This window comes from Rhipicephalus microplus, chromosome 1 (genome assembly GCF_043290135.1).
Source record: "Rhipicephalus microplus isolate Deutch F79 chromosome 1, USDA_Rmic, whole genome shotgun sequence".
Lineage (NCBI taxonomy): Eukaryota > Metazoa > Arthropoda > Arachnida > Ixodida > Ixodidae > Rhipicephalus > Rhipicephalus microplus.
The window spans coordinates 215,739,777-215,854,276 of record NC_134700.1 but is presented as its reverse complement, the minus strand read 5'-3'; the positions used below and the strand labels follow the sequence as shown (position 1 = coordinate 215,854,276).

At 46.3% G+C, this 114,500-nt stretch overlaps 3 protein-coding genes across 5 annotated transcripts in view; 2 read left to right on the top strand and 1 right to left on the bottom strand.

The window, feature by feature from the left end:
- Positions 1 to 23,402: 23,402 nt before the first annotated feature.
- On the top strand, positions 23,403 to 63,379 carry LOC142807295 (chondroitin sulfate proteoglycan 4-like). The gene is made up of 14 exons (XM_075891337.1): positions 23,403 to 23,454; positions 25,501 to 25,819; positions 27,121 to 28,011; positions 34,747 to 34,941; positions 37,481 to 37,753; positions 38,378 to 38,896; positions 39,469 to 39,914; positions 41,944 to 42,195; positions 44,123 to 44,225; positions 45,985 to 46,185; positions 47,717 to 47,909; positions 50,895 to 51,707; positions 52,329 to 53,901; positions 54,285 to 63,379. Exons 2-14 carry the CDS (start codon positions 25,505 to 25,507, stop codon positions 55,159 to 55,161), a joined length of 6,651 nt encoding a protein of 2,216 aa, XP_075747452.1. The 5' UTR covers positions 23,403 to 23,454; positions 25,501 to 25,504; the 3' UTR covers positions 55,162 to 63,379.
- Positions 63,380 to 68,943: 5,564 nt separating this feature from the next.
- On the bottom strand, positions 68,944 to 83,618 carry Gbeta5 (guanine nucleotide-binding protein subunit beta-5). Of its 2 annotated transcripts, none has more exons than XM_075891335.1 (10): positions 83,201 to 83,618; positions 79,298 to 79,434; positions 78,733 to 78,774; positions 77,873 to 77,949; positions 77,073 to 77,199; positions 76,061 to 76,204; positions 75,851 to 75,991; positions 72,852 to 72,948; positions 70,596 to 70,762; positions 68,944 to 69,183 (listed from the first exon to the last, which is right to left on the bottom strand). In XM_075891335.1, the coding sequence occupies exons 1-10, from the start codon at positions 83,328 to 83,330 to the stop codon at positions 69,172 to 69,174; spliced, it is 1,074 nt and encodes a 357-aa protein (XP_075747450.1). In that variant the 5' UTR covers positions 83,331 to 83,618; the 3' UTR covers positions 68,944 to 69,171. The 2 variants fall into 2 exon arrangements, with proteins under 2 accessions (XP_075747450.1, XP_075747451.1); XM_075891336.1 differs by having other exon boundaries at positions 77,873 to 77,946.
- A 12,579-nt stretch (positions 83,619 to 96,197) lies between these two features.
- LOC142807243 (neuroplastin-like) overlaps positions 96,198 to 114,500 on the top strand; it is a 75,494-nt gene continuing 57,191 nt past the window's right edge. The window contains exons 1-3 of one of the 2 annotated variants that reach the window (XM_075891333.1): positions 96,229 to 96,456; positions 103,569 to 103,877; positions 112,716 to 113,012. In XM_075891333.1, coding sequence (XP_075747448.1) covers positions 96,393 to 96,456; positions 103,569 to 103,877; positions 112,716 to 113,012 — 670 coding nt within the window. In that variant the 5' untranslated portion in view covers positions 96,229 to 96,392. Of the gene's footprint in view, positions 96,457 to 103,568; positions 103,878 to 112,715; positions 113,013 to 114,500 lie in introns of both variants that reach the window. The other variant, XM_075891334.1, reaches the window with a different exon arrangement.

Below are 114,500 nucleotides of genomic sequence, written 5' to 3'. Positions count from 1 at the left end.
TGAGGGCAGAACAGCTATTCACTTGATGACATTCATTGCCAGCCAGTCACTTTGTAGGAAGTATGAGACATTAACAGCTTGTAAAACTGTTCTTTTGGTGTTGCAGCTTACTATTTTATAGCAGGGGCAAGAGGCAAACAGCCCTATAAGAGCTGTTTGTTTGTTTATTTATTTCAAGTCTGACTCACTTGGAATAGATCAATCAATCTATGTATTTTCTTTTGATAAGAGGAGTACAGGGCTAAAAGCTTGAGAGCTTGACGAGCTCACGGACTATCAAATCACCTATTCTCTAGCCTTCAGTCTCTATTGTCTTTGTGCACATTTCTAGAACCTCTGCAAGCTGCTTTTATTCTCACAACTGCTACTTTGCATAGCTCTCTTTTGGTGCCTTATAATGTAATAATAAAAAAATTACAGCCCTGGAATATGCATGCTTTATATAAGTAATACTGAACTTTTCTTTACAATATTTTCAGATGCCGGGAATACGATGCTTCCAGTGCCACAAGTGCAACAAGAGAGAAGTAACACTCAGATCACTATTCAGGCATTTTCATGCACACCATGGGCATGAACGCAACTGGTTGTGCGGTATCCAAGGATGCATGAGGACTTGTATCACATATGGAGCTTATAGAAAGCATGCTTCGAGGCAACACGCTGAGGTTTTTGAAAATGCCAACTTTCTGGAAGACAGTGCATATAATGTATTTAATCATGATGTGACATTTATTACAACTGAGGTGGACACTGAGGCTTTGTTAGATGACCCTGATGTGCCAGGAACTTCTCGTGCTTCTGACACAGAGCATCGGCAGACAAGTTTGGCCAGCTCATCTTGTCATCAGCGAGACTTTTTCAATCAATTTGCAATGATGCAACTGAAGTGGAAAGAAGGAAGAAGGCTACCAGATTCAACTTTGCAAGACATATCTACAGATGTTGTCTTGTACATGCAGGACTTTTTTGAACACCTTTTATTAGAATCTTCTGAAGCAAAAAAAAAAGCAGCATCATTTCTAAACCATCAACTTGAACAGCTTCTCAACAAAAAGCAACGAGAAAACTATTGGAAGTTGTGCCTCCCTTTTGTAAAACCAGAGGAAATTTTCATTGGAAGAGATTCCCGAGGGAAGAAGGAGACATACAGTTATATCCCTATTTTAAAGGCACTTGAAGCATTAATAACAAAGCATTCTATTGATTGGCACCAGTCGGAAGCAGCGACCTCAAGACACTATCTTAAGAATGTTTTTGATGGGAGTGCATTTAGAAATCATGCATACTTTCAAGGTGACACTAAAAAGATCTGCATACAGTTGTATACCGATGAGTTTGAAGTATGTGATCCACTTGGCAGCAGACGAGGTAAACAAAAGATGGTGGCTGTTTACTATACTGTTTTGAACATGGCAGCTGAAAAAAAGTCGAAGCTTTCATCCATACACCTTGCGATTCTCGTCAAGGAAAAGCTTGCAATAAAGCATGGCTTAAAAAAAATATTTGAACCGCTTGTGAATGACATAGCAAAGTTGGAAACAGTGGGTATTACTGTTAATGAAGAGGTTCATAAAGGAAGTGTGTTTTGTGTAACAGGGGACAACCTTTCACAACATAGGCTTGGTGGCTTTAAGTGTAGTTTCAGTCATGGCAGGATTTGTCGACACTGCATGGCACTACGCCATGAAATATCTGGCAAGCATAGACCATCTGATTTTGTAGAGAGAACCCCCGCTGTGCATAACCACCACCTATCACTAGTTGCACAGGGTCTTAGCTGCCTGCCACTGTATGGAGTGCGTGGTGAACCTGCGGTTTCATTTTTTGGCTTTGAGCCCACCCAGCACCTTCCACCTGATTTAATGCATGATTTGCATGAAGGCGTTATTCCATTTTTGTTAAAACATGTTATTTCTTTTTTTCTGAAATATCACATCATTAAATTAGAATTGCTGAACACTGCAATCATGACTTATCCCTATGGCCAAAATGACAAGAGAAATAAACCTGAAACATTGTCTGCAAGCATGTTCCAAAAGAAGGGCACGCTCAAAGGAAATGCTTCACAAATATACTGCTTGTTTCGCTATCTACCTTTTTATGTAGGTGAACATGTACCAACGGGTCACAATGTTTGGGCATTGTACCTTTCGTTCAGAAAAATTGTTGACTTAATCATGAGCAAGCAAGTGACAATAGAACAAATTGCTTATCTTGAACGGCTCATCTCATGCTTTTGTGTTGACTTCAGAATTCTGTTTCCAAACACTCCAGCTCCATGCAAACTGCATTACATCATACATTATCCAAAGTACATGGTGATGTATGGACCACTTGTTCATCTTTGGTCAATGCGATATGAGGCCAAACATCAATACTTTAAAGACTTGGCAGTAAAATTAAGAAATTTTAAAAATATTACGTTAACTCTGTCAAACCGCCATCAAACATCTGAGATGTATCTTCACTCTTTTGAAGATAGTAGTGTGAAAATGGTCACTACAGGGTGCAAGCCAGTGTCGCTGGAGCAGTTGCCTATCGAAGTGCAGAATTACATCACTGCAAATGCTATGGACACTAGCAATGTGTTCTCTCTGGTATCAGCTGAGATTCAAGGAACTCAGTATGCTGTTGATAGCGTTCAAGTCACGAGCATGTCGGATGATGGGCCATGTTTTGCCACAGTAAGAGATATCTTTTCTGTTAGACGGCAGGTCATTATGTATGCACAAAAACTTCAGACCATCAAGTTTGATGAGCACTACCATGCCTATGTTGTCAGACGGTGTCCTGAAGTCATTGTGATAACAGATATTTCAGGTCTTTATTCTAATGAACTGAGTATTCATACATTAGGAAACAAAACTTTTATTTCAGCTCGGCATGCATTTGCAGAAAATAATTGAACCCCTTGTGAATGACATGGCTAAGTTGAATACAGTGAATGTTACTGTAAATGGAGAGGTTCGTAATGGAAGCGTATTTTGTGGAACAGTAGATAAATTTTCAAAAAGTAGACTTGGTGACCTTACGTGCCGTTTTATCAGTTCAATTTGTACTGGGCTTCAGAAATGTTTTGACTGGCTTCTTAGTAAGTCAGTACTCATGTTTTTTTTTTTTGGTACCATTCATATTGATAGGAACTTCCACATCCCTTCGAAATCTTTTTTAAGAGACACTAACAAGCAAAACGCTTTTTCACGTACTAGTAAAGTATGATTTCACAGTCCCGAAAACACCACTTTTGGTAACGCGACATGACACGTGGTAAGCGAGAAAATGCGCGAAAAGAAACTGCGGGTGGAGACGCCACCTGGAGATTCCCGCACCAAACACTGTGATGTCGTCAATATTTGAAGGCATGTACTGGGTCCTGTGTAATTCCTAATCCATAAAGTTAGAGTACATTGTAATATGTGAATGCCTAAATATACAAAGCCTCAGAAAATTTCATCGCGCTAATGTCACGAAAATAGGAAAAATACATTATGGAATTTCTTACGCAAAGGCTGGAGATTATGGTGCAAAATTCAAGAATCAAAACGTCAATCTTGATCTTCTCTACTAATAATGAACCTATGATGGTCAAACGTGCAGCATTGAAGTTCTCAGAGAGCAGTTTAGCAATCTAAGGCAACTAGCAGAGTGACTTGTTGGGTGAGTTGGTTCATTCTTACTGAGCTTATGGTGCAAAAAAAAAACAAGTGCAAACTGTCAAGTGAATTTATTTGTAAAAGCGCACACATATATATACAGGTATATGTACATATATATACTCCCTGCAGTGTAACGAGAGATTTGAACAAGGTGTCCCCATAGAAGACGCCTTATGGCCTAACAATCCATTGTTTACACACCAGCCCGTCTGCTCGACATAGCATTTTTCACAAGATATATACAGTGGTGTATCATAAACTACTTTTTTGGCATACTCGACTAATTTATCACGTAGCTTAATGTCGCACCCGTGGACCCACTCGCTCTGTCTAGATAACTTCATACCCACAGCCGCACAAATCTGGCGAAGCTTGTCTGCTGCAGAGAAAACCTAAAACCACGCTACATCCGAACCTGTCCCCTACTTTCTTCAGCTTATGGGAAACCCCGTGAACATGCGGAATGCTTACAAAAAGAGCCCCTTTCTTCCGTCTTATTCGGCTTATGCCAAGTGCTTCCAACTTCAACCTTTGCAGGACCCTTTCGCTTGTGTTTCTTTGCCCCATAGGCTCGTTAAAACAACTAGTTGTTTCTCTTTAGCGTCCATTTAATATACATTATTCAGTTTCAAGCAAACTATAATAAGTCAGTGGAGTAGCGTACACTTAATACTCCCTCAAATGTTCTTTCAATAATGTTTAACATGAAGTACAACCATATGTGTTGCACAGCCAAACCTCTTTATTTGTGAGAAAGAAGTTGCCTGTTAATATGTCTGTGCTGAAAAGCTTGTCTCGGCCTTGGAAATTTTCAGTCAGATGTCTGTGGGCTGTTGTTTGCTATATGCAGTTACTATGAAGAGTGATAAGAGGCACTCTTTTCTGTACTTATTTTTTCAGTCTGACGTTCTGACTTGGTGTTGCTTGCTACACAATGATACTATCGGCAGTGATAGGACTCAATTCTTTTCTTTTCAGTGCGATGTCACTTGGCTGTTGTTTGTTACATAAAACTGTTTCACAAAAGTTTCTGATACTTTTTACCGTACTTTCTATTAAAGCTTATGTCTTTTGACTGTCTCATTCTTTGCGGTGCCAGTGGCAAAACCTAGAAAATAAGGTCTGCCCCACCAAGTCAATTGTTTCGGTAATACACATTACTCTTCGTGACACTTAGGAGAATGGCTGAAAAGATGCCTCCGAGTGAACAATATGCAATAATTTTCATACGTTTCCATTTTTGCATGATTAAATACGGTAGCTGCTCAAAGAGATTTTTCAACGACAGCCTGAGTGCAGAACTTAAGAAGTACTCAAATAAAATCCACCTGATTGAGCCTCAATTTTCATCATCAAATTTGATCAGATACAAACAGTTGTATGCTCTGTTCCTTTATTTTACTGACATTTCCAACAATGCACAACATGTATTCATACATCGCACGTTATTGACATTCTGGCTTTAACAGCTGAATTACCAGACATGCAAACTACACGCACTGAAAAATTTATTCCTGCCAAGTCTCCCGGATTTCGAACGTTTCTCCCGGTTGCACGGGTATAAGAAAATCTTCCGGAAATCTAGTTTTGCCCACGCGTCCAGTGCTTTGTCTGGCCACTTGAGCAAAGTTGTCTGGCCACGTTGTAAGAAGGATTCTTTTTTTTTTTAAACGATGATAGGCAGGTTTAACTCGGTTCAATGTACGTTTTCAAGATGCGAAAATAGCGCAAGAACATGTGGCCTGCCGAGTAGGAGCAGCGAAATCGCGCATGGCTGTGCAGCTTTTGAAGGTCACGCACATTGAAGGGCCACTCACCAGGCAGGCCACTTACTAAATTTTAGTTAGACCGTGGAAGTTATTGGGTGTCTGATGAGAAACATTTTGCCACAAAAATTTTTGAATCGGTTCATTATGAGCCAAGAATTTTTTTATTTATTTTTTTTGAGCGGCGCGAAACGAAGATGAGAGGAAGTGAGCTCAAAACCCTTGCCGCTTCTCCGCGTAGCATTCGCAAGCCAAATCTCTTCCCTACGCTCTCCTGCATCCGACCAAGAGGTCACGTGTGCATGACATTCCCAAACACGGAGGAAGGAAAAAGGTTTCCTCCGTGTTTCCTTCCACCTTCCACCTTTTCCTTCCTCCGTGTTTCCAAACAAGCCCAACCCCCGTGCACGCGAGCGGCGTTTTGTGTGTGTGTGTGTGTTGTTGACCAGCGTTCTCTTGAGGTCTACAGTCTGTTTCTGTGGGACGGCTGTCATCTGCTCGATGCACTGACCGCGGAACCGCGGGTACATGAACACATGCGAAATGCCATCACGTTAGCCCCACCACTCGTTGCAATTCACGGGGATAAAAAAAAAAAACGCTCACTTTCCTTTATTACGTTTCATTATTTATGAAGAGATTAACCCCCGAATGCAGATATGTTACTTGGCTCGCGACTTCGACTTGACTTGAGCAAGTCGGCGCGAAGCAAGCAGCGGACTTCAAAACGCCCAAGTCAGCCTTCGCGTTTCATAGATGCTCAGGCTGTCTTGCTTGGTCAAGTCAAGAACGAGCTTCAAAGCAGAAACACGCTGCTCACCTGCTAACGAGGGTAATAATGAAGTTGTTCACGTAAGGCATGTATTACATAAAAAAACACCGTGCGTTTTAAAATAACTATAAAAACGAAGGGCCACAAGCATATTCCTGACATTTTACGGCTAACGAGCGGCACGTGGTGCCTGCCGTCACAGCGATGCGCAGTGTTGCTTTTGTGAAGCGTTCGTTACCCGCTGGTTTCAGTGGCCGCCCAAATGCGGCGCGTTTCTCCACGGTTGCTTGTTTGGAGGCGAAGCAAGCATCGCGTTGGGTTCTTTCGTCGTTTTTTTTTTTTTTCCAATCGAACGCCGCGGCATGTATTTGTGCTGACCTGGCTCACGAGGTGACGCGATTTTCACGGTATTTGCCTGTAGTGGGCTAGGTCGCAGAATATATATATATATATATATATATATATATATATATATATATATATATATATATATATATATATATATATATATATATATATATATATATATATATATATATAGCGGGGGTCAGGACATTGCCCTCAGCAGAATTTTGTCTCGCGGGGTGCAGCAGTGTCTCGCTGCATGATGGTGAAGCGGATAAAAAAAAAAAAAAGCCGTGATAGGGGCACATCTTTTTTATGTGTGTGGAATTCTACGTGGCGTTGTGCTACAAGCGATGCTATCTGAGCGAGAAACAGTGCCCTAGACGGGACGAAAGGATAGACGAGGCACACGAGTCATTTTTTTTTTTTTACCGAAAGAGACGGAAAATGTTGTCGTGTTATATAAAAACAGAAATAGCCTTTGCGATTACGGAACACTTCGGCGTTGTCGACACCGGGGCTATTAATACGCTCGTGTGTGTAGTCGACACAATCTGTAACGCAAGGGAACTCAGCCACTTCATAACAGTCCGCCGGCTGCGGAAAGCGCACCAGCATCGCGTACAGGTGCTTTGCGATGAGTAGCGTAATACCCGTGCCACACGGGCATAGAAAATGACATTTGGTGGCGAAGGTCTTCAGTTCCCGAATGACATTCGTTTCGCCGGCGCTGCTACACGTCCAGAGCGAATGACATTTGACTTGATGATGTCGATCACAGCACCTTCCAAGTGAGCATTGAGTGAATAGCAATAAAAAAAATTAAGAAGCATTTACAAGCTTCATACACATCAGATAATCATCAAATGAAGAAATAAGCGTATTACGCTGTCCTAAGTTTTAGTTTCTTGCTTTGTTTTACAACGTTGCAGCCAACCGTAGCAAGCTAAGCCAACACTAGTCAGATCCAGAGCGTAAATAGACACTAAAATTGACAAGCGTTTCATTATCAATACTTTATTTTCTTCGTATAACGTTCAAAGCATCTTTTTAAGACTTTAGTGCAAATAAAAGACGGGAAATTTCATTTTTAGCTCAATATGATTTGTTTTATATACTTTCAGGTAAATCGCACTTCGCGAGCTGTGTTGTCGAGAGTAGGCATTTCTCAGTCAACTGAGTTCTGGCGAAGGCAGTTGGCGGCGAATGGCATTCGGATGAATGCCATTTTGTTCGCCCGTGTGGCACCGCGCGAATGGCAATAAATCTGAAGGCGTTCGGGGGTAAATGCCATTTTTCTGCCCGTGTGGCACGGGTATAACTTTTCCGACTGCACGGCACACTGTCGACTACGGAATGCGGACGAAATTTCCGGTGACTGGTTGGAATGTGCCAGCGCTGTAAAACCTGAGAGCCATCAGTAGCTGTAACACTGGATGCACGGGCTGTCTTCGGTTGTCCCCACTTTCACGGAGCGGCAACATAACGAGCAGCTGCCCCACGGCGTTCTTCATGAATCTGTACCTAGCGTGTAATTGTTGCTCGTCGTACAACTCCATCGGATTTCCTTGGTCACGTAAAGCGGTTCCAAGAATCTTCGGCAGGCAGTGCGCCTCAAAAAATGCTACGCTTATGGCGAGGCAAGCAAACTCAAAAGCGGCCACCTTTCACGCGACGTCCATTCGAGAGGTGGCCATGTTAGAATAACGCGTGAAGTCGCTTTCAAGCTAGCCCCGCAGCTGACTTGAAACTTGTCCTGACTTCGACCGAGCCAAGTCACCTTCAAGTCATCCGCAAGTTCGAGAACGATTTATGGCGACCGGCAAGACTGTCTTGAGTCAAGAACGAGTCAAGTAAGAGTCAAGTAACATCCCTGCATTCGGGGGTTAGTAATCTTTTCAAGCAATAGCTACATGAAGTACGCATGTCGTGTTAAATAATCTTCGTCATGTCATGCGTCACTGTTGGCAACGTCAGAGCATAGTCATCTACGTAGAGGACCAGCGTCACTCCATTGCCGTGTACGTAGGGCCAATTATACGCGCGCTTCATTCCCTCATTCTCAGGGCGCGCGCCCGCAAAAGGAAACGGGAGTAGCATTCATCTTGAAATTCGACCTATTTCCGCGGCGTGTAGCGTTGCAAATTTTCGCAGACGTGATCATGAACGCCTCATCTACGCATTGCGCTTGTCAGCTCAAAATCGTCAAACCTGGTCAGTGCCTATTTAACAAAAAATGAAAAAGAGAGAAAACTCCATTGTAGTAGAGGGAGGCCAGTGATCCCGTGGTATAGTTGATGCTTTTGATGACTGTTGAATGTGCCAGCATTCTAGGAAACGCTGGTGGTGCCGTCGTGCACGCATGAAAGAGGAAAAAAAAAAAAAACGAGAGCAAGGAAAGAGCGAGCGCCAATGACAGGCGTGGCTGGGCGAGCGCGCGTTTCCAAACGGATGCACGTCGCACGAACGAAGAAATGCGCGGCCCTCGTTGTGGCTGGTCCACGACCTTAGGCATGCGAACGGTGAGGGGGAGCGCATAGTCAGCCCTTCACATTGACGTAATAGGGAGTGGCGCGGCGACTCGGGCGGACAGAGGAGGGGGGGGGGGGGCTACGCTGCGACGGACCTGCACACTCTCCCCCATCTGTACCCGAAAGGAAACTGCCCATATGCTCATGCCCGCACATCACCACACACTTTGTTGTTGTTAGTGGTTCATGTGGAAAAGGAAGAAGGCACCTAATTTCTGTCTGCCTACGGCGACACGGCGCAGTGCCTTTGGGGTGGGGTGGAGGGGGATGAAAGAGGATAGGAGAAACCACACACTTTCTGTACCTTGCCTTTATGCGTTCTCGCGTTCTCTTTCCCCTCTCCCTCAAGAAGCTTAGCTAATGGCAGGGCTTTTTCAAGCCGCTCGCTACGATTAGCCAGCGCTTCTCTTTTTCGCAAGTCAGACTTTTTTTTTACTTTTTTATCTTTTTATAATCCTACCGATTTCTCCTCTCACTGTCTCTTATATCCCCATTCCCTTTATTGAGCGCTCCTCCCCCATACCCTTACCTTTTTCGTACAACATGCTTGTTTTTTTTTTCAGTTTTTTTTTTACTCAACTGCAAGAGTTGCCGAAAAGCGTGCCTGTTCTATTTTCTTATGCGTCCGGGCTACGAGCGGAGAAGGCTGAGCGGCGGGAAGGCGAGTGTTTGGCAGGACTGTACTATGGTTCCTTGCCCAACGAAATAACTCGGAAGCAAGCAGTGCCAGGCTTCGCACGTGGAGCGATGTTATCGCATGTGCCCTTCACGCGACGGTGACCACCTGCAGTCATTTCATCTCTGATTCAGCCGCGTCCATCTATAACGCTAGGACGCGTTTGCGCGCACGTAAAATAGAAGACGCGTAAGCAATATTATCGGTTTGGACTCTGTACAGATCAGCACCGAACTGCATTATTACGCTGACAGTGTTCATATATTTGCGATCACAATACTCCCCCACCCCCGCGGTCGACATTATGTATATCCCCCTCCCACGGGCGAGACACATTTTATGCCCATCCCCGTTGAGTATATCTCCCGGATTGAGTTTCTCCAAACTTGGCAAGTACAGTTCAAAATTCAGTCCTCTGCTCAATAGAACATTGGCAAATATCCAGCAATAGCAAGCATAACTTTTACAACTACAAAAAAGCTATGTGATGGACGTATTAACTATATATGTAGTGCTATATGGTTCTGATGCTTGTACAGTTTCATTAATTTAAACTTAATACATTTGATTTATCTTTCATACCCGCAGCCGAATATACTCAATCTAATTCAGGTGAGGACATGCATATAAAAACAAATAAAACGCGAGTGACGTTTCTGAGGACAATACGAGATTGAAAAATATTGCATGTAAAAATTTTGCCACAACGTTCTATGCGATATAGCAAAAATTTTATGCAGTAGTGTAATAAGACTTGAAAATAACGAGGCATTCTTTTATTTGTGCTGTTCATTAATGACATTCTTCAGAACATATGCGTCCGAATCTGGCTGTTCGCGAACGTCTGCGCATATGCCATTATACCAAAAAATATCTAGCCCCTGGAATCAGGTCATAATCAACCAAGCAATAAAGGGGCACTAAAGAGCAAAAACATTTCTCGCGTATTAGTAAGGTACAATTTTGAAATCCTGAAAACGCCACTCTTACCACAAAAGTATACGCTTGGAAAGCGCGCAGACGCACGGAAAGAAGATGCGGGAGGAGACGCCGCCATGATTCCCGCGTCAAACATCACGACGTAAATGTTGGAAGCATATACAGGGTCCGATAGCTTCTTATCGATGAAAATGCTATTGTCATCAATGGGTGCCTAAACAGAGTATATGAAATTCCAAACAAATGTCATCGAGCCAATGCCAGGAAAGTACGAAAAATACATTTAGAATTTCCTACATCATGCGCAGATTTCGGCGCGCAATTCAAAAATTGAACTTCAACCTTGACTTCTCTGCTAATAATCAACTTATCACACTCAAACTTATGTCCTTAAAAGTTCGATATATCAATCTACAAGTCATTGTTTCTCGCTAATATTCCTCCAAGTATACTTGCCTACTGATGTTGCACATTGCAGATGACAATCCATAGTTAAAAAAATTGCAGTGCATCCATGACTAAAAAAAAACAGCCGAAGTTGGAGACTTATAGGGCCCATATTTATATATGATCAGAGAATATTAGAGAGCTGTTGAACTTCCCAACGTGAGTGTTTCTCCAGGAGACCAGCAATGCAGCTCCGTAGGCGCCCCTATACAATTGAAGGTCGTATTAGGCCATGTACTTGCTTGTTATCATTTACCACGTTGCTGTGTTAAAATAAATGTTGATAATTTTTATTTCCCACTTGACAGCGCTTGGTAAGGCAGTACTACTGTCATCTCATTTCCATATTTTACCTAAGTCACTGCTTTGCGAAATGTTGCCTAATGTTCTTTGTATGTGCGTGTGTGCAATGTTGTTTATTCCTTCATGCTTTTGTTGTGTTGTGTATTTACCGACCCCTGAATAAGACCTTCATCGTATACGCTGGCAGTATACGTAGCAAAATAAAGAAAGGAATTATTGCACACATTTTATTAAAAAAGTATGTGATGTCCAAGCGTCACAGCTGGGACACTGCGTGCAATTACCCATGGGTGTATGCATGATCAAAAAGGATCAAAATAATGTATTTTGATCCTTTGGCAATCCTTTCTTATTTGTGGGTGTACAATGGGCGTATGTCCAGATGCAACACCCATGGCTGTCTGTGGGTGAAATAATGTCTTTTCACCCTTCGACACCCATTTTTTATTTTTGGGTGTACAATGAGTGTATGAACATATACAACACCCATAGGTGTAATATTAAAAAAACAACAATGGGTGTTGTATTTGGACATACGCCCATTGCACACCCAAAAATGAGAAATGGGTGTGCAAAGGGTGGAAAGAGGCATTATTTCACCCTTTCGGATAATATTGAGAGAAAATATAGGTGTATTATAAGTGTTTTGTTGAAAAAAACGCCCTTAAGGGTGTGAAATGATTTGCAGTGTAGTCCCTTTGGCCGGCCGCGACTATTAGCCGGGTAAGCGTTGTGGAGTTAAAGCCAGGCGAAACCGCGGTGGGCGTTACAGAGCTATATACTGTTGATGAGCGCCGCCGACGCAGGGGTTAAGGTCGCCACGTGTGAGTGCGTTAAGGCGTTGACGAAATTGCACTTCTCTTATCGGAAACGCGCCGAATGGAACGAACCCTTAGAAACGACGCGTCGAAGGATTTAATTGCGGAATATACCGCCCCACACTCGGAGGCAGACCACCCAAACAGTATATAGTCCAACAAGCTCATACACAGACATTACCCTGAAGACGGCCGATGGACTCGTCATACCGACAGTCGATAAAATACGAATTTCAGGACTTCTGGTTGAAAGCAAAGGTGGTGAGACAATCCGCAAATTGGAAGCCAAAGTTGCACAAACGATGCGACTCATTAGAAGAATAAGTAACAAACATGATGGCACGAAGGAATGTAGTATTCTCTGGCTTATCTACTCCTTCGTGCTCAGTCACATTACGTCTGTCGCTGTCTATTATTGATGGTTCAAGGAAGGAAAAAACTAAACTCAACGGGCTCATTAGACGAGTTTACAAACAGGCGCTAGGGCTTCGGCACAGTACCCGCACGGAACTCATTCTTCAACTAGGTATTCATGACACGCTTGAAGAAATGATTGGAGCACTACAGATCTCGCAGTACGAGCACTTGGGCAATACGAAAGCAGGTCGTCCAATTCTCGATAGTCTGGACGATTTTCGACATGTCTCGGCAAAAAGATTCACCGTGGTTAAAAGTATCATGGCTACTCGATGATTTTTTTTTTCGTTGTCGTTCTTCCAGTTTTCGCGGTGCCAGCTAAAGCACGTGGCAATTCATGAATAGAAATTGTGCTCTAAGTCTGACAGGAATAGCTGCATTCTAAGACAACATGATACTTGATATCAACAGGTACTGATATGTGAAGTACCCTCTTATTTAGTGTGGGATCTATTGAACTTGGTGATAGCTTAAGAACGGGAGAGAGGGATATACATTAGCAAATACCACGTTCTATACTTAAGTCCACCTCGATGGTATACAGTGCCTACGGTGCTCGGCTATACACTGACCCGAGAGTCACGGTTTCAATCCTGGCCGCGGCACTAGCATTTCGACGGACGCGGAACGCTAAAGAGAGAGAGAGAGAGAGAGAGAGAGAGAGAGAGAGAGAGAGAGAAAGGAAGGCCGGGAGGTTAACCAGATATTGGCATCTGTTTTCCTACCCAGCACTGGAGGTGGGGAAATAGGGGCAAGAGACAGGGGGTAGATCAGAGAGAGAAAAAAAACACACGTGCACTCATGCGAAAACGAAAACACACACACTGCAGGAAGGGCGTTCTGGCTACAACCGTTCAAAAAGGCCGGTCAATTACAAAAAGTGCTGTAGCGCTTTCAGAATCTTCTTCTGTGAAGTTGCATCTTGTCGATATTGTAGAATTCTTTGCTCTGACATAGGTTGATTATCTAATTAATTTGCTGAGTTCCTTCCGCAGGCATAGTTGTTGTCTACTATACTCTAGGCAGTCACAAAGGATATGTTGGATGGTTTTTTCTTTGCCACAGTGGCCACGGGCTGCGGTGTCGGCCATCCCAATGCAGAAAGCGTAGGCGTTGGTAAACGCAACGCCCAACCACAGCCTACATAAAAGGATCTGGTCTGCTCCGCATAGCCTCGACGGGACTTGAAGACTTGACGTAGGATCAAGCGAGTGCAGTCGGAAATGCTTGAAGTTCGGCTGATTCCTTTGCAATGTGCTTTGCTGGCGAGCAAGCCAGCGGAGCTTTCGTGCAGCATCTGTCCTAGAAAGTGGTAGTAGTAGTTCATGATCTTCTGCGTGGGCTAAGCCGGCAGCTTGGTCGACCCGTTAATAGCCGATGATTCCTTATTGACTGGGTACCACTGAAATGTTATTTGGTGCCCTTTCTCAGTCAGGTGGTGTATAACCTCTGCTATCTTTAGTACCAGCTGCTCATGCAGTCCACGGGATAAGGCTGATAGTAGAGACTGCAGTGCCGCCTTCGAGTCGCAGAAAATATTCCACTTGCGTGTAGGTTGATCAATGACAAATTGCAACGGGGCACGAAGTGCTGCCAATTCTGCTGCCGTTGATGTTGTTGCGTGGGATGTCTTTTGAATTTAATTGTCGTGACCAACCTTGGTATCACGACTGCTCCGGTTGAGCTGTTTGGCTGAACCGAACCGTCAGTGTATATATGTATAAAGTCTTGGTATTTCTCATACAAGAGAAGTAGTGTGAGCTGTTTAAGACCAGGTGACGACAAATTGGCCTTTTTCTGGACGCCAGGTATGTTAATAATAATCATTGGTTGAGCGAGGTACCATGGCGGAGTCACAGGTCTAGCGGCAGGAGAGAACGAAGTTGGGATCGACTCGCCATGTGCGGTCACTGTTTTGCAGTAAGATGTGCGTGGTCGGTCCACTGGTAAAGAGGCTAGGTGTTGTCGAGGAGTTCGAGCATGGTGTCGTACACTCTAAGCCGAAATTCGGCAAAGTTGGACTAACTGCAGTCGTTAAACCAACGAACGAACAGTTCGTCCAACAGGGACTAAGTGCGTGACAGTGCGTGTCGTGCGCAAACGCCCGGCAATGAAGGGACCAACGGGTAGGGCAACTGCACCACGATCACCTTCAGTGGATGCTGCACTGCAATGCTCGGCGTGGTCAGCGATCATGAAAACAAGTTATATAGGCTATACGCCACTGTGAAAGCGAAGCACTATGAAACGAATAGAAGATGTTAGGAGAGGAGATGTTATGAGAAGCAGTACAACACGCAGTCAGCGCAGACAGCAAGCGCCCTCGCGTTTCCACCATGCCGGCACGGGCGGGCCGAAACCAAGTGAAAGTTGCCGAACACGGGCAATGCGAATAACTCGCCTCAATGTGCTGAATTAGTTTGAACTACGAAGAACACTGACAATGCTAATAAAAGTAAGCTGTTCGTCAGCGGTCGTGTACCCGCACAGTGATCACAGCTTCAAAGCAATCGATGTAGAAAAAGCAGGCTTCGTACTTCATCGATATCAAGCTGGCTGCCGGTGTGAGTACATTGCCGGCACACGCAAAGAAAACGTCGCATACAATTTCTTTTACAGAAAATGTAGTATCCTGCATTAAAGCTCAGACCAACTTATGTCTTTTTCTCCATGTGACAATCGTAATCAAACATTCAGCGTGTAGGCGATCGCGGATACGACTAATCGTGCAGCCGGTGGTGCACAGCGAGTGATTCGCCAGCACGATGAAACAACCGTGCCTGCGAACGGTCTCGTCGCTGTAAGTATACATATATCTACATCACTCCGTAAGACACCGCGAACATGCCACACTTACCTATTGTGCATTTGCGACTATAAGATAACGACGAAGAAAATTCCACGCAAGCCGCATGTTGTGATCGCTGGTGGTCGTTTAGCCGTACTCGTCGTAAGCCTAGCGACGCCGTCGGCAAGCGAACACGGTATGGCATCGGCGGGGCGCATGGCTGCTTCGTCGGCTTTTCCGCAGGAGCACCGTTGCTATGTTTGTGTTTGCGGACTCGTGCACCAGCACTGCGAACGCTGGTTCGGCCGGCATGATCGAATGCCAGCTGACAATTCGTATTATCGCGGAGGTAAATGGCAGCTTGAGTGGCAGCTCTCTGAATTCGCGCTCCCAGCTGTAGACGTGTTGCTGCAGACGTCCAAACACAGATGTCGTCTGCGTACATCAACAATCTGACAGTACTTGGCAAATGCTCATGGAGAGCGATTAGCGTCAGGTTGAATAGTACAGGACCAAGTACGCCACCCTGGGGAACACCACGGTGGCTGTAGTGTAGCGAAATGTCACCATTTTCGGTTCTCACGAGAAAGAATCGCTCAGAGAGATAGCTGCGTAGCCACTGAAACATCCGACCGCCCAATCCTACCTCATTGAGAGCAATGAGGATAGCTTCATGGGTGACGTTATCATACGACTCCTTAACATCAAGAAATAAGGAAGCGCAGAGACGCTTACAGCCTTTCTCATGTTGCATGTAGTTGATCAGGTCTATGACGCTATCAATTGATGATTGGACACGGCGAAAACCCGTCCCAGCGTCCGGGTAGATGTTGTGATGCTCCAGAAACCATTCTAGTCGTCCTAGTACCAACTTCTCTATCACTTTGCCTAAGCAACTAGCCAGGGCAATCCGGTGGTACGATGTGAGCACCGATTGTGACTTGGCAGGCTTCAGTAACGGAACCAAACGGCTGGTCTTCCAGTTAAGTAGAAGGGTGCCCTCTCGCCACGAATCATTGTATATCTCGAGGAGAGCATTTCTCACACACTCACCAAGGTGACACAGTGCTCTGTAGGATATTCCATCAGGCTCCAGTGCTGACGTTCGTCTACACAAGGCCGGTGCTGCTTTAAGCTCATTAATAGAAAAATGTTGGTCCATGCGGTGATCACGTGATGTCGTGCCACCACGTGGGTGCGTGCAGATGTTGGGATCTGCGAGCTGACCAGATAATTTGGCACAGAACTCTTCTGCCACGTTGTCCTCCGATCACTGTTGAGAGAGCGCTAGAGCCTTGAATGGAGACCGCTGAATGGAAACTGTCCGGAGCCCTCTTACTGTCCTCCAGCGAAACGGTAAAGGCCCACGTAGTAGTGTGTATGTCAGTGCACTTGAAATAACACCACTGCATAGTCGAGACTTCCGCGGCCCTCCACTGTGGCGTTCGTCGTAATCATATCGTGATATTGAACCTTAAAACCAAAGATATTATATGTTCTAGCAGTTCATTGCATACGTGTACCCGGCACACGCTACGATCGCTACAGATAGCCTTCGCTGACTCACATTCGGAACCAAGTCATTGCGAGTCGCATATGAAAGAAAAATGTAGGCTATCGCCATTTACATCTATGCAACATTAAGTTTCGTCGAAAATAGAGGCGTGCACTGAATGAATGGCACCACCGATGTGAACATTTACTTACAGACGAGCACTGTGACCCACTTCTGTGGTCAATGACCACCGAAACGCTTCGATATTGCGGTCAAAGCAGAGTTTCGTATATACTAGAAGTGGATAAAGAGAGCGCCAGCGATACGCGATGTAATCTTTGTAAGTGTCATAAAATATACGCTGACATTTTGAGCCATTTTCTGATATTTTTTATTGCTGCTTGAGAAAAGAAAAGAACTCTCACGAGAAGCTAATGCTTACCGAGAGGAGCCAATCGGCTTTCCTGTTTTGTACGATGCTTAGCAGACATCAATGAAAACTTGAATCAGTAGCTATCGACCCATCGCCATAGAATGCGGGGAGACTATGATAGTTTTGGCTGCCGAGTCATCTCTGGCGAATTCATAATGAATCCTCTGAGTGCCATATGTTTTCACACACACACACACACACACACACACACACACACACACACACACACACACACACACACACACACACACACACACACACACGCACACGCACACGCACACGCACACACACACACACACACACACACACGGTCTTCTCCCTCGAGACTTATGGCGAAAGATTTATTTATTTATTTATTTATTTATTTATTTATTTATTTATTTATTTATTTATACTGTCAGTACGTGCCATGACAGGAGCTGCGATTCCATTTGTGACATGTTGAAAGTCAATGTTTCAACAAATTCAAACAAAACGCTCAACACTCCATATCAATATACTGCGAAAGACGCCACTATAAAAAAACAATCACAGAAGAATATGCCTAGAATTTCACCGAACATATAGAGCGGATAGGAAGAAATAAGCGCAACATGTGCCTCAAGAGCGCAGTTCAAGCGCCAAATTTTTTCCGGGGCTTAAGGGCCTAACTTCGCTCGTCTCTTCCGAAGCACGTTCATGCGTCACAGCACGATGAGTATACGTGACTGCAGACGTCTGTTCTCGAGATCCATCGGCTTACGAAAAGAGAGAACGTCTGAAAAAGAAAATGGGGATCGACCTTATGCTCGATTTGCATTCAAATTTCCGGTCATTCTTCGCTGCCGAGGTAATCCCCGAGATTACAAATCGTAATGCCTTCTTAAGCCTCCTTCCTCGTCCTTCCTCACCCCCCGCTTTCAAAGCCCAGCAGCCGGTCGGTCACACAAGTAATGTATTCATTCTTCGCTCGCTCTTTTGTCTGTTACTTTTTTAGAGAAAACCTTATGTCGCGATTTCTCGTTATTCTTTTCGGAAGACAAAGCCGTCGCATTACGCGGCAGTTGTCTGCAAATAACGGGCCGCGATTTTTGTCTTCTTTTTTTGTCATTGCGCGTGTGTCACTTAAGGAAAAACCAGTGCTGTTTGAAATGAGCAGCGCCGCAACTACAGCGCTCCACAAAGCGACGTTGTGTGAACTTCGAGCGTTTCGTTTACGAACCACCTCACGTTGGCGGCGGCAAATGGGACATAGACTGCCAGTGCTCGGTCTTCTGTCTGCATCCAATCTGCGCGCGTTTGGCACATGGTGCGATCCTTCTTTAGCGCGTTCGCAGCGGACGCGCGAGAACGGTCGTGACAGAAGCTGGCTTGTTTTATTGAAGCATTCTTCCAAACGCACGCGCTGATGAGAAAATGCGTTATCGGATGACTGTCGTTTGTGTGGCGCGGACCGTCTATAGCCCAAGGAGGATTTAAAAAATTGCTGCAGTAGAAATGGTTGCGCAGAAGTAAAGCCGTTCCTCTGGCAAGATGGCGGCTGTGGCGGCCATCTAGTTTTCTAGGGGCATGATAAAGCATCACCGTTCAGCGACTAAAAACCGGGCGTTACCCTGACATGCCCAACGAGTTTAATGTGGAAACTTTTCCGGGTCAGATTGTGCTCCAAGTGCGTCTTACAGTTACTAGTTTTCCTTAGTGAGCCTCTAATGGGAGGCAAAGTTCTTTGAAGATTCAGTCATCCATACTCGTTTCTGTATGTTATTTCGTCGGGACCAACAATCTTTTAATATAGAACTAATGCAGCATTTACATAACATATCAAAGCCACTTGATCTTCAAGGGGGCACTATCAGACAAGAGCATGTTTCCGCCATCTTGGCAGTGGCAAAAGCTGGCTTCACTTCTGCTGGCAAGGCAATGCAGGAGCTTGCACTCCAGTAATTTTTCTTTAATCCTCCTTGGTATAGACAAGGTTGCAGCAGCATCTGTAGACCTTCCACTAGCCACTGGGCTAGATGCGTGACTTTGTTTTCATAGAGAGATGTGCTTTTATATACGCAGCTCCTTCTTACATCATCGTCATTGTGCGTTCCTTTCCATCTCAGTTCGTAATAAGTGTTGGTGCTTAACGTCCCCAAACCACCATGTGATTATGAGAGACGCCGTAGTGGAGGCGTCCGGAAATTTTGACCATGCGGTTTTTTAACGTACACCTAAAACTAAGCCCAGGGGCCTCAAGCATTTTCGTCTCCATCGAAAATGCGGCCGCCGTAGCAGGGATTCGATCGCGTGACCCATCCCTGTCCAAATTTTTCATCGAGTAGTTACAACGAGTAATTCACGCCGATGGCTCTGGCTTTCTGCAAATAAACTTGTCTTCTTCTTGTGCATGCCTAAAACGACGATTCTTTATATATAGTATTTTTCATGTACTGTAATGTCCTCATCTTTCAAGCAGTTGTGCGTTAGGTGAATTGTGGTGTAGTTTATATGTCATATGTATGTCATGATCTCATCAATGCGGACGCAGAAAAAAAAAAGAAGTGGTATAGCAAGGAGGCTGATATTATGCCACGTACGCACGTGCTTGCATGTGCAATGACCACTAAGTCTTTGTACATTTGGTCCTCATCCACAGGCAGGCTCGAGAATAGAAACCAATTAGCCAAGCGGATATCATTAGACTCCAGTTCCAAATACTACCGAAAATGAGCGCGTGATCAAGGTATAAATCGCGGCCGGCCATTCTACGTTACCCCGTATTTATATTAACTGTTCTCACGCTATACCTGTAACTAAAAGCTAACTTAAACGAACAAGGAAGTTTCGAGAACTCAAAAGCGACCAACGAACAGCGCTTGCGAACGCTAAAAGCTTGGTGAATCCAACCCATTACATCACGTGGTATCGATTATGAACTGTAATACTATACACTTAAGCCACACAATTCATGAAGGCTGGTTTGCAGAAAACTGGGCGTATTCAACATTGAATGTGCCTCATCTCACGTGAGGTCATCACAAATGATTGATGCTGCGTCAGCTTGTGGATACTGAAATGACTTTCCGCACGCGATTTTAACGAGCATGCCAGCACTGTTCTTGACATTTTCGTTGTCGTTGATGCCATAGTGGCCTGCAAGCTGCTGGATCGTTATGTCATGTCCCTTACCTTTTGATTACAGATATGCTTGTCTTATTAGAAGCGAAGCTCCTCACGCTGTGGTCAGTTCCTCCTCCGTAACATCCCCCCTTACTTCTCACAATGTGCACTAGATGGTGCTGCGCTGTTGCAGTACGAGAAGTTATCACTAGATGACGTGGACGCTTGTTGCGTGTGGTTTAGTTTGATAGGAGTTTGATAGGATGGCGGACAGACGGGCGTACATACGTAGATACATACATACATACATACATACATACATACATACATACATACATACATACATACATACATACATACATACATACATACATACATACATACATACATACATACATACATACATACATACATACATACATACATACATACATACATACATACATACGCACGTACGTACGTACGTACGTACATACATACAGAGAGACAGACGAGCTGAGAGCCCGCGATGCTTCACATCACTCATCATCATTCACTCCGTGTATAATGCAGTGATTTTTTAGATGCGAAGCAGCTCTTTGACTAACACGTATAACGCTGCTCCTCCGTATGAACGCGTTGCGTTCCGCAGGTACTGGAGTGGTGCCAAATAGGTCGTGCCGCTGCTGCGCGTTGACGTAACGATTTCCTCGCAGTGCGCGCTGACACCACTCTCTTACTCACCTGCTGCGCGCTCACCGCGGCGCCCGCAGCTGCCGCGTCGTCCATTCACCCGCAACACTTGCCGTGATTGCAGCTCGCTACACTGCCGACTCGTCGGTTCACGCGCAATAAACCTGACGCGCGCCTAATGTGCGCGTTAAAACATGTCTGTACGTGTAACCTACAAGACCTACGCCAGCCATTGCTTCAAACAAATCTTCCAGTGCTCACCGCAGCACCTGCGTTAGCACCGTTCAATCCATGATGCCCCCTTGCACAGCGCTGCTGCTTCGTATTTTATCGAGGTTCTTTTCGGGGAGATCGTCCAATTTTTATTCCGCTTGTACGTCAATATTTACAGAAAAATCACAATCAGTAAACATGTCGAGGAACAAGTTATCGCTGAATCAGGCCGATTCACACATTCAAGAGATACTTCATTTCATTTTTAAAGCGATAGCGAAGCTACGCTGAGGCAACATTCTCCACTTTCCTGGATGCAAAAAAAGCCTAAAAACTTTCCGCTGGCGTTTCTCTGCCTAACTACCTAGAATCTATCGTTATCTTTAAAGATTGGTTCACAATTACAGGTTTTGTTGGTTTCGCCGTGATCTGCAAGGCCGCTCATGGATCCTTTTAGCAAGTACGCATGTTCTCGTAACCTTTCATTGATGCATAGGCCTTTTTCGCCAATGTAATATCGTCCGCCACTTGTCAGGAGAATCTTATTCAAGTTCCCGTGACATTCAACGAAAGATTGCGCATGCTTCGTTTTATCTCTGCTTCCTCTTTGGCCTCTTCTCTCTCAGCTGCTCGCTCATATCTCTGCGTAACCTGTTCTCGCTCCATACACGTGCAGAGTTCCTCGTTGGACAAGCCTAACTGCCCTTCCGCAGCGACTAACTTATCGAGGTCCTTGCTTTAGTCTTGTGCTGTGTGCACACACGTGAAAGGTGATTTCCGCGTTGGAGATGTTACTTGTGGATCCTGGCATCCTCACGAATTTCATTTAATACTTGTTGGTTTTGTGACCCACGACTATAGCTTATAACGAAATCTGCAAGGCCTTTGAAGCAAGGTTTAAGGTTGGGCTAGTTAGTAACCCATCTTCAAGAAACGCCAGTGGAACGGACAGCGTACAAACAAGGGCACACGGTTTTCAATAACTGGGGTTTCAATGCGGGTTTATACAATCCCCATTTGGAAATCAGTGGATGTCTTTGTTTTTTCTTCTATTGTTATCAGCTAATGCGCTGTTTTTTTTTCAAGCTTAGACTCTGTGAATGTCCTCGATTTAATTTAATTTAATTTATTTACCGTCTAACAAAGCAGTGTCAATGGGAAGGAAAGGCTAAGGATAGCTTGACTAGTATTACCAGCCGGTCGCAGTTCAGTGCCACGTAATGGCAGCACACACACTCTGTCTACTTTACAAAAATCAAAACAATAATTTTGTGACACTCTGTAACGTTAAGTTTGTAACGCCTTTTCTTCTCCACTTTCATTTTTTTTCTTTTATTCCCGCCATTCTTTACCCCTGTATAGGGTAGCACAGAGGTTATACCAAACTTGTTAACATCCCAACCTTCTCTCTCTCTCTTCTTTCCTACCTTAGTTTTATGCGCATACATTCATTTCAATACGAAATAAATAAGCACATAAATGCATCATCATGCTCATTTCCCATGTAAGTATTGAATCTGGTTATGGTAGTTAGTGGTGTCCCTGGTTGTGACTCTGGTGATTACTTATTCTAATCCGGTTAACAGCGTTCCTCTCTCTGCTCTATCCTTCTTTTGTTGCATCTATCTCTCTCGGTTAACTAATATCTAGCCTTCTTCACCTGTTGCCGCAGAGGCTTCGTTTCTGGGCGAAGGCTTCGTCTCGCTGGAGTTGGAAGACGCGCGCGAGAGCACCGACTTGAGCCTGCGCTTCCGCACGGCGAGACCCGACGGACTGCTGCTGCTCGCCGCCGGGCCCGATGACTACTGCCTACTGCAGCTGACCGGGGGTCGGCTGCGGCTCCGGCTCGAGCTCGGCGCCGGCGAGCCAGCGCTGCTCGAGAGCCCCGCTGGCTTGCGGTTCGACGACGGCGCGTGGCATTCGCTGCAGCTGCGCCGGAGGGGCGCGCTGGCGCTGCTCCTCCTGGACGGTGTGCACGAGGCACGCGCCCAGCTGCCACCTCGCTTCATCCAGCTGGACATCAAGTGGGGGCTGTTCGCCGGTGGACTGGGAGACTTCCAGGACCTGTTCCTCGGACACCTGCAATCATTCCGAGGGTCGGTGATGTGGCGAGCGTGTAGTATCAACATATTTTCACAGCGGGAAATGAACAAGGACGGATGAGAGGACACAACACGGCGCTTGTATTGTGTCCTCTCATCTGTCCTCGTTCGTTTCGCAATGTGAAAATATTTCAATGCTAAACTATCAACTAGCCCAAGATACCATTCTATCTAGTGTGTGATCCTTGAACGAGGCGTGTCGATGGTCTGGTTTGGAACGTACCTTAGCTGAACTATAAGCGTGCCATACTGTGTCATACCTCAGGTCAGTACGACTTTTCACGCCATTTCACTCACAGAGATTTTTGCTATAACGACAACCGAGAACATCTAATGTTGCATTCTTTACTCCCGGAAAACTGTGGTCCAAGGACAAGCTGTTGTTCAAAGCACGTCATCGCCTCATTTTCCTTTCGGACTCAACCGGGATGCGCGAAGAGGCGGGGGGGGGGGGGGGGGTGAAACTTGCCTTCAACCTTCATGGAGGACCCTGCTAACGCATATGAGAAGAACGGACTGTTGGACTAGTTGGCTATCCAAGAAAACTAAAGGGTATACTGCGCAAAAGAAAAAACGACGAGCACACAGAATTTTGTTAGTATTTTTTTACGCTGTACTCCAATTCGTTATAAACGTGTTTGCATTTGAAAAAATGGCATGAAAGAATACGCGTAGAACTAAACACCAAGACCGGTGATTGCGAGTGCGCTGATTGAAAGTATCCCAAGGCGAACACAGGCAGACACGTGTTAACAAGACGTCTGTCTGTGTTCTTTGGATAATTATAAGCAGTGCACACTCAAGGCTAACATGAATCATTCCACCCGCAATCACTGCTTAGCTGACTTCAAATACAGGTTTCACTGACAACTATAACTTTTTTTCTGAAATGATCTAATAACAGCGAAAACCAAAAGAGAGCGAGTTCAGAGGGGGGTATACACAAATACTGACTTACAACTGTTGTATATCGTCATCTCATCCCGTTAAAGAAATAAGTTTTGGTGTTTTACGTTGTAAAAGCATGATATGGTTATGAGGTGAGTGATGGTGGAGGACTGTGGACTGATATTCAAATGCGAAGTTTCATCAAGGTACATCTTAACCTAAGTAAACTGGTATTTCTGCCTTTCTACCGTTCAATAATCTACCGTTCTCTCAATTTTTCCAAAATGAACACTCTGACAAAACTTTGGCTGACCCCACGTTGGTCTACAGACGCTTTATCGGCCGGCACATCTTAGCCGTGTTAAAATAGCACACATTGGTTATCAGACTGTGTTATACGTTTGGCGTAGCAGGTATTCTGACATTGGGCCACTGACATTCCACATTTTTGAGCCTTCAGCCTAAGAACTCTCGTTTAATGCTTCTACCTTCCAAGAGGGGTCAAGTGACTACCCGAACAGAATCCTGGTGCTAAGACCCTCCTGTAAATCTTTTTTTTCTCCTCATGGGCATGCTCCTCGAAGCCGTTTACTGTCAGCGCAAAAGCTGTACGATAATTTTATATGATTTTACCATGCCTCTCCAGCATTGCGTTTAAATACTATATGAATTTCGTGGTTTAACTAACTGTCGCTCGACAATCACCCTCGTTAACGACTTCGAACACCCTTAAAACGGTCACGTGACAGTCAGACGAGAACATGGTGAAGGGAAAACCGCCCGAATACCAAGGGATCAACTTGCGGCGGTAACGGCCGCATTTCGACGAAGGTGAAGTGCCAGAGGACCGTGCACTTATATTTAGGCGCACGTTGAAGGACCTCAGCTGCTCAGCATTTCCAGAGCCCTCCTCTACGGTGTCTCCAAAAACCATATCGTAGTTTTGGTGCGTAAAACGCCAACAATTATATTAAGAACGAACACAACACCGAGACCAGCGGTATCTGTCGCTGTCTCCCATCAGCGTGTGCTGTAAAATGAGGAGGAGAGATAATGACGCTACTTCTGGAGCCACGGTTGGGGGCGTGGCTCAGTGCCATTTTAAGGTACTTTACCAACTAACCCACTGAGCCATCCTTTTGAACCTTCCAGGTGCATGGCTGACGTGATGTTCAACGAGGTGGAGCTGTTCGAGACCGCAGCGGCGGCGTCGGTGGGCGTCGTATGGGGCGAATGCAGCGAGGAGTTCTCAGCGAGCGTCGACCAGCCCTTCAGCCTGGTGGAGGCGGACGCCTACCTGGCACTGCCCAAGATGAACGCGCGCACGGGTGGCTCCCTCGCCGTGGAGGTGCGCACGCAAGCGCCGTTCGCGCTGGTCGCCTACTGCGCCGGGCCACCGTCCAAGGACGACTTCGTGGCCCTCGAAGTGATCGACGGACATCCAATGGCTTCGCTCAACCAGGGAAACGGGGTCAGTGCGAAATAAGCCACGAACTATTTGACGTGTAGCACGTCTTATCTTTTTTTAATGTATTCAGTGTAAAATTTTAGATGGAATCACAGGAAAAAAACATGACGTGCAGGGAGCTGTCCTGCAACTGTGTTTATTGAAAATAGACACATGCTGGAGCACACGACGCGGAAGGTTTTGGGTCCATCATGTTTACCTGTATTTTTGTGTCTAAATTTTAGCACACACTATGTTTAAAACTGGGCGATATATAGAAACATTAAAAGGAGAACGCTAAGACGTAAACTTGGTACAAACAACTGGTTTGCTACCTTGTACAGAGAGGAAAAATGCCTGAATGGGCTCATTGTGCAGCCTTTGTAGAACGTTTCTAGCCCCACAACGTGTTTTCTTGAGCACAGCCCATGTTGCGTTGAGGTGTTTTTGCATGTCGTTTGGATATAATGAGCTGAACAGAACCCCCCTTAGTTCACAGTAAACAATTCGCCCGATATGTAGACCCGGCTATAATATTTCCTTGCGTCCTATTTTTGTTGCCAATAATTTCCAAGGATAGATTACTTAAGTTACTGATAAACGTTACTCTGTTCATGTAATTAGGTGTGTCAAAGGCCGCTCTTTGCGCCTATTGCTGTTTTCGCCTATTGATCGGTAGATGCAAAACAAACATGGTCTTCGTAAATGTTTGATACTACCATAGTCCCTCAATACTTTTTTCAAAAAAAGTATTGAGGGACTATGCTACTACCAAGCCCTCACCTATCCGTTAGCCGTATTTGCAATGTTCTGTGCTTGCCCGCTGTATTGTCCGACGAGGTTTTATTTTACAATAGTGCGTATAGAACTTTAAAGTGATCATAATTTATTTTAAACACAGTTGCCATTTTAGTTTCCAGAGGCATTAGCGAAATCTCTGAACAAATAAACTGTGCAACCTCCGTCAAAAATTTCTATGCCAAAAGATTTAAGCTGGTGCCAAGACGAGGCAAGAAAAAAAAACAAATAACGCGTAGTTCTCCTGAAGTTCAGTAGGATATTTCTCATCATTAGGATGCCAACACAAGAAAACCTTTTAGATTTCCTCAATCAACTGGTGTAGAGTTCGAACGCACTAAATGCGAATTTGAAACTTTTGAACAGTATTCCACCACATAGGGATGCGAACAAAGGAACATTAGAGAGGTTAACCTGAAGACACGAAATTGTGATGATGTACAGTGGCCTGATTCATTACCATGTCAAAGAATTACAACACCGACACTAATTACTCTTTATTTGGGTCATTTCTCTCTATCACTAAGGTGGTGACGCTTCGCAGTGAAGCATCCGTAAACGACGGCCGTTGGCACCAGCTCGGTCTGCAGTTTGGCTCGTCACACGTAGAGCTCAGCGTCGACGGTAGCGTCGAGTCCTTGCGGACGGGCCTTGGTCGCAACCAGTTCTTCGACCTGTCTGGTCCACTTTTCCTGGGCGGCCTCGACGTGTCTGCACAGTCGCGAGCCGTGCTGGAGCACGGCCTACAGTCGGAGACGTCGCTGCGCGGCTGTCTACGACACGCACGCGTCAACGACGTTCCCACCGGTCTTCCCGACGCCCTCGTCACCAGAGGTCTCAAGCCCGACTGCGTCTGGGAGTTCCCGTGCCTTCAGGACCCGTGCGAGCCGGGCGCCCGCTGCGTCCAGGAGGGTACCGACGGCTTCAAGTGCCTCTGCGATGCCGCCGCCTCCAATGGCGGCAGTGGGCGGGTGGACTGCGTTAGGACTAACTTCACCGGTCCCTACAAGGTGTACGCGTCGTCTCTCGACCAGCTGCTTGCGTTGTCCCCGTTGCGAGTGGCCGAAGGCGGCAGTGACCTCGTGACCACGGAACACATCCGGCTGCTGGTCGACCACCGTGACTTGGGAGTCAGTGACACGGGCGTACTCTTCCACGTGATGGACGCTCCCAAGCACGGCGCCCTCGAGATCGAAGTGTGGCACCGTGGCACGCCCGACAATGTGTTCACGCTGGCCGACCTGTCGACCCAGAAAGTCCGCTACACTCACGACGGATCCGAGAACCACAGGGACTCGGCAGTGTTCGAACTTGAGTTCCGCTCGCGCACGTTTGACCTGCCCGCCGCGCTTAAGGAGCGCAAGCGGTTCGTGCTGCACGTGATCGTGTCGCCGGTCAACGACGCCCCCAGGGTCAAGGTGTGTGCGCTGTGTCCCGGTGGCGCTTTTTTCTTCCTCCCCTCGTTTCATCCATGGATCGTCACCTCGCGTGCGAGTGGAGTGAATGCGAGCTCGCCGAGGCCTCCGTATACGCTGCCCTTTCCGTTTCGTGCTATATTTAACGAATCCGACGCAGCCATGCACCCATCCGCGCACATCAAGGTAGAAAGTGGTACCTTCCTCTTGGCACCGAAAACAATCAATATCTTTGTGTCGCTCCCGTGATGCAAAAGGGCTGAAAGTGCGGAGGTCACGATCGTTGCAATGTGCACGTAAAAGCGCAGTCTCCCGCAGTCAAGTCATTTAAAAACCGACCTCTCGCGCTTTCCTGGAGTTTTGCGGCTGGCTTCAGAGCTAGGCCTATGGACCGCACGCACTCTACGGGATGTAGGCTCAATAACATGAGCGTTTAATGGCTCGCAAGCATTCCATCGTTATTAGACCTTTCAGATTTTATAGAAAGTTGTGGTTTATAAAGCCGGAAATTGAGTGATTGAATGATCGACACCAGATTGACGCAGTACATTACAGCTGAAAGACGTTCAAAGATGTTTTGCTACGCGTAATAATCGGTTTATTAAAGTTCGAGGCCGTACGTCTAAGATCTGGCTAACCTCCCTGTCCTTCCGCTTAAACTTTCCTCCTTCCTCCTCCTCGAGGCAGTTTGTAACATGTCAATGTACAGCTTACAAATTTACAAAATCTCTCGTTCCTGAGCTATAAAGTTGCCAATGCTTTTTTTTCCAGTGTACTTGTGAATCTCTTAAAAATGTGAAAGTACCTGGAATAATATATTATTACTATAATTATCGAGGTCGTTTACTATTTCATCAAATTATGTCAAATTAGGTCGTCAAGTGCTATGAAGGCAGGATAGCTGTGTTAAGGTTGTCTTGGTTGTTCGGGTTTTGCTTAATTTCGTTTGTCATTGTGTTTACCACCCCATATGATTTACTGAGCTTCAGTTACGATCAGACTGTATCATTAATCTTATCCATGTAACGTGGTATCCATATATCAAGCTTAACCTTGATTTTCGTTTCAGCGTCTTTTTAAGAGACGGCGATGGGATTACCGCGTTTTCAAAACTCTGTTTCACAAGCTGTTGGCAGTGCTGTCAAAGTTAAAACTCTCTCGTCCAATCAGGGCTGTGTGAGCACAGCAAATGGACCCTCATCTATTTCAGCAATCCAGAATTATTGTGCACATTACACACATATACAGTGACAGAGTGGTTAGAATTGATATTTTAAGGCATCCAAACTGCTTTATTATTTCGCAAAATTAATAAAGAAAGCCCGCATGGACGCAGCTATATACGCGGAGGCTTGTTGTGAGGTGGTGATGCTCTACCTTTTTGAAACATGGCCTCACCCGAGTTGGTCGCGTGTCTGCAACGCGTCCCGCAAACTGTCACCGGTGAGCCAACCATCGAGAGTGTGGGAATTTCCCCAGCTGGCGAGGTAGATGGCTCTAAACGTCAATTCTTCAAGTATTTCGCGTCGAGTACGAGGATAGTGCAAGCGTGGATTCGCTCATCAAAAAGACGAAAAAACTTACTCAGGAGAACGAGCGAATGCAGTATCGGTGGCAAACGCTGGCGGGGAACGCAGACAGAGTGCTACGGCTGAACAAGTGCAGTGATCGGAAGAAGAGGCTGGACGATTCGGAACTTAGCGTCTTTCGGTGCGTGGTGCACATCTGTTTTGAGAGAGTTGAAATTTAAAAAAATCACCATAGTAGTGCAGCCCTAGCCTCGGTGACCAATTCTGGGACGTCCAGCAGGCCCACGAGGCGGCGGTCAGGCAAGGTCTTGACGTCCCCACGCGGGAGACCTAAGGTCCGGTCGGCGAAAGCTCTGCCGGACTTCCAATAAAGTTCTTACCAACCAAGTGGTGCCGCGTTTCGAAAAGGAAGAGACGCTTCCGACCATGTCCACAATAACTCCATCCAGAAGATGCTGAATCAGCATGGTTTCAAGTACGCGGAATACTCCCGGAGCAAATTTTTTACGGAAGGGACGCACAATCGGCAATGTCGCCGCCGGTTTCACCAGAGCTGCGACGCCAGGTTCAAGTGGCGTTGAGTACGTTGAAACGTGAACCGTTCTAAAAGGATCACAGCAATCATTATGTGGTGCCTTCAGAACAGGATCACTCAGTACTACGATAGTGAGAGTCGCACACATGAAAAAAAAAAACGACGTTCAATTATGTCAGAAAATAACCCTTCGAATTGATCCAGTGATTAATTCATTAATTTACCCAATGATTTATTTAAATTGCTTTGTTGAATGGCAAAAGTAATTTTTTTCCTGTACCCGTGGCATGAACACCTAAAAGCACTTATGTGTTAAGAAGTCATAGAAACAGGTAACATTAAATGTACAAGGCCGGGCCAGTTCCTTTGGAACAGATGTCAGCCCTTCCAAAATCAAACAAAACTGATCAAGAAGGTGCCAAGCGCCACCTGATACAAAATTAAAAAGTTAATCAGTATAGCACACACTTTTTCTACATAGACGGTGCCACCTGTCCGATTCACGGACGCGACATCCGCGTAGGGACACAATTATGTAGTGCACTCTGTCATGATTGGCTGGGGGTGTCCGTACCTTTCAAAGCACCGTCACCAGCTTGTGAAACGGCTTATAGGTACAGCGCAGTTCTAACTTTTTTTCTACGCCTGGGCAAAGCCTCCAGAATGATCCTGCCTGACTCTCTGGTCTTCATAGATGCGCGGGTTAGTACTGTTGCCCACGCGTCATTTAAACAGTACGACCGCGCGTGCTCGAAACAGCAAAAAAAATATATGGCCGCGAATTTTTTACGCAAAAAGCATCCGGTAACATGACACACACAGCTGCCCCACCAGGCGCAGAAACGACACTGAGGCAGGCGCAGACAACCGATCCCCGTACAATACTCGTAACGTTTCGTGATTCTTTTGAAAATGAAACGCGGAAGACCATTCACTCGGCTGAATGTGTTTGTGTTAGACTCGTTACGCAACGCAGAACGCATTCGTTACTCTCTCGACGAATGAACTTAAGAGTGCGTGGCGGGTCGGGGGCCATCCGGTGTGTTTAGGAGCTTCCGGCCGATGCCGTGCATCGCTTACAAGTTGTATGAGCAGGATTAAAGTGCCAGGGTGCCTGTCTGAGGCTCCTTATTATTATGCTTACGAAAATTCTACTGAACATCGTGTTTCTATCCGTCTTTTGGCTCCCGTCTGTACATTGAATTTCCTCTGTTCGAGACATGTGTGCGGCGGTTCGCGGCTTGGTAGAAGGGTGAGCTGCAGTAGTACGTCACATTAGCTACTGCGATATATATTTTTGTCGCTATAAGTAACGAAATACGCCCAAAGGTGTAAACAGAATTTATAGGCAGGAGGGGGGGAGCACCTCCTTGATTGGGGGAGGGGCGGGGGGAGGGCAACCTTCTGAAGTGATCATTTTTTCGCTGTGTTTGCCAAAAAAATCTAATTAGTGGGGCGGGGGGGCCCGACGGGCCATCCGTCCTTGTCCTGATCTCTTTCTGTCCCGTGTTTTGTGCGCTTGGTTTTATCGAAAACAATGGACAACCAATCCGCCCAAACATTCTTTCTTTTGAAGTGCCACCCAGGTGCACCACTGCGTGAGGGGCCGACAGGAGCTTCGTGTTATCTCTGTACCTGCGTGGTCGCTGTCCCCTCAATTCAAACTACGTGCTAACGCAATATAACCCCTTTTGACACAACTAAGGGTCATTGTGGAGTCATACGTTGCAGTTTATTGTTCAGAAGTGTGTTCAATGTTACAGTGTGTGAGATGTCTTACGCTACACCTGGCTTTTGCACAGGTAACAGACTTGCTTCTATCAGGGCTCACGATAGCAATGCCTTCTTTAAGAAGGTTTTCGTATGCTGCACACGTGGCATACGTCCCAGTAATAACTATAATAACGCCGAAAGTGTTGAAAGCAGTGATAATCTATTGGCAAGAGTCTCATCACATGACGCGCTCTGTTACGAGACGATCTTGAAAGAAGTGCCTTAATTCGCGCGCATTGCTCCCCGTTGCATGAAACACAACGAAAAGAATATTTCCTGCGGCGCGTAGTTGATGCAGCAGCTACACTTGAGTGGTCTGTGTTTTCTGTTTATGCACCCTTAACTCTTAAAACATGAGCGCCCAGCCGCCCGAATGTGCGAGCGTCTTTCCCTCTTCCTACGTAATAGCGCACGCCGTGTACATTTCAAAAGCAAGCGTCCACGATGCGGGCAGCTGTCGCCCTTTCCAAAGGTCATTTCACACAGGAAGCCCCAATCGCTCGCTCGTAAACAAAGCAAGGTACCTAGTTCTAAGCGGTCCTTCGAAGCGCGTGTAACACTATTGTATCTACATAACGGCTAACGTGACACGACTGAAGCAGCGGAAAGCAATCCAGCTTTCCGAACAACCGCAGTTTTTCTGTACCTTTCCTTGCTTAATCCTGCAAATTGAATCAGCCGCGATTCAACGCTTCACGTATTCAGCGCCGAGCTAATGAGAGCGAAACCGTCCGCTGGGAGTGATGCTCTTCGCCCGACGGCATTCTCGCAGTGCTGGTGTTTCGTGAGCGAAGAAAGGGATCTTTGCGGGCCCCGATGTTTCGCAACGGCGAATCAGAGTGCGGGTCGCTTTGGCGGGAGCGAGTGTGCCGTTTCGCAATGACTCGATGCACCCGTTCTCCCTTTTTTAGGCTCGCGCGTATACGCTACTCGCCACACGCACACACATTTGGCGGATACATACAGCCCCTCCTCGCCCATTTTTTTTTTTCAGTAGCAGATTGATATGGACGCAACCGAGTGGAAAGGAAAATCGGTTCTCTTCATGGCCCGTTGCCGAACGAAATCATTAATCGGCCTTCGGGTTCGCGAGGGTGAGGTGGCTTATTTCGATGCTCTTGTTGCGAACGAAGCCAACGAGGACGGAATATTCCGCCCGATTCCGCCTGAAGTGTGTGAGAACGACAAATGTGCGGCTGTTTGAAGTTGCTGCTGTGTGTCGTTTCGTACTCCGATAAACGTAAGCATCTATTAGGCTCCTCCGTAGGATGACGGGGGGGGGCCACTGGTACGGATTCCTCGTGGAGGAATTTCAGACGTAATGCCTTTGCGAAAGGAGTCTGTTCCCCAGCGAAACTACCCGTTAAGTTAGATCAAATGGTGACTGTATGTATTGTGCTGTACATCAATCGTTATATTTAATAGCACTTAGTGGCTAGAACTGTCTAGAACTGTTACTTTAGAAGTGGCAAGCCGCGCCTTATCAACCGACAACCCATGCATTAAACGGTGATTGCTATCGAAACACCTTTAATAATTTTTCGTCACTGTTCGCTTTTTAGCGAAAAATGAGGCACTGTGGCACGGCATCACGACTTAAATATTCCAGGCATCTTGTCTTTTAGGCATATTATTTAAGACAAACTCTCCTCTCCTCACTCTCACGCGTTCCAAGAGAAGGCAAGTGCGTGGAAGGAAGATAAAAAAATCGGGTGGGAAGATGAGATTAGGAAGTTTGCAATTATAACGTGGCGGCAGAAAACGCAGGACCGTGTTGATTGGCGGAAAATTGGAGAGGCATTTGTCCTGCAGTGGGCGTAGTTATGCTGATAATGATGGACATTCCGGTTCCCCTGATGCACTGCTGCAAGTTGGAGTTCTCCCTCATGATGGCTTATTTTAAGCGCTGTGATACCATTTCGAAGTGGAGGAATCAGCTTTGAAACAAAGTTTGGAATATCTGTAATGCTCTAACCCGGAGCTCACCAGTGTATTTCATGTAGGCAGCACACAGCTGATGTGAACCTATGTGACATGTGCTTTGTACAAAGGTGAAAACTGTCAATACTCAATTCAGAGACTCAGCGAAATATCTGTGGCATTTTGGTTTTTCTCTGATTCTTACACTCGTTGGGAGCGCGTAAGAAATAGCGCCATATCTTCCATGTTGTCTCTATTAGTTTGCGCTTTGCAAGCATGACCAACTATCCAAGGTACTTTTCTCTCAAATGTGTTAGTACTTTCACTTCCACAAAGAAAAAATGCCTCTCACATGGAAGTAACGTTAGTTTCAAACATTCTGTAGTGATATTTAGTTATATTTCTCGAAGACAACCCTACATGCACGGAAGATCATTGCTGACAGGTGACTATTGCCCCTCATAAGCCTAAAATAACATTTTAGGGAATTGTCTCATGCACAACTTCGCAGGTGTACTTGTAGCATATAGCAAGAAAGGAGAGGGGGGATACACAGTAAGATCGTCTTAGCGATTTCTTTGGCCGTTATATTTTTCAAACAAACTGAAAGATATCATCTGTCCAAAGCCAGAACTTTGTAGTGCAATGCAGAATAGTTATTATAACACTTTCATTACACAACACATATAATATATAATTTATATTCGGCACAAATTTCTCAGTGCGCTTAGCGCAACAAAGTACGGCAAAAACACAAAAAATGCTAAAGGAGCTGCCCCCGGCAGTTCACTGTTTGTTGAGAGGTGCCTTACATTTCTCTGAACATTCATATATATTACCACCAAATTTTATGGATGGATGGACATGACCTTATTGAGAGGTACTGTAAGTCTGAGATACCCGGGCTTAGATCTCCCACGACGGCACGTCACTATATTGTCTCTTTCGTTTGTTTGTTTTTTTCATCTGTGCTGTGTTCAGGTGTCTCCGGGCAAGCAGTTGCGTCTCGCCAAAGGCACACGCAAGGTTCTTTCGCCCGACCTCCTACACGCGGAGGACGAGGACACTCAGCCGTCGCAGCTGGTGTACACCGTGCTCAGCCTCGGGGAAGGTGACAAGGACGGCTTCATGGAGCACGCCGACAGGCCAGGAGAACCACTGAGGACCTTCACACAGGTACGACACCCGCACGTTAGAGCTACCCCGTGACGTTTCGCTAACGCGGCCACACTTCTCGTAATATCATTTCTCAATGGACATTATTTAAGGAGATGTTGACGCACAAATAAGGCGCCGGCTACTCAGTCACTCTAAAAGGGTCGAGCATGAAACATGTAGGGTTCAAGAGAGAGAGAGAGATAAAGATGCAAGGAAAGGCAGGGAGGTTAACCAGACGCACATCCGGTTTGCTACCCTGCACTGGGGAAGGGATGAAGGGGAGAAAAGAGGTTGCAGAGAGATGAGATGAGTACACACAATCACGAGCACACTCGGGGAGCACACACAGTCTACAGGTGGTCGCTCAGGTTTGTTGACTTTAGGTAAGGTTCAAGACTTACACATAAAGCAGTGTTCTCACAGTGACACCAGAACACAACAAATACGTCGCACCTACAACATGCAAATTCGTAGTATCAGCAGGACACTCGGGTAGGACGGGCCCGCCGTGGCGGATTGGTGCTAAGGGTGCTCGACTGCTGACCAGAAGGTCCCGGGTTCGATCCCGGCCGTGATGGTCACATTTCGAAGGAGGTGAAAGGGGGGGTGTGGGGGGCGTGAATACAGTGGGATGTCAGTGCACGTTACAGAATCCCAGATGTTCGAAATTTCCGGAGCCCCCCGCCACGGCGTCTCTCATAATTATTCTAAAAGAGACAAGGCGGGCAAACACAGACGCAAGAAGGTAGTCAGGGCACTAAACGCCATCTTATGTCTGACTTCTTTTATCTGACTTGGGTCTGTGTTTCCCGCCCTGTTTCCTTTTAGAATGAATGTGTACCAGCTATGCCAGCTCTCTGTGACTCTCATAATCATATCGTGGTTGTGGGACGTAAAACCTTGAATATTATTATTACTCCAGTAGGGCATCTCGAAAATATGTTTACGTTACAGTAAAAGTCCTCCTCCCGTACATATATAGCGAGAGCTAACCTGAAAGAAGAGCTTGTAATGGGACTATTTGTGTCACTTCATCTTTGGTTCACTTCATAGGAAATTAGCCTATCGTTTGTTCTCGTAATTTGGCATGTAACAGGAGCTGCTACACAGATGAACATAAAAATAAAACCTCAGCCTTTCATTAGCCGACTGAAAATTGTACATGCTGGTTTCTAAATACTATCGGATCATTTCATTCTCGGCCATACCTGTGTCATGCATATGGTAACTCTAGCAAACAATCTGCTGTCTGGAATACGTGTTGTATTGCCGTTCCAACCAACTATCCTCATGGTAGTCACAAGTGGTGTGTCAGATATTCTTGTACCCTTTACGCGTAAAATGTTAAACCTAATCAACAACAGAACGTCATATCCTTCGCGTGTGGTACAAAATTCGACTCTGTTACCGTTATTGTAAGATCAGGAGTGTGGTGGTACCCAGGGGGGGTGTTTTCGGGAAACAGACCTTCTCCCAGAATATTATTTTATATGCATATACATGCGCACATACAAACACACACACTGACATCCACGAAGCTGACAGATAATGAAACCAAGGCAACAATCAGAGGCATTGTTTGCAGCCTTTAATTTAACTGTTATCATTGTGAAATACAGTTATCATTGCGTCACTATTAATTTCGTCCTTGGCGAAAAGCAACTCGACGCCGATGGGTTGCAAACCGGCGGGGAGTGTACTTCTCTCACTATACATGCGCCCTAATTTGTGCGTGTGAATTCGTAGCTATGGAACATGATATTGGCGAGTAGGACACGGTCGAGTCACGAGAAGTAGAAAGAAACCAACAGTGCTACCTTCAACTAACTTGCATTACACAAAAAATCACCGTCTATACTACAGCAGGTGTCACCAGTTCCAATCAAAGTGGACGATTGGCCCACTTAGTGATTAATCGTCGATACATTGACACAAACTCTATATATATCATTTAGGGCCAAGTATTAAGTATACACCGTGCCAAGTATGCTTCGGGCGAAGTAGACATCGTGCATCGCGAATAGTTTAGTTTCAGTTTATTGCAATTGAACTTACAGATATCGTTACAAAAAGCCATGCAGACGAGGGTCCCAAACTCAGTGCTGCAAGCGGGACCCTCTGTTAAAAATACAAGAAGGGAAGGCGTACAGAGATATATACTAGTGTCAAGTATATGTCGACTGGTGCCATAGTATGCATCGACTAGAGTCAAGTTGTAACGATATATGATCAACAGGGCAGTACTTGATGAACAACCGCCACGCGTGCAGAACACTCACGTAAAATCTGGTACACCTAATTACTGTATAGCAGATGACTCGTCTGTGACCTGTCCATCAGTGTTATGTTAGGAAGCTATATACAAAACCAACTAGAACAGCAATCTATGCTTAGCACGTTAGGTCATCTTATGTCGACGCATACATGAGTCGGCAACGTCGAACGCCGCTTAGCTAAGGCTCTCCGCAAATAATCATAGTCTCGCATCGAAAGAACTAACTGAAACAGTCGAGTGTTGCTTGTAGCCTTTTTCAGCGTTGTGCATTGGGCGTTTCAGGAGGACATTGACCGACGCCTGGTGAGCTTCGTGCACCGGGGCCACGAGGTGGAGTCTCACGTGGCACTTGGGGTGTCGGACAAAGGTGGCGGCTCATCCAGCTCGGACAGTGCGCAGACGGTGGTGTTGCGCGTGGCCACCTTCGAGCTGAGCCTCGCCTTAATCAACAACACGGGCCTCATGGTGGCCCGTGGAGGATGGGCGACCATCAGCTCTGCGAACCTGTCCGCCGTCACCAATGCCCTCGAACAGAACCTCGAGATACGCTACGAGGTACTTATCTCAAGGTACCTCGGTACCTCGTGGGACGAGGGGCCGCCCATGTGTGTACCACGCGTGAACAAGTTACAACAATCAATTAAATTTTTCTGTTTCTTTGTGAACTTGTTGGTTTTGGTTCTTGCTACAGATAACTAGGGTAACATATTAACTCACTGCACGGCGGCTGCCTCGCTCAACTGCAGGATACCAGGAAGCTTGCAAGCACACGCAAATTTCGTATAAAGAACAGTGCAAACAGAAGAGACAGGGCAGAATGTTCATTTCGGTGTCAAGTCAGTCTTTTAACGGAAGCGCAATATACAGCAAGTTATGCACATTGCACACTCATTTGTCATGTGCATGACTCTCTTTGAAGGGACCTGTTAAATCTCTTTTGGGTCTCAACTCTCTTTGAAGAAGGTATAGTGTTCACCAAAGAGAGTTCATGTGTCTCCTTTATGAAAGTCAGATACTGGCAAAGCAGGGCTCACAGAAGGAAGAACTTTTTTTCCTCGGAGTTTATCACGACATGGCGTAGATATACATACAAATGTAATTCACGTGGAGAATCACTTCGTACAGTTATTCGCATAGTTCCAAGGAATCTTCCATTCATTCTCATTTTCTCTTTTGTAGGTGACAAGGCCACCTCGTCGTGGTACCCTGGAGCGACTCAAGAGTACCGGTCGATGGTCTCCCGTGGGACACTTTAGCCAGCGACACATCGTGCGTGGCAAGGTCCGGTACGTGGACAGGCTCAAGGTAGACCCTCATCCGACGCCACCGATTCAGCCAGAACCGGGCAAAGATGGCGTGGTGGTGAGCGCACCCGACGAAGACTCGGCAGCCTCGGACAGCTTCCAGTTCTTCATCTCGTGTGCCAGCGCTCGAGCAGGACCCTACGATTTTCGGCTGTCGTTTGAGAGCGTCCAGGCGGTGCACAACGAGCAGCTGACCCTCGAGGGTGTGCTTGAGGGCGTCGTAAGTGCCGCACACCTCACGTATGCCTCGTGGCCCAAGCCTTCGGCTGCCGACGCCGTGGTCTACACGCTCGAGCAGCCGCCGCAGGCTGGTAACCTGCTGCTTGCGGCTCTCCCGCACGGCGCCACGGCTCCTGTGGTGCTTGCGGCAGGCAATCAATTTACGCAGCTGCAGGTAAGGAGACTGGCTAAACACGAAACGCGAGCGGCAGAATTTAACAACCGCAATACGTGAGAGTTTAGGAATAAGTCAGATCCAGCAGCGCTGAGTTAAGGCTGATGACGTTCTACCATTATGAGCCTAATAAACCGACCTCAAAACAAAAGTCATTCCTGGACAAATTCACTCAGCTCCACTTCTTTCTTTAACTTATATTTGTATGCACAATAAATGCCGCACTTCAGCGTGTTGTCCTTCTTTTCGCACTCAACGCCATAATTCCCAATTGACCACCCGTCTTTTTTCCCTCAACATTATTAAATCAGTGGTGCAGTTTACAGCAGTTGAAACCAACAATGTCTACGAGAGGCGGGATGTGAGAACGTCAGTATCCCAGTATTTCTAATTTCGTGTTTGTTAACGATTACACATGGCCTTTCGTTTTACAGCATCCTTTACAGTTCCCTGAGCGTCTTCGGACATCAAACACTAGCAGCCACCCCTTTCGTTGTTTACTACGACTTACTACGACCCTAAATCATTTATACACTGCCAATCAGCATTAAATATGGCTTCTATGCCCGCAGATCGACCAGGGGCTGCTTCGCTACCAGCTCAAACGTCGCGCCCTGACTCGCGTGTCGGACGTGTTCCGATTCCGTGTCTCCACGGAGGGCGGGGCGCAGGCGCGCGACCAGGAGTTCCGCGTGTGCCACATGCCCAAGGATGCCGTGCTGGTCAGCGAAGAGCTGACCGTCGCCGAAGGAGGTCAGACGGCGCTCGGAGGACTGCGACCGCTGCTGCAGGGTCGCCGGGCGAGCTTCAACGTCACGCGCCCGCCCAGCCACGGGGAACTACGCCTTCTGGACACGACCCGAGAACGCGTCGAGCAGCGTGCCGTGCTCAACTTCACTTCGGAGCAGATGGAGGCCGGCCGTCTCGCGTACCGGCACGACGACTCCGAGAACAGCCGCGACGAGTTCGACTTCGTGGCCTACGAACAAGGAGAACGACTGCTGTACGGCACTTTCAGGTAACGAGCGTGTTTGATTTGCGTTTCCTTGTGAATCCGAGGCACCTATGGCAGAGGTTCATGAGAAGATGAAAGCTTGAACGTATGAAAAGTTTTTCAACACAGGGTGTCGCTGGAAGCAATGTTTCGGCAAGTAGATCTCCTAGCAGCCTTGAATAAGACAGGAACGCCTGACAAAGCGTTGTCCTCAGGAGCACCTCGTGGTTTAGGCACATACGTCACGCATGAACACTTGCTCGACACTCATGGCTTTTCATCATGTTTTATGAAGTCTGTCTGACAATGAAATGTGAAACAAGCCATTAATCCCAAAGAGAAAGTAGCTGCCTTGGCCTACGCTGGTGCACCTGCGCTTTATCTTGCAGGTCATGTCAACGAGCAGTGAGCTTTCGTCACTGGCACAGCTACCTTTTGTTTCAAGGCTATTTAGGATAATCACACCAGAAGTAATGCCTGCGCCCCCCAAAAGAAAAAAAAATACAGCATATCCCCGAAATGACTGATGATGAGTTGGGCGAAGCGTCTGTCAATCCGTCCGTGCGTCTGTCCGTACGCCCGTACGTGTGCCCGTTCGTGCGTCCATCCGTGCGTTCGTGCGTCAGTCCATCCGTACGTGCGTCCGTCAGTGCGTCCGTCTGTGGTGCGTGTGTCTGCCCGTCTGTCTGTCCATGCGTCCGTCAGTCCATGTAGTGAACACTTCTAGTAAACACTTCAAGTACCGCCACCTCGTTTTTTTTGTCATATATTCATCATATACAAGTACCGCCATCCAGCGGACAATCAAAAGACTAAATGAGAGTATACACCACATTTCTGCTGCCAGCGCTTTGTTAACAACGAGAGCGTGATAACGACGCCGTGCTATGTTTTTCGTAACATGTTTACATGCGGATATGTGCCCGAGGGCGGGTATGTTCCACTGGTATGCGGGTATATGCCACAGGTTAAGCCAACGGGGGACGCACAAGCTACGTCATAAGGAGCTCCACCCCTAAAAAGAAAAACCTCTCTGCAGCGCCAGACTCATAGCTTTGCGCATTGCAAACACGATATAAAAAGCTTATTGGGTTTACGTGAAACAAACATAGCAATCATACGGCCATGACGTCCAAATCTTGGAACGTAGTGAACGTATCCTTCAAACAAGGTAACAGACATCAGCGTTCGTTTTCCACGATCATGTGGAGAGCGATATCGGAATTCAGGGTGATCCGCGGATCGCATGGCATCTTGGGCACTGGTCTTAACTATATGATTCTTAACTGGTTCTTAACTATATAATTAGTTCGGACATTCTTTTACGAAAAAATTACGAACAGTAGTCGACACAGGCTAAATAGAGTGAGGGTTGTACCATCTAATGCGGTGTTTTCTGTGTAACAGAATAGCATTAGAAATACGCGAGTGCTTCCTAAGATATACGTGTCCTCGCTCGATACTGCGGGCTGTTCACTCAGACTTTTTGCTATTGATGACAGATTGCAAAGTGAAAGTTTGGCCGGTGATTTATTTTACGTGTTTGCGTTAATCACATGGTTATAGCAATACCCAGAAAGGAAAAAAAATGTCAAGAGAGGAATTTATTGCTTTTTTCTGTTTTTTTTTTCACGGCTTCCTTCTTTTTTTTTTTGGAAAGATCTAACTTCACTCTCTTTTCATTCTGTTTTCGGTACAATTGCTGGGGTTTCACGTACCAAAGCCACGATATGGTTGCGTGGGGGTCTCCAGAACTTTTTGACCTCCTGGGGTTCTTCAAAGTGCATCTAAACATGCGTATACATACACGGGCCACTATAGCATTTTCGCTTCCACCTAAAGTGCAATTGCCGCACCTGGGATTGTACCCGTGACCTTTGGGGTCAGCATCCGAGCACTTTTAACCAGTGCACCAGCGCTTCCTCGGCATCTTTGATGAGGGAGTCGGTGTTGTCTTAACCAGAGCAGTCTTAAACTTCTTCCCTCGCAGCCAACGTGTCACGCGACACTTGCTAGCGCCCCCTTAACGCACTGTGTGCGTGTGTGTATGCAGGATCTCGGTGACGATGCGCAACGACAACCCGCCGGTCCGGGTGGTCGACCGGGTGTTCCAGGTGGTGGCCGACTCCGAGCGGCCGCTCACCTCTCAAGACCTGCGCTACGAGGACGTCGACTCGCCCCCTTCGCAGATACAGTACACGCGCCGGGACATCCCGAACGGGGCCCTGTTTCACGCCGACAACATGGCTAGCCAGGTGTACCGATTCACGCAGGCCGACCTGGACAGCGGCAAGATAATCTTCCGGTGAGTATGCTCACGAGTACGTGACGTCACCGGTTGGCAGATGTTGATCTCTGCGAGGCCGGTAATTCGACTATTCACGATAGAAAAGTTCTTAGGCTGAGCATGAATCAAGGTAGAACGCTTTAGCGCGCGTTAGTGCAGTCTTGCGGAATGAAATCACCCGGAGATTCTCATGAACCTTATGTATGGTATACCGTTGTAGCTTTCCGTTCTCTTTTACAGCGAAGCGTCATGCGACTTGGTGAAGTTCTCCAGTATTAGGTAAACAAGAATTTCTAGCATGTACCTGTTACAGAAAATGGGAAATTCCTATTATTCGCCGCGAAGTCGTCCGTCGGCGAAATGCGTGTGTGTCAAAGAAACTGGAATGAGTCAACCACCACTGACCCACTAAATAGAAGAAAAAGAACACAAGTGTGGCAAACAACAATTAAGATCTCCTGACAGAATTTACCAGTAATTATAAAAGATGTTAATGAATCGCCGTAGTTAAGTCAGAGACTGGGCTGCATGTTTCAGTTTCACTGGTTAACCACCTGTACAGAGTGCTTGGATACATGCTGGTTTTTTAAGTTGTTTTCTCATACTTCTGGTCACTTTCGCGTTCTGAAGCAGTCAACGATAACCTGAGCAAGAACAGCCAGGGGAGCTGGATTGTTCTCAGGGCGTGCGAGGTGCAACAATATGAAGCGAGCGGTAAATCAATTCAAATAAAGCACAGGTAAAAGACACTTTTTTTTATTTTAAACGTAGAAAAGAATTATTCAAGGTGAAATGAAAGAGGGCGAAAATCGAACTTGTCAATGGCAGGAACCAAGTCTACATTTACTGCATTTTCTCACGTGCACAATGCCCTACCATGCATGTTGAACTATGCTGACGGCTCTCACCACATCCGCGTTCTTGTGTGTTTTTCTATACGTATGTACTATATTTTGATCCCTGAAAGTGTTAGCCAGCGCCACTCATCAAAATTGCGGAGAATATTAATATTTTGCCTGCTTTGGTAACACATTTCAAGTTAAACACTCATGCGTCGCTGGCTCTGAGTCATCTAGATTCTACCGCCGATAGCATAACATAAAAAGAATGATGAAGGAGCAATTAAAGGCAAGAATGATATAGTAGCCAACGGACGTGCAACGAAACTGCAGTTATAGGCTAAAAAAGAAAAAAAAATACAATCTAATTGCGGGTATCAATCGACTAGATTGATAATTCCGCCTTCGTGTGGCCGGTTTATAGAAGCTGTTCGCGCTCTGCATTGAGGTGATGTTATCTTGCCATTGATTTTTGCTCTCACTCATTAAGCGTCGTCTAGTGCACAGGCTTGCAAACTCGTTCAAGCGTCGATTCACTTAGAATGACTTGGACCCAGACCATCCCATGAATACGAGCCTGAGCGAGTCCGAATGAGTAAAATTTTGTTTAGTTTGAGGGATCCCAGTAAAGCAGTAAATTATTGAGTTTCAGTCTGCGCCAGAAGAAGCTGGGCAGTATTTTGGTAACTCTATTTTAGTCCAACTGACTAAAATTTTAGGCAGTCTCAGCTGAGGTCGGGTCCGAAGCGATACACAGACGAATGAATGCGAATTTCTTTTTTTTTAGTGACCTTGAGCGAGTGCCCTTTACTTGGTCGACCAATGGTCTAGTGTTCTCAGAACTAAAATCCAGATGGCTGCAAGGAAGCGTAATGCTTGTTATCCATGCGATCCCGTATTTTTGCTATCTATAAAACTTTGTTCTTCCTCTCTCGCACGCGCAAAATGTAATGTGACGAGAACAAAAGAGGAGGAAAGAACGCAGCGCCCAGCCTCACATCTTGCCATTTTGGTGCAATATAATTTCATATCGCCCTCATCAACATTCCTCATTAAGACAAGTACCGTAATGCAGTGGCATAGGAATTACTCTTCTCTTGATGCAGGCACAGTGGCGCGCCGTCAGGCCGTGCTGTACTCTGGGTGACCGACGGACAGTACTACGCTTCCGGTGTGCTCGAGATCCGTGCCTCCAAGCCATTCGTTAGAGTAAGCCCTAAATTTGTAACATCCATTCTGGTAGTTGTTGTGACTACTGATTTATATGTGGGGTTTAACGTCCCAAAAAATCACCGTATGATTATGAGAGACGCCGTAATGAAGTGTTCCTGGAATTTCGACCACGTGGGGTTATTCAACGTGCACCCAATTCGGAGAACACGGGCCTACAGCATTTTCGCCTCCATTTGATCCCGCGACATGCGGGTCAGAAGCCGAGTTCCTTGGCCACTATACCACCGCGGTGGGGCCTTGTTGTGAGTACTGAAACTCGGCGTGGAACACTGGGGATATTTCTGTCTATTTCTGAGCACTAAGTAGTGAGTTCGATCTCTGTCTCTGGCTGCGGCATTCTAACGCGTATATCAAGCAAAAAAAAAGATGTTTGTGCACTATGATCCAGGTACACATTACGAGACACCGCGTAATCGACGCAAATCCAGACGCCACCTCCACAACCCTTAGGCTGCTTTGAAAAGTTAATCTATACGGTCTTAATTTTGATTTTCTGATAAAGGTTTCCACATCGTTGAGTACATTGTAATCGCAATGATATAGAGACTTAGAGCTATTAGCAGTCGTCAGGCAAGGGGATTCGCTCATGCACTAAGGACCTGTCTTGGTCGAGATAACTGTTGTTGTCATGACACTGAAAAACTAGCTCCACACTGTGGCATCCTTGTCCTTTCATTCCAACGAAGACAAGCCTTGTTGAAACTAGCTCAGAGGATAGTCGCAATGAACCTAGGGGCGTTATCACTTATTGTAACGGGGAGTGGTTTGTAACTACAGACACCAGCCAGACGTGAAGCGAACATGCAGGTGCAGTTGACTTTCAAATGACAAACTGGAGTCAACTTGTTATCTCCTCCACGTTCAGCAACATGTTTCACCGGTAACAATTTTATCTAATTTCTTATGAAGACTCTGTCGTCACTAAATAGCGCCATCGATCATGTAGCCCACAACTGGTCACGTATAGTATGGGCTTTTTGTATGATTTTTTACTGTTCATATGTGAAAATGTACAGTAGGGCGAATATTTACAACCCTTTTCTATCGTGAACGAATGACAAAGTGATAACAACTGATGCTGGCGTGCACATGGAATCCACACTACTACATGGCGTAGGGTCAAGTCGCGGCGAATCGCAGTTCTCAACGCAGCAAGATATAAATGTACGCACGTCTGTAGTTGTTAAAGGTAAAGGAAACAAACGTCTTGGGTGAAAGTTCACGATTGTATGAGCTGTAAGCTTTTTCAGTTAAGCTTGCTTAACTCCTCGGACAAAGAAATGTGCATCAGTAGTGGTCCATCTGTCATGTTACGTCTGTGAAAACCTTGCAATGGAAGAATCTTTCTGGTGGACTGAAAACCCACATTCTGTCGAGGCCTCGTGCAGGCCTCACTGTGGTGACGGCCTCCATGTGCCTTTTTCATCCAGTTGTCGCATATGCCAAGAAAAAGATTGGATACGGGTCAGTATCAGCACCCACTGTTTATGCAAAGCGCTACAGATTGGACGGCGATAGAACGACACAGCGCCCTGTCTGTAGTTCTATCATCGTCCGTCTTTGGCTCTGCTTGTTCCCGTCCTAATTATGTACAAAACATTTCGGTGCACTCCTATTATTTGTAGCTGTACTTCTTGTATTATTTGCAGCTGGTGCGTCATGTTTCCCGAGCTTTAGTGCAATTTATTTTGTAAGTGCTTGTTTGACGAGCCTGTGAAACATCGTGTCCCTGCAGGTGGCCGTCAACACGGGACTAGTAGTGCGGCGGGGTGATGTGGCGCCGCTGAGTTCAGCGAACCTCTCTGCAGAAACAAACCTGCGCGCTGGAGCGGCAGCCATCACCTACAAGGTTACATCCCATCCTCGTCGTGGACTTCTCATGGTAGGAGGTGCCGAGGCCCGGCAGTTCAGCCAGACGGACCTCGATGCTCAGGCCGTAAGTCTCAATCCCGACGGTCGTAGTGTGGTAACAGCGATCGCTTCAGTCAAGTGCCTTCATCGGCAAATACTATTCAGCTTACGTGAACCTGTTTCGTCAAAATAAAAAAACATAAGAAACAAATCAATTATCTTTATTTATTACGTTTTTCATTTTTCTCTTTTCATTAGGTAACCAGTCACGAAGACATTTAGTTTAATTAAAAGGCGGGAATGTTCGCAGGTAGGCTGGCAAGAAATATTCGCGATGCGACTGTTGAGCTGCTGTGTTATTACAACTGCGAAAATGATTATCTGAAGTTCTGTTGAGTGTGTTATTTGGCTTATCTTCCTGGACGGGGACGGCTACCTGCTCTCCCGTAATAGAGTAGACAGTGCTCTAAATCTATAAACACTTTTTTAAACACACATTTAGGCTGCGGAGGAGAGTGTTTTAGAGTTTTAGGGAGTCTTTGGGCTGGCGGGCGCCGACCATGGCGAGCCAGCCACCGAAGAAGGCGTTAGCCTTCGATGTCATTGTCCCTGAGGGGGCAAGTCCTGAAAACGTCATTGACGCGACGTCTTACATAGTAGGAATCGAAGAACTGCACAGTTTTCAACACATAGGAGGCCAGAACTATACAAGTTACCATAAACAATGAGGTCGCGTTCTGGCCCAAATCGTGGACGCGTCGCAAGTCATCATCCGAGGAGAGGGCGTAGCCATCGTATACCCCTGGGACCCCAACTTGCTCAAGTTACCGTTCTGTTATTGCCATACCGCGTCTCTAGAGAAGTACTCGCACAAGCATGCACTGCCCCCTTACGGGAAGGTGTTGCACATTACCGGTGGTCTCAAGGGATTCCGCTCAACCATAGAGTTTGCACTCAACCGTGTTTACTGGGACGCGATACGTCCACATGGGAATGAAGACCTCGTCCCCTGTGCCGAACAGGCCACCGTGCTACCTGTGACTACAAAGGAATAGAGTAGGTGTGCGGTTGGTGTGATGACAGTGATCACTTCCGTATATGAACTCCACAGCCCCCTTTTGTGGACTGTTCACAAAGAAAAGGGTTGTTCGCTGCCGTGCCGCTGCTGTGGCGACCCGCATGCCAACATCACCTGCGCCATTAGACAGTCGTACTCTGAACTGGCATCCAAGTATTTCCCGTGACTTCAGCCAGGAACGCTGTACTTAAGACCAAAGAAAATTCTTTCGCACTAGCCGTCACGGGTATACAATCGACGCTAAGACTCCCAAATTAAATTGCACAGATGTAACCCACAATGTATACGGCAGGAGGGCCGCCACCGTAGTTCAGACCACAGAGCATCTGACGCGCTCTTCGAAGGTTGAAGGTTCAGTTTTCGCCGGCGGCAAGTTGCCATTTTTTTTTCACTTTGCGTCCATTTTTCTAGTAGTGCCCCCCATAATTTGCTCGGCGTGATTGTCTGCTGCTCGTCAATAATTTGGTGATCTCAGCCATTTCAGTATCAGACGTTGCTGTACGAAGTGAGCACATTCAGAATGCGTTTGCGCGCGCAGGTGGAGTACGAGAGCGTGGACGGCGGTCAGGACTCGGCGCCGGCTGCCGCTGCCTACCACGACTCGTTCGGATTCGTGGCCTTCCTCGGAGACACCACGTCGGCGCCGGCCAACTTCCGGCTCACAGTTTATCCGGACAGCTTCTGGGAACCGTTGGAAGTGTTGCGCAATGCAACGCTGTTCGTCGACCATGGTATGCCCCGAAGCTGGCTTAGATGGACATTTTCATCAACATACGATACACGCCTCGTAAGGCTTCATAAAGCGATACTCGGAAAACGGTGTCGTCAGCCGAGAAGAGCGCATGTGAAGTGGGCGCCTAACAAAGATTGACACCCGCCGGTGCTCGACTACTCACTCGAAGGTCACGTGATCAAATTCCGCCTGCATCAGCCGCATTTCGATTGAGGCGAAATGCTAGAGGTATACGTGTACTTGGATTCAGGCGCGCGTTAAAGAACACCAGGCCGTGAAAGTTTACAGATCCCTCGATTGCGGCATCGCTCATGATCATACCGTGGTTCTAGGATGCAAAACCTTCATTATTATTATTATTATTATTATTATTATTATTATTATTATTATTATTATTATTATTATTATTATTATTAACAATGCCTGAACAGCTCTTGGAAAAGCTCAGCAACTTGTTGGTGTGGACATGAGGTGCCTTAGAGGCCACACACTGACAGGGTTTGGTACGCGTGATGTTATTGAAGTTACCTGAATATCAGCTGTCGGGCAACAATAACTTCTGAACGAGGGTAGAAATTTGAATGTGTACGCGAATTTTCGAAAACTATTATGTCGTAAAATAAGAACAGACCTTTGCGTTGCTTCTACTTAACAGAGAAAAACAATAAAAATAGAGACGCTGGGCTCACTCAGCAGGCTGAGCCCTCAGTAATGCAAAGGCAGCAGGGTTATTCATATGCCTGCTATGCCTGTCATCGCCAAACGGATGCTATGAGCAAATGAACCACATTATACGCCATTTAATTAAACGTAGCGCTAGCTTAAGTTTCTTATCAATGACGCAGTTCCTGTAATCTTCGGATTGCTGCAATGATGGCTTTCGTATCAGTAAAAAGTCTACCAAGAAGTTTGGCGTGACTCGGTGGGCCAGTAGTGTTGAATGGACTTTTTTGTAGCAGCATCAGCTGGGCAAATAGTGCACGGTACTCCATGCGAACTTTCAAAACAAAAGACGAACTTAGTGCTCAACTTTGAAAAATTACGATGTATCTGTGCCTACATCACAAGCTTGCTTGAAAAAAAAATAACAAGCTTCCCCTAAGAAGGTATATTAAACAAATACATGAAGGAAGGTACTGAGCAACTACCAAAGTACATCGCCATACGATATGAGGCCTAAAGAGCTGCCTTTTGATAAACAGTTGAACATCCATTCAGGTAGCGTAAAAGTCTGCTGAGATGTTTGGTATCATTACCTGTGCCACTAATATTTCATGCACCTTTTTGTAGCACACCTGTATTAGTCCACCTATTGTTCAACTCCGCTCCACAGTGCTGATTCTAAATTACTTGTCCTCCACTTAGTCGGTTTCCACTTTGCAATGTCAATGCACACAAACTGAACACAATAAGCATCAAACTTGGAGGATGCTTGAGCTTCTCGGTGCAAGCCTCAACCGTGCCTCAAAGAAACGATCGTATGTGCGCGTAGCAGTGACCGTTTAAAAATATTCTAGAATCTTGGTGTAAACTTTTGCGTAGTGCCCACTTTCTTTTTGCGAATAAAAGAAGAGACCACTGCGCATCCCTAAACCAACACGCGAACCTGCACAGCTGCTTTCACTTTGCTGACGATCATTAAATATGTCTGAGCGATTAGTATTGGGTTAGCTGGTTATCTATCATAAATGAAAAAGCGCTGACTGTCGTGCGTGTTACTCGGGTGGATGTGTGAGTGTTTGTGTGAGTGTTTGCAAGAGTCAAGGTTGCGCTAAATGTCTTACAATATGTATTGGGTGGGCCTTCAAAACACCCACTTGTTGCGCAATTCACAAGCTTTGACACCTTGCGCAATCCTACGCCTCTACCATGCAATGTTACATGCGTTAAGGAGCCTACATTTACTACACAATAATTATATAGTGTTTTTTTTTTCGAGGTTGTTTCAAGAAAGGGTTTGGCTCTGTGGTAGAAGAAGTGGTTGCCGCAAAAACAGCCTGATTTCTTTCTCGCTCGAACCGAATATTTTTGTTATTTTTTATTTGCATTTTCTTCAATTTTTCTTGGTGTTGGAAAACATTGATTTAGCACTCATAATTAACTACGCTTACAGTGACACCGAAAATTCTGCGAAATAAGCTCTTTAACGCTCTCCCGTTAATAACTTTCGTTCATCGATTAAGGCTAGGCAAGACTCAACACAAGACGTTTTTCACCCAAAATAGGTCACGCTGAAACTCTCAAATGTGATTGCAGCTTCGCAGATGAAGATTTATGTCTCCTTGTAGATTGCTGACATCGCAACCCAGCAAGATGCCCATGTTAATCAAGTCTAATGCAATAGCGTACCATTCAGACTGGAGAAATGTTGAGGCCTTTTGCCAATGCAAAGAAAGATTGCAGCAGTGCTTTATTAATTATTAAAAGTTGTTTTATTAATGATCTTATGAAGTCGCTTATTGATATTCATCAATGCACTTAGTGTTCCTTTTCTAACATCGTTGGGTATATGCATGTATGCTATTGTTAATAATGTAACGTTGGCTTCAATGTTAAATTATATATTACAATGCACCCATAGGTCATTTAGGTTCCACCCTCAGGTACGAGACCTTCTGGTTAGGTGACATCATTATTTGTATTATACACACTTCTGTAAACTCGCGTCGTTACTAAAATTGTATATAGTATCTGCCACGTGTTTTATACTTTGTGGTGTTACGATGAGAAAATTGTGAGAAAATTGTGAGATACATTTGTGAACCCTCCATGGTGTACGTTCGACCCATTCGACAGGTAAGGAGTAGCTGATGTTTCATTTGTGCGCCAATGTCCCCTATTATATCAGTAAAAAAACACAAGTACGGCTAATACACACGCTGGAGCATACTTGGTCTTGCTGTCTTTGTGTCGTTTTCAACTAAAACAAAGATTACTCTAAGTGTTTCCTTATTTTGTGACTCAGCCTCGTCAACAAATGCAGGTGACTTGGCCGTCCTGAACTCGTCGATACTGCTTGTCCGGCACCAGGCAATGGAAGCAGCGAACATCACGTTCAACATCGTCCAGACACCGGTCTCCGGGCGGCTTTTGTTAGGCGACTTTGCCGCAAGCTCGTTTACGCAGGCGGACGTGAACGCGGGGACCGTGCGTTACCAGCACACCGGTAACGGGAGCGAAGACACCGTGGTACTTGAAGTGTCCAACGGCATCGCGTCCCACGATCGACTCGACCTCTCAGTTCGCGTAGTGCCGCAGGTCATCCTACTCGAGACGGGCAACGCGAGCGTGCAAGAAGGTGGTCAAGCCACTCTGGACTCGTCGCACATCAGTGCCGGACCACTACGGGAACTACTTCCTCAGCTGTTGGTCATCGAACCTCCTCAGCACGGCCGCTTGTCATCGACGGCCTTTTCTCCGGAGCAACTGGACGCAGGAGCACTCAAGTACCAGCACGATGGTAGTGAGACGCTGAGGGACTGGTTCACAGTGGTGGCCCGAGGCGCGGGACGGGAGAGCCTGCCTGGCACGGTGCACGTGTCAGTACAGCCTGTCAACGACGAGGCACCTTACATCGCCAACAACACTGGTCTGGACCTGTGGGAAGGCGCCGTGGCACCCATCTCTGCCACACACCTGGCGGCTCTCGACGATGACTCGGAAGCATCGCAGCTCCGGTTCCACATCTCCACGCCGAGCAACGGATATGTGGCCCTAAAGAACGACACAAAGAACCCGCTGCTGTCTTTCACGCAGGACCAGCTTAACCGCGGACTGGTCGTCTTCGTGCACACCGGTGGGTGTAGGTACCCGCCTCTTGAGCCGGGCACCATCTTCTGTAGTGAAGGCACTTGCACTAGAACGTATGCATTGCGGATCGTTTTAGACAATGCCTCATTGGCTGTGTGGCTTGCTTGCTGTACACTCTAAGCAAATGGGGTATTAGCGATGTCTTTCTGCATGCAACACAATATTAATCGTCACCTGGCTTTCTTGCGATCCCTTTCTCGAAAACTATGCGCCCACAACTTTTCTATCTATTATTCCATGCCACGTTAGTAGCCGGGCACCATTTTGGGCCGGTATGTACTGGGCGAGAGGCGATAATGCAAGAAATTCTGGTGAGATAGGGGACGATCATTCTTGTGTCGCAGAAAAACACTACAAATGCGCCTTTTCTGCCTTTATATGTAGGCTGTCTCAGAATGGCCCATTTATGCTGAATAGCGTACTCGTCACCCTGAGTAACATTATATCAACCAAAATAATTGTTCACGAATATTTACAGCCTTGGGGGTGTGATTCATTTACAGCTGACGTCTATACTAGAGCATAATAAAGTTTGCATGACCCGTAGTGCTGGCGTCTCCGTGGAGATTGACAGTGTATTTTAACGAAAAGTTTCCTGGTTGTGCAGGTTCACCGGCTGGCGGTTTCAAGTTTCAAGTGACGGATGGCCTCAATCAAGGTTCCCCGCACGTCTTCACGGTGAACGCACGGCCCCTGAAGATTCGTTTGGAACATAACAAGACTCTAAGTGTCCTTCCTGGTAGCCAGCAGTCAATCACTCGTGATCACCTCCTAGCGCGTACCGGAGATTCTACTCGCGACGTATCGTTCGTCGTAGTGCGTACACCACGCCTAGGCAGACTCCTACGTGAGAACCCCAGCGACGGTACCCTAGCCCAGCTCAGTCGATTCACCCAGGCTGACATCGACAACTATTTGGTTCTGTACGAACATAGGTCTCCTATGTCCGCGCCCGTGGAATACGATTCCTTCATTGTCGACTTAGAGACACCCAGCGTGGTTCCCGTTAAGAACATTCTATTTGCCATTCGCATTGCCTTGGACGATTCACTAGCTTCCGTCCTCGGTCAGCTTCGCGTGTCCGAAGGAGGAAGGGTACCCTTGTCTTCGGCGTTGGACGTAGGAGCACTAGAGGCTCTCTGGCGTGGCAAACCAGACGTTCCTCCAAGGCTCCGTGTCTGCCTGCTGTCGCAGCCGTTGCGTGGGTGGCTGGAGGTTGATCAGAAGAACGCAAGCGTACCGGTTTGCATATCGGCGCACAGCTTAGATCGTGCAGTTTACGTGCACGATGATTCTGAGACCCTTGACGATTCTTTCGGCGTTGGGCTGTTCTTGACAGCGGCCGGGGGAGATCACGGGGACATGGCGCTGCACAACAGCACGCTGAAAGTAGCAGTTGAACCAATTAACGACAAACCTTTCACTTTAGAAACACCGTCCCCCGTGATCCGCGTAACTAGAGGGTACAGGACGGCTATCACGCGAGATGCGCTCAGAACTATCGACGACGACGGAGCTCCCAACCAAATTGTGTACAAAGTCGTCAAACAAGATGAAACTGAAGCTGCAACACTTGTCTTCGGGGATTCCGACTCATCGATAAAGAATTTTACGCAGCAAGATATCGATGAGGGAAGAGTGTACATGGTCCACAACGGAGCGCTGAAATCACCACTAACCTTTAATTTTATTGTCAGCGATGGAGTCCACCCGACCAAGCCCTTCATTCTCACAGTGAACGTAGAGCCGGTAGAGGTTCGCGTTGCTAACGCCACCAACCTCATTTTGCAACAAGGGGACCTCAGGGCGGTGTTAACTCCTGCGGTCTTTGGTGCCTGGACTAACGCCGAAATGGACGACCTGGTTTACAACGTCACTTCGGCGCCGCACCTGGGACAATTGGTGTTTCCCGACGGAGCCTCGGTGGACGACTTCACGCAAGGAGACCTCGAGCAAGGTCTCGTCATCTACGAACAGCATGACCTGAGCGGTTCCACCGATTCGTTTTCAATCGCCGTGCGCTGCGGGCCCAGCGCCGCTGTCATTCGTAAAGTGGAAATGAAAGTGGAGGCACTCGTCAGGCAACGACCTTTGCAAGCCATGGCTGGCCGCTCAGCCTTGATTACCGTGGATCACTTAGATGCTTCCAAACTGGCGGCGCGCTCTAATGCAAACCCCCGGTGAGCTATTTGTTGTCTGTTTTATGCAAATATTTTTGTGAGAGTTGTACACGAGACTTGGCAGCTATTGAAGTCTATTTTAAAGCATACATATACGGAAACACACCTGGCAGGACTAGCACGCCTTTCGAGTTGCTCCGTTATGTTTCCAGTTGAAGCTTTCCAACATTCCTCAGAAATGTGCTGAAATTTCATCAAAATTTGACGTTTAAAGCAAGAATATTTCTTATATAGAGATCACATGAGATACTTTTAAGCAACTTCTAAGCCGCATCGGAGCTTCCGTAAGCTACTATGCAGACAGTCATTCTAGAGCGTTGTAACTGTTGATTGTTACCTACACTACCTCGCTACATATCGCTGACGACGTTTCATCGCCGCAGGTACAGAGTCACGTGGCAGGCCGTCCATGGTCTTCTGCTCATTTCCAACGGCACGTCTCAGACGGCCATCCTGCACTTCACCCACGAGGACGTGCTGAACGAGAGCATCTTCTATCGAGCCCACAGGATAGACCCGGCAACGGACGCTTCAGGCATCGTGAGAGACCACTTCGACTTCGAACTGACGGCTCCGGGAGTGCAGCCGGGCAGCAGCCGCTTCCTCGTGCACATCCAGGTGGGCAACGGTTCTCCCGGGGCGACGCCGCCTCAGCCTCCAACGGCGATCGCCACGCCATCGTCCCCGGCGGACAACACGAGCGGAACGGCGACGGACGACCGACCACCGGGTGTAGTGGAGACTGGTTCGCGGACTCCACTCCTAACCAACGAGCATCTCGTGGTGATTGGCGTGGCCGCTGGTGTGCTACTTCTACTCACGGTCATCGCTGTGGCCGGAGTCGCGTGTGGAGCGTGTCGCTCCCGGCGTGGAGGCAGCGACAAGTCCGGAGGTAGCGCGCAGTCGTCGTCGCGTGGCGGTCACCCGCGAGAGGCCTTTCCCGAAGAACTGCCCGCGCCGCCAGCCCCGCCGCCCACGTCTCCTTCGAGTAGCAGCAGCGAGCCAGCGCCTACTGTTGTGGCGGCGGCGGCCTGCCCGGACTTGGACTGCCTGCCTCCGCCGCCGTACGTGGACGGTGGCGGTGCGACTGTGACGGAAGTCAGCCCCGCAGTGCCCACGTGCAAGGTGACGCCCCTGGGACATGCCGAAACGATCAAGACGCCTTCCGAAGGAGGTGCCAGCGAGAGCGACGACTGGAATGGTGACGTTCGCTTCTCGGCGCCCACGACGGTGCTCAGGAAGAACCAGTACTGGGTGTAGTCGGGGAAGGTGTGGGGCGCTCCCAACAGAGGCCTTTTTAACTTAACTCATCGATTCATCGGCGTGTGTGCGTTCGTGCGAGTGTGTTCGCGTATAGGTTGCGTGTCTCCGGTGTCCATGCGCGCTGTTTAGCGGTGTTATCACCAGTTGGCGTGTACTGTGTAAGGACACTCGTTGTTCGTTCCCCTCTACAAGTGAAGTTTCTTTTTTTTTTTTTGCTCGACTGACGGGTCATCATGCTTGCAAGCAGAGAGCCCTCGTGGGCGTGGAGCAGGCCTTATTGGTTGTATGTGTGGTACGTTAGACGTCCTGAACGACTGCTTCAATCGGCTGACGCATGTTCAATCATATGACAGCCCGGAGTCTTGACTTGTCACTCCCTTATGAAAAAGCGCAAGGCAAGCAATGCAAACGTTGTTATGGTTATGGTACACAGTTAATTGACGACGTGGTTGTTTTCTTACCATACTCGTATTCGGTCATCGCTGGATCGAAGGAAGGAATGTTTTTATACGTATCTTCGTCGTTGCTCAAGAGTAAGATTGAGGTCACTGGAGTCCTTTAGACGGTGTCTTGTTATGGAGGACAGTGTTCAGACTAACTGTACTGCGGAAGGGTGGGCGCAAGAAAGGGGCATTTTTAAAAGTTATATTCAATTTCATTGGCCTCAGCAAAATATGGTGAGGCACTGCAGAACCCTCTCAAGTTGTTGAAATTTTTTCCATAGGGCTGCAGCGACAGAGGCGGCAATCCATGTATACAAGTCACATATGCCTAGATGTGTATCATATCTCTTATCGGAGCGATGTCAGCGGTGCGCGCAGGCAGAGTTACGAATTTAGCAACCTTCCTTATTTTTAATATGTTCGCTACGCGAACTTCACGGAGTACTCCAGTGACTTCAGTAAGGGCCGTATTTCTATTGTCACCATCATCTCGCACCATTTATGAAGCACGGACGATCATATTGAACCGCTTCAAAACGGTGATCTTTTTCTCCATGAAGAATCGCCGTGCCCGTCTACTATCGCGACGTCGTCAATGTTATCCCTGTAATCTCAAGTCTTCCTCCGCGTACTCAGTCACCGCCATTCGAATGGTGAGGTTTCAGTATTTCTCTCTTTTTTGTGTGTGTACGTGCGCTCAATTCGGGTGTAGGTTCTGCGAGCAAATTATACCTATTGCTGGTTTTGTAACTGCTCATCGTAACTGAGAGCGATGTTCTCGCATTCACCATCCATTCAGTATCGCGTAATGTCTGGGCCATAGCCATGCGCACAGGTTGCCGGTCGTACAGGTAGGACAAAGAGCGAGAGGGTTGAGAAGGGAAAGGAACAATTATTGAAACATCGACCCATCTCTCCCTCCCCCCCCCCTCACCTTTAAAGGTGAGCCCTGCACAATCTGGCAATAGCCGAGACACGCACTTCTCTTCATTCTTGCACATTCTTCGCACTCGCAGTGTTCTTCACCATGGATGAAACCTCACCTTTCGAAAGGTCGCGCAATACAACCCACATAAAAAAAACTGCCTTCTATGTTGTGGTCGTACACAGAAGCACTATTTTGTTACGGACACTTGCCGCAGAGTTTACTACATGCTCCAGTGCTGCCGAACTCATGCACGCCCACGTGTATATATGATGTCTCGACTTTTCGCAGGCGCAATACCAAATACATATGCACATGTGACTAGTTCACTTTTTTTTATTCTTCGTAGCCACCTCTCGTCTGGCTCGTTTCATTTTTTCGCATATTCTTGTCACTTCCTCTAGTTCACAACCGCTAGGTCGAGACATGCGGATAAGGTATAAAAAAAGATGTCAGCGATTAAGGCAGATAAGCGGAAAAGCTTTTGCTGCATTCAACTCGAGGTAAAGCCGTATTACAGGAATCGCCCACGTGGGCGCACTGATCGAATACGCGTTGGAGACATGTTACCCCATTCCTCTTTTTTTTTTTTGTTATTGTTGCTCGTTGCTTGACTGATGGACGCAGCTCTGCTATTTATGCGCTTATGCTGTCACATTTCGCAACAAAATATGACTGTGGCGTGCCTATGACAGCGATCTACGAAGCGAGTACTCCTGCATCATACGAAGCGAAAAAAAAAACAATTTACTGTATTGTTTTATTTTTCACAGCTTATCGTTATTCTCCGTTTATAATTCACAGCGAGTAGCCCTGATTACAAAGCTTCGCAAGTGTGTTAACGCTGAGCAATGAATGGTATACGGCCTTTGAGGATAGCGCAAGCAACGAAAAACGCTACCCATACGATTGAAGCGCGCTTGTTATGCAACGTTCGTGTCGTACAGAATTGCGGGTGTGCAATTTATTTTATGCTTCACAGATGGCGCTCGAGACAATGATGTGGCATACCCGATGCCGTATCTCTCGTACGTGTACAATCGTTTCTTTAGAGCGACATTGTTTGCAGAAAATTTGAGCGAGAAAGACATCGAATGCGACCGCAGGATTTTGGAAAGTCGATTTCAATAAAGTTGCAACATGTGCGCCTGTGCCCATCGCCATTACAGCGGCTAGCAGAACGGGAATAATACGTAGAACAAGCCCAGAATATTTACCTGTGATGTTGTATTTAGTGATGACGACCAAGTGAGGCTAGATGGTTGTTTATTGTTCATAAATTGCAACATGCTATGGGAAAGTGAGAACGAACAAAAACGTCACGTGATCTCTTATGCATTTACCTAGAACGTTTAGAAGGTGAAAGCCCTCTTCTTAATTTTCCTAATCTTCTCAGTCGAACGCGCTGATCCTTCAGACCACTTCCCCCTCCCCTTTTTTTTCTTGAAAACTTTCGGCACCTCTCGTTGTTTTGCACTGTTCCGGGATCGACCAACTATTAACCATGCGGCTATGGACAGTGCGATGTCATAATGTGACGTCATGATAACGCACCGAGTTTTGTTGATTTGTGGCTTCCTGATGAAGTCGTAGATCTCGCTAAGTCTTGTCAAGTCACGCCAAATCTCGAACATTTCTTCAATCGTTGGACATACAACGCTTTCGCGTTAAAACGAAGCGTCAGTAACTGTGGATCTCCCATTGATGTCATTGACACTGTGATTTTGACGAAAACTAGAGAATGCGAAAAGCAGCCTACAAACGACATCTTGCTAACTTTCCTTTGCTGATCCGGGTGTACAATCGTCAGCACGCTTAACACCATCACTGCACAGAGTGCCCGGAAACAGTTTGATTAAGGGCACCACTGCGTAGCTTTGGGTTCTGTTGCTCAGGTGTTATACTCACGGATTTCGGCATACTATCCCAGCCCACTGAGGTGTTATTTCGGCAATATCACCCAGCGCTTCTCGAGTAGCGTTAATCAAACTAGACCATGTCAAGCATCACAGCATTGGTGTTAAGCTCGCTCACGACTGTACTGATTAATCATTACGTGTTCTTTGTAACTTTCTTTATGTAGATCATTCTTTTTCTACACGTTCGTGTCTACAATGCTTCAATGAGAAAATAAAACGTTACTAAGCCCCCTACATATGTCAGGCTACCAACTCAGTTCGCGGACTATGCCGGCCTATCTACGTTATCACTTGGGGGACCCACTCGAATTTTAACAGGAAGACGGGCCTTTACTTCAAATTTGGACTTAGGACATTGTACCCGGATTCTAATGCCTTCTTTATTCGAGATGCGACTGCGCACTCATCAAAAGCACCGGTATTTTATTCTACATAATCAACTTAATTCCGGATACCGATAAAAAAATGCATGACACGAATGCAATATAACCTCGCAGATCTTGAAGATATTGTTTCTCGGTGATAAACTGTATCTCACTTGCGACAGTTTGCACTGCCATTTTTCCATATCATTGAATGGGCCACAGCCAGGTCGGCGATATTATGCACCGATATTTAGACCGATGCGTATTTCGGTGTTTCCTCAGTTTTAATTTCGCGAAAGCTGTCTACGGGCTTCCTGCAGGCATGCGTACTGGAGGTGTTTGCATACGGGCATCAGTGAAGGATAAACTGCACAGAAATTGCACGAATTCACGCATGTGTCTTGTTTCCGTTATACCAAAGTAGCAATGTTGAGTAAAAAGAAATGATTTCGCGGCAGTCACCATAACACTCATGGGCAGCGGCCACATTTCAGCCTGACGGAGAGTTGAAGAAACGAACACAAGACATGGAGGTTAACTGGGCCTTGTTGTCCAGTCTTTTGCCCAACACGTAGAAAGGTGGAGGGGGAGACTAAAAGAAAGGAAAACCTATAGTATGGCTTCGTCAAATAATTGGAAAACTTTTCCCAGCACTTTTATTGAGACTATAGTTGAAACACAGTATGGTATGTTGTCTGGTATGATCGGTGGTAATGGACATCGTTTGGTGGGTCTCTTCGCAATGGTTGACTTTGTTCGACGTCAGTCGTCGAAGACTCGGGCCGAACTAAAGTATTTCTCGCACAACTGCTTCTTAATCTTCTCTTTTTTGAGATGTCGATAAGTTCCTTCTTATCGCGCCTACGTTTCCGACTGTGCCGGGTGGTAGATGTCAAAGTCTGCGTATCTGTTGTCCGACTCCATAGCTTTGGCCTTACGTACGAAGCATACGATGATCCGCTGGTAATGCACGATCGTACTTCCACTTTTTCTTGTAAACGTTTTCACAAATGCTGTTCCAAGGAAACCTATATGTATCGCACATTGATACCAAGCACGATTAGGGGCGGGGGGGGGGGGGGAGATAGAAGGAAGGGCCTTTTTTTTTTAGTAATGCAACGTGAAGTACCCTCATGCAAGAGAAGCGCCGAAATACTGCGGGCAGCTTGCAGACATTTTTAAATGCCTTCCCCTATAGGTTGTGGATTAGAATAAATCGATAAAGTTTATCAACCTTATTGATCGAAATAACTGTTTAGTTTTCTACGATTTGCTTTATAAGCAGTCGTTTTAACTCCATATAGGGTCATTAAAAGTAAAGTGTTCTGAATCGTTCTGGAAGAGCATCCTAGGGGAATAGGGCTTGTACATTAAACAAATTTCTATAGCTGCTGTGTTCTTTTTTCTTGAATCTCTGTGATTAGGAATAATTCCGTCATCTCGACGACTTCGTGTCCAGCAGGCGCTTTACTTCGTGACTTATTTGATGAAATATTCTGATGAATGAATGGAATGAAAAAACTTTATTTTGATGAAACAATGACGCTTTCCACTAGCAAGGTCACTTCATGTGCAAGGCAAACCCACGTTGGCTACTTCACTCGTTTACACTCGCTTTGCACTTTCTTTCTCAAGTTACGGTCAAAGTGAGAGGCAGTGCGTTGAGAAGTACTTTTTCTGGCAATATGGTAATCTACGGTTAAGTCTAGAACAGTAAGTACTGAAAAGGCCTTTACGATATCGCACGCATACACGCGATGACATCTCGCGAATGGTGGCGTCTTTTCTTTGACCTTGCTTTGGTTCCTGCGATCTTAGCTACGAGTCAACAAGGTTATAAATATAGAAGGGCGTGAGCTGAGTGGTTTGTTGTGTTGAAAGCATCGTCAACTCACTTCAGCATTAGCGCAGACATATTAAGATGTAAGCCAAGTTTATGCAGTGGGTATGAAATAGCATTTAAGTTCATTATCGTCGTTAATGACGGATATTTAGCAACATATATCGATGGCGATGTGCACAAAAAAAATGTATTTCTCTTTGGGCTTATCTTCGTCTAACTCACTAAGTGAAGAAAATTTTATTGACAAGTAGACTACGTGTGGGTAAGAAAGGATTGTTTGTGTCTTTTGAAAAATATGTTACTTCGGTGCACTAAACACTAACGTGGCGAGCCGTGTACATTGCGGTCGTTATGACGACTATTGTTCTGTATATTTTTGTGTCGTCATGTGGTGCAAAACTCATTCATACTGCTACGTGACAGGCAGAAAGTTTGACGTGTGAACCATCAGTCTGAGTCAATATCAGGCATAACCAGCTTGCCCTTTGAAGGTAAACATGTTTTAGATGACAAGGAAAAAAATGCTGCCAGCTTCACTCCGTCAAAACTGTCGCAACAGGGAAGCTGATGCCCTCTTCTTCAGGCTGTGGGGATTATGAACAAACTTTATTTTCATAATGTAGCACAAAGATCCTCCTCCGTTTTCAGATGAGGGGGAGGACCCAACCTAGACATCGGCCATGATCCCGTCGGCCTTGGCGAATTCTTCAGCCTGCCGTCTTTTTATTTACTTTTTTATTTTGTAAGCCTTTGTAATTATTTCTATACTTCACGTGTATGTGTCTATGTATAATATAGGGCTTTTTGGTTCACTATATTAAAGTATGGGGAGACGGACCGCTCATTGGCGACTACGCTACAGTAGCATTCTAGAATGGTCATGGCCCAATAATTCAACCCACCCACTCATCCAAATCACGGTTGCAGTAAACGCAAGCAGCGCTGAAAGCTCTGCTGCAGTACAGTTCCTTGCCGCCTCGCCAAAAAAGTTTGGCGAAGCGTCGTTGCATGTACGCCCTCTCCCCATCTAAGCTTAGTCCCCTTCTCTTCTTCCGAGCAAGCCTCTCTCTCTTTTTCCACTCTCGGTACGACGTACCCTATTCCCCTTTTTATCGAGCCAAAGAACCGTATTCACAAATTGACCTTATCTCTCATTTCCTTGTTGTTCTTGCACCTTTCATGCGCGTTAAGCGTGTATGAAAACAGTAAGCATGGGCAAAATATGACTGAGGTGGGTCTGCGAAAGTTGCCTTTTTATTTGTTTATGAAGCTCGTTAAGACAATGACGAGTGAACCAAGCGATGAGGATGAGGGCTCGTTTTTGAATACGAGCCCTCAACGTAATAGCGTGCGCCACTCCTTACCAGTACCACCCTAAACTTGCCTGGTTATTGCCTCACTAACAAGGAGGCTAGCTCTCCTCGCACACTACCGAGCTCTGCTAAGTGTTACGACGGCTCACGGTGAAAGGTAGACTAAAAGCAGTTTTGCTGTTGAAAAAGTCATCATTCTCGCCATTCGTCGAAATCAAACTGTGCTTTGTGACGAGAAGAAACCGCTTGTAACTCATATTGCACCAATCATCCTTCAGATCATATTCTAAGCACTCCGAGTGGCATTTCGAAGCTCGGTAAAATTAACGAATTCAGCTTGACGCGCCTGTTGATTTCGCAGCTGCATGAAATTATATGGGGCGTGCCTGGTATCGATCAGGATAATACTTATTATTTGACTCAGTTATTAGTAGTCGCTGTTTGAAGAAATCCTTGACGTTTCAGAGCACGGAGCACCGACCAGTATAAACGAAGTTTGATCCTGACGAGCGATAACTTTTTTGCTTGTCACCTCAAGCAGGAGTTCCATCGAAAACAAGTGTGACACGAGCTGTGGTTACAAAAAATACTGATAGGCGGCCTCGTGTATCGGTGGCACATCCGCGTATTCCATGCTTTGTCTCCTCCAGCGGGATGCTGTTACCAAAGAAACGCTTTTTAATACACCTGAGAGATGTTCCCAGTAGGGTTAATTTTAGGTTCCGTAGTGTATCCACATCTACTCGCAATAAAACTGGTCCCTCACAAACTCCGAGTCAGAAACACGCTTTCGTCGATTTCAAATGCGTTCAGCAACAGGCTTCACTTGCACATTCGAAGGCCGTGATACGATATACCTTTTTTACGATTTTATGTTCCCGTTCGGGTTTTGCACCTAATTCACGTGACATTTCATTTCGTGAATCTTGGGACCACATACGAACAAATTGGAGGGAAAATGAAGACGACCAACGTGAATGCGAATTTATGGCTGCTGCCAGTTTGGCTACGCTTGTCCGGGCTTGTTTGAACAAAGTGGCATGACAGGCATACGTTCAAAATCCGCGCTCTGTTGTATCACAGTTGGTATACGCTAAATCGTTTAGACTGCAGCCATCATAATGTTACTCGCAACCGGTCGTTGTCCAGTCTTCTAAAGCGGGGCCGTGTTTATCCGTTTCATAAGTCGCGCGTGTTCTTCGTGCAACGCAGTGAAACGCGAAAGTGGCTTTCGCATCGGGCTATGCTGTTACGCGTGTTATTGCTCGTCGCCCAAGAAGCGTGCGCCGAACGCTGCTGAACTCCCCCCTTTTACGCGTTTCCTGCTGCTCGATCCGATGGCGGGGGTGGGACCGTGCGGGCTTCCTCGCTGAAATAAAGGACTCTTTTCCACTGGTTTTATCAAAACCGCAGTGTCGTGTCTTGTTTGGTGGTATCGTCGTCCCTTAAAGGGCCCTTAAACACATGAATATACGACAAACGAGCGCGTTATAAGGGAGGTTTAGAATAGCGCACCGCGAGCCCTTGCGGTGCGGTCGCTGCCACTGCGCATGCGTCGTAACGCGAGTCGGCGTTCGCGGAGCTCACGCAACAAACCCGAAATTGCGTGCGGTAATGGCGGCCCGCATGTGGCCTGCAAGCGCTGGTTTCGAGGCTACGTTGTCGCTGCGATCGTGCGTTGCGGTTCGCAGCCGGGCAAACGCTATTCTAAAGCTCACGTGGCGCCCGCAACGCCCGCAGCGCTTGCAAACGGTATTCTAAAGCTCCCTATTCTCTGCCGTCATTTCCCGTCTTTGCGGCGGCGTTCGTGACGGCAGCAGTTTGTTCGCGTGACGTCAGAATGAAATAACCTTTCGAATTGGTCGATATACGAAAGCTATCTTTTGCAAATTTGTCACTTACCCGATCTTGCCCTAGCAGGAGCCGCGGGCCCATTCTGTTTCGTCTCGCGTGACCATCGTGCGCGATGAATGCATTTCAGTTCGTTTTCTGCGTTTGCAATCGCGCAAGCGGACATGGCAGCGGATAGCCGAAAAGCGCGAAGTCCTGACTGACCCAACGCTTAGTGCTGCCATTCCGCGTGTTTTATGCAGAAATAAGCGGCGCATTGGACGTAGCACTTGTGCGCGCGTAAAAAGGGTAGCGAAGGCGGGAGGAAAAGTACTCTCTCTTGCCTTTGAACTCGAAGTTACTTAGGGGCTCTTTAAGGCAGCTATAGCTCCGGGAAACATACGCTGGATGTTTGCACGATCGGGAACCCAACGCCCATGGTAAGTGAGAATCAATACATGTACTACGGTTAGCGTCAATAGTTTCGAGGTTACGAGTTGAAAGGAAAATCTGGATAAACCTGCTGCTTCGGCAGGCAGCCACGAATGTGGAAGTCCGGCCTGTTTTAAAGCGCTATAAAAACATGTTATGTGCAGCTCGACCGAATCTATAGTATCAGATTTGTGGGAAATTCAGATTTCTCAGACCCAGTGGCCTCTTAACTTTTTGCGCCGACTGTGCCTTATCCGATTCATGTTATTAGCGTTTCGTATCCGCTCACGTAGCAGCCACACTAGTTAGTTTTGCCAAGAGCAGGCTATATAGTGTTCATGACACGTCCGCTTCTATAACTAGGAGCGGGTGTGTTACTATTCATTTGCCTTACCCCGTAAAATAATTCGCACAGGACAGTTCCTCTTGAGAAAATATGCAACAGATTCTTCTGCCTTTATTTTTTTGTAGCTACTGAACACCCACCAGTTTTTCACATAACCGCAGGGGCTGATTACACGATCTTTACATCAGCAAATCAGGAAGAAAAATGTGCCGCCGGGTTTCTAAGGTTGCATATACACGAAGGTTAGCATGTGGTTCCGCATGTGTCATCACAAAACAAGTTCTAGCACTGTGCTGAATATGTATTATTTTTTTATCATGAAGTTGTCACATATCGCTGCTATTATGTCGTGGGCACAACCACTTTAAGCAAACTCACGCACTTGATACACCCTTTCATAACAAACTAACCGAACCAATCATACATGTTTGGCGAGTCGGAATAAAAGCCAAGAGGCAAAGGGCAAGCTATGTGCATCATGCACAGTGTGTGTGTGTGTGTGTGTGTGTGTGTGTGTGTGTGTGTGTGTGTGTGTGTGTGTGTGTGTGTGTGTGTGTGTGTGCGCGTGTGTGTGTGTGTGTGTGTGTGTGTGCGCGTGTGTGTGCGCGTGTGTGTGCGCGTGTGCGTGTGTGTGTGTGTGTGTGTGTGTGTGTGTGTGTGTGTGTGTGTGTGTGTGTGTGTGTGTGTGTGTGTGTGTGTGTGTGTGTTTAGTTACTGAGCTGCCCCTTTACCGCATGCCACTACGTCGAGAACACTACCGTTCTTATCAGAACTCCCCTGACAGTTGTGGGCTGTGTGGTAAGAACAAATGATTCATCGGTCTCATCTTTCTGTGACAAGAACCAGTCCATTCATGCGACAATTCCGGTGCTTGAAGTTCTCAGTGGAGTCACTCGCCATTGGCAACCAGTCTTGCAGCCAACGTCGTCGTCACACGTAGCGTAGTGGACGTAGTGGACCCGAGTTGTATACGTACCGCATAGTTATTCTGTCGAAGTACGGACTCGCCATAGGCATCGGAGCACAGCGGCCGCTCAAGAGTGTCGTCCTCGATTGATCTGTAAGGCGACTTATGCGTCCTTTTCCCCTTATCACAGCCAGCCATGATCGCATGATGCTTCGATCGCCGGATGGGTATTTCAATTTTCAATTAAGTGGGCACAAGCTTACGTTTATCACTGAATTAATTTTGCTTTTGATTGCATTTGCCCACCTTTGTTCGACGTTCTTCTGGCAGCGATAACTGTTTATACAATCATTTGTTGCCACAAGTACACCCAAACTAGTACAAAACTTTGCTAAAGTGCTTTACACTAAGAATTCTCGAGTAAGCTGTAACCCGTCAATGTTCGTCAATCATCAACGACGTGCGTCCGCCTCGGTGAAACAGTGGGCACATTGCTCGGATGCTGACCATCTCGGATGCTGACCCAAACGTCGCGGGTTCCGGCTGCGGTGGTCGCACTTCGATGGAAGCGAAATGGTAGAGGCCCATGCACTGTGCAATGTTAGTGCATGTTAGGAAGCACCAGATGGCCCAAATTTCCGGATCCCTACACTACGACGTCTCTCATAGTCATCTCGTGGTTTTGTGACGTAGAACCCCCGATGTGCAAGCTATCTTTCCTCTACACATATACGTTTTGCTTATTTGTACGAGTAAAAACACGCTTGTTTATTTAAGTCACCCGTCCATTTAAAAGCAGCATTAGAGTGACGTACTTACCGGCAGATGAGAACCACCTTTCTTCTGCTTCTCGTGCACGAGAAATGTCGATTTTTCGAGGACGAAACTGGTGCTTAAGAATCATTGATTTATGATAATTGATATGTGGGGTTCAACGTGCCAAAACCACCGTATGATTATGAGAGACGCCGTAGTAGAGGGCTCCTGAAATTTCGACCTCCTGGGGTTCTTTAACGTGCACCCAAATCTGAGCACACGGGCCTACGACATTTCCGCCTCCATCGAAAATGCAGCCGCCGCAGCCGGGATTCGATCCCGCGACCTGCGGGTCAGCAGCCGAGTACCTTAGGCACTAGACCACCGCGGCGGGGCAACTTAAGAATCATTGTATGAGGGTTTTTAGGCTTAATCATCTTTTCCGGTATGCGCACTTGCCTTGCGATAGTTACGTAGTGGTGCTTGTCGACTGCTGAGGGGTCGACTGCCGGAAACACGCTGCTGGTACTTTATTAGTTATGCGAATGTCACTGAACACGTTAGTTATGCGAATTAGTTATGCGAATGTCACATGGACGCGATGTGAGGCAGCATAGGCCAAGTCCAAACGAGATATAATACAATCACACACACACACACAAATCCCACGTAGTTTAGGTTTATTTCCATCGTGTCCCTCGATCATTTTTTTTTCATGACGTAGCGTGCTTTCATTCACTCCAGGTATTTACAGTCATACGCACTCACTCTCGACAATACACAAGTTTTGACATGGTTTACAGGGAAAGGAGGGGATTTCACGGGGAAAGCTGTGTGTTCGACGTAGAGTTTCCGTTGAGACGCAAACCAGGCTGCGCGGGTGCGCCAGCCTGGTTTGCCACCTTGCCCGTGGAACAAGACCACGGGCAAAAATGTCGTGTGATCGTCTCCTCCGAAGCGTCACTCTGCACCGCGCGCAGTCAACGCCACCTGAAGTGGTGTTGGCGCAATGCACGTTTTCACCCTCTTAGTTTGAGAAGAAGATTTTGTTCGCCGCTGCGTCTAGCGTTCCAACGCTAACCGATGCATTACGCAGCAATGCAACCTCAACCATGGGCGCGATGTTGGAAAAAAAAAACTAAGCCCTACGGAGGCTTCTTCGTGCACGAAGCGCTGCAGACGTTCCAGGCCTATTCCGAGCCCTTCGCGTGACAGCGTTCCGTCGATTCACCGCGGTTGCCGTGGCAACTCATCGCGCAGTCGTAGAGGTTTACGACCTGCGCCACCAGATGCCGCCTTTCGACACTCTCCACTCCGTGCTGTTACTCCATGCTTTTCCTCACTGTCACGTTAACTGGTCGCCCACTCGCGCCAAAAGCCAGCGGTCTCAATGGCGCACGCTCCTTGATCCGTGAGATGCGGTGGGTTGGTTAGGCGATCAGACCTACCCGCGACCATCGAAACGGCAGTGGCGACTTGATCGTAACACGCCTCGCTTTCTACTTCACGTTCTGATGGACAAATCCATCGATCAGGCACCGACGTTTCTGTGCAACGCCGGTCCGCGCGATTTCGCGAAGTTGTCCGCGTCCTCGCGAGAAGTGTGACCAATCCGCGTCGACTTGGAGCAGGACTACGAGTCGAGACGCTGAGAATTAAAAGACCATAAAGATGAGCCGACGAACGACTTGTATGGGCGAGCGCTTCGTCTTGAATCCTGCGCCAGACGGTACGGAGGCGACGTGTTCGCGTTGTTCGCGAACCGATAACGAAAACAGAATCTTCGGCAACACTTATTTTCCAACCGATAGTTTTTGCGAGTGCTATTTCGGCGGACTTGTAATAACGTGGCTATTGCTTTCGTCAAATCAGCTTCTTCCATTATTAACGAAAACCATGCGTGGTAGTGCGAAGAGAAATAAAATCAGATCGATTACGTGACGCATGAACGTGCCGTACTGAATGTGTTGAGTGAATCTGCGCTTAGGGCTATCTTTCTCGTAGCTTGTAGTTGGAGCTTCAGGGATTGCTTGGCCTCACCTAAAACAAATATTAATGTCCGGACGAGCGCGTGAATCCGGGAAACAAAAAGTGTTTCACCTTAGCTTTTGTCATTTATCTTGCTCTACTGGGCCCGTATTTATAAAAGGTGTCTTACGCTAGAGTTCTTAGTAGTAGTAAATTCTAGGTAATCCTGAAGTTTGGCGTATTACTGAAGACGGCTGGTTATGCTTAAGACTTCTTGGAAAGAAAGACTTCGTGTATTCGGACACCTTACTCTAGAAGCTAGAAACACTGGAAGCCGCGACTGAAAGGAACGCAGATATAAAAGGACGCCGGGGTAAAAAATTTCCAAAAGAACTGCCTGTAGTTCATGGTCGTGCTTGGAATGGTTGCTGCGCAACGGCCGCACATAGTAGGATAAATATCATCAATCATTACCTTTCGTAAGGTCTCTTGTTCTAAGTCATTGTTTCTTTTTTTCCACCCTCTGTCACTCAGAAAACCACAGAAGAAAAGGAAGACATCTAGCATGTACTTTCCTCACGTCGATGGCAGTGACAAAAGATGTGTCATACGAACTGTAGCGGAATCATAGAAGAGAGGGCAAGAGGGTGCTTCGTTTATGGATGGTAGTGTCAAGCCCTGTCTTCGATGAGTCCGCATAGTTTAGTTCCGAATACGTAGCTTTTCCCGTACTTATTTTTTTGCGTATGCATTACTACACGCGACCGTTGCCAGCTGAACTAAGTGTCACGAAGGGAAACCAAAAGGAAACTCCTCTTCGTCTGTGCTGCATACGCTCCAATCACCTTGCGGGAGGCGCGTCATTCTCGGCGCGGAAAATCATTCGCGGCGCCAGTGGAGGCCCTCGAGGGTGCTCGGCTGCATCTCGGGCCGACGTGTTTCTCGTAGGTGTTCGCCTACTTAGGCCCATACCTGCAATGAGAAGAGTAGACAGAGATAAGGGAGAGGTATCGCCGAACTTTCGGTTTGGAGCGAGCCATAGACGCGCCCGGCGCTTTATACCGGCGTCCTCTATCACTCCCGTCGCGATCACGATGACTTCCGCTCATTGCAAGTGTACTTGGGCACGTAACACCATTACTCGAATGTCGTTTATCTGTTTTTAAAGACGATAGTTTTACTTGGGATATTTGAGCGCAGAAATACTGGTCTTGGCCTGCCTGTCTGCCTGCCTGTCTGTCTGTCCCACGAAACGATTCAGCGACACGGCCAAAGTTTAAACACTTGGACAACGCCTCCCCCATCTTGAACTGGTGGCTGCTGTGTTCCCATTTGTGAACGTTGTCGATCATAAATAAAATATTACGCATACATGAGGTGCAGCATCAAAAATTCAATATAAGGTGTTGTGTTCCTTTACTAGAAAATACATAGATACATAATTCTAAACACTCTAGTGTTTCTTAAGCTGCACTCAATATGTGACGCTATGCACGAAAGGAGACAGGTAGAAGGCTATTGTTTTTTTTTATGCCACCCATGAAACTGCAATTCTCGCTCTGCTCGGTAGGAGGAGGAGGAGGAGGGGTTGAGAAAAGCAGAGGACGCAAAATCGTACTATTGTTGCGAATGCTTCGCCCTCCAGGGTATAGCTGTACCTTCTTAACTTTATTATTCCCCATATTTTCTTTAGCTTACCCCGCGAATATGAATTCAAACTGAATCAACCTGCATGGCCAACTTCACAGTTATGTTAAGCTAATCTCGCGATAAACCATCCGTGGATGGGATGTGAAAAAAAAAAAAGGGGGGGGGGACGAAGCCTATTTAACCTCCCTGCCTCTCTTGCACCACTCTCTCTTACTGTATTAGTAATGAGTTCTCTGCGCTATGCTTAGCGGGGAAACTCGAATCAAATGTAATCGTCTGTTTGCAGCAGCAGTTGTCAAATCTATACGATTGCCCATCTTCTCTATGAGTGTCCCCGACATATAGCGCAACCTGAAAACAACTTTCCAATAAGTTATAATTAATCCATAATCACTGCTTAGGGGAATAATGGGTCCTGAAACACTGGCCCGAGTCCGTCCTCGGCACAGAAGGCACTAAAAGGCTGTTGCACTGTTTAAATAGACACCCAGAAACAGTCACGTTGTTTGCTTTCTTCTTTGCTTTTTGTTTACGTTCTTACAGAGCCTCCTTTCTGTTCTCTTCCATTTCTCCTTTTCCCCAGAGCAATGCATCCAGCCGGTCTGAAAACTGCGTCAAGCTTCCCCGCCTGTTTCTTGTTAACTCAAGTGCGTGCAAAAGACTCCGCCATTATCTCGGGCTGTTAACGTCAGCCTGCCAGTATTCGGCTAAGCCTACGCGCATACAGTCCTTACCCTGAGCGTGAAGTCCCAGCTGCCTGTGGAGAGCGCGGTTCCATCGGGCGACACCTTGAGGCAGGTGACGCGGTTCTCGTGACCGTAGAGGATGCTGAGTCGCACGCACTTGAGTGTATCCCACACGTTCACCGTGTAGTCGTTGTAGCCGCCGAAGAGTAAGCGACCTGCGAGATTGCATGGGTGACGCCGTGCTTCTGCCTTCAACGAAACGCATTTTCATGCTGCGCTATACCTATCGGCACTCTAAGAACCTCTTTATATATTTCTATGTTATTCTAATTAGCGGAACATGAACTACAAACAAGTAAACTGTCGCCTTTCACAGCCTGTGCGCGCGCGCGCGCGCGCGCGCGCGTGTGTGTGGGGGGGGGGGGGGGGGAGAGAGAAAGACACTACCATTGAGTGTGATTACGTTGTGTTCACGATGTGCGTCGTACGCAGTTGCCTTCATGTTGTGCCAAGTGAACAGTAGCCGGAACATTTCTCAAAATTTAGGCATAAACCGTTACTTGAAAAGGTTTTATTCAGACCATAATGTCCCGATGTACGTCAGGTTAGCATCAGGTTAGCATCAGGGTCGTTGTGTTCACGATGTGCGCCGTACGCAGTTGCCTTCATGTTGTGCCAAGTGAACAGTAGCCGCAACATTTTTCAATTTTTAGGCATAACCCATTACATGAAAAGGTTTTATTCAGACCATAATGTCCCGATGTACGTACGTCAGGTTGGCATCAGGTTAGCATCAGGGTCGTTGTGTTCACGATGTGCGCCGTACACAGTTGCCTTCATGTTGTGCCAAGTGAACAGTAGCCGGAACATTTTTCAAAATTTAGGCATAAACCATTACTTGAAAAGGTTTTCATTGAGACCATAATGTCCCGACGTACGTTTCTCTCCTAAAGTCCGCTGAAGTCTACATGTGTCATGCCAATGCATTATTTGTCCTCGTTAATCGCCATAGCATCTCTTCAGTACATCGTGCGCGAATAGTGCTTTCTTGTTTGTTTCGTTTTCTCTCCTGAAGTTCTATTTACCTTGTAAAGTAAAAACATTTATTGAGCTTCATTATCTTCTCCACGCTGCCATTAGCTTCTTGATGAGGTGACGCACGCACACTGCTTCACCAGAAATACCACTTACGTAATCTTCGAGACAAGGAGATTTTTCCGAATGGTTCATTGAATGTTAAACACGAGCGAGTGAATCGAACAGAGAGTTCAGAAAAAGCATAGAGAACGTGTGTTATTGTCTTCAACTGCAGTACTATAATTTAAACGTGAAAATAAATGAAAAGAAGTGGACGAAAAATCAAGCTTTTTGGTCGGTGGTACTCGTACCCACAGCCACAAATACTGTTGTTTTTTAAGCTCGTTTTCGCCGCATAACATAATTGTTACGCGGTGAAACACAAGCTGCATTAGGGCGAAGCTAGTTTGTTATGCAGTGAAGCTTGTTAAAAGTGGGACCACGGGATTGTGTCATTGGGACCGCTACGCTTTCTTCAATTATTTCTTCCATTATTTACGTCCGTGGGCACCGTTTGGACCTTTATAGCAATGCGATTGGAATGTCTGATAAGTGTACAGGTTTTAGGAGTTGTTTATGTAATGGCTGTGCAAGTTCAAGTTATCTTATTCCTATCATGTGCTCTCTAAATATCAGACTTGGAAGGTGCTTAGTGAAAGTTAAGTTATGCACGTGTGATGTGTCGTCTACACGAACTGCACGAAGCCTCGTTCATAAAATAAGGGTAGCGCTTCTTACATAAATGATTTAAGACGATCTATATACTGTCTGAAAATGAATTTAAACAGTCTGTAGACTGTTAAATTCGTTTTTATCAGGTTGGCATGCCTTCGTAGAAGTTTATAGAGTGATATAGGTCTGTATGTTTTCGTTTTGTTGTAAAAACAAGCCATTCAGTCGTTCTGGGATATTTTAAGGCCAGGATGTTCGAAACGATGTTAAGCACGATTCAACGCACAGTCCGTACGCAGATTTCCCTTGAAGTTTTCTACTGGGCACATGTCTGTTGAGTATAGGTTACGCGTCATCGTGTGAGTTAAACCGGCGCGCCCTCGTAGGGTGCACCAACAACAATATCTCATAGTACATATTCGTTCAAAAACGTCGAACTGGTAAGTTATGCACACTACTAATGGGTTGGTTATGTGGTCGTTTACGTTGAGTTTAATATAAGACTATGCCAGGCAACTGTTTATCGTGCACTAAATGCAGTTATAGTTTGCTTACCGCTCACTGAGAAGTCCACTGAGTTAACGCCGAAGATGATACTCTGCTTGGAATAAACGGCTACTTCCCTGTCAGCACGTAGGTCATAAAGACGACACTGCAAAAGAAATAAACGAAATAATGAATAAGAATATAATGTGCGTGATAGAGCATAGCTGCTCTGTTGAACTTTGCACAAAAACGCAATCACGCAAAAACGGATAAGGTATACAAGAAGGCATATGAAAGAATTCGCATGTGTCTGGACATTGGTAAATTATTGAGCTGCGGTATTTATCAGGTAAATTGTTTCACGGGCCAACTTCTGCTGAGACCATAATATTTATTCTATGCATTCATTACGTCAACGCTGCCGAGACCAGCTTTTAGGGGCAAAACTACTTAAGCCCGACCCAGTTGTCATCCATCACGCCTCATAAAATCCAAACTAAAACTGAAAACCTGTACAACAAAAAAAAAACGGAAACATGTGTGTAAACAACCAACTTTATGTGCAATCAACTATACGACAGCACAATACATGATCACCCGAACCATCTTTCTGTCCATCCGTTCATCCATGCATCCGTCCGTCCATCTGCCGTCCTTGTTCAAGTCGACGACTTCAAGGTACACGCATTATGAACCTCAGGGCGTATAGCTTCGACCATTCATCATCATTCACTTCGTGTAGATGCACTGATTTTTTTCTTCGCACTCTCGAAAAAATAATAGCATTACCGATGCCTGTTCGCGCTGTTACTTGGTTCATATTACCACATTCCTTCCTCAAGTTTTGTTATCGCCCCTTTACACTCTAATTAATAATCAGCGCAAACCGCGCCTGCGGTGTTGGAGAAGCTTCGGGACTGTAGAACACCATTTTGTTAAGATTACGCGCGCAACGCGATCATTAAAAACTATTCTGGCACTTACGTGGCAGCCAGTGATAACGTTGAAATATTCGACGGCACATGTATAAATGCCGACGTGCTTCGCCGGTTGTCAGTTGGTCGACGGCCGTCGCTCTGTTCGCCACTATCAGAGCCAGTGTGCATCGCTGTAGTCTGACGGTCAGCTTACTGCCCACAAGTTCGGTCTAATAAACAGTTTCATCTTTCACCTACAATCTTCTCCTGTCGCCCACGTCACGACCACGTGACAATATAAACTGTGAATGACTTTCAGTGCATTGCGCTTAACTACAGTTTTTTCTTAACCCGACGTGATGGCTGTATCGCAGGAGTATATATGTAATGTTTATAAAATCGAATAGCTCTCACTGCATCCCCACTTGACGCTTCAAGAACATTACGGCCTTTTTGAAACGCAGTTGCAAGACTTGGAGTGGCTCTGTGGTAGAATACTTGGTTGCGACCCAGATTGCTGGTGTTCAAATCATGCTGGGGCCCTGACCTTTTCTTTCTTTGCATTCCTCGGGTCAACGCAGCCGACGCACACTTTTTCCTAACGCTCTCGCGTTGAAGTTACACACGCGTGGGCTCGCCGTTCTTGGGTAGATATCAAATGTCAATCAGCTGTAGCACATACCCACACAGCAGTGACACATACACGCCCGCGGGTATGTGCCACTGTCTGATGGAAAGTGTTTGACGACGTACGCGATGGGATTGTGGAATTATTCATGTCATGATCAGGCAGTCCTATTCGTCAAGCCATCTTACTCTCCCATGCTAATTTTCGTTCACGCGATGTTAAGGGGGTGACCACGAGAGCACCCAGGCGTGTTTGGATAGATAGATAGATAGATAGATAGATAGATAGATAGATAGATAGATAGATAGATAGATAGATAGATAGATAGATAGATAGATAGATAGATAGATAGATAGATAGATAGATAGATAGATAGATAGATAGATAGATAGATAGATAGATAGATAGATAGATAGATAGATAGATAGATAGATAGATAGATAGATAGATAGATAGATAGATAGATAGATAGATAGATAGATAGATAGATAGATAGATAGATAGATAGATAGATAGATAGATAGATAGATAGATAGATAGATAGATAGATAGATAGATAGATAGATAGATAGATAGATAGACGGACGGACGGACGGACGGTTGGATGGATGGATGCCAAAAGTGTTTGCAGTACGCAAAGAAATGTTTGCAATACGCAAAAAATGTTTGCAATACGCAAAAAATGTTTGCAATACTCAAAAAATGCTTGCAATACGCAAAAAATGTTTCGCATTTAAGAAGATTTTCAAGGTAAACATACAGACTTAGAAGGTCTTGAACGACGTGGCAGTATTTAATGGAAATCAACTTGAAGTTTCTGGACAATTATTAGCGTAAAGATCGTCATTGGCGAGGCTGTAGCAAAAAGCCACGCAGGAAAGGTATTTTAAATTCTCAGCTTGTTAGTATTCTGTTTAGCTTACGTGCAAAGCGACCGTCTTCCAACAGCACTGGTCCTGTGTTTGATTGCTGAACAATGACGATTGTGTCGCCATTTGCATAGCTTTGTTTATGACAAATCACTAAAACCCATACTGGTATCAGGCTGCCGCGTAACGTCAACCGGTAACACTTGGTGACAACACGACTGTATGTGAGGACCATTCAATACCGTATGCTCATCGTGACGCTTTCCTGTGTCTTCCTGAGTACTATTTACCCACCTTGTGCATAGCCCACATCGCCTTTTCTTGCCTTCCACTGTGGCTAACATTACCTTTAACTCCCGCGAACTGGTAGCTCACATGACATGACCAAGTAAAGAAAGCTGCAGTTTCACCTCATTCGTTTCTAAGGAACGTTCAGGATCGATCGCTATTAAGAACGATACATTTGTTCATTTGGCAGTCTGTGAGATTCTAATAACTCACACCCCGGAAAGGTTCATGATATGGACCCATAAAAATTGATACTATATGACTTCATGTGAAAGTCCTGTATGACAACATTATTTCTTCATTCTTTCCTCCGCCTTATGGACCTCCGCATAAAATTTCGCGTCCTAAGTGGCATACTCTACGTACGGTGGCGTCATCCGAGCCGGTGGCGATGGCGTCTCCGCTCGGGTAGAACTTGACGGTGTTTATATCCGATTCGTGCCCCTGGAAGGACTGCACGCACTGTCCTGACCGCATGTCCCACACGAGCGCTTGCCTGTCACAACCCTGCGTGAGAATGACATCCACAGCGTAAGCAGGGACATTGAATTAAAAACTTCCCATATGAGGACCTACTGCGGAGACGAAAGTGTTGCCCATCTCTGTAGGCGACAGGTCGAGTGCCATGACGTCGGCGGAGTGGCCGTGGAAACTCTGGAGCAGTTGCGAACACTCCACGTCCCACAACGCGCACGTGCTGTCACCGCTGCCCGTCAGGATCTGGAAGCAAGAGCAGCAAGCATGAGGACAAGTTTCGGCAGTGGCTGGGTAAGGCGACATAAGACCTTGGCTTGACGGCAGTGTAGGAATAGTTACGCGAGCTTAAATGAATAAGAGCGAATTTCAATTTTCTTTGACTTAGTTGTTTTCAGTAGCTTGCAGCCTGCATGCTCATAGATTATTTCTTTTGTGCAGAGTTTAGTTCTGAATAACACGAACATTTGACAGATCATCTAGTGGTTTCGGTTGTTAAAAGCATTTATTGAATGTGTTGCAGTTTGATGACCCGACTTTATGAACGTCTTCTGCGGCATTAGCCCAATAAACTTTCTAGCATGTAAATCTCAAACTTGCAGTTTTAATCTTCTATGAAAACATTTTCGAAGCAGTTCACTATGAAGAGTAAGCAAGCCCCGTCACGGGTTGCGGGTTCGTGCGTTGGAACACGGCTGCTATAAGCGGCCATGCTCATGTCAGGCTGTGCTTACATTTCTGTATCAGCTGTCTGCTCCCATGGCGGTGGAGGCTAGGACCCCCTGGCGTCAACTCCTAGAAAAGGGGTTTATTTAACGCTACAGTGGCATCTTTAGACCTTAAGTCTGTTTTTAGGAAAAATTCCTGTCACGTCAGCCTGAAGGAAATGAAAGGTCGACAGATTTACCATTATGACATGAACTTTCATACCCTGGCCCGCAACAAATAGCCGGGATGAAATATCTACTACTTTTATTGAGACTAGCGGAAGCCTGGTGAGCCGACGTGGTTAGACGAGCACAATCGTCTGTCGTGTTCAAGACTGGCCGTTTTTATTTCTTCAGGCCATCTCAAAGACTTCGATGGGAAAAGTTTCTGCTCTCGAGGCACGAACCTGTTGGTCCGAATTCGGGAACAGGCAGCAGGACATGTAGCTGGTGTGTGTTCCCACTGCTTTCTTCTTTGCGGATACTTCCTCCTCGAAGCTGAGTGGGTACACGGTCACCTTGTTGTCCAAACCACTGTGGCACAAGATCAAACGAATGGGCTTGTACATGACGAGAGCTACAAATAAACAAACAAAACAAACTGGCCTCCTTAACTAATGCACAAATCACAAATAGTGCGACGACTACCAGAGCTCATGTTGTTTTGCCTTTCAACCTTGACATAGATATCGCAAGCATTACATCAAGCCCTGAAATCGATACACAGTCGTGCCTGAATATTGTTACAAGCCATGATTTGCCAAGCCATGATGAACAGCAAGGAATGCTACATCAAAGCGATGAAGATGGCAATTCGAAACAGCGCTCACGTTGTTCATCATGGCTCGTGACAGTATTGTGATCCTGCTTATTATGAGCATCAGTTTTAAAAAATGCTTACAAATACCAAGCCCTAATTCCTCTGAGCCTGCATCTCTGATCCTGCGGCCTTAAACATGAAGCCTCAGATGCATTACTGATTCCGTCATGCGCCACTATACCGGCTGCGACTGAGGTAACGCTCTGGATTTTTTCCAGAACGGCCCCGTTCAATTTCAGTTTGGTTTAAGAATAGAATGACCTAAACATTTTGCTCCTAGAAAACACGGTAATATTTTCCCGGTGGTCATCATTCAAACGAGGCCGTGTTCCGACTCTTCTATTGCTCATGGGCACTTGCACCTCTGAGTATATAGGCGAGACTCACCCACAGGCGACCATGTTCCCCGACGGTGCATAGGCGCAAGCCATCACCCAGGTTGTTGGCATCGTTACAGCGTGCTCCTGGGACAAACGCAAGACTTCCTAAGTATATACAGGCTATCTACAGCTTCTGAGGGAACCACAATTGAAAGCAATACCATTTAAATGAGAGAGTTACCGATGATATCAATAAATGGGGACATACTTGTGCCAAAATATTATGTAAAATACTTCTTTTCACGCAGACAACATTTAAATGCCTCAAAAAACATACATAGCAGCTCAGGAATGGACATTATAAAGTGCTGTTTCTCTAAGCCCTCGATTCATGAAAAGTCTCAAATAAATGCAGTCCTCAAGCTGTCACAAGAGAGAAAAGAGTAGGCAACTTGCCGTACGTACCCACTGCAAATACGTAGAATATCATTTTCATCAGAAAAAAATATATAGTACTTACAGGCAATATGAGTGTCCTGTAAATGCTTTTGTGAACGAAAATAATACTTTGCAAAAACTGGCCACTGAATATGCTGCAAATTGCTTGTTTGTATTTATTAGTTTTCGTTCAAGTGTCATTAACTGGCATCTCAATTCTGCTACGTTTCATCTTGGTCATTTTCTAAAGCTTGCAATTTGAGGCAAATGCGAAAAATATGTGTGGCTACGGGGAGCTACTTTCATGTTTACTACACTCTTGGATACATCGCTTTCTCTCGTTTCTTTATAGCGAAAAAATATCAATTGAATTTTTTCATTCAACACTTTTAGAGCCAGGATATCGCTAGAAACATTTCATATCGACCCCGAAATGAATACCGATATACATTTCACACCCTTCCCGTTTTTCATTGGAAAAGCATTTACCTTGTTCGTAGTGAAGGCGTCCCATATAATCATCTTGCCATCCTAAAAAAATGAAATAGGCAACTTTCAGGCAGTAATGACATACACTATCTACATTTAGTGTTTTTGATAAGTGCGCTTATCATGCGATAATAATAAATAAGATCGTATTCAGTTCAGTTACATCATCTACATTAACCAAAAGGTGCACCAATGGGCAAGCAGTGCCCGATTAATGTTTTCTGGGTGGGCTTCTATTATAACCGTAAGGGTTTCTGCAATCGCAGGGTACAAAGGTTTCCTTAACTTAATACTAAAAGCTTCTTTCCCTACATCAACGTCTATGATAATTAAGAAATTAGACATATCTCAAACGCGAAACTCTCTCTGTACTCCTATAAGTCGCAAAAAAGAGAAAAGCAACAGCAAAGTAACGAGAATTACGAAAGAATTCTGGATTAATGATGAAGGAGATAGCTGCATACTTTTTGGTCATCACTAGCCCTTGTGACATTGCACGCCATATCATCATCATCATCATCATCATCATCATCATCATCTAGGGGGTGACCACGAGAGGACTGACCTGGGACGAGCTGACGATGTGTCGCTTGTCCTGCGACCAGTCGGAGCAGAGCACTTTTCCCTGGTGTCCCTTGAGAACCCTGCGCAGCTTGATGTTCAGATCTTTGATGGGCTCCACTTTGCCGGCCAACGAGGTTACTGCATGAAGCGCGGTAAAACAAAGAAAAAATAAATTAAAATATTCTCAAAGTGCCGTGAAAATTCAGATCACCAACATTCATGGCTTCTACAACGACAGAGAACATTTGAATGCAACAGCATAAAAATGTTTATGTATACTACCCGAGTGCCTTTGATACTGAACATTGCTCGTCTATCTCCACATGTGGCAACTTGTCGGGGCCATAATATCATCGGTCTGTCTGAAGCTGACTGCTCCTGCACGATGTGTATCTGTGTCCGTCCGTCCGTCCGTCCGTCCGTCCGTCCGTCTGTCCGTCCGTCCGTCCGTCCGTCCGTCCGTCTGTCTGTCTGTCTGTCTGTCTGTCTGTCTGTCTGTCTGTCTGTCTGTCTGTCTGTCTGTGTTTTCCGTAACCATGAGCAGTGTCGTTGGCCGCCTACTGGGCTAAGGGGATGTTCTGAAATGAGCACTGGTTATATAAAGTGATTATATCATTTCAACTCCCATCCGTGCGTCCTGGTCCCTCAAGCATGCTAGTTTCCCACACCTTCGCAGTGTATGAAAGGTACGTTTTCTTCGCACCAGCTGAATCTGAACACACTATTTGTGAGCTGTTCTCAAGGTAGCCACATAATCATAAGAGAGTACGCTGAAAGGTAGCTCGTTACGTGATTTCCTGCCACAGAGTTACACCACATTAAATGTGGTATTGGTGCCACAAAAGTCATTTGTTGTAACTAAAAGCAAGAAAATTAGAACACCTGACAATTCTAAAATAACTACAGTTGTCTATGAGGCGACTTCCACAATGAAACGTTTATTCGCCCTCAGAATGGATTAATACAAATGTGAACAGAAATGTCTTAGAATGTATAAATGAAGTGTAGCACTTCATTTTTCCAAAGCGTATTTATGCACTTTTTTAATAGAAGAACTATACTGTGAATGAACTATACTGTGATATGTAATGAATGAACTATACTGTGAACTACACGGCAGAATTCAGTGGCAACAAGCTTTTTATTTTTATAACGCGTACCCCGCATGATCAGAAAATATACGCATAATCGTTAATCTGGACGAATTAGTGGTTGCAATTTAGACCGTTTGTCTTAGTTATAGTTGGACTAAAAAGTTATAAGGCAGCTACAAGTGAAATATCATTTATTTACCTCAGCATATGTCGCTGTCTTACAACCTCAATCCACCTTTCTCTCCGTCTATTCGTACTCTTTCTCCGATTCAAGGACGCAAGGTTGGGCTCGGCCACAGTTACCCGCTACGACCTTCGCCTCTCTCTCTCTCTCTTGCTCTCTAGTTCAGCCTGTTCCTCTGCGAGGTGAAACGGGGTGGTCGCGGTGCGCATCACGTCGATCGATACTGCGCGCTTCTCATGCGTTCCGTGAAATTGATCGGCACGTAAGTCTACTGTGATCACGGGCATGCGCAGGGTTATGCATTTTGGAGAGGCAAAGTTCCGCCGCACAGCCCCCCCCCCCCCGTGTTCTTTCCGACCCCCTCCCAGCGAGATATTTACAATCAAAAGGCTGCACAAAGGCGATGCATTAGAAAGAGGGGGCGCCTCCCCCGTGCCGCCCCTCCCTCCATTGCCCCTTTGCGCACACCTATGATTGTGAGACCAGCGGTTATCCTGCCTACGCGTACATGCCCGGCCCAGAGAAGGCAAGTGGGTTAGGGGAAGACAAAGTTAGGTAGGCAGACTGGCTGAACATGGGAGAGGCCTCTGTCCTGCAATGGACATAGACATGATGATGATGATGATATGATGATGATGATAAAAGGAGAGATGGTCTTTATTGGAAAACAGATTTCTCCCGGTGGGTACATAACCCCTGGATGTATAGAGATGGGGAATGGTATTAAAACATTACAAAAGAGAGTGAAAAATAATAACCAAAAATATGAAAAATAAAAAATGTGCAGTTATACCCAATATTAATACCATTTGCAACTCGGGTGCCACCTAAGTTTGGGTTTTATGTATGAAATAGTCAATGACGTCAATGTGCCCCCATCCCTTTCCATCCTAGCCCTATACTCATGATGAAATCAAAAGCAGTGCCGGTAACGTCCGGAGAACGAGGAAGCGAGACGGGCGATAAGAACCCGCCACTGTTCGGATGCCGCGAAGTGGTTGCACTGCACTATCCCGGCAGAGTTCATCCGTTTCGGCGGGAAAGCGCTGTTTCCAAGTGTGTACACGCGGATATCGTGTACTGCGCATGAACTGCGTGTATGGACAAACGCGTAGGCCAGAATGAGTTAATGTGTTCTCGTTAATACGCTTTCTGTGATATTTAATGTTGTTGTGCGACCCCATTTCATTCTTAGACATTTTTTATTTTTCTAAGGACTTGGCTTTCGGACTCTATTTGTACTGGGTCCGCGTTTCAAGAAGCGTCTTACGCTGGAATTTTTGGACAGAAAATTTCAAGTTATATGAATGCTGGATTGAGGATTAAGGACGGCCAGCGGCAAAGAACACTTACGAAAGAAACACTTTCTGATTAGACTGCGTCCTTATAAGTTGATTTTGTTGTTGTTTTTACTCTTGAATGGTTTGACTTCAAGACAATGGGCAAGATGTATTCAAGTGTGACAACATGTTCTTTGTTTTTGTCATGTGAATGGCTCATTCTGTCTTTGATTTTTCTGTGTGTGAAAAATATAGCCGGCTTCAAGGCAAGGCTGCATGTATGTGTATGTATGTATGTATGTATGTATGTATGTATGTATGTATGTATGTATGTATGTATGTATGTATGTATGTATGTATATATATATATATATATATATAGAGAGAGAGAGAGAGAGAGAGAGAGAGAGTCTGCCTGCGTGTGTGTGTGCACACCTAACCCTTAACGCTTCTGCTTTCTCTTCCCACTTTCATTTACTTTCGACAGAAGGAAGCTGTGATAACTTGTTCCATCTTCAATATGTCAAATTACATTCTGTCCGTGATGTTTTATTTTGAATAGATAAGCGCCGGAATATCTGACAAATAGTACTCGAAGCATTAGTACTTAGTAAGCGTGATAATCAGTATCCTTTTTGTGAAAAAAAAAGGAAACGTTTCTGGTGCACAGCGTTCGCTTTCGCCGCTGCGAACTTCTCGCACTGTCTTCTTCTTCATTTGATTCGAAATATGATTATCTAATCAATTCCTAAGTCGACCGCGCGCACCTCCATGGTTCTCAAGGCAGCCAACCAGTGTCATTGACCCAAGTTTAGCTCTACGAGAATAGCTCCTTCTCTGATATTTCTCCAGCGCAATAAACAAAACCTCAGCTCACTTGCATACCCCCCCCCCCCCTAAATTTAATGGCCGCTGCTGTCCATCACCGTGACGTCGACTTCAAGGCAAGTTCTCGCACCTAACTGGCAGAGACGCGCTGCTGACAAAATGTCGGTCAGTCGTTCGTTTTCGTACAGCGTGAAACAGGTGCGGGAGAAAACAAACGCAGCACGGCTACTGCATGCAGCTGCTGCTGCTTGCCGAGCGGAGCTCCTCTCAAGAATAAACAAGCAAAAGGGCGCGCGAAGCACTTGTCCCCCGCAAAGTCTGCCAGAAGAAGACCGCGGTTGGAGAGCGTCGATGCAAACGCACGCGTGCAGAAACGCGTGCGCGCGAAGTGGCTTGCCGAACTATAACGGTATCCTACAGTCCGCGCGCCTGAAGTAAAACGAAATCAAACAAAAATACTAAAGGAAAAGGCTTTCTGACCGCGTCTTCCCGAGAAGGCGGCGACGGGGCACGCTCACCACTGACGTCGTTGATCTTCTTCCTCTCTTCCTCGAGCCTCGCCTTGAGCTGCTCGATCTCGCGCGTCAGCGACTCGACCGTCTCGGCCGGGTGGTCCACCTTGGTGGCGGCGTTCTCCTCGGCCGCCATGTTGCGTCCCCCGCTGCCCCCGGCGAGGAGCAGCAGAAGGAAGGAGCCGCCGCCGCCGGCAACGGCGGAACACAGCAGGGAGGCCGGCGCGACGCCGGAGATCGATAGGCGCGATTCCCGCAGTCGTCCGCTGCTTCCTGCGGGGGCGCGCGGGGGCGCGCCGCGCTCTCGGCCGCGGCTGCCTCGGAGCCGCGGACCCGAGCACGGGACCACGCGCCGGCGCGACTCGGTCGTGTTGTGACGCTCCCAGGAGTGCCCGTGCCGCAGTGCTGGTCCCGGTACAGCGCCTGCGTGTTGGACGACGCTGGAGCGCGTGCGCAAAGCCGGGGAAAACAGCTTTGCAAGAGGTGCGGGGGAAAGAAGTTTTTTTCCACCTGAAAATTCTTGTCCGATTGGGTCAGAAGGAAGCAAGGAGGAAATGCGGCATCGAAGAAGGATGAGAGATGACAGTTTACCACGGCCAGTTAACTACTGCATAGAAGGTGGGAGGAAAATGCGGCACGGGAAAAGGAGGAGAGAAAAGAGTTACGACAGGCGCGAAGTAAGCATGACTGGGGCACTGCAGCATGCGCATGAGCGATTTCTGGAGTCGCTTGCTTTCTGGTATTGCTAAATCGTTCAGCATTGGAGATCCATACCGGTCACATGCTGGGTGACCCAATGAACCCCCTGTACTGGATTCAAGGTCGATCGTCCAGCTGGCTAAAAGACACCCGCAACGCTTGGCGTTACCCGTCGTAGTGGCAACAGGTGGCAGAGAAGGTGCTGGACAAGCTATATACGAAAGCTTTGCGGAGTGCACATGATAGACACGTTGAAGGAAACATTGTAATTGAGTGTTGGCAATGTTTTTGCGCATTATATGCACGTCCCGATAGTCCTAATGATATTGAAGTGTCATCCTAAACTCTTCTCTCTTAAGAGCGGAGCTCTGAGTCCGTGCGAGAACAAAACGACGACACAGAGACAAGAAGGACACGAGCGCTCGTGTCCTTCGTGTCCTTCTTGTCTCTGTGTCGTCGTTCTGTTCTCGTGCTATAACTATCGTCATGCCACACCAACTAGCCCAAGCTGCCACACTTCTGAGTCTGTCGTTGCATCAGATAGTGTGAACAGGAATTATCATCGACATGAACCGGTACGCACTTGCTTCATCCCCTTGAAATCTGCTTCCCTCACACAACGCATGTATCGACTTGTCAGGCATTGAATACAAGAACTATGATGGGCGAGTCTGTTACGCGACTAAAAATCGCGTAACATAATGGGACGGCCAATCGCAGGACTGAAATTGCGTAAAGACCTGATAACTAGTCACGCGGGTAAATATCTCGTGACAGCACGTAAAAACTGCTGACATGGATAAAATAACGTTACTTCGCGTAATAGCTATAAATGTGACTAAAAGTGACGTCACTAGGCACGTGAGATCATATAACACCACTTAACTACTGCCTGGACTATAAATCACGTAACACTTAGTAGCGTGCTTAAAATCCCGCAACATATAGTTTCTCTCATGACATGTTCACGCCAAAAAAAAACACACAACAAGTAGCCACGTAACTAAAATTACAACAGCACGCAACGTATAGTCACTTGACAAGTCTAGCCTAGTCTAGAAATACTTAGTTCTGCAAGCAGAAAGTTAGCATCTCCTGCAAAAATCTTGACATTTTTGCATAACTTAGCTATATGTCTAACACTAGTTCCGCTGATCTTTTCAGCCCTATGCTGTCCTGTTTTGTTGTAACTGTCTTGCTGTGGAGAGGATGAGACTCGTATTACCTCGGCTACTCAATATCAATAAGTTCAGACGGGAAAAAAATAATTAGGGTTACCCAAAATAAACAACGAGCCACTAAAAAAAACCTAATAGCACCCTGAAACAAGTTGAATATACGGTAATGTAAATTTTGCTTGACGCAGTTCACACTGCTACTAGTTGCCAACTTTTTCTATCTTCCGTAACAGTTTTGTACCACAGTTTCTCTTCCTAAGTGCTAGATAGCCAACTGCAAATCACCTCTGACTAACCTCCCTGTCTATCCATCACCTTCGTTTTCTATCTCTGATAAGAGACTTGCTCACTAAACCATACGCGTGTACCATCATGTCGCACTCAGTATAAGTGTTTTGCAGATTATCGCTTACGCAGCGGCGGCTTCTGTTTGGCTTGATTAAATTGTCTGCCGTATATATTATATTGCGCTAAAATACCTTGAGACCACTCAAGTTTTTAAATTTTACCTGAAAAGTTAGCAAATTTGAAGAAATCTTCATTGTTATCTGTGTTTGATGCAGCCATAGTAAGTATAGTGGTAACCACATGCAACAATATAGTTTTCTTCATGAGGCCGTGACCATAGATGGCGAGTTCTACTCATTCGGACGTATGCATGAATCTTGGATCGATGTATGAATCTGACCGAGATCAGCTACATAGTAGAACTTTCATAAGTCTGAGCCCGAGGGAGCTGGTTGAGTAGATTGCTCGCGAATCGAAGTGTACTTGAGCCTAACCATCAATAATTTGATGTATTGAAAACAAGGTCTTTTATAATTTCACGTTGGCTTAGTATGCCTAAGCCATTGTGAATCTTGTGATCATAAATGCACTCTTTCTTTCCTCCTCATGAGCATTATTGTGAGTCGAGTACTAGTGGTGCGAGCGCCACAGCGCCATCGCCATAGTGGTGGCTACGACAAACAACTGCTACGGCGGACAAGCCTACGCCTTCAGAAGCTTCGCCCCTAAAGAATCCCATCGCGGGATAGAGACGTTGTCGGCAGCGTAACACGTGGGTATACGTTAACAGGTGAAATCTGTCATGTCACATTGAAAGAGGTCAACGCCTAGACCTTAAAGGGGCCCTGAAACACTTTTTCAAGTAACCATAAAACGAACTCTCTGGAAGAGCTTATTGTCTCACGAATTAAAGGGCGCAAAAATTTTTAAAATCTGTCCAGTGCGAGTGGAGTTACAAAGATTCGTCGCATGCTGTGGTTGCATTCTCTCTTCTCTCGTCCCGACGAAAGCTCTGGAAGCTAAGCAGGGAGGGATGGCAGGCGCAAAGAAAAACGTCCCGCGCGCTTCGTGACCTTGAGCTCTTTTTTTTTCTTCGAATGCGTGGATTTTTCAGTGATCGTGTGCGCATGAGTGGACAAGTCATGTCCTCCCAAGGCAATCTCTGTAACGACTAGAGAGAGAGAGAGATATATATATATAAAGATGCAAGGAAAGGCAGGGAGGTTAACCACACGCACATCCGGTTTGCTACCCTGCACTGGGGAAGGGATAAAGGGGAGAAAAGAGGTTGCAGAGGGATGAGAAGGTAGACACAATCACGAGCACACTCGGGGAGCACACACAGTCTACAGGCGGTCGCTCAAGTTCGTTGACTATAGGTAAAGTAGCAGTGCTTTAGTTGCTTTCTGCGCAACTGAGGCAAATGCCCAAGGTCCTAGTATCTTCTGCACACAAAATGGTCCGGGGTCAAGTTTATTCAAAACCATCCGGAGCTGGCATCGCTGTGTGTCGTAGCAAGCGCAGCTGCACAGGACGTGTTCGATGGTCTCTTCAGCTCCGCAGAAGTCGCATGTAGAGGTGTCTGCCATACCAATGCGAAAGGAGTACACCTTTGTAAATGCAACACCCAACCAAAGGCGGCATAACAGTGTCGCATCGGAGCGGGAAAGCTGTGATGGTAGCTTTAGCTTGAGCGAAGGGTCCAGTTCATAAAATTGACACCTTTGGAAGCTGGTAGACGACCAGAACGTACGTGTGAGATGAAGCTCTAGCACGAGGGCATGATAATATATATCAATGGCTGCCTGGACATATCGGTATTACGGGAAATCAATTAGCCGATGATGCAGCCCGCTCAGCCCATGAAGGAACCCATGTGGTCCCGATTCCTCTATCAAGGAATGATGCAGCAAGACAACTTTACCTGCTGGCTCTGTAACGACTAAGCGCGCCATGTTCAAATCGTCCAATGGCTGATAGATTGGCTTACTATGAGTGATTTTTTGGGCCTATTCCGTGATTTGTCGAGAGAAGAGAAAGCAATTTTCAGCTGACATTGATAATTTATTTTGAATTCCAGGCCACGGGCTGCGCTATAATATTTCGCTCGCGCGTTGTCGGAAGCCTCTACTACCAAACGACAGCGCTTTCTGACCATGCTCAAAAAGTGTTGCAGGGCCCCGCTTTAAGTCACTGCCACACTACTCACTTCTAGCCCCTAGATATCCTTGCGGAAGTTGCGTGTGACCCTGTAGGCAGTGGTTCTCAGCCATGGAGGTTTCCAAGACCCCTCGTGGGCTTGTGAAAGTAATGAGCTAACGCTCGAAGTGAAAAAAAGGGGTGAGGAATTATAAATTAACGCAACATGCAGTGATAAGTAGGCGCATTTTATTTCTTTCTGGCAAAGAATGGTTAAACTAAAGTGCCATGCCAATTGGATATCATCAGCTTGTCAATAAGTGGTGCAGTCTGTAGCCACATTCAACGGGTTTCTGGCCACGTTTGTTCTTCAAATACTCAAGCCTAGAAAAATTATGCTTACGTGCATGTGCATGCTTCGAAAAAAAAAACTGCAACAAAATCTCTACAGCCATTGCATAAAATAGAAGAGATACAACTTAGCTCTTCCGCGATGCAGAATTGTCGTGCGGTGAAGCATAGTATATATCGGAAAGCACACAGTAAACATATGTAGTGTGGGTCGAAAAAAAAAACATGTTTTTTTCTTCATTGTTTTTTTTCTTTAATATAAAGGTTTTCTGGGCCTCAGTCATTCGACTTTGAGAGCCACTGCTGTAGGGTCATTCGGGAGCCGCTGCTTAGTTTACATTACCGTCGCACTATTGTCACTATACACACTTCCACCCGCACCTCTATGATGCGAATGCTTCTTGCATGATTGATTGATGTGTGGGGTTTAACGTCCCAAAACCACCATATGGTTATGGGAGACGCCGCAGTAGAGGGCTCCGGAAATTTCGACCACCTGGAGTTTTTCAACCAGAGCACACGGGCCTACAACATTTCCGCCTCCACCGGAAATGCAGCCGCCGCAGCCGGGATTCAATCCCGCGACCTGCGTGTCAGCAGCCGAGTACCTTAGCCACTAGACCAGCACGGTGGGGCGTGCTTTTTGCATTGCTTTGCAGCTTAATGTTGTGTGTGCTATTCAAATTGCCAGGCATGAGAAAAGGCTTTCTAATGGGGAGTGGGAAAGCTTCGAAGGACAGCACAAAACATTGACTGCCGTGCTAGCGTAACTGTCGCATTAAACCTCGCAACGAATGTCTATCATGGCTGGATTTACGGCACCGGCAGAAGCGTCAGAAGCGAGAAGTGTCAACGTCTAGTGCGTGTGTTTAGTCGATCCAGTTGCGATTACATTACGGTACTTTCTCAAGTTTCTTTTTGTTTCTTTTTAACTCTTTACCATGGATTCAGCCTGAATGGAGAGTCACCGCTGCTCGTTGTTTCACAGAAAGGAGTTACCGGTATTCACTGCTTTTTCTGCTCACTGGACGTGCTTCGCGCTTGTCTACGCTTGTGGCAGTTTGTATCGTAGGTTTCTGATAATTATTGGACCATTGTGAAAATCGCTAAAACAGTTAATATGAGTGAGTGCGTTTTTATTGCCTTCATCTTCACCTATGAAGTACCTAAGCACATATGTAAGAAGTCTCATTGGCAGACATTGCGCAATACAGGAAAGAACTACTGTTTTTCAAATGTTATTCAGCCACACAGGAGTGTATTCCATACGTTCCGATTTATTTGCTGCCCTACCAGCGTTGACAAACTTCCCGTAATTACATTCCTTCTTTCACGGTGACGAAGGATAGGACTGCGTTAAAATTGAAAGTTGTTGCGTATTTGCATTTATCGTAGAGCATTCGCAGAAGCAAAGACCAACGAGGAAATGTGCAAGCCTCTGGCACTTTCTTGTCGTTTCTACTTTGCCGTTCTTTCTGTGAGTGCCATTATAAACTACTGAGGCGAATAACTAAATTTTCCCACATAAAATATTGCAGGGAACATCAAAGCTGGGCATCAAGCTCTTTAAATGAATTCCGAGTCGTGGACACTGATGCGACTGCCTTCGATTTGTATTGTTACGCTGAAGCGGCAACGTGCGAAGGAAGGAATAGGAGAATGAAGTGGTCTGTTTTGGAAGCAGCTCGGAGTCGGCGCGGCTATCCTTAGCCATTCGTTCTTGAATAAACACGCCCAATCGTAACAGTTTTTGGTGAGAGGTGCTGGGTATGCGATAACGGCGCCGCCAACGAACGACGACTAATCGACCGCTGAGGCACAATACGCTTCACCGAAGTCGACGACTTGCTGGTCTGCCACTTGCGATGGCATCTCACAACAACAACGAGCCACCTGCTTCCCGCATTCCGTGGCAGGCCTAAATGCAGCCTCCATCCTTCGCTGGACAAGCTGGGGAAGATGTCGACGCATGGCTCAGCTTTTACCAACAGTCGAGTTGGTTTAATGGCTGGGATGCCACCAGCCAGCGCAACAATTATGGGACTCTTTCTCAAAGGAACCGCATCCGTATGGATTGAAAACCATGAAGAAAGCCTGACGACGTGGCGGAAGTTCGTTGATGAAATCAAGATGTGCTTCGGGATCCGGCAGCGAAGAAGAAGCGTGCCGAGCAAACTTTTATGCAACGAGCGCAAGTCCCCGGGAAAACCAGCACGACTTATATCGAGGCGGTGCTCAAGTCGTGCAAGGCACTGGACCCCTGGATGACAGAAGAGGACAAGGTAGGTCACCTTCTAAAAGAGATCGTGGAGGACGTTTTCCAGTTCCTCATCGAAAAAGAAAGTTTGGAGCGTGTAAGTGACGTCATCGAGCACTGCCATACGTTTGAAGCGCTGGCGTGGCGAATCACACGAAAGTTTGGCTGCCTGCCCAACGTCACTATTGTCGCCAGCGTCGACGTGCATCCAGCCCCATCGGATCTCGCGTCCATGATTCGCCATGTAGTGTGCGAAGAGCTCGACCTGTACGAGAGGCGGCTTCTCGGCTGGCACCTAATGTCCGAGAGCCCTTTCCTCCCTGCGACTTCAGCGCGACGACTTTCAACGCCACCTCCCTTGATGCCTACAACTATATATACGCCTCGTCCTCGATGGCCACGCCAAACTACGCGTCCGTACTGCTCATTGTATGACGACTATGCACGCAGCCCACCTACTGTTTATCAGGCATGGAATGGCCGGGCCAATCATCCTTCTGCTGACATCAGCGCACCTCGGGAACATCCCGTATGCTTTCACTGTGACATCTGAAGTCATGTCGCCCGATTCTGCCCTGATCACCATCGAACGGTAACATCGTCCTATGAGCGACCACGCACTGTCTTACGGGCGCAGCAATCAGCCCGTTGACGAGAGACCCTGGCCCACAGACATTGACAGCAGGCCAAACCATCGGGCGACTCACCGCAGTGACTCACCGGCGCCTGTGCGGAGCTTGACGCCACCACCTTCACGCTACCGAAGATCTCAATCTCCTTGACGGTCGACGTCCCACTTCACTACCACCGGGAAACTAGGCGGCGTGACCGATGGAGGTGATGTCACCAGTCATCTTCAGCTACACGCCACTACGCCTTCACCAGTGACCATGCGTCATTACAAGATTTGTGTTTCTGTGGACAACGTTACGACAGCTTTAGTGGACACGGGAGCAAGTGTCTCCGTTATCAGCATGAATTTCAAAACCCAACTAGGCTGCAAGGTGATGTTCAAGCGGTATAATGCGCGCCCTTCGTGCTGTAAGTGAAGAATCGTTACTACCTCTTGGTGTGTGTACCGCGAACGTCTATTTCTCTAATAACGCCTCTCAAGCCGAATTCACATTGCTCGCTAAATCAACGCATGTGATTCTGGGTATAGATTTCCTGCAACAGTGTGGTGCCACTCTTGATTGCGGCATCGGCGAGCTGTTTGTCTCTCCTTTTGTTGCCGACCAACCTGCTACTTGTTCGAACACCCTCACCGTCTGTGAAGAATCCATCCGGTGTTCAGGTTACTGTTGCTAGTACCGACAACGATGTATTCAACGCTATCGTTGAGCCAATGCCTTCAATCGTTGCAAAGAAGGGTGTGCTCATGCCTCGCTGTATTGTCTCTGTGGCCAGTGGCACAAGTACATTGTGGGTATCAAATTTATCTAACCAGTCTGTTGTGCTTCCAAGCGGTATGCGACTTGCCTCGTTTGAAGCGGATACAAGCCTTAATACCGATGCCTTAAGCAATGACGCCTTGAACGAATCCCGTACACACGAGACTTGCCCTGGTGTCCCTGAAGACTCTTCGCCATTTTTGAACATATGTGATTAACAAGGTACTACCCTCTGAAAAGCGTCAAGCCCTGATCAGCGTCCTTAGCAGACATGCTTCATTGCTTGATTTCACCCAGGACGCTACCAAAGTTCGTGTTCCCAATGCGCGGGCTCGCCACAGGATTGACACGGGGTCCGCGCATCCCATAAGGCAGAAACCATACCGTGTGCCTGCATTGGAGCACAAGGTGATTGCCGAACAGGTGGAAGACATGTTGGCTAAGGGCGTCATCCAAGACTCTTCTAGCCCCTGGGCTGTGCCGGTCATCCTCGTGAAAAAAAAAAGACGGGTCCTGGAGGTTTTGCGTCGACTACCGGCGTCTGAATTCGGTAACGAAAAAGGATGTGTATCCACTTCACCGTATAGACGACGTTATCGCCTGTCTTCATTCGGCGTCTTACTTCTCATCTGTGGATCTTCAATCGGGCTATTGGCAGGTATCTATGCATTTCGTCGACGAGATAAAATCGCTTTTGTCACACCAGATGGCTTGTTTGAATTCAATGTCATGCCATTTGGCTTGTGCAACGTCCCTGAGACATTTGAAAGGTTTATGGACACGGTACTGCGTGGTCTCAAATGGAAGATTTGTTTATGTTACCTTGACGATATCGTCATTTTCGGACGCACTTTTGCTGGACACAACCATCCACTTAACGTTGTTTTAATATGCCTTAAACAAGCTGCCCTTACCCTGAACTCCAAGAAATGTCACTTCGGTCAGCGAGAAGCGCTTGTACTTGGCCACCTTGTAGACAAACATGGTGTGTGCCCAGACCCTCAGAAGATTGCTGCAGTTACCTGTTTCAAACAACCGCAGTCACAACTTGAACTAAGAAGTTTTCTGGGTCTCTGTTCATACTTCCGCCGATTTGTGCCCAGTTTTGATGATACTGCCTACCTATTGACTTCACTGCTTTGCAAAGATAATGATTTCATCTGGACAGCAGAGTGTGATTCCTCGTTTCGTGAACTTAAATTCCTTCTCTCGTCTGGACCTATACTGCGCCATTTCGACTCATCTGCCACGACAGAAGTGCACACCGACGCGAGTGGCATCGGTCTCGGCACCATGCTCCTCCAGCACTTCGATAACGCCGAGCATATCATCGCCTACGCCAGTCGTTCGTTGAGCAAGGCCAAGTATAATTTTACCTACACCATTACTGAATAAGAGTGCCTCGATGTGGTTTTTGCTGTGCATATGTTCCGTCCATATCTCTACGGGCGGCACTTCACAATTGTGATGGACCACCATTCACTATGTTGGTTGGTCGGTCTCCGTGACCCTTCTGGTCGCCTCGCGCGATGGGTGCTACGTTTGCAGGAATTTAACTTTAAAATATGCTACAAAAGCGGCCTCCATCATGCAGACGCCGATTGTCTCTCGAGGATTCCCATAGCAACCACTCTATGTGACGCCGACAAGTTCGACGATTTTCTAGCTGCCATCAACGATACTGCTTTTCCTGACCTCGCCCCCTTCCGGGAAAAACAGTGCAACGACCGCAGCTTGGATGATCTCTTTGACTCAGCTGCTCAACCGATAGGTAGAGATGGCTTTGTCGTCCGAGATTGCTTGCTCTACAAAAAAAATTATGCGGCTGATGGTGCCCGCCTTCTTTTAGTGGTCCCCAAGAATTTGAAAACGCACATACTCTATGCTATACACGACGACGCATCAGCGGGGCACTTGGTGTTTGCCAAAGCGTACCACCGCCTGCTGTCTCGATTCTACTGGTCTACCATGCGACACAATACATAAAAGTATGTGGCCAGCTGTGATAAATGCCAGCTATTCAAACGACAAAGTACAACCCCGGTTGGTATCCTCCACCCCTTGACGTCACCCTTATTTCCTTTCGAAATGGTTGGAGCCGATCTTCTCGGTCCGTTTCAGCACTCATTGAACAACAACCGTTGGATTATAGTCTGCGTCGATCACATGACACGTTATGTGGAAACCAAAGCGCTACCAACAGCCACGGTCATCGATGTATCGAGGTTCCTCCTCTCTTTTGTGATACTGTGCCATGGACCACCTCGGATTATTCTGAGTGATCATGGTCGACAATTCGTAGCCGACGCTGTAGAAGAACTCTTGCGTATCTGTGCTTGCCAGTTTCACCACTCGACCCCCATATCACCCGCAGACAAATGGTCTCGTCGAGCGCACCAACAGAATATTCGCCAACATGCTTTAGATGTACGTTGACGGCAGGCACAAGAACTGGGATGACATCTTGTCATTTATCACCTATGCGTGTAACACGGCAAAGCATGAAACTTCTGGCTACAGTACATTCTATTTTCATGTCAGACCACCCCGCCACTTTCTTGGCCCCATTCTGCCTTTTCATGCTCATGAGGACTCTTCCATTGACAAGACTTTCTTCCGTGCAGAGGAAGCACGTCGTCTAGCTCAGCTCCGTACGTTGGCATCCCAAGACCGCTCAAAGTTCACCTTGATTCACTGCACAAGAATGTGTCTTACGAAAAAATGAGAAGTATGACTGTAGACACCCTTTCGCAAGCGTGGCCTGTACCAGAAGTTCCTGGCTCGTTACACTGGTCCTTTCGCCATCGTGGATCGCGTAAAGTGATGTGACATGTTCAATCGCTCGTCTCGTATCTCGTGGCTACCGTTCTATAGGCAGACACACGCATAAAGCGCTTTCATCCTTATGACTGATGCTCGCCCAGGGAGCTTCGTCTGGGAAAGAGGGAGTGTTAAGCTGAAGTGGCAACGTGTGAAGGAGGGAAGAGGAGAACGAAGTGGTCTGTTTTGGAAGTAGCTGGGTGTCGGCGCGTCTACCCTTCGCCATTCGTTCTTGGATAAACACGCCCCATCGTCACAATACGCACGATTAGCATAGCCACACGTAGGGTTCTCCTTCGTGGAGGGGAGGGGGGAAAGGGGTGCTAGTTCACGGCAGCGTGCCTCCTCCTTATTAGAACAATAGGGAATTTTAGTGCTGGGTAACCAAGTGGCTTGCGTACCCAGGACGTTGGGGCGGCGGTATTGCGCATGCGCTAAACCCCGAACAGATGCGTCGCAAGATCGCTGGAGCGATGAGGCCATGCTACAGTGTAGCCGTGCGTCCGCGCGGCTATAAACAACGCTGCCATCACTGGCCTCCTAGTGGAGATAAGCTGCCCCGGCGCACATGTTGGCGCATCATGTTACCTTCACGGCGAGCAAAGCTGAAGCTGGCCAGAGCCACCACTTTGACTTTTATGCTTTAGGCGCAAATATTATAGTGGCTAGCCACTATGCAAATAGCATGGTACAAAGGTGCGAAATCTCGGACAGCGTGGATCGGCCGCCTTGTAAGGTCCACCTTCGCAAGAACTCACGGTATCCGCACTACGGATACTCTAGCTGTCGAGTTAAAATAAGCCAAAGTGCGAGAACCAATAGCGAGGGCCCTTCCAGATAACCAAGGCTAGAATCGCCTGGAACATAGAAACACAAAAATATGCCTGCCCCGTGCCTGCCCCAACCAGTTGAACACGTGGCGCCATCTAGCGCGGCCATGGTGAAACAGACAACCACAATATTGTTATTGCAGAAACATTATGCATTGTACATCTGGTGCAAAAACTGCGCAGTGACAATATTACAAATGAGTAGCCTGTTTATTCATTTTCACCTCAAAAATATTACGCGTAAGCTATCATGTTCATGACTTTGGTTGCACAAAGTGTCACAAGATATCGACACTGTCGTTACAGTAACTTTGTATTTTTCACTTTTTTGCGTATACCAGGATACTGTACATGATAAAAAAGTGTCCTGATCACTATGTATGTTTATTAATCATTTTAAATCATAAAAATAATTAAATACTACCTTCGCGACAAGACGCTATGACGCTGCGAGCGCGTGTGAGCTTCATGCGGCTTGCGTGCGGCTTCGTGGGTATGGGTTGGGTACGCAACGCCGCGCGCCCCCAAGCCTGCAGCGCCCCATGAGCTTGGGTACCCAGCACTGAAACTCTCTATTTACACCTCCCTCTTACACCTCTCTATTACACCTCCCTCGTACACTGGACTGATTTTACACCTCCCTCTTACGTGATCTGGGGAGGCGCCCCCCTCGTGCGCATGCTCATGACAATTTGCTTCTCACAGTAAATAATCTTTGTTCAAGGCTATACCATCTATTGAATATAATGGCGAGCAGTTTCCCGCTATAGGTCATCGATCATAACATCACACCCTCTCGATGACGTCTACCGATGTTACGTGCAGCTACTGCCTGGTCGGCGCTTCTGCCGGCTGCCACCGTGTGATGCACACACGCAATCACCTCCCGCGGATTGCAACCGGGGCTGCGCCGGCAAAGCAGGCGGGCAGACGTTATTTTTTCGTACCCTAAATTTAGAACAAGCGGGTTGCTCCGCCAGGCGGTCTTCCACGAGGCCGTGGACCGACTACCCGGCGCAGGAAGTGGTTCCAGCTCTGCCCTCTGGCGCACCGTGGTCACAGCGTGCGTCCACATCTTGCGCACATCTCGAAGAACCAGTCGCTTTAGTGCGTGCGACCACCTAGGTGCATGTCCTGCGTAGTGGCTATCCTGAGAGGACAGGAAACAGGGGCTATTTAGCCTCTCCGAGGGAAAGCGCAGCTGGCTGTGATCCGAAGGATACATTCCGCAGTTAGACGGTTGCCATGGGCCGCGATCTCATCTGGAGAGGACTCTTCCTCGTCAGCTTGCTGGTTGTTGGTGTCCATGGTAAGTGCTAAGATCATGCATTAGGTACAGTGCGGTGTTTTTTTTTTCAAAACCAAGAGTCATAATGTATAGTATTCCCAAGGCGTTATGTTTGCTATAGCCTGCTTCGCAGCTCAAGATGAGCAAGCGGTTTGTAAGCTCCTTCATGTTCAATCTGGTTGAAGGCGTGCGTAGTAGCTTCCGTTACAAGGACGAAAGTCAGGACTTTTACTTTTATCGTTCCGTGGCTCCCCAATATGCTGAAATTGTGCGTCTCTCCTAAGCTCACATGAATAATTCTGTTTGGCCCGAAGCAATAGTGGTCTACTTTGAGTGCCTTTCGTGCACTATCACCACGTGCCCGGTATCTCCAGTCCAGAAACGATGAGTGCCACAGTGCTTTTCGAGCGTGACATGGCATTTTTATAAGTAAGTGGTGAGCACAGAGCTTTAAAAAAGGAAACATAACACAGTCAGATTGCAATTACTGTTGTGGGCCAAGAAGACGCCATTTTTAAGGGGCCCTTATTTGGGGGCATTGCTATAACATTGTATCCTGACCTTTCTGCTAAGCCCACACCTAGAATTCATCATCAAATATCATGCTAACCATGTTCCGCTGTGCTCATTATGCGATTCCAGATCGTCACAGTGGTGCAGGAATTCCGAAATTGAGCGTACGACGCAGTGAACAAGAACTTGACTAGAATTCTATAACTAAATTTTCGAAATTGATGATCAAATGCACCGACGCTTTTGCATCAACATTCAGTGTACGAGACTATAAAAGCATCCCTGGTGTGTGAATTCATAAGTGATAACACTGCCCAAGCGACGTCTGACTCACCTGCCTTTTCGAATGTAAGCAAAGATGCAAGCTAGTACGGGAACTACAAGACCTACAATGCAGCGAGCTTTTTCAGTACAACAGTGCTGTTAGGCACGCCGCATTCCTTGTCACTGTTCGAAAAAATCCTATGCGCATGCGTGTGGAAAGCAACGTTGAAATCTCGAACGCATTCCGCTAGCTTGCTTAATGCGTTCGCATATTTCGCGTGCCGTGAAAATACCTGCGATGATGCTTTCCGCAGACAACAGCAATGCGCAGAACGAACATTCAGGCGGGCTGTGGTATCCAAATGAGACGAGGACTAGGAGAAATATTCGCCGTCATATCTCTGATTATTTATCGCTACGCCAGAATGTCTTATATTTGAAAATGATCAAGGGCTTGTTAATAATCCGCAGCATATCATCTTGCCATTGCGGCAGTTACCAAACGGAACATCTCCTGTTTAGTGATCGCTTAGTCATGGAGATGGTCTTTTTCCTGTTTACTTCGTGGCAAAACGTGTCCCCAACGACTTTTTTCTGCAAGTTCGCCCCGTGAAGACACTGCAAATTTTACGGTCAAGCTGTATGTGGAGAGGCAAGAGAGAAGTAATTTTGATTCTGATTGCTGGCAGATTGGTGGGCAAGGCAAACTTGCTTTGAGGGTGACCAGAAGCTCTTGAGTCTGATGGCATCCTCATCCTGCTGGACGGCAATCAGTTGATCCTCAGGCGCTGTCCTGAGCAGCACAGTCACGTGCTTATGAATTTTTCGGCCCTTTCGGAGCACGTCTGAAGGCTGGCCCAAATATTATGATGCAGGTTTACTTTGATCTAGTATGGGCTATATAACACGTTAGGAGTTACGGATGATCTAACGATCTGGGCTTGTTGGTCAGTCATTCATCTTGGATGTGGGATGTGAGCGCAAAAAGACCAGTACGAAGAGAATAAAGCGCACGCACACGCACACGCACGCACACACACACACACACACGCACGCACGCACACACACACCCACCGGCGCTATTGACGAAAAACGTTTATTTCGGTCATGAAGGCTACTATAATATCCCATTTTTGTACACAACAGTCGCGTGACGACTTGCAGAAAACACGAAAAAAAAATTAACAACATAGTCGGCCAACATAGCAGGGGTAGAAACTTCCTTCAACGAGGTTGGATGCTTATGAATAGCCGTGGCTATTCATAAGCATCCATCCAACAGGTCTTAGCCCATGCGCAAGTCGTCTCACTCCTTTTTATTCAACGACCGTGACGCTTTCGTAACACAGCTTTCACCGAAATAGTCTATCTGTTCAGCTTCGATTAACAATCGTGTGATTTAACACTTACTCGTGCCCATTGTCAAATATTTATCAAAATTGAGCTGTCAACGTGCATTTATGGCTGCCTCAATTGTAGGCTCAGAGAATACAGCAACAAAGCGGGCTAATCACCCTCTCTCTCTCGCCCCCCCCCCCCCTTTGGCGGATTTTTAGGCTACATTGTCATAAACGCACATGCCAACCCAATTTCGATGATACATATAGTGCATGGGCATGAGTAAGTCTGACATCACTAGATTTGTAATCGAAGCTGAACAGATAGACTATCTTGGTGAAATTCGTGATAGCGAAATGCCACGGTCTTTGCGTAAAAAAGGAATTAGACAACTTACGCAGGTGATGAGACCTGTCTTGTTGCCAGCTTTTTATAAGCGTTCAATTTCGTCGTAGGAAGTTTCCAGCCCTGTCATGATGCTGGCTATGTTATTTTTTTCTTTGCAAGTGGTCACGTGACTATGAGCAAAAATAGGTATGTTAGTTGGCTTGGTCGTTTAAAAGACTTTTTTGTTGTCAGTAGCCTAATGTGTGTGTACTTTCTTTCATTGGTCCTTGTGTTTTCGCACCCACATGCAATACAAACTATGAAGCTCTTTCCTTAAATGAATGCGCAATCACTACACTGTCCCGCAGTTTTACCATACGGGCCCACTTAACAATGACCAAAGCCGCCTTCAAGTATCAACGTCACGGCGTATAAGCGACGATCTTGTAAACGTTCAGTAACATGGTTTTGCCGCTATACGATAGTGTAATGCGGTGAAGTAAGAACGTGCGCACATGTATTACATTTGTGAAGTTAACATGTAACTGTTTCGTTTAGTGGGTGTCGCCAGAACAGCAAAATGGAAACGAGGATGCCAAATCTGGAAACGCACATGTACTTCTGCTTTCTGTTGTGAGCTTTGGATATTCTAGACCACCGATCTGAGATTATAACCTTGACAAGTTGATGCCTTAAAAGAGCGTCTCGGATTGTATACTCAGATGCCCTCCTAAGGTATCAAGTGGTCGGCATCATTTCTTTAATATTCGACTGCAATCTAAATCGTATCCCTGAGTTATAAGTGCCTATTCATTATTGTGAAGCGGATATGTGGCCCATATTCGTAGTGGAGATGCCTGATGGAACGAGAGGCAGTTGAACGAAAGCCTTGCCCCTGAGCTGATTTCGCAGAAGAGAATATTGCGATACACGTTTCGAAATGTTGTATCGAACTCGAAAAACCAGGTTACAAGAAGTGTCCTAAAGCTTAAGAATTTATGGTAGCCAGAAAAGTAATTCGAGGATTCGTGGAGGGGGAAAAGGCACTTCAGTTACCCTTTATGCACGTTCGCGTATGTATGCATTCACATTTGGGCAGGTGCAAGATTGTTCGGTACAGTATATGCCGAGTTTCAAGTAACGTTTAAGAGAACTTCGCCGCAGTTCCGCGGCGGCTACACCAACACCGGTTATTTGAAAACGCGAAAACAATGGCACGGACCTTGAACACGGCGTAAAGCCGTGTTATACGTACGACGGTCGACAGGCGTCGCTAGTTTCCTTCTGAGCGGCTCTCGTGCGTTTCGAAGATAGATGCTGGTTTAGACAACGCTCGCTGGCGTCACGAAGGTATGCTGCGAATGTCGTTGCAGCAATTCCTAGATAGCTGGTGTTGTTCGCTGCCGTCAGCTTGAGCGACAGGTACGCGTGCTCGTAAGCCAATCACCTGAAATAGGATAAAATGAGCCACCTTGATTTTTCTTCGAAGGATTTATCAAAGCACGGGAGTGCCAGTCAGTCAAAGGTGTTAGAAGTCAACTATATATTGAAATAAGAATATCCTGTATGTATTTGTTTGTTTGTTTTTGCCCAGATACTTTTTATGTATCTGTGTACGGGCTTGTATTCTTGTTTTGTTTGAAAAGGGAGCGGCTTGAACACCAACAGCAACGAAAAATTTAGTTTAACTTGGCAATTAACTGCTCAAGCAATATACAGAAGGAGCCCACTAGTTAAAAAAATTAAAACATAGCTAAGTCCCTGGTAAAGCAAAACTTCAGACAACAAAGCAAATAAGAAAATTAATGCCAGAGTGTCGAGCGTAGCGGGCGACAGCGTTCCGACGTGATCTGCCGATTTTTCTCCTCCTCTCAGTTATTCAAGTCCCCCTTCTCATCTCTCGTTCTAATCGATCAGCCTTGCAGCGTTTTACCAGGTTGGGGCTTCGGTTGTTTGCTCGCGCCACGCCGCTCGCCGGAAACGTTAGCCTCGGAACGTGACGTCAAAAAAGCGCGCACCTGTGCTACCTTGCGCTGCAAGTACATAGGCAAATAAAAGGTTATCCGGCCGCGCATCGCACACGACGAGCATTATAAAAACCCGCTGGCTTGAGTAAATAATATTTAAGATATTTTCCGTTTCTGACTAATCTTTCCACGTGCTGAACATTGCCCCATTTAGGTTAATGGTCATTCTTCGTAATCCTCACTATACGTGCGTATCCAAACTACGGATTTGAAACACTACGTTACCGCCTTCCAAGTGTGATGAACAAATGGAAACTAACAACTGATAATCTGCGTATATTTTCTAAAACTGAAATGTTAAATCGTATGTGCTGATTGTGTTGTAAATGAAGGTTGGGTGATTTCTGTAATGGTTATTCAGTTTTTATTCTTTCATGCATTGCTTTGTTATGAATATTTTTGTACGTATATTAGAGTTGTCATTCTATTATTTGCTGTCATGGGCCACATGCGTGTTTCTTTTTGTATAGTCGCTTTCCGCTGCCTGTAAATTTTGTAATTTTTGTGAATTCGTAGTTTAGATTTTTTTTCTGGGTGAAGGGGCCAGTCAAGCTGTGAAATGCAGCTTTTTTCCCTTCGCACCGAAACCACGTATACAGTGTATTTTCGTGTACTTGTCACGTGGTTGAATAAATTCAAACTCAAACTCAGATAAATGAGTGAAATAGCACAGGGTGAACAACGACATGAAAACTACACACGATGCACAATGCGGGTGCTTGTTTACCCAGTGCTATTCGACGAGTGATATTCGACGGCGCGTATAATAATGCTTTATTGTAATCCTTTCTGTACTCAATTATCGCCTGTATTAGGTTAACAATGTACGCGCGTGAGGGCTCATTAAGGTTACGTTATTGTTCGCATCAAGTGTATGGCCTTTTTCGCTGAATGTCGTCTCAAAGGCATTCAATAACGGCTGCATGCATGTTCTCATACCTTGACAATAACTGCGTAAATGTAAAGCAACCCGCGGAAAAGCCAAGTTAAACGACGTCACCAATGTACACGCAACGTGCAGCCATCATGGCAAGCATTTGAACATTTCGTCAATACTGTCTGCACACTCTATAGGGTCATCGCATCGTACGTTAGTGCACTTTACTGATTTCTTCAAGTACACGCCGACAACAGCAGTAAATCCCTCGCCATACAGTGTCTATCGCTGTTTGACAAGCATGCATAACTTTTCGTTTAACACAATCTTTTTGCTGGTCATAATCATTTCATGATTTTCAAGCAAAAGTATTCTTTCCGTGCTCCAATGCTGACATCAACTTCTCCGAATGAATCCTCAAGCTTCAGTTATTGTTGGCCGCCCCGCCGCGGTGGTCTAGTGGCTAAGGTACTCGGCTGCTGACCTGCAGGTCGCGGGTTCAAATCCCGGCTGCGGCGGCTGCATTTCCGATGGAGGCGGAAATGTTGTAGGCCCGTGTGCTCAGATTTGGGTGCACGTTAAAGAACCCTAGGTGGTCGAAATTTCCGGAGCCCTCCACTACGGCGTCTCTCATAATCATATGATAATTTTGGGACGTTAAGCCCCACATATCAATCAATCAGTTATTGTTGGCCGTTGCGGCCGGTAGGTCTCCTCTTGTTTGTGCATACCCTATTTTCATGTGTATATGTAGCCATCAGTCAATCTGCACGTAACTTTAAAAGTAAATTTGGCAATATTCCTTCCCCAGTGCAGGGTAGCAAACCGGATGTGCGTCTGGTTTGTTCTGGACGGCCATGTTCATCGACTTAGCTACCAACGTTAAAAAAAGAAAGGGTTGAAACTATCCGCCCGAAGAATCATGCACGAAAGAAAAAGTGTAGGGGGGGGGGGGATATCTTTTCCATGCCACTTTTTTTTCTTCGCACTCCTTTCCATAATACTGGAGAGAGAGAGAGAGAAATAAAATAAAAGAGAGTTCAACCAGAATCGCAGCATTCGGTTTGCTACCCTGTATTAAGGGGAGGGGGAAGAAAGATGAGAAGGGAGGTGGAAAGAAAAGTAGATGCGCGAAAAAAAATAAAGACAGACTGCTTGCGTGGTATATAGTGGCCTATAAAATAGGCTATAGAATTCCAAAATTACGGGTTATGAATTGGGCCAGTGCAACAAAAAGCTTATTACTTATAACTTGTTCTGCTCCAACATCAAGATAATGTCTTGTCCACATTATGCACTGTACGCGTGAATTACTGACGCCAGGAGGATAGAAAGGGACTTCAGACGTTTCCCTTATTTACGCAAAGACAAATCGAATGTATAAATAATAAGAGTTATAGCAAATGTCACCCTACGTAACCCCTGTAGTCACTCCACGTCTCACAAATCTTAACCACCAGCTCTTAGCTAACTTCGACCTTGGCTTCCCATCCTCCCGAAAGGCCGCCGTTTTGTGGTTGTTGCTGCTTCACTGCGCGCGTGCGTGCCGAAACGAGTCGTTCAACGATAGTTATAGCGCGAGAACAAAACGACGACACAGAGACAAGAAGGACACGAAAGTCCTTCTAGTCTCTGTGTCGTCGTTTTGTTCTCGCGCTATAACTATAGTCATGCCATACCAACTAGCCAAAGCTGCCACACTTCTGAGTCGCTCAAAGCGCGACTTGGACGAGGACTGCACGTGTCCGTGACCGAAGCGCGCGCTGTTGTGATTGGCCAAATCCCAGCGGAGGCGCAAGAGGATGCCGAGGTCGAGTACCGGGGCCCGACCGCCGTGCCCGAGGGCTCCGAGCTCCGCGTCGAGTGCCTGCTGCCCGCGCACCGGTTCGCCAGCTGGCGCAAAGACCGTTCCGGGGCGCCGCCCCTGGTACCGGACCCCTGGAACCGGTACCGCATCCAGCACGGCTCGCGCGACCCGCGCACGGGGCGCGTCAGCTCCATCCTGACCGTGTTCGGAGCGCAGGGCAACCACACCGGCTTCTACTACTGCAGCAGCTTCAGCCCACAGTACCACAGCGTCATGGTTCTACCGCGAGGCACGCACACATGCATGCATTGTATGCCGTTCCGATCGGGATGTTCAATTCACGACGCTTTTCGTTCGCAGGGAGATGTTTCTTAACTTATGAAGTGTATCTAAGTAGAGATTGTTCATCCTCTTCTTTTGCATAATAGTTGCCGTCGCAACGTTGTGAACAAACACAAAAATTTACAAATGTGCGTAAGAGAACACTCACGCTATTAATCCCAGTTCAATACGGTGTCCACTCGACAAAAAAGTTGACGGAACGCTAATACTCGCAGGAACAAAATGTACACACATAACAAGAGGTTCACAGTCATTTGCTACAGCTGATAACAAGTCCGGAATCACGTCGTGATTACCTGTCTCAGGTATGTCCTGTACATCAAACTTCAGGTCATACGGTTACTAAAGTACAGCACTGTCCAAATCTTTAGTGTTTACAAAAGAAGGTTGAACATGCTATTCCCGGAACTTCTTATTGCTGAAACACCAGCAATCCTTATGCTAAGGATTGCTGGTGTCCCGATACGCTGGCATGTAAGAAAAAAAATGACAATAAAAAAACGCGAAGCATAAAAACCAGTTCACGAAGAATAAATTTACGAAGGCATTTATACAGTAAAATGACTCGCTTGCATATGTGCTAGGCCAGGATAATTAGTTCACACTGTAGCGACCAGTTCACAAAGGAACTTTCCGGTAGATGTATTTTTTCCCCTTTCATAGAATAACATTCAAGCACTGGCATAGTTTCGAACTGAGAGTTCACATGATCGTTCAGACGAACAGTTCATAAACACTAACCTTAAATTCACTTCTGCGTGTATTTTTAACCGTTCCAACAGGATAGAAAGGTGGGCTAGTAGGTAATTCGCTGCGGTGATGTACTGGCTGCGGTTCTCGGCAGCTCAACGCGAAATTCGGGGGTTCAATCCTGCATTTCGACGCGGGCGAAATGTTATAGGCCAGTGTACTGTGCGATGTCAGTGTACTGTAACAAACACGATTGCCCGAGCCCTCCAGTACGGCGTCCCTCAAAACCATATCGTGGTTTTGGGACGTTGGACCCCAGAAAAATTCTTATTATTGTATATTTAACGGTAAACTGCATCCACACTGGCATCTGTTCTTACCACGAGTTCTTGCACTAAATTTGTTCGAAAGATGCGGTAACAGCTGATGGTAATGTCATACATTGTTAGCAAAACCAGTCAGCCTTTGACAAATGATGAATTGCGAACGGAAAGCTTCGTGAATTATGTCCGTGTACGAATCACTCATGCGCTCTCGTTGCGTTTTCCTTTCTCCTATTGCTTTCGTGTGTCATACTGTCTATCCCAGTTAAAATGCATGCCACCAATAGCGGATGTCATCTGACTAACCACCTCCTAATCCCTCTTTTATCTTCTCTTTCTTTCTCTCTCTGCCTATTAGTGCTCGAAATCTTCTGACGACAAAATATCGTGAGGTTGAACTTGAATAAAACGGTAAGAAAGACACTGCTTTGCCACAAAGGTGAAGCAATGGACGCGATAGCAACAAATTGCAAAGTCACGCGCAGAATGGCAAGCAGATCGAAATGTGCCCTGCAATTCTCACGCACAAATAATGCACGAAACGCACTCATAAGTACAGATTAACGCGAGTAAGTGTGTCGGTTGTCGCTTCGTTGTGTCTAAAGAGCACGCCCTTTTCGCAAACGGAGACTGTGCAGCATTTGCAGTGATCTTTTTGCGCCCGGTAACTACAACAGAATTGTTCTTGAAAGCCCAAGGGCAGCCAAGACGTACGATCTTCCCCACCGCGAGATAAGGTCGGGCGAGTGAGCGTCGCCCTCCTCCTCTCCGCGGCGCAAAGTACGCGTCGGAGATGAGAGCGCGCGCCGCCGCATCGTGCTAATGTGGCGTAAAGTCCCTGAAAAATAAACTACTAGTTTATTTTTCAGGGAATTTAATGTGGCGACGCTCATTGCGCCCTCTTGCTGGTAATGCTGAAAACACGATAGTTTCCCCCGAGATGCCCGTCAGCAGCGGTAAGTGGTAGATATAGATAGCCTGACGTTAGAACGTTGAAGGAGGTGCTCCTCTGTGGCTCAGTGGTTCACGCCTCGCCCTCACGACTCAGAGGTCCCAAGCTCGATTCCGCGAGCCAGAGTCTTTTTCTGGGTTATCTTTCTTTCTTGCGTTTACACATGTATAGCATTCAGATACAGTATAGACGCCGATGTCGACGCCGGCGGCAAAATCCAGCCGAGAGTGTCCGCATTATTGCTATCGCAAAAAAAAATGATGATTGATTGATTTGTGGGGTTTAACGTCCCAAAACCACATATGATTATGATAGACGCAGTAGTGGAGGACTCCGGAAATTTTGCCCACCTGGGGTTCTTTAACGTGCACCCAAATCTGAGCACACGGGCCTACGACATTTCCGCCTCCATCGGAAATGCAGCCGCCGCAGCCGGGATTTGAACCCGCGACCTGCGGGTCAGCAGCCGAGTACCTTAGCCACTAGACCACCGCGGCGGGGCTATCGCAAAAAAAAAAGCGAGGCGTTACTTTCTCATTAATGTCAATGTGCATTGTGTCACTTGGTTCTCGCTTTCGCTTGGCGCACGTCTAGATACAGCAGGAGACAACGCAGCTAGCGCCATCTCGTAAAACGTTTTCGAACTAACCGCAATAAAAATCTAACTATATTTGAATAAAAGACATTCGCACACATTCTATAACGCGACTGAATGTTTGTATAAATAAACAAATATGGAAACAATCGGTTGTGCGCGGAAGCAAGACTAAAAGTTCTGTTGCACTTTGTTAACAAATAAACTAAACACCCGGTGTTGCTTTGTCTGTTTTTTTTTTCTGCAAACATATTTCCTCAGAGTAATCGCATACAGACACTTGCACGCGCCCATATGAACCCACGCGCGTACGCCCTCACTGACAAGGGAAATGATCTGATGATCATCCATGCACTCTAAACACCATCTGCATGCTATTAAACATTTGTTTTTTTTATTTTACCTTTACGTGTGTGAGTGAAGGTCAAGGGGGATAAAGCGCGGTGACCGTGAACAACATTTATATCGAAATCGTTGGCCGTGTGAGAAGTGTGTACTTGAGGAAAGATGAATGAACCAACAATTCGTGTGAGCACATAAACAAGTCACGCGGTGTCAAGGACGGACGACATCGAAAGCAATTACGATGACGCAATCTGAAGAAAAGCTTGTGTACACGAAACCAAGATTAAGACTTTGGCAGCAGCTGTGCAAGTATAGGGTGCTGCATAACTATACGTTAGTAAACTATCCAATGTTCATGCGGACATACGTGTGAGCAGACGATACGTTGTGACCGTGGGATCAACTCCGGGCCAGAGAATCCGGGTTAGAAACCAATCGATTACTTTGGTGATAAATGCAACATATAAGAATGGGGAATGCATTCTTAAACACGTGGTTACATCCAGTGATAGTAACCACAACAGGCGTGTAGGGCATGTTTCACTAAAAAAAGTAAGAGGGGGTGGGGGAGAGGATTTAGTTAAGTGTACATGCTCATACAGTTGCGCAACACTGTTTTTTTGTTTATCCGTGTACATCTGTGTGAGTTGCGTGCATTTTTTTTTGCTCGTTCTCGTGACTGTGCGCGTGCGCACGCGTTCTTGTTCTTCCCCTACTTTCTTTCATTCCTTGCTTTTAACCTAAAAGTCGTGCTGAAGGTTGCATGTGTGTCATATTTTTTTCTTTTCGCGCTGCATTCATGTATCTCACCATTTCCTGTGTTTTTTTTTGTTTGCTTGTTCCATGCTGCGATTTTAATGGGATGGTGCTGCGTGGAAGCGCTTATCTGCCCCATAAGTTCGTCATGAAATATTTATTTCTATCATAAGTTTAAATATTTATTCGTTCCCTTGCTTGCTCCCTGTTTGTTTTAGTTTGTGTTATAGTACTATTTACGCTATATAGACATACCACGTGTGTTTGCGGTAACGTACTGCACATGTCCTCTATAGAAAATAGAACGTTCAGTGAACAGTCAATCATAGATAAATAGTAATTACTCGCTGCGCTCAGGAAGTGAGGAAAGCTAGTCGTACCGCTGCTTTCGAAGTTTGCGTACTCGAAAACCGTTTTTTTAAATGAATTTCACAGTGCTATTCACGCCCTCCTCAGAGAATTTTCGCTCGAGGATCTGGAAAACACCCGCAAAAAGGTATATCGACACTTTCTATACTTTCCTTTGTTGACACCTCGAATCTATTTCGTCCATTGCTATTTATGAGCAGATGCGTCTTCGTAGAAAAGAGATTAGGATGAAGGTGCCATCTTAGAAAAGGCGTGCACCCACTGGTGCTGCCCACCTGAAATAGACTAGAGCAACGTCGGACAAGTTTACTTATCAAAGAAAAAAAGAAAAGAAAAAAAGCGGTGATGACAGACAAGTTTATGTGTCAAACAGAACAGAAGCAGAATAGCAGCTGCTGTGTTGATTGCGTTGATTACAGCTCTTAAGAAGTACGCACAGTAAACAAGCAAGCAGATGAAAAGCACAATGAGAGATAGAATGGCTGTTGCAAGTCCTTGGACTTTTTTCGTGTTTCTTTACATTTGGCCGGCTATATATAGACCTTTTCACGAATGGCTCCCTAGGCGCCACCATAGCCTATTCGGGGCTGCGCAAATTGGCGTGAATATCTCCCCTCTCCCCAAGAAAGCACTGTCGAGGCTGTGACGTCAGCCTTTGCATTCTCGCACTCAGCCCTTCGTGGGGGCTTTTTTTTTTTCTTCTGTGAAAAGGCTTGTGGGCTGTCGTACTACGCTTCAGCTAGATCGACATTAGCGCACTGAGAAGCATTGAACTTCTAAACAAAACGACGAAGTAAGTCTGGTAGATCTTTTAGCAAACAGCGCAGCAGACGACACACAAAGCAAGGACGAAAAGAGACAGACGAGTGCATATTCCCAGCTGATTCACTGAGGACCCTGATCGCTCTTAAATAAATTAGTTCAAAGTCTGCGCTAGTCTGTTTCCGTTCTTTCTTTGCGCCCCATGGGCTGTGCAGTTTGCTTGAATATGAACCCGCAAGTCACTCATCCTTGAGCACTCGTAGCCCATAAGTCTGGTAGAATAAACTGAGGCAGCTGTCTATGCCTACGCATCACTGTATTGAGCACGAAGTCAGACGATGTTTATAGTGCAACAGCGTATAGCTGCAATCATTTAGCCATTTCTGAGCGAATTTACGAATGAACATTTACTTCATCAGAAAATCAGCTAAAATATCTGCCGTAATACGCATCTGGATCTTAGATATTTGCTTGTAGATGATCAACACATATAAAAAAGTAAGCCTACTTAAAAGTGTGAGCCGTATACAAAATTTAAGGAATCAACGAATTTTGGTAGCTTGTCATGGTTGCTTTTTGATGCGACTACAGCAAAACGACCTTAAAAAAACAGAAAAGCTGGGACACGTTGACAACGAATGGCGACATTTTTTTTGTCGTCATTTTGTGCTACTCTTTGCAAGAACTAACCATGGCAGGTAAACATATTTTAGAACAAGAAAACCCGCATGGCCTTAAACCAAACCTGAACAATATTATTAAATCAACATTAGCACACGCTGGCAGGCACTAAAGATAATTTAACTGGAGATGATGAGTGTTCGTTGGTATACAAGTAAATAGGGTAATTAACCACGTCTTCGTGAGAAATATCCCGTTCTAGCCCATTTTAAATTGAATGCGGTTGGAAGAATTTAAAAAGAAGGGCACCGTCTTAATAAACAACGAGCGCCGACGAAAAGACTCCGGCCAAGTCTGTGATTCATTCCGAGCAACGCTAATACGAGACTGCAGGCGGCTGCATGCTTTCCTATAAACTCCCTCTTTTTCAGGATATAAAGTCCCTCTTGTTCAGGCGCACTGCTGACGTTAATCCGAGGCGTTTTGAAACGTTTCTGGAAGCTCTCAATACGTTTTACACGCCTTCTGTTGTTTTTTTTTCGTTTTTGTTGAACGCCCACAAGCGCGAAGAATGCATGGCTACCGACGAAAGTTCTTGACGCATCTGTCGCCTCAACGCGTTCTGGCCGTTGCCAGAGCCAACTAGATGGATTATATGTCGCGGCATTTCTTAGCACTGTCGATACGTAGAACAACAACAAAAGTCTCTAAGGAACAGGTTATCAACCTTCATATCCTCCTCCCCCCTTTCTCACTTACTCGCTCGATCGCTAGAGGTGTATATAAAATAACGTGAAGAACTTGGCATTTACGTAAGTGAGGTACGCACATGACACACAGAAATCAAGGAATGTGGACATAAAATCGACAGCCGCTTTTTTGCAAAGGCACTTTTCTCTTTTTTTTGCCGATTTGCAGCATTGGCATGTGTACTCGTATTCCCGTTTCTTGTTTGTTTTTTTATTGTTTTATCTATCGCTTAGCCGTTGCACAGTCAGATAATACAAACGAACAGGCCAACGCTCTGGAAGTGCGAGATTCTGCTTGCAAACAGAATCCCCGATTGTGTTTGTTAGACCCTCAATCGCACGCTTGCTATAGGATCGACTACTAATTGCAGACCTTTAAAATAGTAACCAGATCCGTAGGCAATCAAATATAGCGAAAAAAATTTAAGCTATTCCCATTCCATGCAGTGATTTGCCGCATCCACAAACTCGGCTTGTTCGGAAGTTTCTTCAAGGCTAAACTGGACTGGATAACATTTTTATCCGATGCGTGTTTAGAATAATTGCTTAACGATTTAAAGTACTTGATACTTTACTGTGGGGGAGCAGAAAGCCGTCCCAGATCCAGGATATCGCTGAGAAGCTGCAGACTGGCAGCCTGCTCGCGATGATGTCTAGCCGTTCCACTATTTCTCGGACCTCCTGAATGGCCCAAACTTGGCATGGTAATTCTGAGATAGCCACATGGACCGCGCCAACGCTGCTTTCATTGCGCGCATGATAAATTTGCTGATTATTTCTCAGTGCTCTAATGAATACTGAGGTTCAAGTGTTAATATGCAAGCGAGACAATAAGTTAGAAACGTGCGCTTGCTACATTTCTTCGTGGGACTCATCATGCGGAGTCATTGGGCGATGTTCAGCGCTTTGAGAACCGAGTGGCTTGATTAACTGTGGTCGCAGCTCCAACAATTCCAGTTCCTATATAACAGTGCATAATGTAAGCGTGGCACAGCAAAAGTGTTTTCGAAACTCAAACGAGGCTCATTTTGCTGTATTACCGAACATAAATATGCATAGTGTAGATATAAGGCATTAACATCACAAAACCTGCAGGCCGAGTCACACTACATACCACAAAGCGAGACCTGTCTGGCTTTGCCGCATGTAACGACGGGTGGGCCGTAAGTACGCGTGCTGTCGCGGGGACGTTGACCTGACAGGCGTGAATGCCTGCCCTGTGAGAATGAGGAAAAACTGGTTGCTCGAATACAGGAAGAAAAAAAGTTCGTAACGTTAACGTGTACGTCCAAATGGCATGGTAAGTGGCTAGGTCTTGTCACATATTTAACGTCGGCGTTAATATAACGCCACACCATCAGACCGTCAGCCGCTTGCGCTAATATGCTGTAACTGCACATTCCCCATAGTTTTGAAGGTTTTTGCGTAAAACTGTCAAGCATAAACACAACAGCAAGAAAATTTGTAGCTCTAATAGCTAAAAATTTGCTGGTGGAATGTAACCGTTTTATTTCAGAATATTCAAATTATTATTTGCCATTTGTAACCTAGGCACAACGTATACAAAATGCCCCGACGCAAGCGAATATCGATAAGGATCTTAGGCTAAGTATTTGACTGCGGCTCGAAAAACGTATAAAAAGTGGTTTTCCATTCAAGTTCTTACTCGTTTGGCGGCATTGTATGGGTGGTATTAGCCACACGTCACGATTGGCAAAGTGTATCGTATAATCTGGGGCCCACTGTCCTCACGTGATACGAACTTGCGCGTTGGCTCAAGTGTGGCAACATTGGGCTTATCATTCGTTTCTAAAAGAAACGGAATATAGCAGATGCATCATGCACAATGAATTCAATATATTTACATAGAGAGACGTAGCTCCGAGCAAAGCATGGGTACGACTTTCAAGAGGTGCTAGTTACTCTTCAGTAACTTATCGATAGGATATTCCTTGTGCGGCTGTTTCCTGGCACACCCGCCAAGCCCTTCCACTTCGCAGGTTATGGCAGCCTGCAGCCTAACTACATATCCTTTTGTTCATAAGTTTGACTTCATAATCGTGTCTGCATTTCTTCACTGTTGTACACCTGTTTGCAAGCATTTTGTTTGACTAATAGAGGTCTTTATTTACACAAGATGAAGGATTGACACACGAAGTATAGCTGGTTGTCACTTTTTGAAGTGTACTTCAAAAACTATGGACAAAACGTACACCGTCTGCTCGCCCTTCGTTCACTTCTGTGCTACAGTGGCGACGGTGTTTGCTGCTAACCAGAAGGTCGCGTGTTCGATCCCTGCGCGGAGGTCTCATTTCAATGGAGGTGAAATGTTAGAGGACCGTGTACTGTGCGATGTCAGTGCACGTTAAAGAGCACCAGATGATCGACATTTACGGAGTCCTCTACTATACGTAAGAGCCCGTAACATAACTAATATTGCTCGTCCTACGCTCTTGAGCAGCTCTTCTAACACCATGCATGTTATAGAAGTGCAGCGTGGCAAGTGGATGTAATTGCCTGCGAAGTCTGCACAGCATTCTTCATTTACCGTGTATACCGATGCTTCAACGTACAAAGTGGCAGCCGCACGCTCTTGAGGTCCCTGTCTTCGACGTGTTTCCAGGTTACTTCCAGGACGGCACGGGACGTGTGGGCGCCGGGGCCTGCTACCGGCTGGAGGAAGGAAAGCGCCTGGTCCTGGACTGCGACGGCCTCTCGAAGCGCTCGGACCGATTCCCGTTCGCATGGATGAAGAACAACCGACGCTTCCTGCCTTCGAGCAGCGGGGAAGTGAGACTCGAACAGACACGCCTCATCATCGAGAAGGCGCGTCGAGAGGACGCCGGAGTGTACATGTGCTCGGACATGATGTCCACCGGATACGGACAGTCCACCACGGGCCGGGTTCTTCATGTGGCCAGTGAGTGCTGGTCGTTTACTTTAGATAGATAGATAGATAGATAGATAGATAGATAGATAGATAGATAGATAGATAGATAGATAGATAGATAGATAGATAGATAGATAGATAGATAGATAGATAGATAGATAGATAGATAGATAGATAGATAGATAGATAGATAGATAGATAGATAGATAGATAGATAGATAGATAGATAGATAGATAGATAGATAGATAGATAGATAGATAGATAGATAGATAGATAGATAGATAGATAGATAGATAGATAGATAGATAGATAGATAGATAGATAGATAGATAGATAGATAGATAGATAGATAGATAGATAGATAGATATTGCACAAATGAAATGGCCATTTGCTCGAATGGAATGAATTGGCAATATTATTACTCATTTATAATGGGTGTCTTGTGGATACTGTTGCCAGAGGCATGCGCAATCTCTTTGATACCAGCACCTAACAAATAAAGGCTTACAATAGGTGCTACATCTGAAGAAAGAAAACAAGGCTTTTTCGCTCTTTTTTGAGAGGTCTGGATTGCCACGTTTATGACTCTCTTTGAAGAGACACGTCCACTCTATTTAGAGATCAATATACGCTCTTCAGAAAGTCATGCGACCCACAAGCGGGTCATAATGTATATCTTTCATTAGTGCCGTATACCTGGAGAGACAGGACTCGTCGATACGGTGTTTTGAGACATTCTCTTCTGACCGTGATCGGTGAGGTGGTATACGTCTCAACGGTCAACGTGCGCGGAGATTAGAGAAACGGCTTTATGGAGGCAGTGTGCTCCGTCCTAAAATAGGGTCAATCTCTCTCGATTCCGATGTCAAGGGCAGACGTCGTATACTGCTTTTTGACGCACTCACTCTACAGTAACGCCACTTCATTCTGTCTATTGTGTATAGGCTAATTGCCGCTCGCTTCCACTAATGCTTTGTGCTTCAGTCAACTCTTGCCAAGCCAAAAAAATATTCACGAGTGCGTTAGAAGAATGTATGGTTCACTGTCTTATTGAGAAATTCTGAGTATTTTGTTACTACGAACTCAGTTATCTATTTCACAGAAGTTAAACTTTTAACTTATTGTCTAAACGCAAAATTTTAAGTGACAGAGTTTTATACATTGGACCTGAAGTGAAATGAACTTTATTTGGTCCTGGAGAACTGGTCAGACGCCCCCCTAAGACGTGTCCGCCACAGTTGCTGGCCGCGTCCACACCGGGACTGGAAGACCGTGGCTCTCCGCCCGTTTGCAGGCCTCCTGGACTACCTGCTGAAAAATATTTGAAAAATTAGGGAACCCTAATGCCTTTCCTATACGAGTTTAACGCGGTAGTGATATCCTGTTCCTAGTGCGTACTTCAAACACTTAGTGCATGAAACCTTTTCGGACTTGTTTGGCACCGACTATACGTGGCCTTATAAAGGAACACGCGCAGAAACGTGTGTGTTTTCGTAGTGGGTGGCCAGCTTTAAAG

Coding starts and splice junctions, on each gene's coding strand:
- LOC142807295 (XM_075891337.1), top strand. CDS start 25,505: ATGGCTGACGTGATGTTCAACGAGGTGGAGCTGTTCGAGACCGCAGCG. Junction 34,942..37,480: donor CACTGAGGACCTTCACACAG/GTACGACACCCG, acceptor TGGGCGTTTCAG/GAGGACATTGACCGACGCCT. Junction 42,196..44,122: donor AGCGGCAAGATAATCTTCCG/GTGAGTATGCTC, acceptor CTCTTGATGCAG/GCACAGTGGCGCGCCGTCAG.
- Gbeta5 (XM_075891335.1), bottom strand. CDS start 83,330: ATGGCGGCCGAGGAGAACGCCGCCACCAAGGTGGACCACCCGGCCGAG. Junction 79,435..83,200: donor GAAGATCAACGACGTCAGTG/GTGAGCGTGCCC, acceptor CGCTTCATGCAG/TAACCTCGTTGGCCGGCAAA. Junction 77,950..78,732: donor ACGCCTTCACTACGAACAAG/GTAAATGCTTTT, acceptor CGTTTGTCCCAG/GAGCACGCTGTAACGATGCC.